Source organism: Scomber scombrus, chromosome 4 (assembly GCF_963691925.1).
Source record: "Scomber scombrus chromosome 4, fScoSco1.1, whole genome shotgun sequence".
Lineage (NCBI taxonomy): Eukaryota > Metazoa > Chordata > Actinopteri > Scombriformes > Scombridae > Scomber > Scomber scombrus.
Genome location: NC_084973.1, coordinates 2,105,035 through 2,240,374, shown reverse-complemented (window position 1 = coordinate 2,240,374; position 135,340 = coordinate 2,105,035). Strand labels below are relative to the sequence as shown.

Here is a 135,340-nt window from a genome sequence, read left to right as displayed (position 1 = left end):
GTTCCACTGCGGAGGTTCAGGCTGATATTGATATTTTTATTAGATATCAGTCATAAGCCAGTCAGCGCTGTCTACTTCTAACATAATGGGGTTTCCTCCATGAACAGAGAGCAAACCTCTTCAGCCTGGTGTGGGAGGAAGCTACAGTATAAACTGCTCACCTTTAATTAAGTGTGGAGGCTGTAAAGTGCTAGTATTATTCTCATGGCTTCCTTTAAGTCTGATTATCTAATAAGCACACGGTTTATCAGTGGAATTAACATTTAAATATCAATTAAAAAGGGAAATGATTAATTTCATCAGCTATTATTATTATTCCATGTTTGTTCAGAAGCACTGTTATTGATTTGTTGAATGTTATCTTTTAATTATAAGCATGTTTTCCTATTCATTGTGGCACGTGTGACTTATTATCAGGATTCTTTGTGGGCCACAGTTAAATTTGAATTACCACTTAGCTCTGACTCATTAGATTATGTGTTACCAGTCAACCAATCCTGAGTCAGATACATTCACTAAGACTTTGACTCATCTTCATTTGCATGTGCTGAAGGTAAAATGAATGAATTTGAATGAATAATAATAATATTCATCTGGTTTTAAGACTAGTCCATAAACATTGCAGTCTTGACAGCTTGGAAAAGGGCTTAAACTGTAAAATATAAAAATAAAAAACATAAAATTATAATATTACCTGCTGAATATTCAACCCAACGAAGACCCTCAATCATCTGATACTTTCCTGTCTGTTTTTCCCCCTGCAGCAAAACTGAAAAGCAGAATCATCCATTAACTGTCTATCACTAAACTGACTGTGGCATAATGTGTATAAAATGTATGAAAGTGATAAAGAATAAAACCCTGTGGGGTGTCTGTGGACAAACAGTGTCTCAAAGGTAATCATTAACATCATCAACCTATCAAATTCTAATCACATTCCACTCTCATTATGTCCAGATTTGAGACGTAACAACTTCTTGATATGAAACAAGAGTGTACAGCCACTCAGCTCTCTGAGGCTGGGCATTGAGTTTAATGCTAATGCAGGCAAACTAATATTTGCCTATTTGCAGTGGAGGGAATAGATGTTCCAGGTATTGTCATAAACCAAAGTAATGGATGGTAAATACAAAATTTGACCTGATGGTGGTTGGAATATAAATCAGGGGATTGCCAAAGGGATGTGAATTTCTGTATCAAATTATTGGCAATCTTTCCAATAGTTGTCACTCAAAACCACAAATATTAACCCTCACATACTGTTCATATTTGGACATTTCACATTATCCCCTCATAATTAGTCTCTTTCGGAACCAGAAAATCATTCATGTACACCGCATCAGTCATTCATTAATTGGTGATTAATCCTTAACAAGGCTTTCAGAGAGCAGAGAGAGTGTAATATTGAGTTTTTATGCTTTTTGTTGTTTGGTTGTTTCTGAATTTTTAAAACACAGAGTCCAACACTCAACAAAAATGTGTACCAGCTGCAATAAAATATTTTTAGAAAGTTGAAATATTTCCTTTTTTTGTATATTCTGTATCACATGAGGATAAGTCATCAAATTTCTGGCCAAAAGAAAAGTTTTTAAGGTCTCTCAAATTTAAAAAAAATGGGGTCAAATTGGACCCTGGACAGTATGTAAGGATTAACCTCACAGTGAAGCGAGTGGAAAAGTCAGAGGATCATCAAAGTCAGTAGATTTCATCCTCTGGGAACTGTGGATGTCTGTATAAAATGTCACAATGCATTTTATAATTGTTGATGGACAAGAGTTTATTTCGGCATGGTTAGTGGCTCAAAATACTACAATACCCCTGAGCCTCGGCTGTCATCGCTATGGAGAAGAAGCTAATCAGAAGCGTGTGTCAAAGTAGCAGCAAATTATGGGAGGCCGTTTAGGGTGAAAACATCGAAATATGTGCACATACGCATTGAAAACATGCACACACACATTGACAATGTGCACAGACACATTGAAAACGTGCACACAAATTGAAAACGTGCACACACGCACATTGACTATGTGCACATATGCACTGAAAACTTGCACACACACACATTGACAATGTGCACACATGGAAATACTTGCACATACATTGACATTCCACACCCTACCACCTTCTCACACAGTCGGATAAAGGCTACTTGTGTGTGTGTGTGTGTGTGTGTGTGTTTTTGTGTGTGTGTGTGTGTGTGTGTGTGTGTGTGTGTGTGTGTGTGTGTGTGTGTGTGTGTGTGTGTGTGTGTGTGGGTATCTGAGTGTGCGTGTGGAAATTTTCAGTGCGTGTCTGCACATCATGTCAATGTATGTGCAAGTATTTCAATATGTGCACATTGTCAATGTGTGTGTGTGCACGTTTTCAGTGCATATGTGCACATAGTCAATGTGCGTGTGTGCACGTTTTCAATGTGTGTGCACGTTTTCAATGTGTGTGCACGTTTTCAATGCGTATGTGCACATTGTCAATGTGTGTGTGCACGTTTTCAATGCGTATGTGCACATATTTCAATGATTTCACCCTAAACGTCCTCCCATAGAAAATTCAAAAAGTTTCATCTTTGCAGTTAAGATGAAAACATGTCAACATGGTTTCTGAATTGCCCCCAAATTTTAAAGTGAATTGATTAAAGCTGTAGATTGTGTTTTCACTTTTCTCAACATGGTAATCTTTAGTACCAATCACCATTCACAGCACTTGTACATCAAAATCTTTACGTAAAAAGTCTTGTACCCTCAACTTTTGATCAAAGAACCTGACATTTTACACATAGCTGTTCATCTTCTTCTTCTTTAAATTGAGAGTTTCATCATGTAACATTGCCTGAGGGAAAACTGAATTGGATTTTTACTTACAGAACCAACGCTCGTCCCACATAGCGTCTCTACTACATAGCGTCTCTACTACATAGCGTCTCTACTACATAGCTTGTAGCTGTAGGATCTTGTACTCCTCCAAATCGGTATATAATACTGATGTGGGTTTTGGGTGTATGTTGTATTTCAGGAGTTTTTTAAAGTCTGACACTGTGATCAAAACTCAGACAAAACTTGAAAGAAGGTGACCCCCCCCTCTACCCACCAGTACCTTTTATTTTAATTGCTTATTAAAGTATAGTTTTGGTCAATTCCTAGATGCCTATGGGCTCATTATGATGTTATATCCCATAGACACTCAACAACTGAGCCAAGACAGCCTAATATTGCTGTTTGACATACTTCAGACTTAACCAAATACACTAAAAAAGGATGTTCTAAGTCATTTATTAGTTTCTGACTCTGGGAAAGTGGCAAAAACAGTAAAATTCCGCAAACCTAACCCTAACCCTAACCCTAACCCCAACCCCAACCCTAACCCTAACCCTAACCCTAACCCTAACCCCAACCCTAACCCTAACCCTAACCCTAACCCTAACCCCTAACCCTGACATGTCTCGGTGCTAGCAATTTTTTACTGAGTGACTATTTTTACTGCTGTTTCAGGGCTCGCTTTTACTCGATTGGATGAAGATGTCAGGAACAGGAAGTGATGAATCAGAATTTACACCACACACCGTTTCGACATGACATTTCACTACCACCTGGAGATATAGTGTGAGATTTCATTGGTTTATAATTTGGCCGTCATTGTGATGAGATTAGAGTCAGTGCAAAAAGAAACACACACACACACACACACACACACACACACACACACACGCACACACACACACAACATTCAGTGCACATCATCATTACTGTCAGTTAATCTGTGACACTCAGATCAGCCTTTGCACGAACATCGCTGCATTAGTCCTGACCTTCATCTGTCACAATAGAGGCTCCTCAATCAAAAGTAACAGATGGGCAGCAGATGTAATTTACCCCCTCTCATACACACACACACACACACACACACACACACACACACACACACACACACACACACACACACACACACCTCCTCTTCACTTATACCATATACCAAAGGCCCAGTGTCACAGCATACTATCACTGTTAACTTTTTAGGGACATTTAAGGAAGACAATTTGCTGTTTGACAATGACAGAAAACTTTACTGGCAGAAATTTAGGCATTGATTTTCGCTCAGTGTACAAAAGTAGTGACAAATAACAGAGGGAATTCCCCCGAGGGATGAAAGGGCTGAGAGAGAATAGAGCTAAATGTCAGGAAGACAAACCGGCACACACTGAGTGAATCTGCTGAAGCATCTATATGATTAACATGGCAGCATCGCAAATGTCATCCCTGTTGGGCAAAAAAAAAAAAAACAACTTTGTATCCCTAGTTCATTTATTTATTTATTTATGTTATTTGTTGGTTTATTGAACAGGTTTTTGAGACCATTTATAAGCATGTACAATAATAAAATGAAAAGACAATATTAAGGTTAATAAAAAACATCATTTAGTACACCCTTATACTACATTGCATTGTCAGGTAGTATTTAAAACAAGACATGCAAGACAATAAAAAGAGGGATATTCATGTTAATTATTTAATTGGACTAATTAAGACCACATTGTACTGCATTGTTAGACACTAACTGAAACACAGACATAAAAAGTATTCACAGTATATAAAATACATAAATCAATCTGACACAATAAAGTACCACAGTAAGATATACAGTACATGCAGTTTGATGAGGGCAGATTGGCGATGGCAAGATAGCAACAGATGACAGAAGGCAGCACAGACAGACTGAGGACAGTAAGGTGCAGTTGAGTATTGATTTTTTTTTTTTTTTTTATTTGCTTTATTTCAGTTGAGCTTTTTTACTGTAGTGCAGGGGCGGAGCTAGGGGGTGGCTTTTGGGGCTGTACCCCTAAATTTATTCTCAAAAGCCCCGAATCTATTTATTTATTTGTTTATTTTTATCTGTTTTGTTTTTTTTCTGAATAGTGACTTCAGCCTGCTGCTGACTGAATCTGAGTGAGTTTATAAAAATTGTAAATGTAATGTTTTTTTGTTCCTTATTGTTATTCATTTCTATGTCCGTTGATTTGGAAAATTGTTAATAATGACCAAAACCAATCCCTACTATTACCACTGCCTTAGGTTTTGCTTTGAAAACCTAAGGTGTCGAAAACATGTTTCAAACTATAGAATTGCATTTCATCCCTCAGTTCAAGCCAAACCTATTTCCCACAACAACATGTAAGAAGGCTGTGGTTCCCTTGTTCATAATTGTATCTTTTAGCCTGTATTTTCATGTCTCATCCTACTGTACTTCAAAATAATCAATTGTTTATTCCACTGGAAAACCATTCAATATCTAATTACAGAGAACATACTGTATACATTAAATCATCCATGATAAACGCTGTTAAAGGAATCACTGTAGGCAAAAAAGCAGCTGTACCCTTCACACAATTATAAATTCATAAAAGTGCAGTGACTGAAGCCAAGCTAATTATATTAATCAAAAGCTTTCAGTGGATTTATGAAAATGCATCATGCCTGCTGACAGTTACCACTGTGACTAATGTAACACACACTTAACTCTGCAGAAACTGCCTGAGAGGAAGCCATCTCCTGCTGCTGTCAGTTGAAGCCTGCTGGTCTCATATTGCGGTTCTTTTGTTCATTTGCATTGTAATTGGAGGGATTACATGGTGCTCGATTGGGATGAGAAAAAATGCACAGGCCTGGGTTTATGAAGCCGTTGTAAATATTAGGTGCTCAGCAGGAGCACCTCTTAAAGAGTCAGGCTTTGTGTTCTTATTGGCGTGTTCACTCGTGTGTAACGCTTTTTACTATTCAGAGTGCTCAGGGGGAATTTTGAAATAAGAGGAAGACTGCTTGCTGCTCCAGCATGGTCAAATCTGGTGCAATCCTTTGAGAGAAGTACATGCCAAAAAAATCTCTGTGACTGTCTAACCACCCACAGAATAAATGAAAGATTTTATTTGGACTGTCAGCAGAGGAAGAAGTACTTAGATCTTTTAGTGAAAGTACCAGAACAACCATGTAAAATGGTGCGCGTGCTCGACGACACGCGCACGGACACACTCTTTCGAGAGGACGTACACGAGGCGATATGCATACCCGCTGCCAGTTTCATACTATTCCACTGATGGACAGTAGGTGTTGGGTAATTAAATTATTATTGCCTGTAATTCTTTTAAAGTATTTGTCACTTAAAATCCCAACACCCCCCCAAACACACACACACACACACACTCACTCAAGTACCCTGAAATTGTAGGTAAGAATAATACTCCTTATTGTGCTGTTACTTTTCAACAACAACAATGATTAACCGGAAATTGGCACTCGAGTACTTGACTTGAGTAAAGTACAAGTCAAGTACAAAATGAATGGTAAATGGACTGCATTTATATAGCGTTTCTCTACCTGCTAACAGATCATTCACTCTCTCTCACACACACACACACACACACACACACACACTCAAATTCTGATGGTAGTGGAGCCAACCCCGTGATTAGCGGACAACCTCCAATCCCGTTCTAACCTCAGACTTGATCCAGTCTTGCTGATAATGATTTTTAAATAATAAGGTTGTGAGGCTTCATGGTTCATTTTCACTTAAAAATAAGCAGGTTTGATCTTATACAACCTTTCCTCATTTTTTAACACATCACGTTCAGCACACGGTAGAATGCATGCATAATGTTGAATCAATACACACATTATGCTGGTCTCAGCATGGTATATGTGAGAAATCCTTTTTTACATTGTAGACTTTGGATTCTTTGCACAGCACCTTTAGGCTACACTGAATTAATGTACAGAATGTGGAAAATAAAATAAAAACCTTTTGACCTACGTCAATCCACACAGGTCTGTGTTTTAGCAAATAACAGCCTTTAGCTATTATTACTTCTGTGTTTGCTGTACATGTGTTAACTCCATTTAATGTTTATCTTTAGGTTGTTTTTTTTTAAGAATCCTAATGCAACACTAAGTTATTTATTTAATGGGTGGTATTTGCTAACATTCAATTTAATTGCATTGTTGTTTTGTATGATGGGGATAATAAGCTGAGCAAGAGAATATGTTATTCACCAATCTGAAAGCTGTAAACATCTCTAATATTTGTATCCTTTGTGCATCAATGTTTTCTATATTTAAAGAAGGCAACAAACAACAGCCAGAGAAAATGAAAAGTATGCTTTTACCTCAAACTTATAGACTTATTGTGGCTTCCACCTCATTTTGACATATGTATTATATATATGATTCATGATATATATGCTCAACAAGCATAAACTTTAAATATTTTAACTGTTATGCTTACAGACACAGCTATAGCACAGTTGTTAGGGTAAAACAAAGGCTCAGTATATGTAGCTTATCTAACAGCAGGTCTTCAACTAACCTTACAGTACCTGTCCAGCAGTCAATCCACATTCGCAGTAAGTACTGCTACTGCTTACTTATATACTTTTGACATGCATGTACGTATGTTGGATATTAATCAATTAGAATTAGTATTTTTTGGACATTTGATCCATCCTCACCTACACTCATATGCTTAAGTTTAAGCAAAGCACATTGTCTAATTATAACAAACATTTTAAATACTAGTGATGTATCTGTATCAACTGGGCAGTGAGGCCAGCAGATATGCTGATAATGGGGCTAATATTGTCAGTTACAAGGACCGTGGTTAAGTTGATTTGGTCACAAACTGAACACTGTCATAAACAACATACTTCAGCGGCAGAAGGCCAACACCAATCAGGCATTCAGGGTTTGCTGGGCAATCAACACAGCTTTTTCCCACAGCTGGTTAAGAGGGCATGAGCTATGTAAAGCACAAGAGGAGCTGAAACTCCCTCAGCACTCCTTGATGGTAATTAGAAAAGTGTAACTAATAACTAATAAATTCAAAAAGTAACATCGGCATTGGTGATTCCTGATGATGCTTGACAGCCAATGCCAATGGACAATGGCGTTATTCATTTCTATGTCGCATTCTTTTTAAACTCCATTCATTGTTTTAATGTCATGAATATTATTTCTTTTATTTTGAATTGTATGTTTGTTTCCAGTTTTACATTGGTTTTTTTCACAACAATAAAAAAAAAACCTATAAGAGTAGCAGTATCAGTAAAGTCCTAACTCTTGTAGTAGTGACACAACTACACAGGGGTGAAATCACTGGCTGAGTTAGTGACAGTTGGTCTTTTTTGAAATTCTGAACTGAAGGAGCCAGCTGCTGTTTGGCTGACCTGCTCACCTGCAGGCAGAGCCTCCAAAAGCAACCTGGGCTAGTGCAGCAACAAAGCAGGTGTCACAATTACTACAACTTTTTTTATTCTCAGATAACTGACATTGTCATTGTGTGGCAGACACTACTTTCTGTGTGTATCTGGGTTGTCACCAGTCCTTTTTTGCCAGTCATTCATAGCTCAATACAACCAACTGTGATGGGCCATTCTCTCTGACAGCTGTGGCAGACAGCTGGACTGTGTCACTATCACACTAATGAGAAAGGAGATTGATGTGGTGACTCAGTATGGCTCTTGGAAACCTGACAGCCAGTGACAAACAGAAAGGGGTGCTGACACCCTGATGTCCACTTTCGAAATGATCCCTGACAAAAAATTGCTAAAACCTAAACATGAAGAAGCTTCAGAGGTTCCAATCCAAGGTCTGTATGACTGTAGGTAGGCAAACAAAAATAAGCCCCACTGGTGTGAACAATTGAACTACAGGCAAGCTGTCACTCCGTCTTCTCTCACAATCCTGCAGTAAAGTGCAGATGTGCAGTACCCATTTGGTGCACTTCAGGTCAATGTAGAGGACTGAGCAGCCCCGAGTGGCTCAAAGTGGGGAAAAGATCAAGCTGAAGATGGGCGTCAAGTGATCAACACATTGGAGTGCAGAGGAGGTGAAGGCCCTTATCTTGATCACAAGAGGCACCTTGGAAAGTAGCTCTGACTGTGATGTTTCAAACTGGCAGAATTTTCTCCTTATCAGTGTGATTTTACACTGTGAGCAAGTCATCAGACAAAGAGCAGCTTCAGAGCTGCATTGCTATATTTCTGCAACCCAGAAGTAGATGATGCTTACTACTAACTCTCGTTTTAAGAAAAGTTGGCCACAGCTTTTTCACTATAACCAAGACCATTATCTTCGCCGCCTTGTTGATCAAAGGACTATGTGTGATGTGAAAGGTGTGAAGCCCGCAGAGAATCATCAACCATCCATAGTTCTTAGCTCTGTGGAGTGTTTTAGTCTCTTTCTTGTCATTGTTATGTTTTTTACAGCATCCAACCTTAAATCATCTGGAAGCCAACCGTGGTCTAATAAGCAACTTTCCCAAGTGTGATGTGGAAATAAAGACAAATATTTGCATTTTTGGTGTCTTGTCTTCTCTGCTTTGACTCTCAAAAGCTGAAGCAGACTGGGTTGAGAGGAATAGGCCAAAACAAATATAGGCTTCTCACAAATTTTGAGCCGTTTTTGTGAAACTAATACATTTTGCGCTTTGTACGAACGTAGCTATGATACATTTTGATGTGAGAATGGGTTGCATCTCTTTACACAGTGGGTTTCATGACTTACTTCTCTTTAATAAATTTGAGAAAATAACATTTTCTTTAAGGGTCAATGAATGAAAAAAATATAAATGATGCAATCCTTTACCGGTTCACATTAGAAAGAAAATGCAGGTTCTGCCGCTCCTTAACCTCTTAAACTGTTATTACATACCCCGCCCCCTGCTGGGCCAACTTTTTATGACATTCCATTTATTTGTGGCGTATTTCTCTCCAGGTGATTCAGACTGATTGTCGCAGGACATATAAAGAGGGGAGGAACCTGGATCACACCTCTCTCTTCCACTTCCAGCAGCAGCTTATGTGCCATGATTTTTTAGTTTTTGCCTTTGTTAGTTTTTGTTTGTTTGATGGGACCAGCAGTCCTGTTTTCACGGCTTTTGGCCTGTTAGGTTTAGTTGTTGTGTGTTTTTAGGTTAGAGGCCAGATCCTACAGCCCTTTTTGGGCTGTTATGGGTGCCATCCCTTGTTTTTGTTAATTTTGGCCGACCTATCAACTTTAGTCGGAGATTGTTGCTTTGTTTGTTTGTTTGTTTGTTTGTTTGTTTGTTTGTTTGTTTGTGATTATGTGTGGCCCTCTTGGAGGTGAGCCATTTCAGAGGATCGTAACATAATTTGGGGGCTTGTCCGGGATGTAACACTGTCTAAACAGTCTTTTATATTCTTTCAAGATTCAAGATTCAAGAACTTTATTTAGCCATTTGTGCTTGCACACATAAGAACTTGTGTGCGGTTTGTTCAGAGAGTCAAGACAAAATGTAAAAAGACACACAAGAAAGACACATTCATAAAGCACGAGTTTTGGCTGTTAAAAAAGCGTGTTCTGTTTATGATGATGCTGTCCGCTCGTCTGTGTCTGACGTTGTATGTGCAGTGTTTGTGTTTGAGCAGGGAGTGAGCTGGATGTAGTGTGTCTCTGATGATTCTCTCTGCTCTTTTTTGACAGTAAATTGTGTCCATGGAGGGGAGTTCAGTTCTGGTGATCCTCTCTGCAGTCTTTATGACTATTTGCAGAGCCTTCCTCTCTGTCTGTGTGGTATTCCCATACCAGACAGTGATGCCTGTGGTGAGGATGCTCTCTATCACCCACTGTATATGTAAGAATTATCACATGTTAGGCCCTTTTTACTATGAATCTCATTGCATTGTGTGAGAGGGAGAGGACGATACCAGCAGAGTAGACTTAACACATGTCTGTGGTAGCTGTTAGATGTTTCAAGTCACTTTCACTGCTCTTATCATCCTATTTCCTGCCACAGCTGCTTTCAGCAAAAAAAAAAAAAAAAGCTCTGTTAACCCCACTCTGCTGAACATGGTCGAACATTAGCAGCTAAGGAGTCAGGTAATGCCCTCAGGGGTTTGTCGAGACCAGAAAATAAAAGCAGCATAGTGAATATCGTACTTGAATTCCCATTAGATGACCACAAACACAATGCTAATGTTCCTCCATATCTGCTGAATGTGAAAATAGGCAATCAGTATGAATGTTTTAATTGGGCATAATTTCTAAGGCACAGGTTTGTGTTTGGTATAAAACAATCAGGCTGGTTCATAAAGGTCTGAACTGTTTACAGTTAGAACTTCAAAGTTTGGAGCTGAAAAATAAAAGTTCTCCTGTTGCAGTCTATAATTGCCACCATTTGTTTTACTCCTCTGCCTATGTGTGATAAGCCGTTAAGATATAGGAAGATTGAATTCAATTTTATAACCATCCTCCACCTGCTCCCCTTACCTAGAGAGGGTCTAACTGCAGTCTTGCAGTACCATGCAACACAGCCACCCACTTCTCGACATGACTAATCCTTACCCCCAGTGTTGTTATCATGACTGCATGCTACACAACACACCGCTTGACCCTTGACCCTAACCATCTCACTGCTCATGCCTAAACCTAACCAAGTGGGTGTGTCGTGTAGATACTACAAGTCCACAGATAGAAGAGCTTGAAGGCAGTGAGAAGGGGGCGGAGCCTCGCCAAGGCTTCATCATTCATTTCAAAGTGTGTTGCTCATAAAAACATTTCTCTCATTGTTTTTGAACGACACTGCCAGAACTGAAAATTTGCCAGCCAGGTTTTAATGTCACACAAACAGAATACTGTTAATCTCCTGTTATAAATATGTTTATGTTGGCCATAGAACAAGCAGTTAGCTGAAAATATTGAAAGCTGGGAGTAATCCAACTGTAAATATCCAGGCTTACGTCAATAAATATTTAAAAAACCTCTTATTTTTTGTTTTTTCTTTTATATCTGACAACTGCTAAATATGTGAGATTTTCCACCAACTGTACAGAGGGATGTAAATGAGAATAAATCCACTTGGCTTTAATAAGAGCAAAAAGATTTGTAAGCCTTTACACAACTAAAAACTCAAGAGCATAAGTACAAGAATGGATTCACCTGCTCTAACATCAGTAACTAAGTACTGTGCTTAAGTACAATTTGAGGTACTTGTATTTTATGTGAGTGTTTCCATGTGATGCTACTTTATACTTATCCACTACCATCTCAGAGGGAAATATTGTACTTTCTACTCTACACTACATTTATTTGACAGCTTTAGTTACTTTTCAGTTGATTTGACACAATGGATAATATAACTAGTTTTTAAAATACAACACATTGTTAAAGATGAAACCAGTGGTTTCCAACATAAATATCTGAATACTTCATCCATCACTGCCATAAGTTGCTAATGTTAGCATGTCCAGCTAATTAGCATGTTACCCACACCATATCGTCTCTTTCAAATGCAAGGGGCCTTGAAGATCCACTCTGTGAAAACAAAAATGTTAGAATATCAAAGTTTAGAGTAAACATTGCAGCACTGTCCTCTTTATTTAGTTTGGGGAAGTTTACATTCCAGCTACTCAAGAGAAAGACAGAAGCATAACCGTTGTATTGCTTGTCCAATTATGTCAATTTCCATGTACTGTACTTTAATAATAAACCACAGTCTTTTATCATGATATCATGTATGTAGACACCACATCATATTTATGACCCTTTAACATGGTTTTCAGTTTGAAACGAGTCAAATAAAACATTAAAGTTAGCCAAAGAGCTAACTGAGTTGAAAGTTAGAAATGAAAAAACGCTTTTCTTGACTTCTGTGTGGAATCAAAGGCCCTTTTTTTTTTTTTTTTTTTTAAATGACCACAAATTGCGCAAGGCAGCAGTTAGCTTGGTGGAATGAAGCAGATGGTAATTTGTGACTGAAAAATGAATAAATAAATACTTGATATATTCTGTAATATCAGTGGCTGCACTGCTATACCGACTTCTCCTTTAAGTTCTTTCAAACTGAAAGAATTTAAGATGTGTTCATGTAGCCAAGCTGTGTCAGACGGTCTGTTTAAAGAGATGACAGCCTCGGTTACATGTCTACAAACTCCAGAGAGAAAGGGATGGGTGATCGGGGTGTAGAAGTTACAAAGCCATGTAGCCAACATTTTAAAAAGGCCCAACAGAGGTAGAGACAGGGAGACTGAAACCACATGGCTGATGACTAATACTCATCATACATTCTCCTGTCATCTCCTTGTTCCCCCCCACATCCCTCCATCCTCCTCCACAAGCTCAGATGAAAAAACAATGATGGCCTCTGCCTGCCTACAGATGCTTGCCCAACATGACAGATGCAATTGCTTGTTTTCGTTCTTTTCTTTTTTTTCTTTGTCTATTCTCAGCAAAAGCTGCTCCAGTATTCTATGCTCAGTGTTTTTTTTCCTGTATCCATCTTTTCAGAATTCAAAGACCATCTGTTGAAAAAGCGGGCAGAGTAAGTCGAGGCTCCACTGGAAGTCTTGTCAACAGGCTTTTCTATTATTTTCCTTTATAGCAAATTCCCTTTCTTGCCAATTTCCAGTTGTCACTGATTTCTTAACCACCAGCTGGTTCAAAATGTCAACATCTGGTACAAACACATTGTAAATCGACAACAAACAATAGTAGAAAACACAGATGCCATATCTACCAACCAGTTCAAACTGATCAAACAAGAGCCTCAATTTTTAAAACAAAAATGAGCTTATATCATCCATTTACATCCACGCGTGAGCCTTTAGGTAGCGTAGTGAAGACATAGAGATAGATAGCCAAGTTGAATCTGTGTCATTATTGCTTTCCAAACTAATGAAAGGGTTTATTAGTCATGCATCATTTACACTACATTGATTATTCATATAGTCCCGACACGCAGGAGCAATCACAGGCTTATTTTTCAAATGAGTACAAAGGAGCGTGAAGAGCATGTGGTTGATAATAGTATTATCCAACAAGGTTGATTCAGTGAATAACAGAAAATCACAGTGTATGTTCCTGTGTGAATGGCCATTCAGTCCAACAATTTCTCTGTAGCACATAAGCCAAAGCGGAGGTAGATATTGTAAATACGAACCAATTTGTGAGGAAATGATTGCTGTTTTCCAACACATTTGATTACAAGTGCACACCAGTGGCTTTACCCCCCCTGGTTATCTCCTCACCAACCTGACAGCTCATTATGATTTTGTACATTGAGCAATTTTATGCCAAAACCAAAAAATATTTAGTGTTGCCGTCGGTGTTTTTGTTCATATTAGGAAACTCAAAACCTTATTAAAACCCAACATAATATATTTCTTCTAAATTAGGCTGATTAAAAAAAAAAAAAAAAGTTCTTGTTTGCATCACTTACTACAGGGAACTACTAGAGGAGAAACTTACTTTTTAGTTTATAAATGTGGATTGTATCGATATAACGCCTACCTATAAATGTGCTCCACATAACATTACATCAGAGATGATGTGCCCTAGCAAAGCAAAGCCATTGAAGCCTGTCGGTGTCCATATCAGTGTACAAAGTGCAACATCGCTCTCATACACTGTTTACAATCACTCTGCTCAGTATTTACTTATCGCCCAGTCAAACCGTTTGACATCGCATCCTTTTCCAGGGTGGAGTCTAAGCCAATTTTCACATTAGAGGTAATGAGACCCACAAGAGAGTGAGGGAGACTGTTCATGTATTATTAAACACCAAGTTAGTTTAATAAAGTTCTCCAGTTGTAATTATGAGTTGGATATTGTCATGTACACTTTTAACAAGTTGGAATCTGGTAGTAACGGTGATTCTGAAATGATAGGAGCACCCAAATAGAAGATGTCTAGTCAGGCAAACATGTTGAAAACACGTATTGAAAAGTGGTGCACCATAGCAAGGCAAGTTTATTTGTAGACAACAAGGCAATTTAAAGCTTTACAGAAAACATCAAATGCATCGAGACAGGATATAACCCAACATGGTGGCAGCAACCAACCATAAAGTGAAAAGGGTCAGGGTCAAGAGAAGATCTTTACTTAGACACTGTTATTTAGTGATGTGTTAAAACATTTTGGTGAATGTCTTTCAACCTGTCTGTTCTTTTGGCTTAGGTGCTGTTAAAAAAAATACAGTTGATTCCTGTTTTATGATCAAATTCCACGATGTCTACATCCCAGAAATCATACATTTCCAGGTCCATATTTATATTCTGGGGTTCAACATATGTTCACCTCAAGTTTTGGAACCATGTTTGACAATGTTTAACATAGAAATCTGACATCATAACAGTATATTAATGATATCAATATCATTATGCGGCTGCAGGTTTTCATTCCAACCAAGCAGGAGCACGCTAGGCTTGACTCATTTAATCAACTGATCTCAGTCTTTTTTGTCTTTATTGTCTTAAGATTATGTGCACTTGTCTTCTATCAGGTCTGTACTGTCTTATGGCTGAGTGCAGAGTATGAGAGACTTTGTGTCCTCTTCCTTTTATGTGTTAACTAAGGCGAAGCTGTGATTTGGCCTTTAACCTTCAAACTCAGCAGATAAAGACGCAGGTGCAGGAGCCCCTGTAGATAGAGCTATAAATGGCCAAAGGACAACTGTTGGGGTGACGTATTGGGTTGTGACGCATGTAACAAATAACCGTTCAGGCATCTCTTCAGCCTTTAATTTTCACGACAGGAATGTCATTGGTTTTGCAGGTATTTGGTTACAGTGCGATGCAGCTGGATTTGCTTCACAACATTACGTAAAAATCCATCTTGTCAGGCTCAAGCTCCCAGGAACCAGGCTTTAGCCATAGCCACCATACTATGTAATTAAAACGTCAGGTGATGCTATTGGGCCCAAATAGACTTAAATAGTGAAAGAGACTATAAATCAGTGGATATATTTTTCTGATGAACATAAACCCCATGATATGACTTGTTTGGTCCATTTGGTCTGATGTCACTTCGAAAATCCAGAAGAGCCACATGATCAGATTGTTTTATCCCCATTCGAGTTAAGAGGGCTAAACTGGAAGTAGTCACCTCAGCTAATTGAAGTCACTAATGCGCTTGCTCCATTGGCCCAGTGATACAGAAGCAAAGTAGAAGAACCTGGAAGAACATTTTTTAGCTTCTTGTGCCACTGAGCAGCTTACCTGGGAATGAATGGGGCCCCACCTCGGATGCTGTATCCAGTTCTCTTTATACGTCCATGGTCAGGCTTCAAATGATGCGCTTGTGTCAGAAACACCAGCGGTTCAATCAGCGTCTTATGAGGATTCTCGTTCAAATCCAGCTGGCTCGCAGGGTAAGACGATAAAAGACAAATGGTTCATCCAGTCACGTGACACTTGCTTGTTGACGATGCCTGTCCTCTTACAGTTCCCAAGGACAACTTCTCAGATGGTTCTGTGTAACAAACCATCTGGCATTTGATCATAAGCCAAAATATTGGACAAAGTCAAATTTTGACCTGATGATTGCTTTTTACGTAAAATCAAGGAATGACCCAAGTTTTCCTGAGGGGGGCGGGGGGGGGGGGGGGGGGTAAGAATATCCAAACCAAATCTCATGGGAATTCATTCAATAGTAACACAGTAAAACGTAATCAGAATAAGTCATGTGTTACTTATTGCATAATCCTTTTAATAATTACATTTTCCTCAAGATGCATTGCCAGCCGGGTGAGACATTAGTTGATTGCATTGTGAAATGATATTCTTTCAAGAGCTGTCTTAAATCAAGATGAGTTATCTTGATACTAATGTAGTGATCATGAACCCTCCCATTCAGTCTGCAGATATATCGTAGAATTAAATATGTTAAGACTGACAAATTGATGTTAGGATTCATGTCATTGCCATTATAAAGGAGTTTTCCCCTGTCACCTTTTTCATCAAAGTACAAGATTACTTTTTTTAGCAGATGAGCAACATGCACTAATATTTATTGTTATGTTTGAGTAAATGTATGGGTTCAAACAGCCCTCCTGCTGCTAACAGCCAACCTCTTTGTGTGTTGTAAATGAGAATCTGCTCTTCAACCTGCCAAATCAAATAAGAGCTAATGATGTCAGAGTCACCGAAATGCCTTTTGTCTGTTTGCCTATTCAGCCAACACATCAAGTGCCGATTTGCTTCAGTGCAATCATGTATCATCTAATCAGAAAATGAGTTTGGGGTTTTGTGCCCCCACGTAAGCTGAACACGGCCAAACCCCGAGAACCAGAGTTTGAAATACGTGTGAAGGATTTTGAGATGGATTAAATGAAAAGACCGGGATTAATTAAATTGATTTTGCATCATAGAAAGTGAGAGGTGATTTCCAAGATTGTCAATGTTCATTTTGCACAAATGAGAAACAAGATAAACAAGATTAAACATCATACCACCTTTATTGACCACTGGACTCATGGAAACTGTGGTATGAGTCAGTTTGAGGTAGATGTGCTGTTCACATCTGCTCCACACCGCTTCCCTCCCTCCACGGAAATCTATTCAAATGAGTGGAGAAAAACATTTATTAGTATTTCAGTAGGTGTTCAGAGGCAACTGTTTTTCATGCAGGTATAGAGTGTGGGCGTCTCTCCGCCTTTAATCCTTACTTTCAACATTTCAAAACAATCTAGTTCAATTATGGCGGGCAAAAATCTGTTCCACAGTCATAAAAATATCCATTAAGCTAATTGAAAAGCAAACGTTTTAAATGTGCAGGAAGAGAGGCATCACCTATCTTCTGCAAATATGTTTGTATATCATTACATTAATGTGTGTGTGTATGAGATCTGCCTGCTGCTATTCTGACTCCCTGCCACATTCATTCACGCCAGGCAAGCTGCAAACAAAGCCTGCTGTTATCTTTTTTTTCTGAAAAGCAAGCACTTCATAGTAGTAATTTCAATTGATTAGCCAGTATCAGTTCAGTCATGTCATTGTGTGTTTATTTTCCGGAGACCGATCTGCTCTTCCCAGCGTGAGTCTGCTGGTGACTCACCACTTGTGGGTAAAAATGCATCTCTGCAAAACGAAGAGAAACTTGTTTTGTTGCTTCACTGATGGATATGAATTTGTTTTAAAGTTCATTTTTAGACCCCAATAAATAAATAATTTACCACACTACACACATGGAATGACTCATTACGTAATTCAATACCATAGATGACCAACCCAGTCTCCTAAGGGAATGTAATCATATTTGACGACTCTACACATCACAATTTATGTCTAACAGCCAACATTTGGTGCAAATGCAGGAAGTAAAGGTGCCAGGGTCAGTGTGGTGAATGGGCATGTAGACTGTCTAACTGTCATGCAGGAGAGTTTGTGTCCTATCACAGCCGTGCAATTAATATTTGTCTTTTTTATTAACTGTAACCATGATCTTTAACCCTTGTGTTGTCCTCGAGTCAAGGAAGGAAGGGAGGAAGAAGGAAGGGAGGAAAGGAGGGAGGAAAGGAGGGAGGGAAGAAGGGAGGAAGAAGGAAGGAAAGGAGGGAGGGAGGAAGGATGGAAGGGAGGAAGAAGGAAGGAAAGGAGGGAAGGAAAGGAGGGAGGGAGGAAGGAAGGAAGGAAGGAAGGAAGGAAGGAAGGAAGGAAGGAAGGAAGGAAGGAAGGAAGGAAGGAAGGAAGGAAGGAAGGAAGGAAGGAAGGGAGGAAGAAGGAAGGAAAAGAAGGAATGAAGGATGGAGGAAAAAAGGACGGAAGGAAGGAAGGAGGAAGGGAGGAAGGAAGGAAAGAAGGACAGAGGAAAAAGTAAGGGAGGAAGGAAAGGAAGGAAGGAAGAAAGGGGGATGGAGAAAAGAGAGAAGGAGGGAGGGAGGAAGGACAGACGGAAGGAAGGAAGGGAAGGAAGGAAGGAAGGAAGGAAGGAAGGAAGGAAGGAAGGAAGGAAAGAAGGAAGGAAGGAAGGAAGGAAGGAAGGAAGGAAGGAAGGAAGGAAGGAAGGAAGGAAGGAAGGAAGGAAGGAAGGAAGGAAGGAAGGAAAAGAGGAAAGAAGGAACAGCCAAAACAGACGGGGTCAATTTGAGGTTAAAGGTTAAAGGACAATTTAACAATTTTTCATGTTGGTCTCAAAACAACAGTCAGGAGCCCAAATAAACACGGAAAAATGATGTCATCATTCCTCCTGTTTATACTGATATTAGAAGATCCCTTCATAATGCACTTAAAATGGAAGTGATGCGGGTTAAAATCTATATGCCTCCTTCAGTGCAAAACAGTGGCAGATACAGAACGTGGCTTATGACGGACCCTGATGGAAAAATCCGGAGTTTTTTAAGCTCAGATATGTATAATCATGATTATGGGGGCAAAAAATTGGTCGACAATAGGTGTGAATTTGAATATGTACTATGTCAGAATACTGAATAGTCAGATAAATGGCTACCTATACATAAAAGAGGAAATAATGCAATAATATTAAATCCAGCACTGCATAACCCTCATCGTCTGGGCATTGAGATGAAAAGGTTGATGTCAAAATTGATCTAAAAGCTAACATAAAGCTTTTGTCCAAATGAGTCAAATCAAGTACATATGTTTCAACGTTAGTCTTTTTAGTGCCGAAGTTCCTCTTTTTGTTACTATACTTCCACCACATCTCAACAGTGAATCACGAAGAGGGAATTTGATGCTAAAAAGACTGTAAATGTGTCAGATATCACTTGATATGACTAACTCACACTGATGAAGCTCAATAGAAGCTGATCATCTACTTTTAAATGACTGTGTGGACACACTCTGGATTTTGTCCTCCATCCCTTACTTTGAAAGCACATTTAAAGGAGATCTTTTAACAGTAAGTATGAACAGTAGGAATGATTACAGCAAAGGAAAACCTCTTTCACTGTTCATATGGACACCCGTAAACTGTTATAAGGGCTTTTTCAAATCAATAGCTTGTTTGATTTGGCCCAAATCAGTGTATGAGTTGCTACTTTGTTGCATTTTCCCTTTAGTTCATTTTGGTTTTACACAGCAAAACACAGGCACATTTAAATGCACTTCAGGGCAATGTCTAGAACAATGTGTTGCTTCATGTTGCGCATAGAAGACATGCTACCTTTAGCCAGCTGTAAAGGAGAAGGGAGCACATATTGAGCACATACCTGTACATAATAACCAATGACTAATGCACACAAAAGTGCAGTAGAATTTTAGTCTCTGGATTCAAACTTCACTGTCAGTGTCCAAGTATTATTTGTAATATCCAGCAGCAACAATATAAAGTCAGTAACAGAGGAGCAGTGCCTGACCTTCAGTACTGACATTGAATTAGAGCTTTGAAGCAGCAACAGTGGCATTAGTCTGAGATCAGCAAGAATAAAAAATACATGAGCTATGATGAAATCAAAATACCCACTTAGGAAGTCAAACATTGACCAAGGTTGTAAAGAACAAACTTGTAATGAAATGGAAATAAGAACGACTAACATTGAAAGGAGAGAAAAGATTTCCTATATAAAAAAAAGCAGCGTGTTAATGAAAATAGATGAAACGGCAGTCAAGCTGCTCAGTGAACAGCAACTTCAAGTTCACTTTTAATGGCCACACAGTAATAACTATCATTTGCACTTTTTTTTTTTTTACAGTTATACAATTATCGTTTGTCCTCATAATTGTGTGCTGACGTGTCATTTTTGATGCTGAAGTCGTTCCATATAGCTCGTACATGTAACGACCTCAGACAGGAAGGAGGACTCAAACGCTTAACTCGAAGGGAATTTATTAAACAAAAAACGCTCTCAAGGAGGATGATAAAGGGGAACAAAAAACGTTCACTTGGAGGACAGAATGAAACAAGGCTTCTCGGGCTGCATGACGGTGACGCTGACAGGACAAAACGAACTGACACAAGAAAAGGGAGACAAGGACTATTTGAACATGAGGTAAGGGGACACAGGTGGAACCAATCAGGGGCGGGGTTGACAATCAAAGCGGAGGGAAGGCACACAAAGGGAGGAAGTCAGGATCTGAAACAAGAGGGAAAAGGTGAGTACAAAATAAAACAGGAAGTGCATGACAGGACGGGACATGAGTGACTTGACTAAATTAAAACATAAAGGACCAACACATGACACAAGACAAGACATTAACAAATTTGACGAGACATAACAGTACACTTTTTTGTGGCACACCCCCTGTCTGCCTTCATTGAGATTCAGTAGAATGTAAACAAACATTTTCTCTCGTCCGTCTTCCTTTATACCGGCTCAAATCTGTTCCTTCTATATTTTTCATGCAAAACCGACCTTTACATATTGTGTAAAATTATGAAAAACCAGAAAATTGTGCGATCAACAACACATATCAAGTGACACAGAGATTGAAAGGTGGCTGATGGAATGCCATCCGTGGTCCAGTGGCATAAGTCATTTCCTATGGCAGTATGCTGCTTCCCACCGACAAATACCACTTCCAATGGTAGGTGCCACTTGACACTGTCACACCGGTACCACCCCCAGTTCATATGCAAATTTCATATCGGTGACCTCCTTTTGCCAGTTTAGTATGTTCTATTAGTATTTTTATTGACAACGTTGTAGCACATCAATGTAATGCATCTGAAATAAGAGAAAGTTGAGCTATGTAGTTTCTGTTGTTGGATTATATGCTTTTGAAAAATGGTGATTATAAAGTCATTTCCTATGTCTTTGGCAATTAAGTAAAACGTGCCACTGTTTCAAAGGTGGTATGTCGGTAAGAAACAGTAAATGATTGATAGCAACAAGTTACTCAAACATTCACGTTGAAAAAATAAATAATATGCCTGGCTGACATTCCAATGAAATAATCTAAATGATTCATAAATTCAAATATTTCATTGTCTGTTAAGTTTGGTGTCTCTAGCCTTCTTTTATCAATGAATCAGACTTGCTACGGTTGCTAGGATACCATAGCCATGTTAGCATAGGCTAGCTCTAATATAAACTTTTGCTTAACCACTAAGGATATATGACATGACTTTACAATCACTGTTTCAAAAGCATAATAATCCAACAACAGAAAATACATGAATTGAGTAATGTAGCCTATCAGTCAGGAATTAGCCTGTTAATCAAAATGCGATGACAGGTGAGGGGTTGTTTGCTCATGTTGCCAGGCAACTGTTTGATCTGATGAATAAATTATACTGAAGGATTTGTGTTCCAAACATTAACTTTGATGCTTATTCATTCATAAATATGTATTGGTATTGAAAAGCACTTATGATCTGAAAGCAAGTTTTTGGGGCTTCAACCATGTCTAAAATCTTCAGTCTTCTGACTAAATTGTGTCAAAAGTATAGCATGCTTCTTCTCTTTTTAATAGTAATACAGTTTTTCCCAGCAAGCTTCATCATGCTTCACTCTTTAACGTTTTGACACATTCACAGCAGGAAGATGAAATGATCTAATCAAATTTACTGTTGGCAACAGACCAACTGTACTGGATAAACGGAGGGTTGAGCACCTTGCTAAAGGGCACCTTACTAGCACTTGATGAAAAATGGAAGAGTGTTACTCATTCACCATCTCCACCCACATTCTATGAGTCTGTCCAGTAGTTTTCCAGTTGTGCTTCATTTGCAGTATGAGAAAAGTATTGACATGTAACAACATCAAAGACACACAAAAGAGCTGACTCTGTTTCAAGAAGTAATTTGAACAATTCAATCATTTTACTCCATTACGTAAATTGCTTTAATCTTGTATTAGTCAAGTTTGAGTATCAGTGTAGGTGCTGATGCAGTGATGCAGGCACCACTGAAGGCTCATGAAGATTTAAAAAACAGGGGGATGTGAAAAGTCAGATGCAACAATTTTGCTGTACAGATTATTACTTATACTTTACTAATATATTACTTATATTACTCTTGAGGTTGAGCACATTACATGGTACAAAAGGAGGGAAAAGCATGAGACTTGTCAGGCATGCGTGTGCATTTGATTATGTTCTAAACACTAAACATTTAATGATGACTTGATGATGAGCATTGCCACTAAAGCCAGCACCTAATTGTCTTTCAGAGGTCAGGAAGGACAGACAGTGCCGAGGCACCTAAGCTCCATCATTTTTGAAGTCCCCCCCTAGATTTTGGAAATAATAAAAGTAAAGATATATTTGATCAGATGATGTTGTATCCTGATATGTATGAGATCAGATGTCTGACTGTTAAACTAATAAGAAATATAAAAATCCTTCCATGCTCTCCCATAGAGTTAAGATGCTTTGAACTAAATGCAACATCAGCATGACAATGTTATGATGCTGATATAATGTTACCATGGTCACCATTCATCTAAGCACATTAATATTTGCTAAAAAAAAAAAAAAAAGAAAAGAAAAGAAATCAAGTCAATGAATAAAAATAAATAATATTTATATAATAAATACATAATATATAAATATATAATAATATTAATACCTAATATTTTCAATACAGTTCTAATATACCAAGTCAACCTGTGTTTGATTGGAAATATTGAAATAAATAAGAAAACGATCTGTACTGCAACAGTTATAAAACATCTTCATTAGTGAGATCCGTGCACTTTTATCCAGAGGTAACAGAGGACTGTTGGGGGCAAATGGAAAATATGAAATGTCTCATTGATATATGGGCAGAGGACATGTTGCCAAGCTCATTTCCTGGCTATAGTGGCCAACAGCTGCACTTTTATGATTGAATTTAATGCAAATGTTACAACAAATCAGTATAACTGTAAACAGCTGTAAAGGCAGAGCTTCTGAGTGAGGGAGGAAGGGGACAATCAAACTCAAGTTCAAACTAGAGAGAAAATCTAATCCAGTGTGTAAACAGTCTTATTTGAATGGGATTTACTGTATTTCCTTAGATGTCAGGTGTGTTTAACATAGCATAAGCTGATGGTGATTTTTAATCATTTACACAGTTCATATGTGCAGGATTTTTCTCCCACCTTCCCAGTATTAACAGTGTTATTAAAAACGTTTTGGTCCTACTATCATTTACAGTTAGTCCACTCCACTAAGATATGTGGTCACAGTTACACAAAAAGGAACCCTGAATCCAAACAGCAGGATGGAAGGGAGAAAATAGTTTATGGAATTATGAAGGTGAAATGAGGGTGACGGTGGAAAAGGGACTGGGGTGGAGATGTGATGTAGGAGTCTGTGGTTGGAGAGCTGCTGGCAGACTAGTAGTTTGGTGTCATATTCTCATCTATTATGAACCACCTTCTCTAATTATAGTTGAAATGCTAGGGAGACCATGAATTCAGGTACCAAAGACCACTGCAAATATTTCCATCTCCTCCTGGATAATAATTCCTGTGGTTTCATGTTTCAGCGTTTCAGAAAAAACAGTCAAATAAATTGACTGTTTGATAAACTTCACCCCTCGAAAAGTCGTTGCCAAACCATAGTTTATTAACCGTGTCACAGCATGGCTTTGGATTTCTGAAGCAGTGTGCATGAGACTGTAGTGAGAGTGATACTGGGCATCATAGTAGTTTAGAGGCTGGAGTCTTTTAAGCCTTTCCAAAACCAAAAATAAAAGGGCATAAGTGGAAATAATGTAGCCTTTAAGAACTGTGTGTCAGTTCCCTCGGACCTAATGTAACGTAACATAATTAGATTAGTACATTACTTTGTGAGTTTACAGGTTGAAAAAAAAAAACCCTGCTCATCACACACATCAACTATGGATTTTTCCAATGTGTGGAAGCTGGTTCTGTATGCTTCTATGTCAGAATCTAGGGATCATTAGCATTTCTATCCTGATCTTTATTGGATGTGGAAGTTCACATTCCAGCAACCCCACATTCATTATCAGAGATAGCATTACATTCGCCAAACACACTTTTTAGTCCTCATCCTACATCCCTGTTCTCTTGTTAAGTTAAAAGTAAAACCATTTTTAGAAGTAAGAACAATAAAAGCTCCTGTCTTTACTGTCAAAGTATGTAAGCTAGGTGAGAACAATACAAGAACAATGCAATATTATGTGCTTCCCTATCCAATGTGTATCTAAGACTGCTTTAGCAGGAGACATTAAAAAGTCAGTCAAAAACAGCTAATGTAGCCAAGCTACTATGTTCCCACAGCCCTATGTTCCCACAGCCCTATGTTCCCACAGCCCTATGTTCCCTCAGCCCTATGTTCCCACAGCCCTATGTTCCCTTAGCTCTATGTTCCCTCAGCCCTATGTTCCCACAGCCCTATGTTCCCTCAGCCCTATGTTCCCTCAGCCCTATGTTCCCTCAGCCCTATGTTCCCACAGCCCTATGTTCCCTCAGCCCTATGTTCCCTCAGCCCTATGTTCCCACAGCCCTATGTTCCCACAGCCCTATGTTCCCTCAGCCCTATGTTCCCACAGCCCTATGTTCCCACAGCCCTATGTTCCTTCAGCCCTATGTTCCCACAGCCCTATGTTCCCTCAGCCCTATGTTCCCACAGCCCTATGTTCCCTCAGCCCTATGTTCCCACAGCCCTATGTTCCTTCAGCCCTATGTTCCCACAGCCCTATGTTCCCTCAGCCCTATGTTCCCTTAGCTCTATGTTCCCTCAGCCCTATGTTCCCACAGCCCTATGTTCCCTCAGCCCTATGTTCCCTCAGCCCTATGTTCCCTCAGTTTAATAATAAAATTAATGTCACCTGTCTTTCAAGCATTTTCATAGATGAAAAAACGAGTAAAGGGGGGGGGGGGGCAACAACACGTTATGTGCATTAGGGAATGGCCGTACCTGTGCTGTGGGAACAAAGGGCTAAGGGAACATAGGGATGACCCCACGTTGGTATGTAATCAATTGTCTAACTAGCTACAGCTGGATGAAATATGCTAGCCACAGTTGACGTTTTAAACAAATTCAACGAACACCAGTTTGAAATGAGAAGCCTGCATTTGTCTGAAATTAAGGACCGTTAAGTTGTAAATCTGCAAGTAAGCTTTAGTGTGTCAATGGAAGGCTTGATAGGTGTAGCATGACTATGAAGCGGCTGGTGTTAGCGAAAAGTCAATAAAAGCTAGCGGAACACAAGCCAAGCTAAGTGGGAGAGGTGTTCTGCTCCCTATAGAGCATCTGTCTGACTCCTGTTCTTAGTTTAGCTAGTGCATTATGGCCTCAGAAGCCCTGGAGTCCAAAAAAATGAACCCTGAATCTGTGTACGTCCACTTTGTTACAACTAACAGAAAACGAAATTCAGAAGCTTTCCCCTCAAAGCGTGCCAAGTCTCTGTGGTGACCGGTCACACTTGCTTAAACTCAGCCTGAAACAGATCTGGAGGGCAGAGCAGCCACTTTCCTCTTTATTTCTCATCAGTGCTGAATGGAATGTACCACGCTGTGACAAACCACATAACTATCACCTCCAGTGATATTATCATGGTGGGGTTTACTTTCCATGGCATTAACCGCACCGGGGATCATCACTACAAGGGGCTGCTGGTTTTCCTATTACAAAGAGCACTGGACAGTGAACAACAACCACACGCACGCACAAGCCACCCCCAACTGGAGATGTCACCAAAGCACTGCCAGTCATTATCAGTCAGCTTGCTGAAAGTTAATTGCCACAGCTCTGCAGGCTACTGCTTAATGAGAGGCTCACATGGAGCTTGAGGTCAGCTGACCAGGTGGAGGTAAGGCTTATTACTCACTGATGGGGACAGCAGGGTGTAGGTTCATGCATTTTTTAACAGACATACTGTAAATGTGTCAGAACATAACTGTGATGTGTGTTGCATGTGTTTATGTGTAGGAGGGACATCCTATAGGAGCTGCATAGATGGCAGAAATCATTTGTTCAAATTATCCATGTGTATTCAGTGTTCAAGGACAAGGACATGGACATATTTTCTATGCTATGATGGGATTTTATTCACTGCACTTAAGTGCTCTGGGGGTATGAGCAGTTAGACAAAGGTGTATACAAATTCCAGTTTAGCCATATTATTTGGAGGTGAATCTGAAAGTGAGTATATGTCATTTATCCTTCAGAATTTTACTGCCCAGATGGGATACATAACTAGTCAACATGTGCTGGTGTGTGTTGATGGAGATTTATTTGTATGTGAGTGAGAATATGGCACTGTAGAGCATATATTAATATACTTTCCATTACCGGAAGAGTTCCACATGACGGACCCTTTCAGAATCATTTATGCTTTTACTGTTTTTTAGTCTGTATTGATTTTTCTTCAAATAAACGTCAAAAGTAAGCAAGATTTTCATACACAGTTTTTAATTTTGAGCTGTACACACATGCTTACCTCCGGCATCGGCTCTGAATTTGGCTGGCACAGTTTTGACAAAGCGCTAGACAATCTCTCCTTGAAAGATTGTACAGTCAGTATCACCTGGATTAGTTATTCCATACAATATAAGCTTGTTGCTGTCAGCCAGTCTTTCTCTCTCCCCCCTGGTTTCCAACTTTTTGGTTTATTTGCTTTGGTTGCATTTGCTTTTTAGTCAATATTCTCTTAAAGGTGCAGTGTGTAGAAGTTAGTGGCATCTACTGTTGAGACTGAGTACACCTTACCTCACCGCACCCTACCTGCAAGCAAATGTGAAGGGCCCTCTCTTAAGCCAGTGTATGGTTTGTGTCCATTCTGGGCTAATGTAGAAACATGGTGGTGGAAGAGGACCCGCTCCCTTCGCAGATACAAATGGCTCATTCTAAGGTAAGGAACACACATTTTTATTTTCATGGGATTATACACTAATTAAAAAATACTTCTTCTGCCATTCCACTAGATGTCACTAAATTCCACACACTGCTCATTTAAAATAAAAAAAAAACTACTATCACTACTATCAATACATTTTCACACATTTGTAGAACTAGCATACTTAGGTAACTTTTGCAGTGTATTAGCATAACTAGCTTAATAACATTAAGTTATCCGCATTTCATTTACTAAAGACATCTTAATTATTCACAGTACCTGGAATTTTCATGTTTCCCCATTATCCACACCAGTGCACTGTACTGTATCACTACATATACAGTAAAGACACGGACAGAACAGAGTCATCAACTGTAGTCCACAACACAAACTTGGTCACAACAGTCTGCAAGACCATGGGACTTCAGCCAACATACCCACACCCCAGAGTTGTATTAAATTGATGTGAATTTGCAATTCAGAAATGATCTGGTGTATCCTCAATATTTTAACTTGTGCAGGAACCTCTTTCAGGGTCTGACTCTGGTTCACATATAGTTGCAGTTGCCTCATCAGTACACAGACACTTTTTTCAGACCACAAGGAATTGTATTAACGTATTAAAAAGGGATCAAACATGTCGCTTTTAGCCAATTTTGGCAGAACTTGGAAAGCTCATCCATAAGCCCTTCCAAGTGTCTTTCTAAAAATGAACGTGTCTTTTTTTTGGCAGTGCACTTCTCATGAGAAGGTCATATAGGCCATGAAACGAGGTGACTGTTAATTACATCTGCTCTCACCCAAGGCAAGGAAATGTCAATGTAATTGACTTGAGGTCCAGAGGCTAACATGAGCTGAGTGATGGAGACTCAGAGCTTATCCATATCAAAACCGTATAGAAATGCAGCAGCACAAAGCTTAACAACACTTGGCACTTGTGTGACTGACGATGGATTTGGATGCTGAGTCTGTGGGCTGACTTGATGCACTATCCATCCCTGCAAGTCATTTAATTCAGTTCAAAGGGAAACTGGATTGAGTGTTTCAAATTGTGTGTGTGCCGTGGTCTTAAGCATACTGTTTGTTCCAAGAAAGTCTTTGAGCGCAAGTCAGGATAGTAATTAGGAAAAGTCTCACATAGCTAAATGATACATTTCAGAACAGAGTAAAATGTAAAGACACTGAAAGGGAAACACCTATTGTTCACTTTAGATAAAAATCATTTGGAAGCTCTTCACCCAGAAATCTACATTTTCTCAAAAAGTGAATGTGTTTTAATGAATTTATCTTGTTTTCAATGCAAAACCGATGAAACCAAATCGGTAGAGGAATTATCTCGCACACTTCACACAAAGCTAAAAAGAAAAAAACAGTGAGCTGGACTGATGGCCTTGAGGACCACTTTATTGAACGCTCCATCTCTCAAACCGCAGTTCATCGGGAGGAGCAGCACAAGTCTGTACTGCAGTCAAGGACAGACTCACACAGTTCAATTAAAATTTCATGTATTGACCTTTTTCACTGCCAACATTTTCTCATAGAGCTAATAACATTAATTGTGACTCAGTTCCATTTAGGTGCACCACTAAGCCTACTAATGAGCCAACATGCACATAAACTGTGCCTGTGAAGTAGAGCACTTACAGTAACTGTGCTATATGAATAAAGTTAATTATTAAATTATGATATCGAACTGGAAAGGAGCCCATATTAATGTTATTAGTTACATCAGTGTTTTTTAGTCAAATATCTGTTGAAAAAGGTGTGCAATTTTATCACATCATTAAAAAGTGATTTGCATAAGAAGGTAAGTAAAATATCTCCCCTCATTAGCAAAATTCTTTGACTAAATTTGAGTCTTCAATTCAAACCAACCACAGTGCCAGCATTCAGATTTTGAAAGATGCACAGATAACATGTAATGACTTGCAAAAGTGAAAATAAAGAATGTTGCAGTGCAGTCCTCTTGATTGTCTTACTCTCTTTTGATTGCGTCATTGTATCTAACAGCTAGGCTCGGCTATGAAGAACCGAGAGGCGATAATTGGAGTCCAATTACAACTGAGGCTGAATGAGCTGACAGCCAGCCTTAACATATATCATTATTAGTTTCGCATGCATCTTCAGCCCAGCACTCGTCCATCTCGTCAGAACAGAGATTGATCTCTTTGGCATTCAGCTCCTTTGCAAATGCGGTCATTTTATTCTCCGATATAAACAAACAAATACACATCAATAGATGATTGTGATTTTGGTTTACTGTTTGTAGTTTTAGGATTGAGGTACTGTAAGTTTCTACATATAACACCAGAACAACTGAGACTGGAGAGAAGAGATTCGGGATATATGTTAATGGAGAGTTAGCTAATGAGAAATACAAGTTCAGAGACACCCTGTTCTAATCACATTAATTAACTGACACCGATGATGAGCAGCTAAGGTTTCATTGCAAATTTTCCAGATCTTTTAATGACGTATCAATACCTGTCTGATAAGACTTCCGACTAATATCTTTATCCACAATAATGTCAGCTTAAATAATTTTGGTTAGATACATGAACACAAGCAGGGACACAATTATATGGTGCTACATCATAAGAGACAAAAATGACTTCATTAATTTCATGGTGTGAGGCCAATATCTCGCCTATAACTGAGTCAGCGGACATGATGGGACTATATGCCAAGTCTTGGTGCCAAGAGTATTCCAGTAAAATATGAGGAGTCCCAGACACAGGAAGCAACCTAGTGTCACACCAAAGCACATAAGCATTGGAAAGCCTCAACTGGGCATGAAAAGTACACACACGTATAAAGTGCCAGCAGGGGGAAACGGTTTTTACTTCATTTCGAACTTTAGTTCATATTACTGTATTTGCTGTCTCCAGGCAGCATCCACTGAATAAAGCACTAGCCCTCTCCTCACAATCAAGTCTTGGTCATGACAGACTGTGTTTGGGTCCCTCAGGTCTATGTCATTGCACCTGTATACCAGTATGAATCCTATCAAAAACTGTATAATGTCCTCTTACTTATTACCCACCGTTTTGATTTTTTTGAGTTAACACATGAGTAGAAGGGACACCCTCACTGGCTGTGCCCGGTGCCTGAGGCAGGGACGAATTAAAATAGCACTGGCAGACCGCTTCTTCTGCAATGATGGCACGAAATTACCACTTGGAGAGATTTGACATGGGGTTGTCCGGATCCTGGTCCTTCATGTACTGTTGAGAATCCTACAAGTGGTTAGGACACTACAGGAGAGAAGAGAGCTGCCATGTTGCTGCTAGTGACCCCCATCCATTGTCCTCTTTTTCCATCCATCATTCAGCTTTTGCCAGGGCAAGCAGGGAGAGTGGTTGTGTGCCCACCTCAGGGAACTGCAGGACTTACATGCTGCTCTGTGGGGTTCAACGAGAAAGACAACACAGACGATGTACCTTATGAGCCTCTGGAGAGGACCAGTCCTGATTTAACGAAGGGTCCCTACCATCCGGAACTTACAGTATATGTTTCCTCGAAAGGCTTGGAAAGGCTTAAAAGGCTTGAGGTTTCGTGGCGAGATCCTGAACCTCCTACTCACTCCATGCTATATTTCACCTAGGTGGTCACCACTCTGACCCTATCTCGCCCTCTCCTAGTGCTCAACAACCTGAAGAAGCAGGTGAGGTTTTCCTCAGGCTGTCCTCAGAAGACTCATTCCCCCATCCAGGCATTAAATGCGTGATACATCCTCAACACAGAGCCAGAGTTGGGCTATCTCTCCATTCCCCCACAGGACGAGTCTGTATGATTGTTTTCAGTCACTCATCAGCATTTGTGGCCAAATCGGAATGTCCAAGAAGGAGAAGAACAAGCAACTCAACGTGCCAGTGAAAACCTCTAGCTTGTTTGTCCTTTTGTGGATTCAATAACCCACAAGTTTGAACAGCAGATGGAGTCAGTTGCACTGTGAAACCTCATGCCTCATAGGGCATGCTCTGTAGGGCATTAGTCTCACCAAGATCCTAGCCCCTCCCGCTGCAACTCGTTATACTGGAGGCACCAACTGGATACTGGAGGCTTTCTTGTACCTCTGTGCATACTTTATGAAGCATTATGTCTGGCAGTTGAGTCATGTATCCTTTCTACTGCTATCCTTCTCTAATAATTGGGAATATGATCCCCCTATGTATACAGTAAATTGGGACTGTAGCAAACATATGTTTATGTAATTGGTGTAATTGGAGGGGGGACCTCTGGGTACCCCCAGAAGTCCTGAGGACATACTCTACTAGGAATGTGGCTATCTCCTGGGCATTATTACAAGGTGTCACAGCAGAAGACGTGCGTGCTGCTGCTTCTGGGGTTACCCGACACACATTTGTGAGGTTTTATAGCCTTAATAAGGCAGAGTCTTTGGTAGCTCATTAAGTTTTCAATTCTGCCAGACGTACCACATGACTACATTCTGGGTACCAAAGGACATTATACAGTCTCTGATAGTATACATACTGCTAGACAGGTGCAGTGATATGGGCCTAAGGAGTCCAATCACCACATTTCAAGTGCAGAGACCTAGCTGTGTGGAAAGGGCTATTGATTTATTCAGTGGATGATGCATGGAGACAGCAAAAGGCATTAGTACAACCTCTCATACTCATTCATGAAACAAGGGTTGTAGCACAAAAAACAGTTTGTTAGTGTGGGGAAATGTATATTTTGTGTTAATTTATGTATGTTTTAATTAACACATAAACATGATAGTTGATCAGATATTTATATATTCAATAAAGAATCAACTGGAGCCTATAAAATGATTTCTTTATTCATCATCAAAGTGTTATTATATTAAGTAGAAGTTTTTCCACCACAGTTAGAGGTAAGGAAAGGTCATTGTTTGTTTTAAATTGATCTCTTTGTGTGTGTTAAAGTTTAACAAGCTGTCTCGACTCCCAGTTGGAAGGAAGATTGGGAAATTGGAGGAAGCTTCCAATTTTTACAAATTAAGATTGATCCATCCATCCGACCCCGCCACATCTGAACTGCACCACTTGACATTAAATTCTGACTCTTTGAAATTAGATTCATGCTTAGGCAAGGCAAAGTGTGACTCTGACAAGTTATTAGCTGGTGGATCATCAGTTTTATTACAGCCTTTGGCTTGATACTGGGCTGAAAGAACACAAAAAAAAGCATTAAAGATAGATTAAGTGATAAGAATAGAGGAAAAGGAAGCTTGGTGGGTAATGATTTTGCTTTCACAAGGCTGCTTAAATGTCAGAAGGGAGGGGTGCAATATTCTCCAATTAATGACTCAAGTGCAATATCTGCAGATATTGCGCTTATCTCAGAACACTGGAAAACTAAAGGATACAAGCAGCAATGAGCAATTAATCACAAGGAAGATGAGATTAAAGAGGAAGGAAGGAAAAAACAGATCAACATACATATGTTACGGATATTTAACCAGTCGGACTGACCAGGAGGACTTTTTATTTTTCATTAAAGCTTTGTTGCAGGCAGCGAGAGCAGATTATTAACACATATCTCACACCTGGGAGTTGTTCAGAGCAGTTCCACTGAAGCAACATGGTGGTCAGTGTCCTGTGTTGCAATTTTTAGCAGCAACTGATGAGGGAAGAGGTCCTGTGGTCTGCTGTTAAGTCACTGCTCTACTAGGAATTGATTTATATTCTATGCACGAATTCAGGTGTTTTCTACACTCCTCCATGACAGACAAAACAAATTCTCTGTAATACTACCACCTCACATATATCTATGATAATATATGTGATTCCCTGCTTATATGTTGTCTCCTGATATCCTTATTTATGACTATGCAGACAAAGTGCTTGTGATGACATATCTATTAAGCGTGACAGGTCCTTCTCTTCATTTATAATAGAAAATTGCCTTTCTGTGATGAAGTGCTGGGGTCTAACTTCACACACCTGAATGCAAATAAGACGTGATAATAATTTCTCTGGAACTTTTTCCTTAATACAGAAAACTTTAATATATCTGCATATTTGTATATAATAAATTAAATTATTACAAATATCATTGTTATCAGTTTTGTCTGCAGCTTTGACACAGACAGATATTTTTATGTGGTAAATAATTCTAATGTGACATTTGAAAGTGGATTATGGCCCGGTCCCACCAAAGACTCCCACCATTGCAGTAGAGGGGGGGTGCATCAAGATGATGTGATTAGAAGAGCGCCAATCAAACCTCAAACTGTAAAAAAAACGTGTATGTAAAAATGTAGAAAACATGATGGAAATATAATTTATATCTTTGCCTATCATTAGTATTCATCTCTTCAATGAAGTGGAAGACTGAGTGAAAATTTAAGTCACGTCCGTCATGTCAGTCATGATTTATTTGCTAAGTCTGTTTGCATTGCATGTTCTGCCTCAGCCAAAGTTAATTGATTTTTTTTTCATTTCCTGGATTTCAACTTTGTTTTTTTATACATAAATTGAAGATGGGAATTAAAAAATAAAATAAAGCACACCTACAGTTTGTTCAAACAACTTTTTTTGTGCCATTGACTTTCATAGCTGTTTGCAAACCATTTCTTTTTTGTAGATTGGTTCATGCCTTGACAGAGGAGGTGAAATAAAAGTGGATGAAAGAACATGACATACAAGGGGAGCAAGGTCAAGACAGCTTGTTATTGGTCAGCAGTGACACTTTTCTAGCCAAAATTCCCTTAAAATAAACCCACTGGTAGCAGCATGGTGAAATGACCATGTATGTTCACTGCATAGTTGATTTTTGCAGATTTTGAGCCTTGGTTTTAACTTTGATGCTGCATATTTGCTCTAAATCTTTAGGTGTATGTAAGCTGACGAGCTGACTGTTAAAATCACCCTCCTTCAGTCTATCGTATATCCCTGATATTGAAATATATAGAAGATCAAGCACTTACACATTCACTCAATACAGTTTGTATTCAGTCCACGTTTTTTATACTTGGTACTTCCACTGTCTTCTCAAAACTTGTTGGCACAGCAGTGTGAAGGCTGGCTTGACAGGCACATGATAATTGTTCTCACCTTATTTTTAAAACATATCATCACTGTATACCAAATGTACCAATGAGTCCCATTAGATTGACAGCACATCCACAATAAGGCAGTGTTCAGACTAACCCGATGCAGCCCTTTTCGCTGTAATGTGATGTCATCCACTGTGTTGGCCAATCACATACATGGAAGAAACACAGGATCATTTTTAAGTGTCACACACTTAGAACAGAGCTGTTGTCAATCTCCTGCATTCATTTGACTGTGTCAGATGATGTCATGATTCTAAAATAATGATTTTATCACAGCGCAGGTAGTGTGTATGAGCTCTGATGACATAACTGTCAACGGGAACAGAAAATATGTGAGAGAGCAACTTCACTGTGAATTTGAACGAATTAAACCGCAGTAACAGTGATTATAAAGAGCGGAATTTAAATATTAGACAGCTACATGTTGACATAGTCTGGCTTCCATGCACTTTGCTGGGGAAAGACGGAGAAGGTGAATATTTCAGCGAGAACGGCGCGGTCCAACAACTGTCTTCGTCTCTCGATGAGCCTCGCAATCAATGGGGAATGAATGATTGACACAAATTGCACCCTGAGTCTAACAGAGAGCACCAGAGATGCATAATATTTCATCCCTCCCAACATGAAACCCCCAAATGCTTCAATTAATCCTGCATGCAGTGTAGCATTAATTATCAACATTTCACCAATTTAAAACAGAGAGCACATTCAAAGTGTGAAACGTGATCAGCTGTTTTTTTTATGAAAGGAAATAAGAAAGTCATTCATCACAAGCAGAATAACAACAATGAATTTGATTCAAACTAACAGTTTTCTGTTGATTAGAACTGTTCAGATTCAACTGTGGATAACAACACAGATGAGCCTGATTTTAAGATCTATACAAAAGCTGTCTCAATTGAAAAATGGAATTGTAAAAGCCAGATCTGTCTGGAGAATAAACATGATGAACATACTGAGCCAGAAAGAGATGTCCCAACAATGAAACAAGCAGACAGAGGGAAAGAACATAATTGTTCACACTGAAGGTCTTCAACACTCAATTATGATTCTATTCTCAGATCTTTTTTATATCCCGTTTTAAAACTACTTGCACACATGACAAGTATATTATCATCACGTGACTTTAATTCCATGTCCTAACCCCGTTTGTATCGAACGATGCTTTACTATGTGCTCATCAATACTGTCTTAATACTGTTGTCTTTCTACTTGAGTGGTTCTACATTGACCTGGTCAAATAGACACGGTTATGATGATGTAATCCATTTTAAAGACTCTGCTTTGAATATTCATTTCTGTTCTGATTAGTTTTCTCCTGCAGGAACGTGACATTACCTCATTAAAAAATCTTCAAATGACAAATCTACTTCTACCCTAATTGAAAAAATCCAGAGACTATGAATATCCAAAATGTGTTTCCTTTCAAGAGTTTAACCGCTGGACACAAGATGTGTGACCTTGTGATGTCACATAGAATAGTCTAGTATAGTCCAAATACTGACTGCCTTTCAATATTTCACACTTATACACACACATATACACACATATGCACACATAAACTGGTAATATATAGCACACTTCTTTTTTTTATGATAATCATATTTCAAGCTTCTATATACATTTTGCACAAAGGGTGGGTTTACTTTGCGTGGCCTTTATCATCCTTTTGGAAGCTGTGCATTTTTTGAAATACAAATACCAGATACTGGCATGAATGAAAATGTACTGCCGTTTTTTAAACCAACTGAGGCCCTGTGTAGTTTAATTTTCACTCGTGTGAATGCAAACTTTTTTCCCTTGAGGAAGCCAAGCATGACTAACAGCAGTACAGCTCAAGTTTTTTTTTTTAATTTTCTCCTGTGCTGTCATAAAGGCAGACGGTGGCCACAGAGCACCAGCCACAAACACTCCTTGGACATATTGCCCTGTCATGCTGATAACAAGTGTGCACGGTAAGCGGGCACTGCTCCTGATTGGCATCTTTTCGCTCCGTTGATTAATCTTACTGAATTTATTTCCGCCCTTTCTCTCAAAGGTGCTATTGTTCCCCCTTCTGTCTCCTTCTTGTGTTTGCTTTCCCCCGTCCCAACAGTTCTGTCTGCCCCCTAAAAGTCAAACCACCGCTCAGCCTGCTCCCCGCAGAGGGCCGGAAGTCTAGCACATCCTGGTAAGTATGAACATGCTGGGAGATGCAGTCACACCTGGACCATTTAACACATGCTTGTCTTAATCAGCAGATGGACTTTTTTTGTATCTCCGTGTGTGTTTGATATGCCAAGTCTCATCTTTTAATTACAGGGACTACACCGCAGGGTTGCTTCACTCCTCAGGGACAAATCATGTAGTAGAAGATGAATAGTATAAGGTCCTGAACGGGCTTTTAACAGCTTCCTGTGGTGAGAGGCTGCACACAAACCTCTTGTACCACTCTCTCTCTGTATCTCTTTCTGCATCATTAATTCATGGCATTGGTTACAGGGCTCCTCTTTATTTCCTCTCTTCCCCCTCTGATGTGAAATTGTGGGTGCTCCATCAGCGGCCTATACAACTCACTCATGGATATTCATCTGGCTGGGTTGCCTGGGAACTGGAAATCCCCCTCCGTTAGTCTCTGCGTCGAGGGAACACCTACATAAAAAATGTAATGTACTTTTATTTGTATTTTATTTTACGCCTGAGAAATGTATCCAAATCTTTTCAATGCGACCATAAATAACTGCAACTTTAGAACAGGCCCGATCCTCTGGATAAGAGCGGGTACATTTCCGAAAGCACAAGGCAGAGGTGGTGGAGGTGCTGACGTGTTGCTGCATGGTATTTTCTGTCAAATATCTCTGAGGAAATGACAAATGACATCATCAATAAGTCACAGGCGGTATCGGCTGGATTCGAAGAGCTTTACGATGCACGCAGACGCTCCATTGATTCTAGCTGCACGGCATGTCATAAAAATTGACTGGGCTGACAGTCAGAGGCTCTATGTGATCAGCCCGCCGGCGAGTTCACAAAGCAGAATCCCGGAATGGACAGTAAATAAGCTCACGGCAGTCTTGCTAATCACAGTTTTTTACCTGTAATCAGTGGATCGAGAAATCAAATCAATATTTGGAGTCCTGCCACCTGCTTTCCTGATATGAGCCATCAGTATTCATGGAATCACTTTGTGGTTATTCAGATGTAGGTGATGGAACTCTATGGGACCATTACAGAGTGTGCTTGATTTAAATTTGACTTCCTCTCAGTATATTGGAAAATATTTGAGAGGATGTTATGAGTTTGGTAAGAGTCATTTAAATGTTATGGATTAAGGCTGCTTCTGAAGTAAACAGTGTATAAATACTAATGTGGAAATATATTGCATATACCGTGTGTGCACACATGCCTGCGAGTATTTGTTCATTTAAGTCTTTGTGTGTGTGTGTGTGTGTGTGTGTGTGTGTGTGTGTGTGTGTGTGTGTGTGTGTGTGTGTGTGTGTGTGTGTGTGTGTGTGTGTGTGTGTATGAGTGTTTGAGAGAGAAAAACAGAGAGACAGACAGAAAGAGGCACCAACATGCTGTCACAAAGATGAATTTTTGCTCTCACACATCTCTCCAGGTCAACCAGCCTTCCTCAGGAGGTTATTTGACAATCCCAGGCCTCAGCTGCTTCACATGAAAAAGTGCAGACTGAGACATTGAAGGGTGAACAGAAGAAGTACAGCATTCACATTCCAAAGTAACCTTAGAAAGAATGTACACAATATGCATTTTCGGATGGCTCTGCTTTTTTCGCTCTCTGCATTGGCCGTGGACTTCTATTCATCAAGCGGCCAGAAACATGACTCCGAATCAATGAAAATGTTGCAGCATGTCTGTTGGATGTGTAGTTGGCTACTGTTTTCTCACAGTAAGCCATAATCAACTATATAAGGTGATAATATATGTCAGTTCGGTATTTACACTTGTTCTGCTGCCCCCAAGTGGCCACAAATATAAATGACTGCATCCTGACATATTGAAGTCACTGTAGTTTGTGGTCAGATACCAGGTTGAACTTTTAAAAGCGCAACAAGCTGTAATTGCCAAAAAAGTTGCGACCTCTAAAGCTGCCGCCAGGGAGGTTAGTTCCATCAGTCAAATGACAATATATACTTTTATCTTATTGTCTACAACACGCTGGCTTCCTGACCCAGGCCCATCTGACATCCCCTGCATGTTAAAACAAACGGCCAACACTTTGTTCTCTGACTCTGGTCGACTGCTTCAGTCTGCCCTTGTTTTAACAACCCTGCCCACACATTCGCAGCACTCTTTTGCTTAGTAATTTCATTAAAAGCGTTGGACCAGTACAGTACATATATCTTCCTAATTGACTTGGACCTTAGCCCATCCTCGCCTCCGCCGGGCAGACAAAGTTAACGACACAATCTAATAGACCCTCCTTGCACAGCGTATTGTTTGAATATGCTAGAAGTTAAGTGTCCCATTAACCCTGAGCTAACATGATTCAGTGCCCCGAATCCAAAGTGTGTGCTTGTTTAAAAGAGGGGTTAAAAGAAGATGGTCAAAACCTGACCGAGGTTCATTGTGAAATATAATTTAAGGCTAGAAATGTTCAATGTAAATAAGTATAGAATAAAAAAACTACAGAAACACAGAGAGGGAACAGAAAAAACTGTTCACATAGGAAGAATCTATCCAATGGCATTGGTTGGTTAAAACATGTTGAGGCTTCAGCTGAGGAGATTAATGCTTTTCATTTGTTAGGCACTGCTGAATATATGTGAACGGGTCTGCTTATATTTATGTGCATGTGGTTTAAATATAGTAGCATAGCAGCATACACATAATACACACACTCTGTTCATTTCAGTTGTAATGCCATAGCTATATATCACACTGAAGTGCTTCTCTTCGGAGGCATGAGCACAGCACATGCATACACTCACACATTTGCCTCTGTTCTTGCCCCTCAGGATGTATACACAGCATAGCTTACACAAGTGCCACAGGACAAATTATGTTTTGGTTTCTTCACCGTCAAGCTCATACACAAGTCCAGTCTCAAGAGTCTTGGAGCTGGAGTAGTCAAAGACATCACATGAATATTTTACCCCGTCAGGTTGTGCTTTGTGTAAAAAACAGATTACATTTTTAAAAAGGCATGTTGACTGTTAGTGGGTGCAGGGTATTTACTGGAGATTCAGGCCACAGGACTAAAACTGGAGACAGTATTTCAGTAACTTTAGACTAGGACACCTGCATAAATTGACAGACAGATTTGTACATCATTATGGATCGCTGTATTGGCTTGGACACTGGAAGCAAGAGGTGGACACAACACTGACATGACCACACCTCAGAGACAGTGATGAGCGAGACAGCCCGTAGGCTAAATCTAACAGAGAATGCAAAGTCAGCATTGTGCTGGGGAGAGTTTAATTTAGTTCAAATGGGGAAAATGCAACAGTGTTTACCCAAATGCCAAACCAATGCTTTAGCATTTACTAGAACCTGCAATCAGTCATTGGAACCTTATTTTTTACTGCCATCTAGTGAGCAGCTATTGTTTTTTCATTGTTGTCAACTTCTCCTTTCTACTTGATCTTCAGCTCATATGTAAGTTGCATTTAAAATGTATTTGTCAGTAGAAACATAACATTTAACTTAAATGGGGAACCCTTGCTCCACAGACCCCCATTTGGTGATACTTTATCCCTAATTTCTAAATTAGGGATTATTGAGACTTTGTTAACACATTCATATATTTTTACCACTGTGCATACTACTTTCACAACCCTAAAAAGAGATGTAGTCACATTATCCACTTATGAGAATACGGTCAGTAGAATTCCACTCTCCACTTAATGAAATGTGAATCTGAATGTGAATCTGTCTGTGCATCCACACACAGTAAGATGAATGCTGATCAAGGTAAATGAAAGGGAACAATGTAGCTGTAACATATCATTTCTGAATTACACTGATGGTCCATGAGGCACTCCAATTTTTGTTTTTTCGTCTGTTCTGACTTGACTTGGAGGCAATTTTGATGAAACAAGGGGGAATGATGCGTCTGGGTTTATTCTACCATGATATTACTACAATATTTGGTTTGTTTTACTGAATCACAGCTGAGTGCAGATCACAACCAATCCTGCTAAAATCTCCCAGTTGAATACCAGGAACACTAGAACAGTGTTTCATTATAAGAAAACCCCCATTGTCTCCCATCATAGCCAATATTTGTGCTGTTGAACGAATATATTGATCATGAAACAAATGTGCTATGGCAACGCAATGTGTGACTTTGTTACCAATAGTGCAATGATGGCTGCTTTAAATCGAAACATTTTAGAGCATGAGTCATACAATAGAATCATACAAAATCACAAACAAATTACATGATCAAATACAGATAATTAAAATGATTTTTTTTAAATGAGTGAAGCTATTAACTAATGAAAATAGTCTTTTCTCTCTTAAATCTCTTTTTAAGATAATTTTTTGATTTTAAATTTAGAATGAGTTTAAAATAAACTTCCTTAACCCTTATCAGACATTAATAAATTGGTGATTAATCCTTAATGAAGCTTTCAGAGAGCAGAGAGAGTTGTTTCTTCAGTTTCTTCACTTTTTGTTGGTGGAGAAAAAACATTTACAATCACACTATATAGCCTATGTATATATCGGTTCAACGTTACACAGGGTTCCATTTTTGTATATTCTGGATCATATTAGGAAAAGTAATTTAAAAAATTTAAAGTGTTTTTTTCTTCTCTCAAATGTAAAACTGTGTCAAATTAGACCCTTAACCCTGTAAGACCCAAATATAGAAAAACCTAAAAAAAATAATAATATTTGACCTTTCAGATGTTGTTGTAGGAGGCATTTGATGCAGAAATTAAAGAGTTTAAAAAAAAAAAAATGTTTATGTACGTTTTTAGAGAAATATTGTAATATTGCAACATTGGGCTTAGTTGGGAGCAGAATTTCTGTATTTGTTCTCCCCAGTTGTCTGAACAATTCAGAACAACTAAGGGTTCATTTGCAGGGTTGATTGCTTACTTAGCCCCATAACAGTATATAACATTAATAATAATCACACATTAGTCATATTTTTATGAAGTCATTTATTAAAAACAATAAAAAATATTAAACAAGATAAAACTCTTAAAAAACACTTTTTCCCCCTCTTTTTTTCTTTTCATGACATTGGTCATGAAGACTTTCATTGGTGGTGAAAGTCCCAAAAACAGTCCCTGTGGTCTGTAAAGCAAAGGCGAACATCACACTTTCTGCATTGTGTGTTGGTGTATCCTTTATTGCAGTGTCTGCAGCGTCCTCTCCCTGTCTTCCTTGGGAAATGGGCAACTAGATCGTTGCGTACATCCAATGGGAGGTGTGCACATCTCTTGGATGGCCTCTTCTGAGCATTCAGAGGGCTTCCTGATGTCACTGTCTGTGTTTCTGGGCTCCCTTCGCCTGAAGATGGCCGTCCTCTCTTTGGAGTTTGAAGTGTTGAGTTTACCAGGATGAGAGAGGATGCTAGCTGTGCCTGAAACTGTCTCCTGTTCATTGTCTCTTTGCTAGACATCTTGAGCGCTTTACAGTCCCGCTTGTAGAGCAGCCAGGCATTGACCACAGCGAGGATGATGGTGTGCCAGAAGATGTACATGTACCAGCGACGGGATTTGATGGGGAACTTATATTTGGCTGCAAATGAGTCCAACAAATCCACACCTCCCATGTACTTGTTGTATGCACCAACAATGTAAGGCCTCTCAACTTCAACGTAGGTTCTGTTGGCTTTGTCCCAGCGTTGAATCTTCTGCACAGGTTCAGGTCCAGCAAAGGATGACACAAGTGTGACGGCCCTGCTGTCATACCATTTGACATCAAAGTCACACATCATGCCAGAGATTCCAGTTCTCACCCACACTTTGAATCCCCATGGGTTTGGCTTGCCTCGCATATATTGCTTGATGCTGCTGAATTTCCCCTTGAAAGGAATCATCATCTCATCCACAGAGTTGTGCTCTTCTGGTACCACCTGCAGGCATTTCTCTCTGAATGAATCAAGCCACAGTCTGAGTTTCCATAGTTTGTCTTTCTTTTCCGTCTCAGATACTGTCATGTTGTTTACAAAATGTAATGACGTCAACAGGGATTGGAATCGGTTGCGTGGCATCACATCAGCAACAGGGGAGTACCGCGTCTCTGTCTCCCAATACATACGGGTTCCAGCCATTTGTACCAGGCCCATCTTCAGGTACATGCCAAGCATTTTTTCGATTTCCTTTGCAGTGGTGTTTACAGATGTTCCACGCTCCTGAAAGCTGTAATCATTCGTGTTTTGTGCCAGAGCCTCAACCATGTCTTCGGACACAAACTTCTGGAAGTATTCCAATGGTGTGTGGAGGGAAATGTCATCTGCTGTGATATCCAGACCAGAAAAATCAGTGTTGGGACTGATGAAATCTTTTTTCAGCCAGCGATACCCGTCACGGGACATGGTGTGTTTGTTTGTTTTTGGCTCGGTGTCCACGTAATTATCAGCTGGACAGTCCATGGGTGGTTGGTTTTCTTTGTCCACTTCTTTACAGAAATCTTCATCAGAGTCTTCATCACTTTCATCGGTGTCACTGCTTTCCATCTCCACCTCACTCTCTCCATTTTGGACCATTTCAATGACATCCCGCACACTGTATCGTGGCTCTCTCCTTGCTGGTTGCATTCTGAAAATAAAATATGAATTAATTAACATGTATATATATATGTTTTATATATTGTAGTACATAACCTGAAGGAATAGTATAGGGTGGTGGACCAAGTGCTCAGGGTAGAAATGTTTTTGTCTGCCTGGTAAGTCGCTTTGGACAAAAGCGTCTGCTAAATTCCCTAAATGTAAATGTGAATGTAAATGGGTTAATGGCTCTAATTATCATACTAAAAGGAAAACATGCATACCCCCCCCTTACATCCACACCCCACATTCAGGAACATTCCTTTCCCCAGAACTGAATTGTCTGTTGATATCCTCTTTGTGGACAAAGTCATGGAATTTTAGGTCAGGCTGATCAAATTAACTACGTTTTTTTAGAGATAAAACTTTTAAATCAGTCAAATTTGACCAGAACACAACACAAGGGTAGAATGTATACTATCCATGTATAAAGAAAATACTCTCTTTCAGGCAGTGGTGTAGTGGAGGGAATACAACCTGTTTGAGCCCACTGCAACAAGCCAGCTATTTTGACTACCACATTCACCCAGTGTTGTATAATTGCAACAATTATATAACAAGCTCTAAATGAAATTTGATGCATCTATTCCACAATAACTACATATGTACATGCTCTAGACATTGTAATAACAACCAAAAAAAATATAAAATACATATTACTTACTTGAATCTGATGAATCCAGTCCAATGAAACAAGTAGTTGTTGCTCGAAGGAAACCTTGAGAGGTTGTGTGAGTTCATGGCCAGAAGGCGTGACTTGTAAACAAATGTAAGATCCAATAGCATTGTGAGACTGAACAATAGGACCCAATGACTATGTAAATGTGGTAAAAAAAAAAAAAAAAAAGATAAAATATAACAGATTGTTTTTTAGGATGGTTAAAGGTAACGTTGTAATTTTACAACAAGGGATGTTACAGGGTTAACAGAATGTAAGGGTTAACTGATGAAGTATCAATTTAGTGTTTCCCTCGTTTGAGTCATTTAGGGAAAAACACAGTGGGCGTGGTTTAACGTAATGACGTCTCGTTGTATTACGTAAACCGTCCGGCGCAAAAATTCAAACGCTGGACAGGAAGAAAAAGTTCAGCTGGCTTTCTACTTCTCTGTCTCGTTATAAAGTAGAACGAGCTACACTGAAGCCAAGTCGGATTTTAAACATTTTGAGGTACGCTGAGTAGAACAAGAAGGTTTTGTTGTAGAATGTATGTGTGCATGTGTAGCAGTAAACCACCTAGCTAAGAATAGTTGGGACAATACCATCATGTTAGCAATGCTAGCCGAAACTAGCGTTGTTATGCTAAATTGATAGCAGTAGACAGTGTTCACGTTACAATTCAACTGAAGTCCTTTTGTTTATATGTGAGTCTTTGTCTATGTTATTGCTCACTTACACTGTACAAATGAAATTCGCTGTAACTTACATGGGGAAAGCTAGTGTGTGTTTCTTTTAGCTTTTATAAGTTATGAATGTTTCTGTATCTCTGAAAACTCAGCTGAACAATATGAACTGATGCATCTGTTTTCATTTTTCTTGGTGTTCTCTGTGTAAATCATGTATATTCAAAATACTATATGTTGCTCTTTAACTATGCTTTTTTTCCTGTCCCATGCTCAATTCTTAATATTTGCAGTATACTAAGAATATTGCCCAGTGAAGAATGTCGGTCGCACAAATGCAAAGTATGCATTTTTCATCTTATGAAACATTTATAAAATGCATGTTATTCTAACTAAGTGTAACCTTCCTTTTTTTTTTTTACACTGAAACACAACCCCAGCTATTTTTCCTGAAGGGGAAATGTGAATCACTATCCCTACATTTAGCCTTTGTGATGGTATTTTTCCCTGTCTCCAGCTAAGATGAGTGCAGTCTCCACACCGGTCTCCCGGGTACGACAAGGATGGACGTCATCCTCCTTGATGAACAAGGGTCTGTCCCCTGCAGCCTGCAGCACCCCGCTGCTAGCAGCCTTCCCCGGCAACGATGATGAGCAGGAGCGGCGTCAGCGTCGTAGGTCAAGAGTCATTGACCTTCAATCTGCCACGGACCCCTCCTTTAATGACTCTGCATCTCATAGGTATGCAGTAGAAATAAAAGAACAGTTGGTGACAGTCCATCATGTAAAGCTTGTAGAAAGATGGAAGATCATGCAAACATGTTTTCTAAAAACATGTCAAATTACAGCTTAAACAGCCAATATCTGTCTTCCCTGCCACTGTGTATCTTGAGAGCTTAAAGATAATCCCATGTTTGTATGCAGCACTGTGGGGACTCCTGCTGCCGTGCCCAAGTTGTCAAATGCACAGATCTCAGAGCATTACTCCACCTGCATCAAGCTCTCCACAGAGAATGTAAGTATACATGCATTTTGTCCATGCATGTAAGGAGTCTGGGTTACAGAGAAACCATCATCACAGTGTACATAAGACTAATGCCTTCTTTTTCTTTTTTGGTAGAAAATAACCACAAAAAATGCCTTTGGTCTGCACCTGATTGATTACATGGCTGATATTCTCAAACAGAAGGATTCTGAGCTCACAAACTTCAAGGTATGTAGGTTTTTTTTAATCCTCTTCATCAATCTTTGATTTTCCAAAAATCCCAGTCACTGAACTTTTCATTCATATGGCGAAGATGAGTCGGATGTTTCATACTCTTTTCTCTTTGACTGCTTTCTTGTTTAAACTTGTAAACACAGAAACAAAAGACCTTTAAAACTGTAATCATGAAAAGTCTTCCATTAAATAAGTGTGTGAAAGATGTATCTTTGAATATTTTTCCTTAAAAGAAAGCTGTGATCTAAATAATTGTCCGTGTTAGATGTAGTGCCTAGCTTTTTGATGTAGTAGTCCCACTTATTCAAATAAGGTCTGCCGCATCCTGAGTTAACAAGACGAAAGCTACACACACTGTTACAGAAGTCTGAAGGGATGTCTGCGGCTATTCAACAAAGTAAATGTCATTCAAGGGGACTGCCATATTGAATGGGTCAGCCATGGTCAGAAATGTTACATTTCTTGCAGCGTGACTGATGGTTCACCTGTCCTTCGTATGTATGTGTGCATGTTTCCTCCTAAAGGTAGCAGCTGGCACTTTGGATGCCAGTACAAAGATCTATGCTGTCAGAGTGGATGCTGTTCATGCTGATGCCTACAGGGTGCTGGGTGGCCTGGGAGCTGAGACCAAACCCGGAGAGGGTGAGCACTTTAATTTTATTGTTGCATAATGTCATAGTGGTATTTCTTAAATATATACACTGGAACCTAGATGCAGGTTTTCAGCGTTTTTCTTTGATAATGCACAACTTCATCTTCCTACATGTTTCTTTTATTTGAAATGAACCCTTACTCATCCATATTAGTTCTTTTCGAAATCCAAAAATCTCATACATTCTTAAATTTTCAGCTCTTTTCCTCCATTTTTGTTTGTTTGTCTGTTTTTGTGCAGACCATGGTTCAAACCAGCAGGAGGGAGATGATGGAGGCGAGGTGACTGCCAAGCAGCCGAAGAAGAAGAGGCCGCCTAAGAGGACGGTGGAGCAGAACCTGGGCAACATCAACAGTGCCGACTCTGAGAGGAAGTGTGAGGTATGCTCAATGACACTGATTCAAATGGCTCCCATCCTCATTCCAAAACGGATAATGGTTGTGAGAATGAAAGTTGTTTGTGTGTTGATGGAAAGATGCTCCATCCCTGAATTGTGTTTGATAGTGGAAAAAAATGGACTGAAAACATCAAACATGAGGCTGTAACTACACATCACTTCTAACCTATCAAAAGATACAAACATGCTTCTTCAAATGTAAATTATATTGTTCTAAAATGACTAAGAAAAGTTATCAGACCTGATGATGATTAAGTGTCAGCATTTGTTGTTTCTTCAACTTTCTTTTAGATGTTGTATTTTATAAGTTTTGTATGCCCTTGTGTCACTTTACTTAACTCTGAGACAATTAATTCATGTAACTAATTGAACATCATAATCAGCTTATATCCACAGAAGCTCAGACTGATGACTGATAAGTTCATGATCATGATAGAGATCAATTATTGGACACAGGTCACTAAGCTGTCATCTTAGATGGAGCTTTTATATTTAGGCTCTGTAATGACTGCATCACCATGTCATATCAAACGGATTATCAGTGCAGCGTGTAAGGGGTTATTGACCTTTATTTTTTATCACATGTGACTGTGCCATCCAGGTGGACCCCATGTTTCAGCGGATGGCCGCGTCCTTCGATGAGAGCAGCACAGCCGGCGTTTTCCTCTCAGTCCTCTTCTGTGAGAACAATCGCTGCGAGCTGCTGTTTCCCTCCTACATGACCCTGCTGCAGTCCACCCCCTCCTACTCTCCTCCACCTCCACAGGGAGTCCCCGCGTCCCCGTTCATGGGTAACAACCAAACCACTCTCCCATTTACCGTTCCAGAAAATGTGATTTTTTTTTTTTTGCTTTTATATTTAATTGTTATGTAAATTAATGGAGAGTAAGATTTCTTTTTTAACTCATTTGGAATCTAAAAAAACATTCAGAAGTTGATAGATGGTACCAAGTTTACAGAAATAGAAATGTAGCATATTTGGCATGAATGTAGCAGCAAACAATTCCAATAAACGTTACATGCTTTAGAAGAAGAGAACACTACAAGAGTATTGTACTTGGAATTGTGTGTACCTTTTTTAGGGCTTTATCAATTTAACAGAATATTTCCAGATCATTTTTCTGTTGAATGATTAATCGACTAACCCTATATTTCTGTGCTGTGTTCCTGCCAGCCGGACTGGAGCGTTCCCAGGAGAAAAGCTCCATCTGCCCCTCACTGGAGGACTTCTCCTTCACTAGCTGGAACCCCGAGCAGGTCAGAGAAACCATATCAGCATCAACCTCATCACCACTGTGATTGCTTCACTGGATATTTAGATTTATGATGTAGTAGTATGATAGAGGTAGGGGTAATCAGTTCTGCTTCCTGAGATCAAATGTCCCCTCTGGCTGTTCTTATTCTCTAACCACTTGGCTCAGATACATGCAGGCCCTGATATGTTTAATAAGATCTTGTCTCAAGGACACTGTAAAGACCCTGATACATGAGGCTGACCTCAAAGAGCTAGCTCAACAAAGACTGACTGATGTACTACCTAACATCTTCTGTTGAAATTTGAACTGAAAGGAGTGGTTTGACATTTTGAGAAATACATTTATTCAGTTTCTCGCTGACAGATGAGATCTTCGATACTGTCCATGTCTGAAATATGTAGCTACAACCAAAAGGTTAGCTGAGCATAAAGACTGGAAACTGGGGGGAAATGGCGTGCTTGGCTATGTCCAAGTGGAACAAAATCCACCTGCCAGTACTTCTAAAGCTCACCAATTAACACATTACATTTAGCTTGATTCTTTTGTACAAAAAACTGTTTCATGGGGAGTTATGTGCCAGACTATTTCTTAGTTGGGAGCAGAGACCTTTTTTATTCTTGTCGTCACTGTGAGGTTTCCAGGCAACCATCAGAGACGACAAACAAACCAAATACAGTCTTAATTAGTGAACTTTAGCAGTACTAGTAGGTATTTGGCTTTTTTTGCCTACTTCAGACAGAGCCAGGCTAGCTGTTTCCAGTCTTTGTCCTTTCACCTAGTGGCTGTAGCTTTGTATTTATTGTACAGACGGGCAAGAATCACCACAATATTGAACTGCCAAGCACTGAAGACAGGAACTTGTCAGTGGTCTGTTTTTCAAGGAACATTGCATAGAAACAAATAAACAAACTGGCCAACCACTTTCATGCCACTGTGATCACAAGAAGCACATGAGCGCCCCACAGCTGACTGGCAAACCTTTGTAAAGGATTTAAGAATTCAATTACATTCTGGTCTCTATTCTATTGTGTATGGTAAGAATGAGAACATAAATACGTCATGTGCATCTCTTGAATTATAAAACTAAATACTAAAATTATATTCCAGAAACTTTAGCGACACAGTCAGTTTATGATCCTCTCCACAATGTTAAATCAACTGCACAAGTCTTACCGTAGAGACCGTGTGATCCCAACTGCCTAGCGTTTCATTTCAGACCATGAATCAACTCGTGGAGAAGATGAAGCACGGCGAGCACGTGTTTGACGTCAACGCCGAGCCCGAACCCGAACCCGAAGAAGACGACTGCCCTGACTTTGACGCCGACTACGAGGACGGAGGGGGTGACTGTGAGGAGGGGAACAAAGAGTACAAGGACGGCTGTGTGGCCTCCGGCTCTGGAAAAGGAAGGTGAGAACATTGATTATAGGAATTATAGTGGAGCAATAGTAATGATGTATGATACTTGAAGAACTTGTACTTAGGAAACAACAGCAGAAAAGATGATTAAGAACTTATATAACAGACCTTCTGATTGATAGATTTTTCTGTTTTTGCTTCTGGTAGTTGTTCTCTTTTCTTTGTACTTTTCTGCACTTTTCCCTCCTACTGCTCTTTAATCCTGTTTGAACCTCATGTTAGGATGAAAGAAAGGACTCTATTATGTTCCCAGATTTCCTATACATTTATTTATCGGTGGCGGCCCACCCCAAGAAATCTTTGCCCGCCACAAATTGATTTTCTATTTATGGAGTTAAACACCATGCTCTCACACCTTCTCTCTGATATACATGCAAACATGCGAGAGAGCACCTGCGCCGGCTTGATCACCCCCCGCTGCACACAAACAGGCTCCTCTGAGCTTTTACCCTGCAGTCATGTCACGCCACCTACACTTATCTACACTTAAAAACATAAACAAAAATCGATTGTGCGTCTACATCGATTTGTAAAGCGTCGACCACACACTGCGTAAACAAGAGACTTCATGGTACATTCAGGTGCACTTTGAAAACTTAGGAATCTATAGGCAATAGCAACAAAGGTTGTTAAAAATAAGGACGTTTCTATTTTTTCTTTTTCCCACAGGATTTTTAATAATTAGATGCTAAAATCATAACAATAATATCCCATTTATTTCTTCATTTTCCACATTTTAAAAGTTGTAGAAATGCCTAGAAGCATCCTGAACACAGCCCATTATCGCCAGGATACGAGTCATTTAATTGCATGTGTTCTGTGTCAAAATCCAACATCTTCAGCCTCTATTAATAAAACTGCACATTTGTCTGTGTGACTGTGTTTTAGGGACGTCATTCCCATCGGAGAGGGAGACATCGCCACTATGTGCCTGCAGCTGTCCTCTCAGCCCAGGGAGTATTCCTACTTCAGCCCCAGGACCATGGCCACATGGGCTGGACCCGGCTACTGGCAGTTCAAACCAAAGCACAAGTGTAAGTGAGATTCACTGTTTAACACACATTTGATGACATTAGTGATTAAAAACAAGCAGGCTAATACTGTTCATCTCGTGCATCTCTCATATATTTCATTTCCAGTTTTGTTTCTTAACTGTAGTTGCTGTTTACGGCCTGATGGGTTCATACAGCCTGTTATACATCCACCACAGCCATCCAATTAAAATGACCGTCTTATGTTCAGCAATATCTAGCTTACAACTCACTAAACTAGCTTACTTTGTGTTTCTGTAGCTGTTTCTGTGGTGAAAACGTAAAAGAACTCTGCTAACATATCAGTGTGATGATGCAGATCAGAAATAATTAGCTTGTTACACAATTTTTAAAAAGCCCATGCTGTAGAAAACTGGACTATGTGTAATAGTGTAAATGAGCTAATTGAACTGTGTTTTGTATGAAGACATATTGCGTTGGCACTTTTTGAATGGCTACACTCAGAAATGACTGTTATTCTATTAAACTTATTAAAAACACATAATACAATACAAATACCATTCAGTACACATTCTGAAAATAGCAGTGGATGTTTGTCAGACCGCTGTAGGAGAAAGTCACATGTTCTTTCAGCTCTGTCAATCCTTCATGCTGTACATATATGATAAATGTAGTCAGATATTTGCTAAAATGTTCCAATAAGACACTATGTATTGCTGTTTTTACGATAATGATGACAATTCACGTAGCCTTCATCTATAGCACATAATTACTATGTGCAGTAACATTATGTGGTGATTGCCAAGATGTTTTTCATTTTTAGTCAGTTTAAATCTCGTTTCTTTGTCATTCCGTAAATGTAACAGGAGTGTGATTGGTCGCTGTATAATCCAGACGACATAATAAATACACATTAGCTTTATCATCATCATGCTTTGAGGGATATATGGGGACAAATGACACTTTCACATTTTCTCTAACACTGATATGAGTCTAATGCACTGCTCATCTGCCTGTATTCTTGTATTTAAATCTCCTCCAGTGGACCATTTGCCTGACAAGGAGACACGTAAGAGGAAGCCCAAGAAGACATTCGAAATAGACTTCAATGACGACGTCAACTTGGACACCTACTTCCGCACCACACGAGTAAAAACCCCTTTTTCTGCTTTTATTTTATTTTATCCAAACACAACATATTCTCTCTGTGGGAAAGTGTCAGAAGGTGTAATTGCTACCTGGTGTTTATTGCTCAGTCATTAAATTGCTAATTAATATAAAGTATGTGGCTAAAAAACATCATAGAATATATATCTTACTAATAACTATTGCTAATTATCACGAGTGACATACCTTTGTTATATATTAGATTGAAGATCTTGTTCGTCAGTTGCAGTATGTAGACAGGCTTTATGTGCTGTGACACCCACAGTGATAGAGCCAGAGGTGGGCTGTCTCAACATGTTCCATCTATCAAAATGTGAAGGGCATTAAGGCTATAACATGGCACTTTTTAGTGCAGTAGCCATAGCAACACAGCATTCAGCATTTGGGGAAATGTTTTTGATGGAGCTGGTGTCACAGCTACCAGCTCCCGGAGGCTTTTATATCTCAACCCTAAAATGCAAGATATCTGCTTTGAGTTGATAGTGGATCAGAATGAATACAAAAGCAACTTCAGACCAATTAGAGCTGAACTTGTAATGATTGATGCACTTTTTATGTGTCTACATGCATGATAAAATGACACCCACTCTTTAAATACAATCATAAGCTAAGAAGTTATATCACCTGTAGATTCTTAACCTATCCAAACTGAATGTGACATTTCCTGCTCTCTCTTCACAGGCCGCCACCACCATCACTAAGTCTGCCCTCAGCACCTGCAGTAAGAAGACCACTCTACCAGCAGACTTCCAGTTTCCCCCAGAGACGCTCTCACAGCTCAGCCTTAAACCCTCCAGCTCGGTGAGGCCTCACCGCCCGTGTCAGACTTACTTACTCCTGGCAGCAGAGTACCATTGTAGTCCGTTAGCTGTTCATTAGGGAATTAGAGTTAGTTTATAGAGGTCTAGTATTGCGCTCTGAGTTTGAGGTCAGATCTTATATCCTAGATCTTATCCAGCACTGACTTCCAGTTGGAGTCAAATGTTGGCTGATGGCTTGTTTTAGTAACCCCACAATTAGAGGATACGGCCGTCACCGCTATTGCTACATAATTCTCACAGTCAGCTTTTTACATAGAATTTGTTTACTCTTCACAAAATTGAGATATGTTACAGTCACCTAATCTTTTATTTGAATTTGAATTATCAGTAACAAAATATGGATCATTTATTTTGTGTTTTATATTAAGAAGGGTGTTTTTGGTTTTGTGTACTCCAGTTATGTAAAGAGGGGCAGAAGAGGCTGTCCGGAGAGCTCGGAGAAGGCATCGGAGACTATGACTACAACAACGCCAACGACACAGCCAACTTCTGTCCAGGTCTTGAGGTCTGAAACCCACATTTTATATTGATATTACCTTCTTTTTTTTTTTTACTTTCTCTGGAGATAATAGGAATGGGTGAGCAGCTCTGTATACATTGTAGTAAGAATGGCAGTACTGTTTTACATTTATTTCTTAGTGTCGACCAAAAATGAAAGATCATGCTGACGTTTTAGTATTAACATTTAGACATTTAGAGTTAAGTACAAAATGTATTACAAACCCTATCTTTCAGTTTCTTTGTCTATCTTCCTCTTCAGGGAGACAGTGATGATGATGTTGAAGGGTTTGCCGGTTCAGACGACACACAGCCTTCAGGTGACAGTATAGCTCCGCCCTCGCAAGATTCGGAGGGGGTCTCCACCTATGGGGAGGAAGATCTGGTACCTGAACCACACAAGGTGAGTGGCACAAGTCATAAGTGGATATAAGACTTTCTGTGGGCGTCTGTTTTTTTAAAGCTAGTATCTCTATGCTCAAAGCAACAGTAATAATATTTTCAAGCCACATGAGGCAGCTTTATAGACTTCTGCTTTATGATCTCTGAGAGCATAAAAAGTTATTCCTAACAATGAAATTCTGGTGCCTGACATCAATTATAAAATAACTCATGGAAATACATCATTTTTGCTCTACAGTTTTACACACTTGTACTTATATTTTTACTCATCCATCAGGTCAACAAGATTGAGATCAACTATGCTAAGACAGCCAAGAAAATGGACATGAAAAGACTGAAGAGCAGCATGTGGACTCTTCTGACTGAAAGCCCAGAAAAACCCACCAAGGTAAATCACACCAACATCATGTATCAGCTTTTTATCTGCGGGGTTTAGAAGATGCTAAATTGAAAGGTTTAAGGTCTTTATTCATTACACACGACACACTGTCATAGATGTAGCTGTGTATATATCTGTGTTTGAGTCTACTTTACCAGATATACCTTCATGTTCCCTGCAGGAGGTGGAAACTGTGGAGACACCCGAGGTGTGTGGGGAGAAGGTCTTCAGTCAGACCACAAAGACGCTGCTTCAAAGGTATCAACAGACCACCCAGCACAGCACAGCACAGCACTAATGAGGAATATTAATGACTAAATAGCACTCACCAAAAGTGCACTAGATTCAAATCTACTGTATGCTTCTCTACATGTTATGTTCTACCAAAATATGTTGAACTTGAAACCCTTGTGTGGGTGGATGTATTTTAGCCTGGCAGGTACGCATCATTTGAAGCCTGCTGTGAACCTGCTAGCGGGACTCAAAACTACAACTTGCTCAAAGGCACTAAACTAAAACCGCATGATGGATGAAATGTAATCTTTGTTGTGTCTTTCTTTCTCTTTTCTGATGATTCAGACTGCCCAACACGATGGCTCAGAACCTGTCGGTACCTCTGGCGTTTGTCGCTTTGCTTCATCTCGCCAATGAAAAGGTGAGTGATGTTTATCAGCATTGTGGCCAGGAGATTACAAGGAAAACATATTTTTACTATACACATAATTGATGGAGTTCTAAAACTGTAGATACATATAAGGTTTTTCAATTATCATGTAAATGTACCTGGTTAGCCCTTTATGGACCAGACTGAACACTACCTGGACAGCACCAAATGACAGAGAATGTTAACAACTAGCTGATGAACATAGTGGAGCATTTAGCAGCTAAAGAGACCTTTCTCTCAGAGGGCGATTTAATGCAAAGCTTCCATGTCTGTTAGATTTTTAATGAGCAACTGTTTGCTAACATGGTCACCTTCATAAGGCGACAATAAGTCAATGTTGGTTCTTTAGCTTTTTCTGCTGCAAAATGTAGTTATTGCAACTGTTGTTGTGAAACACCTGTTGAACTGAATACATACCCTGGATGGATGACATGAAAAGAGCCACCATCTTTTCTTTCTTTTCTGGTAATTGGCCATGCAGTAAATCATGACATGATTATTTTATTACTGTAATATATTGTGACCTGCATTGTAGCACTCCTTCCCTCTTACTGATCCATGTTTTTACAACACGCACCATTACATAACACTCATCATAACACATGAAGCTACATCTTCCCTAGTTGTTGACTGTACATAAAACACAAAACCAAGATGTAGAGAGCTATAAGCATTTTGGAAGTAATGTAAATAGAACTTTTATTCATCTTAAAGCCTGAATTAGTGCTGTTACCTACAAACACTGAATTGACATGTAACCTATTGGAAAATGTTCAGTTACCTTGTCTATGTGTTGTATTGTGCACTATAGAATATGTTTGTTTTTTAACAGAATTTGGAGCTGGTGAATGTTGATGACATGTCAGATATCATCATCAAACAAGGCCATTGAGGAGAAACTAATGATGAGATCTCATATGGAGAATCGGAGCCATCCTTTTATTCTATTCTGTACTTTTCCCTCTCCTTCTACTATGTATAATGTCTCATGTTTCTCTGTGACACCCTTTTTTTTAAAATAATGTTTTTTATCTATTTTCTGGCAAATATATAAAAAACTCAACTCTGCTTACATCCATGAAATAGTGTTTTAAACCTTATGTCTTTCCTTGTATTCTGTCTGTTGCTGTCCTGTGTGTAGATAACTTCACCGCTCAACCACCGCATAAAAAATGTATATTGTGAAAAGAATAAAAGCCTTTTTTTCTAAAATGTTTAATGGTGATTCATTCTAAAATGTTCCGACAAGTCACATTTCCTATATTGTAACAGACCATATATTATGCTTGTCGGGCCAATTGTTTTCCAAAATGGACATAATGGCTTTGGTTATTTTTAGCTGCTTGTGATTCAGCCTGCAGCAGGTGTCTGACATGACAGCGTCAGCATGTAATGAACAGTATTTAAGCCTCGCCTTCATAGATGGAGGAGAAACCGGTTGGTCGAGGCTGCTGCTGCTGCTAGCAGGGTGGGACTGTGTATGACATCAGTACTTTAAGGAGCTGCGGGACAAGCGGTCACAGCTGTGAAAGAAATGCCAAAGGTTTAACAGTCCTAAGGCCTTCAGCTGAGGACAAAGTAAAGTTCACTATGTCACTGATTTAAGAAATGAATAAGAATGATAGTGTCAAAGTTTCTCACCAGCAGTTCTCTGCGGATCATTTTCTAAGACATCTTATGAGATCTGTGACGTGGGACACAGTTACTATCTGTAGATCAGGAATGAGTTGATGGGATCTAAACTTCATATTGCACAGCTGTTATCAGCAATACGATGTTTTGTCTTTTATGGTGAACTATGTAGAAAAATAACACTGCTAATTGAGACCTAACATAAAATTACAACACTGCTTTTTACTCCTATAATTCTTTATGTTGTAATGGCACAGTGGACACTTGGAAGTCGAAGGGGTCCCTTGCTCACTGAGGTTTTCAATATGTGTTCCGAGGACCTCAAGGGACCTTAAGAGATTTCCTTGGGGACAACAGAACAATGGGAGATATTTTAATTTCACTATTATTCAATTGAGTAGAACTTAGCCCGGTGAGAGAATGGAAAAGAATGACTGTTCTGTTCATAGGTTTCACAGTCAGATGGGATCCCTGACACTGCATCTTATCAAACTAAGGTCAGGGGTCTGGTGTGGATCAGTTTGATGGTCTCTGACACCAAAAAAGCTTGAGAACCATTGCCTGCACAGTCTGAGTCTATTCTATGAAGGGATGATGTACTGTACCTGAGCCAGCACCGGAAAGTCCATTTATGAATTGCTTTACTATTAAAGTGCAATCAATTCTAAACCTAAGTGAAATAAGCAGTCCATTTCTGTGCCAGTGTTGAGTAAAATAACTCCTTCCTGTTACCAGTTGATTTACTGCATAACTTTTCCAACTTAGCTTTACTCAGCTTCAAGAGAATAAACACACAAAGGTGACGTAACACCTCTCACACCACAAAGACTTTGTTTCAGCCAAGAAGAAAACAAAATACTATTGTAATAGTGTTATCTCCATGATTCAGCACACAGGCAACATGTGATGGGAACACCTTGTTATGACGCCATCCTGAGGATAAAAGAGGGACAACACATCAATTGCTGGTTTTACAATGACAAAGGAAACGAGGGGCAAGTTTCTTCACAGTAAAAGTATTGATATATATATAATATTTAGTCACAGAAGCTGTTGATTGACAACGTTTTGCACAATGGTCAATATTTGAAAGTTTCAAATATGACCACAATATGTATTCATTGTTTTCTCAGAGAACTGTATTCACGGCCAGAGTGGAGAAATAAACCCTCTGAAGAAAAACTGGAATTATTTGACTATCCAGTGGGCCAGATTGGACCTCTCAGCAGGCCGGCTCTGGACCATGGGCCGTATGTTTGACACTCCTTATATAGCCTATAATTACCAAACAATCATGTGAAATGCATGGAATAAAATATACTTCTGAACTTATCATGAATTAACTGCAGACCCAGAGCATTGTGTTACAATTCAAATACCAAATACCCACATTGAAAAACAGTTTGACACAAACTTTTATTGTCATATACACAATATTCTACACAAAGATCCTTAAATCAGAGGTTCAACCTTTCTCCCAGCCAAGAACCCCTAAACTGACACAAGGTAGACCACAGACCCCCATCTGATAAGAGAATGTTTTGTTATGGAAAGTGTATGAATCCTAAAATAGACACACAATCTGTCACTGTGTTAATAAGAATAAGAATAATTGCATTTTATTTGTAACGCACATTACATTTGACGCAAATCTCAAAGTGCTACAAGGTAAAAGCATCAATATAAAAGACTATTAAAATAATACTAACATAAAACATTATAAAATAAGAGCATAAAAGCAGCAACCAGCAAGGTTTAGGTTCTGCTTAAAAGAAATGTTTTAAAGTCCTATTCTATGGCGCCCCCAGCTGGCCCCCTTAGACGAGGGACATCAGAACAGAAGGCTGCCTATAGATGAAATTATATTGAAAATGATTATGTGAACTTTTATTTTGTAAAGTACATCCGCTCGGCGCCGCTGCGTCGTGCTAACTTGACGCCTGAAGCGCAGGAATCCCATTTGAAAAAAAAAAACAACCAGGAAGTTAAACAGAGAAGGAAACGTATTTGCTTTCGTGGAACATTGAACTCTCTGTAAAGTGTGTATAAAACCGTTTTTATAGCGTTTGAAATAAGTGCGTCGGCTTCACATCCAGAGGACTCACCGGCTTCAGATACTTGTTTCCTACACGATGGACGTTGATCCGGTAGGTGATAAAACTTCTCCTCCGCCACTCACACGACGTGCAACAGGGGGGTAGCTCCACACTCAACAAGTTACTCTGAATTTAAAACTTTGTACCTTCGTCTGAAAATAGCTTTGAGAAGTCAGCACATTAGTTTTTTTTTTTTATTGAGAAAGGAAGTTCCCGTAGTTTAACAAAATGGCCTAATTACACCCGCAGCTGAAAGTGAACAGTGTGTTCATCCCTGTGGAGCCGCTGAGCCACAACATAGTCCCTTTCATTTAAGATAACAAAAATCACACATTTAAAACTGCTTTAAACATTCCTTTAACAAGTCTTATTTCAGCTTACCAACTGTTAAACTGTTAAAATGTTAATGAACTAAATTTCTTTAGAAAGCAGGACTGTCAGTGGTTGTAGGGTAAACATGACAGTCATGCCTGAGGGAAAAACACCAAACTCCATTAAAAAAAAAAACTGACACTTAAACTACAGTGTATTCCCTATGAACCTAATCCCACACAGAACCCCTGCAGGCCTTGACTTGTAAGTCATTTGGAGCCAGGTTTATCAATGTGATAGTAGTGATCCACCTTGTATCACTTTCCCCCAATAAAACATACATTTATACTGCAGGAGGTCATTGATCTCTAATTGTTTTGTTTTTTATAAAGATCAAAGTGGTATTACACCCAGTCATGGTATTGAATGAAGTCTGGTTTTGCCCATATATTATTATCATAAAATGCTTTATATCAAAATATAAATCCCTTAACATATCAAAAGTAGTTTGAAATTTGCCAACCTTGACAAACTTAGCTAATGTGTTGTGATGTAACTGCACAAGTTGGGGGGGTTTAAGGTCCCCCCGAAAGGTTCACAGAAGCCAAATGAATAGTCATATAAAAACAAACCTCATCGCAAGAAAGTATGTATGTATTTATTTCCTCTTTCCTTTTCCGTGTTCTCGCCCCGATGTCTATCTGCTGATATCTCTCACGAATCTCAATGAGGATCTTGTTGGAGGCTCCTCACTTAAAAAATGTCGCTTCGTGTGCTAAACTGTTTCAAACCGTGACCTTTTGCGGTCTTCAAACATGACCCTCGTTCTTTTTTGGAACGGCCGAGGAAACCTTTGAACTGTAGCTGCAGACTGAACTCGCTGAGGGGGGAAGAGCTAAACCAAACCAACTTGTGTTTTCCTGTAGCCTGCAACATTTATTAGTAGGGCTTTAAAACATCTCACTGCCCTTTCTAATGTCTGTATGTAGTCTGTTCAAACCTCACCGTGTATGCTAACAGATTATTTTTTGCATTTGCCTAGATAAAGAAGTGAACCGTGATGATTTCACGTGGCCGAGGAATGCAAATGAAATCCATCCTTTTTTTGCATTTCCGTTTATAGCCTTGGTCAAACATTTTAACAGGAAAGATTTAAATTTTAGAGATAGCGTTTCCTCGTGTGTCTTCATTTTACTCCGTAGGTATCGGCTGAAGGCGGTCTTATCTGTCTGGAGTTTGTTTGGTCACTTGTCAAGTTTAACAGGAAGCTTGAATTGACTTTCTTTGCCTTTGCGTTCAGCTGAATTCCTCTATGAGTCTGACAGCAACGGTTCAAATGTTTGACTAGTGTGCTTAATGTAGCTGTCTAGTTTCTTTCCCCCCCCCTCTCTGTCTGTAAAAGCTGATACTTGATAGGTGTCAGCCATTCAATAGACCTCAGTGATCCACCTGGCAGCTGGCAGCGGTACAGACAGGAGGAGGAAGAGGAGGAGGAGGAGGAATGAACTTGGTTATGACAGTTAAATAAAGGCAGAGTTACAGCATGGCATCAAATAAGAATACACAAACGTCTCATATAATGAAGAGATGGAGAGCAGGAAATAAATTAAATGTAAAAGTAACATCACTATAAAAAAATATATATATATACTACAAGTTTTGTTTTTAAAGGTGCATTAAATGATGCTGCTTTCATTATAAAACAAAGTGGAAGAAGGGAGTGAAGGAAAGAAGGGAGGAAGGGATAAAAATAGGAGGGGAGGGAGCAGATGACGCAGCAAAACCTGCTCTGTTACCTAGAAACTGTTTTGTTGACAGTCCTGTGGTGGCTTATGGGATTTCCAAGTCACTGTATGCATACACAGACACACACACACACACACACACACACACACACACACACACACACACACACACACACACACTCTATCTCTCTACTGCATATTTATAACACTTCTAATAAAATAATCACACCTCTAACTGTGTGGCGATCACAGCTTATCTTCCTGTTGAATGCAGTAGCCGATGGTTTAACAGCCCGCAGGCCGCGCTGTCACATGCAGCAGCTCCAGGGACTGACAGGACTCTCAAAGCCACCAACAGTTGTCATGCATATTGTTGTCAGAAAATACAAGCCTGATAGTGAATCATGTGTTTATTTATTTTTTTTCCCCCCCTTCTGGTGACACATAGACTCACACTGGTGTCAGATTGATGAATCCAGTCAATGGGATAACAGATAGGATGAGTTAAACACATTTTAATGACCTTATGGGTGATGATACTGGTCAAGTTCAACTAGAACAACATTTGAGAGTCGAAACAGCAAAACCTTAGTGACTCTATGGATAAAAATTTAAAAAGATGTGTTGTTACAACCGACTTTAAAACAAACACAGTCGCTTAAACAAAGACTTATATGGTCGCGTCTCTTAGTTTCCTACCACTTCCTCAACAAACTGATCCTGAACCTGAGATTAGAGGAGATGAGAAGAGTCAATTCATCACTTTTAATAGTAGAACTGATGGAATTTTGCAATATGTCTTAAGTAGGAAAAGCTTTTTAGTGTGTTGAATTAGAAGGGATAAGAGCAGTCTGGATACTACTGCAAACATGAACAGACTATTCACTTGGATTGCAGTCGTATGAGTTATTACTATGGTATGATTGTGACATAGAGACCATGCATACTGAGAAAAAGAATCCAGTGTCTGAGCCTTGATGTGCACCACATGTCAGAGAGCAGACAAACTAAGCCCCAGCTAGTACGTTAGACTGTTATACACTGTCTGTACTTGTCAGTGAGGATGCTGTAGTCTACACACACTATCAGAAGCTATACTAACAATCAAGAAAATCCAACGACATGCCACTGTGAGGTTACACACTGACAGAAAGTAGAATATATCTTTACCAAACTGCCATTACTATCCAGAAGCACATCCATAGAAACATCAGTTTATCAGTCTGTTTTTAATTCAGTGTGAAGATGAAGTTTGGACGTGGAATAAAGCTTACATTTAACGCTCTCTGTCCCGTCGTAGGAGCGAGGAGGAGTGGCGGAAGTGCCGGAGCCAAAGGACAAGGTGCAGACCTTGAAGGATCAGGTCGATGGAGTCAAAAACATCATGACGCAAAACGTGGACCGAATCCTGGCCCGAGGGGAGAGGCTGGATGACCTCATGGGCAAATCAGAGGACCTGCAAGCAGGGGTCAGTCTATTCACTGGAGTTTATCCTTTTTATTTTTTTTATGTGAAAGTAGGTTAAGGCTGTCAAGCTATGAACTCAGTGATTATCATCAGATGAACCAGTATTACAAGTCAGTATTCAAGACAGTAGAGAACACTGAGCGTTGCCTTTTTCTCTCTCTCACCTAAACTTTGAATGAAGTGCTTTCAGTGAGGCATTGTTCCAGCTGCACCTTTTTCAGGTGATTAAGCTCATTAACCTCATAACCTTTTGTCTGAGGTCCAAATGCCTCACTGCACAGTGTGTATAAAACTGCTTCATGGTAACAAGGCAGTTAGCCAGACATGCAAATGATTGCAGTGTATGTTGGAGCAGATAAACACACAGTTTAATCCTTTTTTTATTTGTATTTTTTGAAAATGCGTTTACATCCGTATCAGAATTGTGTTAAGTTGCTGCCGATGCAGACACAACATTTTCTGCTCTACTGCTTCATATCAGAACCTTTAAATGACTATATTAACGAGAGGCTTTTACTATAAAGACTTTACAGGAAATGAAACGTCTTCCTCACTGAATTAGCAGAGCTTCGTTAGCTACACTAAAAACTCGTCAAAACAACAACATATGGGGATATTTGGAGCTCTTTAGAATGAATTCAGGGAGGAGTAATACAAGCAGAAACAGTGATGAAGAGATGCAGATAACCAGCACAGCTCCAACAAGTAAACTACTTGTTTGACTTTTGTGTTCTGTGTAATGGAGAACATTCACAGCATGCCAGGTCAACTCCAGCCATATCTCAGCATGACTACCCCCAGAACAATGGAAAAATGCCATGATGTTAATGGAGCGGAGCAGTGAACTGGTGCACTGTGCATTGAGCAGATAACCATTTAAAGAAATCTGTCACAATCTGATGTCAGCACGGGCTGAAAGTAGAAAAAAAACGTAAGAAGCTGAGCGTTCAGAGCAGTCTGAAGCCAGTGCTTTATGCTCACAGGGATTACCTCTACATACCTCTTTGTTTTAACACTTCTGTCTCGTGTCTCTCCCTGCTCAGGCTCAGCACTTTAAGCAGACGTCTCAGAAGGTGGCTCGCTCCTACTGGTGGAAGAACGTCAAGCTGATCGTGTTGATCGTCGTGGTCGTCCTCATCATCGTCCTCATCATCGTCCTGCTGGCTACCGGAGTCATCCCCACCAGTTCCCCCTTGCCTCCTATAGTCACTCCCACCTCCAAGCCATAAACAAACACACTTAATGTACATAAAGACATATTTAAATCGTAAACAAAGGCATTCCAATTGCACATTATACGAAACTTTTGCAAATCACTGCTGTCTGGTGAAACCTTTATCGCTTCTGAGTTAGTGTCCACTGATAACTGTCATGCTTCTATTGGAATTTAAGTATTTCCTGCTTTGGTTTAAGGAACTTTAATGACATGAGAGCTTATGAAACCTTTTCAAAACACAATTCCAGCAAATTATGGTAAATAAGAAATCAACTTTGCTTTGTAAGCAAAAGTCTACAGAAAGTCTGAGGTCTTCACCTGACAGCAGCAGCAAAATTTCTGTTCTCAAAGGACGGCTCACACCACCGCCGTCAGCTCTTTGCTTAACCACCATTGGTTAATTCATTCTCGCAAAGAGGAAGTCAGCAAGTCCACTTTAAAGTGTGTCGATGGAAATAATGAATGTAGATTCCTCTAGACTGTTACCAGACATTAAGATTGCCTTAAACCTTATCACTATCATGCACCTTTTACAAAAGACAGTTTAAAGAAATAAGTAGGGCTCTAAAAACTTTTTAGACATCGGACAAATGCACCAAACACAAACCTGTAACAATTTTAGGTCACCGTATATTTAATGAAAGTCTTAATTGTGTGTTGCATACGTATGTTAACATGTGGGGGCTTATTCATGTCAAAGTGCTTCCAATTTCTTAGTAGTCAGACAATCAAGAAGAAGTAATCATTCTATAGAAGTCCTTTTCATATTTGTCAGATAGCTTATTATTATAATTTACATATAGCATTGCCTTAGCTGTTTCTAAAATGTTGTAATTAGCTCCTTCATTTGTGTTGAGGGCTTGTGATTGGAGAGAGGTTTGTATTGGATCAATAGTACACCCTCAAAGGAAACTGTTAAAGTGAAAGTAGGAAACCATGAGTGTATCTTTTAATGCACATCAATGTTTTTTGGCTATGGAACCTAACTGATGAATTATGTGGTTTTTTCGACTCAACAGAAAAGTTTAGTATTTAGATATGAAGATAACGTAGAATTGTAGATTTGTACATTTGCACTGTGCAGTATAATTGGTCTCTTTAGCTGATCATGTTCTCTTCCTCTTACTCTAGAAACTTTGGTTTGTGAGCTCCTCAGCTCAGCTCTGACACAGTGTTCTTGTTTCACTCTGTCTTCACACTGAAGTGAAAGCAGCAGAGGTCAGGCACAGCTTTTTGGAGGTGTAAGAGCTCCACACTTTTAACACAGGGCTTTGAGTTAATACACAAACTAGGGGGGGGAAACAGCTGTTAAAGGTCAATTCCCACAAGCTTAGCGTTGGAGGATCAGGCTCCCTCCAGTCTACTAGCTGAGAGAGATCACTTACGACCCCTCCACGGCTCCCCCTGCTGGGCCCGTGTCAACAAATAGGCCCTGGAGCAAAGATCCTGTGTGTCTGTAACTGTATCACCATCGCTTTCCACCTCTCTCTGCTGTTCTAGTAACCAGTTTAGCTTCAAAGAGGTCATTCCCATTATGAACTGTATATAATGACACATTCACATCTATATGTATATTAGCACCAGCCTGTTCTTTAGATGCTATTGATGTTATTTAATATTATTGGTGTTCTTCCTTTTCAGTTCAATTGCTATGTTATCAATCAGTTTATACCAACAGGTGTGAAAAGTGGGAACATATTCTCTACGGTGTTTTTTTTTTTTTACATGTTTCTGGGGTGCTGTAGTGCTGATTTTGTTACCTTTTCACACGCTCATACTGACCTGATCCATGCTGTGTGTGTGAGGCCACAATCATATTTCTGTTCATCAGAAGCTACAGCAGGTCTGTTACTGCGTTAGAGGTTTTTTTCCCCCACTGCCTTTAACTCGTCTCACGTTGAATCCACATGCTCAAAAAACCGATGAATCCTGGTCAGCCAGCCTGTGATGTAGCTGTAATGTTTGTTTAGTAGCCTTAACAAGGGTCTAATTCTTATGACTTATGTAACATTTTTAATTGTCTGATATTAAATAAATAGTATTTACTTCTAAGTTGTGATGGTGTCCCCTTCTTTGCAGTTTGTTGAATTTGCCACTAGATGGAGACAGAGAGTATCTGATCTGACACTTGGAAAAAGTAGATGGTGAAGATTGTTAAAGTGATTTGAACCTCTTAAACCACATACAGACCAGATAAATTCCGTAGAAGATGAATAAATCCGGCAAATTGTTACATTTATGGGGCTGTAAGCAATTATTTATTTGTATATTTGTGTAGCAAATTCCTAGGATTATCAAGATAGTTGCAAATTAATCGACTAGTTATTTCAGCTGTCAAAATCCCCCTAAAACAACAAGACTTGTAACTTTAAAGAAACTAAATTAGTATTACAAACACTGCAACAAATTAAGTTCATTCAGTTGATGGACATTCTCAAAGGGATACTCCAGCGATTAAGTAGCACTTAGATGAAGTTAAAAGGAGCTGCAAGAGACACATTTGATAAAGACTGGGTCAAAATGGAAGCTGCTGAGGCTGAGATTATCTGACTTTAATTCCCTTCATTTGAGTCATTGTCCAAAAACACTACAAATCCTACACTTCCCACTATGCACCTTCATAGCATCTTTGAATGCCTAGGTTTTTCAACCTTACCAACAAGTCAGCAAGTCTAGGTCATAGATGGCATTGGTTAGGACAGTCACATGATCACCTTTGGTAATTGTAATCTAACTGGCACATAGTTGTTTTGCACATTACCAATGTTGTTGTAATTTATCCTGAGGAGGACATGACTGTGTGAGCCAAATTACATGGCAATCCATCCGATATACGTTGAGATATCTTAGCCAAAACCATTAAAGTCAAGCTCATGGTGGCACTAGTGTAGAGGTGTCTAAACTATTCTATAAAGGGCCGTGTGGCTGCAGGTTTTGTTCTAACCAAGCAGAGCACACCAGGCGTGACTCATTTCATCAACTGATCTCAGTCTTTAGACAGTTGATTGGTTGAATCGTGTGCCCTTTATGGAATAGTTTGGACATGCCTGCACTAGAGGAAACGCATGAGGATCACATGAGTCATTAGGACTCATTCTCTGGGGATCATGAATGTCAAAAACAGCTGTTAAAGATATTTTAGTCTGGACAAAAGGGGTGAGCTGACCATAGAACCATCAGAACCATTGAGCCAGTTTATGTTGCTAAAAAGCTGCAAAATGTTGAACATCTAAACATCAGAACTATTAGTCACACATCACAGTGAAGTTTGATGACATGGATTTGAAACCGGTCAGGGAGGGGTTGTTCATCTCAACAATTATACAGAGAAAGGCAGTATGATTTTATAGGATTGATGAAGTTACTGGTTGGACTTTTTTGTTTCTCTGGCTGATGCAGGATTACATCACCACTGAAGATGCCCTGTTTTTCAGGAAGTTTAACAGCCCATGTCATGGAATGTTTAAAAGCACTGAGGATGTGACAGCCTGAGCAGATAGACAGCATGAGACAAGACGGAGAGACAGAGACAGAGACAGAGATGGTAAGTGAGCAGTAGCTTCATTTTATAGGCTAATTAGCTTTACTATAAATATTAACATAATTTAAAGAGAGACAGAAATAGAAAGTGAATTTTATTTTGGCAGATTCTCTTTTAATATACTATGATCCTCCATAATCTGTGGGCAGTTTTATAAGATAATATTGATCAATGGGACACTGTAGCTGTTGTGAGCTGCAAAATGTTCTACTTAATTTACAAATATTTATTCTGGGGAACAAAATATATATATTTTTTTAAACTGTAAATGTACTTAACTAGACATTTGTGTCAAGTTTAAATTAAAATAGAAAAAAAGATATATTTCATTTTAAGATTCGGAAGATATTAAATGCATTTTTATATGGTGGCCAAAAAAAGCAAACACATGCACAGCATTTAGAAAACGTACTTCAAACACCACAGCACATCACAGAAACAATGACATTTAAGAGTGATGACCACGTCAATAATTCATTAGCGAAAAGTCGTTAAAACACAAACAACGCCTCTTTCCTACTGTAGTAAAGCTGCAATCTATTGTACTCAGAAAAAAATGACCACCAACATGGAAAAGTGCAATGAAATGATCATTCAAGTTGGAATACCAAGTCGGAAACTCTGGAAAGATCAGTCATTAACAACACATGCCTCTTCTCATGGCTCAGAGGGCAAAGGTCAAGAAGAATCCTCTTGGGATATTAATTGCTCTGAGGTCGAACAATTATGTGGTCACCCATGATCCTAACCATTTTCTTGGGTGCAGCTTCTTCCTCAAAGTAGTCAATGAGTTACTGTAAACAGTCTTCATGATCTAGAAAAACCTGCCTGACTTGATATTGTTTGTTTCCTTCGTCATAACTTGTCTCTTTTGTTACTTAAGCTGCATCTCAGCCTTGTGTGGTGTAGAACTTTGACTCCATGCCACTTTTATGAATAAACCCTTTGTTTAATTTCGCACAAAATGAAATAAACCTACATATTAACGTAATCTCGATTTTTGTTGGTGTTTGTTTTATAGTTGTGTTAATGATTTTAGGCTGGATCCTGGGACATGAAAGTTGAAAGGACCAGCTGTCATGCACCCTAACAGTAATCCTGATAGTAAATCATTTGATAGATTACCCACATTCTGGTGGCATGTTAATTCATCTTGTTATTAGACAAAGAAGACACTGCTTTAGGTGTAAATATCTATCCAAAATGAATATCTCCTAAAGCCAAGACTCATTTTAAGGTTGGATTTAAAGAGGATTTTTCATCAGTATAAATAAGTGAAAATGAGGGTGTGCACACACTTATTGGGAATTACATATATTTCAGGCTTGGATGAGGACTCCTACATTCTTTGAAGTGTGTTGAATTGGAAGGAAAGGAACAGGCTAGATACAACTTTAAACATGCACAGGCCAATCACTGAAATGTGCTCCAAACAGCCCAGCAGCAGTACAGATATTCTCAAGCTCTTGCACAAGCCTTCTGACCAATCAGATGTGAACCTTGTAGCTTTGAGTAAAAGTAGCAGTATAACAGTATTTACACTTTAACTGATATCTCAACAGTTGTCCTGCTTTGACCTCTTACTCTTCAAAGGTCAGTTTAACTACTTTCAGCGTTTACATACAAGCTGACCATGCGTCTGCCGGCAGGGCTTAAACTTAAAATTAAAATCGCAGTGGCTTTCAGCTGTTGCACTTACGACAGAGACTTCAAACCATTTGAGAGCTTCATCGTCTACTTAGACTTCAACTGCTTTGAACATTTCAACTTAAACTCATACAACATCTCACATGCATACATTTAACATATGAAGACATTTGAAGTTATTTACTTATCTGCACCTGCAGCTTTCAGTGGTGAGCGTACTGATTTTTTAAAGGAAATTTATTGCAGTTTTAACTAAATTTAAAACCTGTTGGATAGTTCATCTGTACAAATGCACTATAATTTATAGAGGTCAATATTTGCCCATGAAGTATAAGAAGTCAAATGGAAAAACTAAAGGTACCTACAGTATAAAACAACAAAAATAAAAGTTGATCTCGAAAAATAAGTGACATCAGCCGTTTTTATGCTGATTTTTGGTGCTGCAAACGAAATTTCTAACTATCTAAATTATGATATGATTAAATTCTTGCATTTCATGACACTTTCTACTGCTTGTGTCTCTCACCAGGAGCAGCGAGGAGTGGCAGCAGAGCCAGTGCCGCAAACCAAGATGCAAACCTTAAATGTTCAGTTAGATGAAGTAAAAGACGAGATGATAGTCACTGTGGACAAAATGTTGATCGGATTGGAAAAGGTGGACGAACTCGTCATGAAGACAGGAGAAATGGAAAAAGCGGTCAGTCTCGCTGCCAGAATTGAACTCTTTTAATTTGGTCGAATGAAGATGTTGTTAATCTATGACCATGGTTATATTGTTATATTGGTTTATTATAATCATAAACCAGTATAGCAAGAGGCCATCACACATTCAAGCCTTGACAGAGCACACATGAATATCAAAGTGTGGCCTTTCTCCTGCTCTTACCTAAACTTTGAATTAAGCTTTTTAACCAAACACCTTTTTTGTCTGTGGTTCAAATGCCTCACTGCACAGATAGTATTGCTCATCATACTTTCTTTAAAGTATATAACCTGTTGTTCTAGATTCTTCATTTCCGAAAATGTCGTGTTTTTCTGTTTCTGTGAATCCTTGGTATAATGACAGTGACTAAACCATGCCAGGCACCTGTTAGAAACTTAGAATGTCCTTCTGTCTCATCAAAGAACGTCATTCTCAAGATGACGGTTTGATTTGTCAGAGCAGAAAATGCACAACATTATGAATGTGTTGCACACTAGTTTCCTGTTTTTTTAGTTTTACCCTGGTTTTGATCATATTTGTAATCTGGCCTTTACATAGAGCATCAAAAACCAGGTTTCTATGGGAGTACTCTAGGTAGCACATCCAGGTTCCTTCAAAATCAGGATGAATTGTTTATATCCACAAAGCATAACCAGGATACTCCAAAAAAACCCAACCATAACCAGCATGTGTGTGTGCACGCACCAGTAAAATGAATGTTAGTTATTACTTTATTTAAAAGGCCAAAAGGTAAAAAGCTCTGTTAGTATATGCTTGTAGGTTTAAATGATGATGATAGTTTTGACTGCCTTGATGACTCTTCAACTTCAGTGGAATGTCTCGTGTCTCTCCCTGCTCAGGCTCAGATATTTGAGAGGACCGGTAAGAAAGTGGCTCGCTTCTACTGGTGGAAGAACGTCAAGCTGGTCGTATTGGTCGTTGTGGTCGTCCTCATCATCGTCCTCGTCATCGTCCTGCTGGCTACCGGAGTCATCCCCACCAGTTCCCCAGTGCGTCCTATAGTCACTCCCACCTCCAAGCCATAAACAAACACGCTTAATGTACATGAAGACATATTTACATCGTAAACAAAGGCATTCTTATTATACAAAGTATTGTGCCCATCATCGCGCAAATCCATTTTTTCTCACATTGTCCTTAATCATGATGGAGTCTGTGAGTTCCTCAGCTCAGGCACAGTGCTCCTGTTCCAATTTTTCTTGTGAAGCAGCAGAGATCACTGAAGAACTGAATGACAGAAAACAGGCCCCAGCTTTTAAAGACGGGGTTTAGTACTTTAGATTTTATATAAACAGACCAGTAGGGACAGCTGTTAAAGGTCAGTTTTCAGGCCCGAGTCTATTCCCACATGTTTAGCGTTGGTGGATCAGTTTTAGCCCACCAGCTGAGAGATATCATTTACAGCCTCTGCATAGCTCCCCTGCTGGGCCCATGTCCACCAATAATAAACAATACAAAAAATACCAAAGTGTATATTTCAAAACATTTTTATAATAGTGTTGAGCAAAAATCTTGTGTTTGTAATTGTATAACCATAATCTCCCACCTCTTTCTGCTGGTACACCAACCAGTTTAGCTTCATACCAGTCAAAATAAGTCCCATCATGAACTGTATTTTGTCCCCAAAAAAAATCATATATTATATTATATGTATATTTGCAAAAGTGTTTCATCTGTTAATGAAAGTATTTGTTCGTTAGATGCTATTTATTTATGCTTTATTCATATCCTTTTTTTAAATTATAAATTGACCTGTAAAATCTGTATGTGAATATACATAAAATTCTCCAAAGTGTGTTTTTTACATGTTTAGGTATTCCTGGTCTGGTCCATGCTGAGTGAGGTCAACATCATTTTCTTTTCATGCTGTTGCTTTTTTTAAAGCATTTTTCCCGATTAATGAACTGTTTGATAAGCAGAATTCACATGGTGCTCTATATACTGTATATCAAATACTCTTTTCCCTATTCTTTTGCTTTTCCTTAAAATTCCACAAGATGGCGACAGAGAGTTTGGTCATTCTGGGATTTTGAGGAAGTGGATCAGTGGGAATCCCCCCCCCCTTGCAACCTCTCTGTTAATGAATCCATAAAGGGCAAATTGGGCAGCATGACACATTTTTCTCACTTTTAGTACCTGTTCAGTCTTTGGAATTACCAACATACCTAAGAAATGACATTTTGTGTATACAAAAGACTGTCTCACAGAAAGTGGGTCATAGTGGAGTGCTGGAAGAATGCAGTAAGAAAAAGAATGGGTATAATATAAATCAGGCCCAGCTGCTGAGGTTAGTTGCCAGCATGCTTAAACAGTACACACATCTGTTTTCAAGTGAGGATAGATCAGTGGAACTTTAAGATGTATTATACTGATTTATTTATATATTCATTTAACAAAATCATAATTGATGCTACTGATTCTTATTTTAATTTATGATTTTAATGCTGTCCTGAATTCATTACCCTCGATGAAAGCCAAAAGACATTTCCAAATCCGGAGATCTGCCCGTTAAATGCGATCAAACCAAACAACATACAATAAGAGTACCAAGCAAGCCAGAACGGAGGCAGACTGTTAAACAGGTCGCGTCAGGCTCATCTCTCCTGTTGACTCAACAACAGTGAACCTCTGCAGCCTATCGATGTGAATGTGCTGTTTTGTCAACATGCTGTGACTAAAATATTAAGGTTTTATCCCTGTGACGAAAATCCTGATGAGTTTTTGGAACAACAGTCTCTGAGACAAACACAAACAGAACTGAAAGCCCCTTTGTTACTGATGGGAAATCAGCTCGGACTCAGACTGTTGTAGTCATGCGGATGTGAGTCTACCATCCATTGACGACTATTATACAATGATGGAGAGGGAGGGTGATCAGAATGCTGAATATGGCCTTTGTATTTGTCCAGCTTTTCCCAGAAGAAGCCTTTTGTTAGTCGGGTCTTTGACCCTGTCAGCTCTGACCTGACAAAATCTCATCAGCTGTATCAATTAGAAAAAATGTTCAATACACTGTGTTATGTATTACAGTCATTATATGGTCATTTTACTCAGGCGGAGGTTCATCGAGGTCAATGATATTCCTGCACTACTGCTATACAACACTAAAGGAGACTGCTGGATAATACAATAGACCATACCATGTGACCATATTAGATTATACTAGACAATACTCTACTATACCACTATGGTATACTATACTGTCTATAATAGTACCAGATTATGCTAGACTAGACTATACTGTTATTTACCTTTCTTCAATTAAACACTATACTATAGGGTAATAAGCTTTAGTATAGCATCATGCTACACAACAATACTATACTATACTATACTATACTATACTATACTATACTATACTGTACTATACTATACTATAGAATAAATGTAAGTATCAGTGCACAAGAAGTACAATGAAATTTGCTGTGCCGTGCCTGAATATAAAAAAAATAGAAAATAGACAGTAATAAATACACAAACACACACATGTAAACAATCATCCCAGATCAAAAAATATATAAACAAAGCATTTAAAAGCAGCTCGAAAAGCAGTATGCACATTTGAGTTTGGTTGGGAATAAAACGATTCTCAATACAGTTCATGACACAATGGAGGGGCAGTGTCTGATTTTGTACAGTTCAGTGATGGCTCTTGGATAAAGGCTGTCCTTCAGTCTGGAGGTGCAAGCTTTGAGTGTTCTATACTATCTATACTATACTATACTATACTATACTATACAGCTCCACTGTTTTTCCAGGAGCAGGCTGCCTCTTGTTTCCCTTCTGATAACAGTATTTTACAGGAACTGGTTGTGTTTATTGTTGGTTATGATTAAGTCTTTATTGACTGAAAGTGGTGCCCTGGTTGCTTGATTAACATAAACCAGCTCATTCTCTTTACTGTTTACTTGCAAAGAGGCATATCACTAATACTTCCCAGAACTGCAAACAGCGCTGTGTCATAATGTAAATTGAAAAAAAGGAACAGTTCAAACCCTTCATTAAGGAATATGGTTATTAAATGATATACTATATGTAGCGTGGTGTAAACATAAAGTACACCACACCACACTACTACTGCTTCAAAACAACAATTACAAACAAATATGTAAAGTCTACTGGAAAAAGCCAATACGTATAACAATCACGTACTTTAGCACTTACCCATAATCTGATCTAGTTGTGTATTTACTTTCATATCTCTACTGGACTCTGGTTTCATACTATTTGCTGCTCAGCATCTCAGTGCTTCTAAGTTGGCCTTTAAACAATGTGTGACAAAGCAATGTATAAAAGAGGAAGTGGGACAAATAAAAAATCATACAAAACCTTTTAAAGCTGATCGTGAGCTTTGTAGTTGATAATAGGTTGAGGCTTTCCAGATTTTAATGCTATTCAACTCAATAATTTACACTCACTGGCTGCAGCAATAGGTTCAGGTTTATGTTTTTATTTAACCAATTACTGTAAATGAACTTAGGAAATTTAGGAAACAACTTTTGAATAGGTCTAATGAAACAGGTGATTTACCCCTTTTAGGTTTTAGTTGAAAACTTGTGAATTACCCAACTTCCTGTTTTTTTATATTTGAGTGACCTTTTAGCTTCAAATCTTCTATTCCTCTTTACAACACAGTAGTGTGCAAACTGGTGTTATAAATGAATTATGCCGCAACTTTTGATTATCTCAGTTTGGGTTGTTTTTTTTTTTAAATCCCTCAATTATATTTGGACCTTTTCCATAAACAGAGATGGTAATGGGGTCTTTCTTTTGAGGTGGGTTTTTTTTTTGGTATATTACTCAAACTGAATGAATCAAAGACTGTTGGAAAGAATTTTAATTGTCCCTGTGAGTGACGCAGTTTTGCTACAATGGAGTTGTGTTGTCTGACTGTCAGCTCCTTATCACAAGTGTGGCAGCGACACACTATGCACACACACACACACAACAGTGCTCATGATTAAGAGCGTGCACAGTCATCAGTGCAGCACAGTTGCTTTTAGTAACCGGTGACCAACCTTTCTTTACAGAACACACAGAGACTCTTTGGTCTCAATGTGACCCAACGCACGTCACACAACAACTACACCATTGTTTTGATGTCAGGAGAAAAAAGAACCACAGTTATAACAAAGGATACTACACACATATCAAAACAACAGGACAAAAATGATAGGCCAGAATTCTTTTGTAAAAAAAAGGAAAAAAAGAAAGAAATACCATAAATGGGTCAACAAAAATTTACATACTGTACTGTAAGTCCCTGTGGGAATATTGTATGAATATTGCACATACTTCTCACAAAGGGTGGACCAGCAGTCATTTTTTTAAAATCTTGCACACCCCTTAAGTAGGCAACACCCATCAGTAGCCACACAGCACACAATGTCCTGCAGTACAATCTGCAAAGGCCTGCTGGAAATGGACAGCAGTTGAATGTTCATGATATGATTGATAAGTAAAGAGTGGAAATGAGATGCTGGCAATGTGATATGTTCATATATCTGTACGAGCTCAGTATAAAAGCATACATGTATGTTTATGAGGCTTTTTTTTTATCGTGCTGCTTTTGCCAGTTTCCCTGCTGCATGAAGGAGATAAGGCAAATTACACTTTGGAGTCCGCATACTGCTGCATTCAGGTGCCCCTGGTAATTTCACAATCGACTCAGAGAAAAGAAGAACATCACATCATATAGTAATTAACTGCTGATGCTCAGACAGCTTTTACAGGTACAGGTGACTTTAACAAGATATTTTCAAACCATATTTAATATAAAATAAGATGTCATGTTTTGGTCATCAGTGCTGAATGGAACCATCTCCGACAGTTACAGTATGATAGCCTATCAGAAGCACAACATAAGTAGCAAATAGATGATAAAGAATAAGGATGAACCATTGATTCATTTACAGAACTTTGTAATGATTGCACCACAGCCATAAAACGTGCACAACTCATACTTGACAGCTGGTGTCACTTCTTATAGTAATAATGGGGGGAAGTAAAGTAAAGTAAAAGTAACAATAAATAAATACTCTGTTAAAGTCCTGCAGTCCAAATGATGTAAAAGTAGCTTATAGTAGTATTATCTGCTAAATATATACAGTATCAGTGGAAAAAAGTAACAAGTGTACAGAACTGCCATTTTTCAGTCTTACATAACTTTATATGCAATTGTATTATTGCTGTTGTTGATGCATTCACCTATAAGCTGCATGTTAATGTTAAGTAGATACTTTACTTACAGTACTGTTGAACTATGCATTATATTTTACAAGCTGATCACATGTTGTGAATGTAACCAGTTACTATAATTATGAAATAAACGTAGTGAAGTGAAAATAATGCAATGCTTTCCTCTGAAATGTATGAAATGTAGGATGGATAAGGGTAATATGGGACATTGACTGATGTGGGACAACTAAGCTCCAATGCATTTATCTCTATTTCTATTTAATTATTTTAAAGCTAACTAGTATATGCCTACTGTGTAAGTTATATTGTTTAAAATTACACATGAACATACAGCCTGCTAGTTTTTTAACCTAAAAACTGTAAGCGTACAAAATTAAATGACCATATATGAGTATGCACATTTCAGAATGTTTTGGCAGATAAGGCTGCTTTGTATAAATCAAAGTATTTCTAAGTCTAAAAACTAGTGTCCCAGATTATAAAATCTATAAATTCTGAAACAATTTGGCACGAGGAATTATAATATAAGTGCCATGTTCCTTTTGAGTACAATATCCAAAAAATGTCTTTTGATTTAACAAGGAAACATCTTTCATAATGGTATTAGATGTTGATATCATGTATTGGATTCATATGTAAATAAGCTAGACAAGTCAGAATTGCAAAAAGTATCCCACATTACCCTAATCTACCCTAGTTGAGTGGAAATATAAAATAGGAAAATGGAAAGTGAAAGTTCAAAATTGTTGGTGAGTAGCCTACAATGTTTGAGTATGTTTAGACTGTGTGTGGAGTAACATCCTCCCTTACTCTCCCCCTTTTTCCAACAAGTCTGTACAGCCACGACATCCAGACTGTCAGTCATCCTAAATCACGTGATCGTTTTTTTCGTAATTGCAACTTTTCCGGGAACACCGTGAACGCATCACAATCAGTAGATCACGAAGGGCAGCAGCAGCAGCAGACCTCGGACCGACCAGTCCGGAGTCAGCAGAGGAGAAGTGAAAGTGACAAGAGGCAAACACACACTCCCGTCGCATAAAGAAAAGCCGCAAAAAAACACAGCAGTTTACAGAGCTGTGGGAAAACACTGGGGCAGGTTCTAACAGTTGAGTTGGTATGCTGTGTTTCCTGTTTCTGAAGTTGACTTCAGTCGCACTTTAAATGCCCTGGATCCGGTGACAGCTTCGGTACAAGCAGCAGCGAGACACGGGACAGCAATGGTGAGTGAATAGCAATGTGTTACAGGCCAAAGTACTGTATGGTAATAGTTACCAGGCTGGGGGGGGGGCAAAGTCCAACAAGTGGCAGACTAGGATTTTATACTACTGCTGTGAATTACTGCATAAATGAAAGCAAATAAAATCAATAGAAACAAATAAAAGCATGATAATGTCTATACGGTGTTAAAGGTAAAGTTCATATTTTTTTTCAAGTGTATCATTAAACAGCAGTCAGGTGTCTATATGAACAGTGAAAGAGGTTTTCCTCCGCTGTGATCATTCCTCCTGTTCACGCTGACTGTTTAAAGATGCCCTTCAAATGTGCTTTCAGTCTAAGTGAGGGGTCATTTAGTGCAAAAATGCATTTAAAAGTAGATATGAAGCTTATATGAGTCTTCATCAGTGTGAGTTAGTCATATCAAGTGATATCTGACACATTTATAGTCTTTTTAGCATCAAATTCCCTCTTAGTGTTTCCCTGTTGAGCTGTGGTGGAAGTATAGTAACAAAAATAATGACTTTAACACTAAAAAGACTGTAATGTTGAAACATGTCTGCTGGATTTGACTCATTTGAATCTCATTTTAGCGTTTGATAAACTTAAATACACTTTTGCACAGAAATAGGACTGTAGATTTACATCGTAAGAGCAATATGAAGAGATCTTCTAAGGGTCGGTATGATCAGGAGGAATTATTACAGCAAAAAAAAGTGTTCAGTGTTTCAGTGTTCACCTTGTCACCTGGCTGTTGTTCTAACTGACTTAAAAAGTAGTGAACCTGCCCTTTAATATAGAGAAATGTAGTGTTATGATGAAGTCTGACTAAAGAGATATAGATTTTAAGAGCAGCAGTGGGAGGTTAGTGAGAATTAAAACTGATCAAATATGAATTTTCTCTGCCGTGCCCATTTTATTTGGAATCTTTTCAAAATAAATCTCTCGATAAAATAATTAGACCTCACACACTTGAATCAACTCTATAATCTTAAAACAATCGTAACTAGATTATTATTCAGTAACAGCACAGCTTGTTTTAGATGTAGCATACCGCACTGTAATGAACATGCTATTACTTGATGTGGGTGTGGTTTCCCTGCATATTATGCCAGGTACGTTAATGCAGGCAGGAGGGAGGGAGTGAGGGAAGGAAGGAAACAAGGAGGGAAACTGGAATGGGCAGCAGTTCCTGTGTTAAGACGTCGCCGGCTGAATTTTAAACACAGACTATTGTTCTTCTATCATTACTATTCGGTTGGCCAAAAAATGAGCCGAGTGGGCATCTATTAATCAGCTCTACCGGTCATTCACAAGCAGGAGCAGGTTATACTCCTCTCGGCCTACTTGTGCTTTAACAGGAAATGACGGCGAATGGTGAGGTGAATCAAGATGCCGAGAGCGTACATGTTTTGTTCTATCTGTCGGTTTCCTGTGTCCGTCAGCTTCTGAGATGCCGGCTTCCTCTCAGGGCTCACAGGGGGCAAAGGTCAAAGGGAAACCTGTCAGGATACTAATTGCTGTGAGGTGAAGCTACTCTCTAAATATCCTGCTCCAGCGTTTGTGTTAACCTGTAGTCACCCAGGCTGTTTTCCTTCACGCTTTAAAAAAAAAAAAAACCAGTCCTGCATCATTTTTGCCCACATTTTTGTTCATCTTTTCATTCAAGCTTCAGGTTCACTCAGCAGTGGGGAAAGAAATTCCATATTTGTAACATATTTGTTCCGTTGATTGCTTTAAAATATTCAAATTTGAGTTATAAAGCTACAAATGAATGTGCTGTTGCTTTAATCCACTTGGAAACAGGAGCAAGACTGTTGCTCTGTTTACTAAACAGCAAGCCAGTCTGATAAATGTCAGGCACAAGTAGGTTTCTTCCATCGGCTTGATGTTTGTACAGAAAGATGTACAAACTATTTAAAAAATGTGTGAAGAATACGCACGTGTGATAAACTTAGAATCAGATGATTTTAGAGAGTATGCTTCTTACAGGAAGTGAGTGATAATGCACGAATTAGCGCACGCACACACACACACACACACAAAACTGAGCACATGTTCTCAGTGGGAAAGTACAAAAGATGTCAAGTTTAGACCCAAACACCTGTGTGCAAAACGGAAAATAGAAGGATGTGGTGTAGGAGGATTTAGAAACAAATGCTACAGTTTTACTGAGCTTTCATTTGCATCAACTGTGTGTGTGTGTGTGTGTGTGTGTATGTGTGCAGAGGCACGCTCTCACATCTTTTGGGTGCTTAAAGGGGAATTTTGAGCATGAAGCTGTGTTTAGTAGTCACTGGGAGTGCTACTTAGCCTCTGACAACAGTTATATAATGTCTTCTTTGGCTCTTGAGACACTTTCACAAAGTGTGAGAAACAAAAACCCCATAATGATGCAAGGTCATCCACAAGTTCCTCATACTTTTACTTAAAAGCTGAATTGATTAAATATTTCTCATGGATGTATTATAAGAGCTGGAGACCAAACCGAAAGTAGGGCCCATTCAGTCCAATGAGAATTACTCGGCTGGTATTTCCTCTATCGGCCCACAAACTTTACATTGTGATGATTCATAATAGAAAAAGTCATAATTGATCTTCTCTGCAGTTCGATGTGTCTCTTTTACAATGGTGGTCTATGGGGGAAAATGTTTTGGGTCACGGGGATTTTTCGCACCATCCGTGGTATTTCTGCACGCATGATGTGAATAAGCCAAGTAGCCCTTTGACATGATCAGTGTTAGTAAGCTACGTTTTCTAAATTGAAGTTACTAGGCGTAATGTAGCCCCTATTTTTTGCTTCGGTCAGCATAATTCATCAATGAAATGAACAGGAGTGTTTTCCACTAACAATTTATGATTTATGAACTTTTCTTTTCATTTCAATGGTGGCTATTTGAATCATATTCATTCATAAGAGAAAATAACTTTTGCTCTTTTCATAGGTCATTTTGACATCACAAAAAAAAAAAAAAAAAAATACAGCAGACTTTATCCTTAAATACTGACTTGTTTACCATTGTGACTCACACAAAGATCCTCCTTTTATAATAGCATGATATGATCTAGCCAAGTCATTTTAAAAGAAGCACAGGAGAAGGACACAGATGATGTCAAAGAGCTGTTTGATTTGTCGATTGCGATGTTGGTCCAGGAACAACATTGGTCCAACTTGGCTAAATCACACGCATTTCTGTACTGCACTTCTCAGAGATCACTGATGAATAAAGCAGCATGTTCACTACTGTGACGTCTTTGTCTTGGATTTTCATCAGATGAAGGCTGAGTTTTGTTTTTGTTGACTTCTTAATTCCATGTAGGCAATAACTGCTCATAATTGCCCACTTCCTCTGTTTATCCCAAAACATAAATGTTTCCCTTCTTGTCTGAAGAAAGACAAATCGTTCTTTCTCTATTGGAAATATCAAACAATTCCAGTGGAAATTTTCCAAATGAGTAGACTAATCTGCAAGATGTCTGATTTTGTAACCGTGTCATGTGTGTTGATTGGACAGGAGAATGGAAATAGCCGCCTGAAGCAGACCCAGGATGATGTGGAGGAGGTGAAGGTCATCATGCTGGACAACCTGAACAAGGCTGATGAGAGACATGCCAAACTGGGTGAACTGGAGGACAGAGCTGATGTGCTGCTGGAAAAGGTAAGCAGGAAGAGTTCAGAGAAGAGGTTTAATGAGAAATACATTATCTACTGTAGCTATTTTTACTTGGTGGTGGTCTGTGGAAGTCTTTTCGGTTGATTGAATAACACACTCCCTTTCCACGGGCGCCCAGGGATTAAAAGTAGGAAATGTCATATTGATGTTTATAAATACACCTTAGGTGGAGCTGGAGAGGAAAACAAATGTACAATTTACATCCTGATTGTGTTTTATGGTGCTATTTTTAGAAAGGTATTTCCTATTGTTTCCTAAGATGAATGAAGAGAGCTTGTCTCCCTGGGTATGACAGAGCCAGTCCAGGACGTGCCACGAGGCCAATGTCCATCTGGGGGTCGACAAGTGGGTCACATCGTTCCCACATTGCTCCATTGGCTCCGGTTACATCACGCTGTTGAAGCAAACAAGCAGATGACTGAGATTTTAGTTTAAGGACCACTTAAGGATCCACTTTGGGATAACGTGGATTAGAAACAGTCAAAGTTGGAAAGCAGCGCTTGGGGAGAACACCATGGTTAACTTAAAGCTCCACTAATCAATACTTTTATGTTAATGATGGATTAAATGACTTTGTGTGATGGGAAAGTGACAAATCCGACACTGCAGTTCCCTTCAGCTCTGTGGAGCATTTGAGCATCTTTAATATCATAGTTTAACTTTGCTGTTTATATTCAGTCAAGCTCTGATCAACTCACTGTTCCCCACCTGCAGAGCACCAAACTTACACAACAAACTTACTTTGTCCAGAGTCGTGAATCTCGAAGCAAGCTCAACACAGTGATGACGGACAACAAGAAGCCGATTATCAACCGGCTCAGTTAACTCTGGGTTTTCACATCCGGCTACGAGTGCACTCTTTGCAAAGTTGTTTGCGTTAGCACGATGACATCACGTAACATCTTCTGTTTGTGTGTTTTTTTCCACAGAGTAAAGGCTTTGAAAAGAAAACCCACCAAGTGAAGCAACAGAAAATGTGGGAGAACAAGAAGGTGAAGGTGATCGTTGCTGTCATCGCAGCGACAGTGGCGGTCGTCATTATTGCAGTCGTGATCTCCTACAGTGTTTGAACATGTACTCCTTCACACAAATGTTTGGACTGAAGGACAAAAAAGTGGACAAAGATTTTTTTTCCATGAAAGGAGGCGCGCAAACCGTGGGACTCGCTTGAATTGCTCAGTCTGTGATGTTCTGTATTAGAAATATTTATGGGAGTGTCACACTCTATCTTCATTAGTGTAAGTCTACAGTTGATATGGTACCATTGATAGCTCAGCTGCTTCTTCTCTTTTTCTGTCATTTCCAAAATGTCATGTCTCTGCTTGGCCCACATTAGGAGTTCACAAAAGTACATAATGTCACTTCTTGTGTTCTGTTAAACTGTTGGAAACAATGTTTGCAAGTCTTAAAAGTCCATTGATTGGACATCCACAGAGTAAAACCTCCCTGCTGAAACACAGTACCATGACCACAACATCTGGATTTAGATTTTTTTTAAAGTGTTCAGGCACCTCCTCACCACTTTTAGTAAAGCTATGAATTACTAATCTAATTAATCATGAATTTGTTTGGCTGTGACTTGCTTGTACATAATGGTTCACATTCTGGGGTCAACCTATATTTTTGGGAGAGTCAAGCATCAGTGCAAGAAGACAGAACTGTGCAGATATACCAAGTGTGGTAAATATAAATCATAGAGAATGAATTTATGTATTGTAACATAAAATTTCAGCTGTCAAGAATTAAATGTCACCAATGTTGTCTGTATCATTAAAATGTGTGTTTTTAAAAATGCAAAAGACTAATCGGTTTATTTTTGTGCTGTCATAATAGTTTGACTGATATTGTTGTTGTTATTTTCATGGCTCATTTTACTCCAAAAATACTACATTATATTTCAAAAAATCAATATCCTGATCTGGAACTGTTGTAAGCATCAGTATAACATTTGTAACATGCATAGAAGTTCACACATTTTGCTCATATTTTGTGTTGTTTTTCACACTGCAGAGGAAACATACTGCACCAACTTTGGGTTTATCTATTCTTCCCCCTGTTATACACATGGAATCAGTACTTTAGGTGTAAACATCTGAAGTCATCCTGAAGAGGCATAGTTTAAATTTCTTATTGATTGCAAGCAGAGATCACTTACTGTCAGGGTGAGGACTATCAGTATGACTCACAGTGACCCCTGGTGGCTGATGTTAATACTACAGTAAAATATGAACTACATTGAACAAATGCCCAAAATATCATTTATACGCTGTCATGACCTTAAAACAGCTTATTATCCAAACAATGTTTATCAGCCATGTTTTAAATGCCCTAATTAAATGTATATGATAATAGTTTAGGCTCTTCTACTTGTGACTGATATAAACTGGTGTGAGATTTCCTGAAGTTAAATTAAATGTCAGTAAGTTAAAGTTAAACTGTTTGCTTATATCCCCTGTCTTAATGTGGTTGAAACTTCTTATTTCCTGTCATTATCACCTATGGTCAAACTTACGAGAACAATATTTAACAAAAAAAGCAACAAACATAGTAATAGTTGGTTCTGTGGAGGCACTGATGCTCTTAATGTCCTCTTAGAATTTAAAGGTTTCTACAGGATGACCTCTGCTGAAGCCTGAAAGCTGGGAGTCAGTGGTTGGTGCAAATCTTGTGTAGTCTCATTCAGAAGATGACAAGAGGAGTTATGCATTTTACTTTTAATGCTTAAACTTAGACTTCGTGACCAACTGTGACTCTGCAGGTCAATACAGGATGCTGAGACTTTTCAAACAAACACCTTTTGGGGCGAAGGCAGTGATAGGCAGCACTTACTCCTTACCCAATATAACATAATGACTGGATAAGGCTGAGTTGTTATTAAAATGTACCTGTCTGTATGTGTCAGTGTTCCAGGTGACCTTCTCCCTGCTGACAGTGTCCTGATTCTGGGCAATGATTTTAAGACTGATGAGAGCTCTCTGACTGGAGGCTCAGATCATGTCAAAAAGAGTACGGACAAAGACCCTACGATGCTGTCAGGTGCTTTACTCTGCCCCACTCACATCAAATTACTGGCAAGTTCAGTGTGACCTGAGCTGTCATTATCAGCTCTCATCTGCCAGATTCTGTCGCTGCTTTTCTACTGCTAAATCTGACCCTCTCTTTGGGATACACACTTACAGACTAAACACTGAAAAATGCAATTATACCAGCTGAAATGTTGGCAATTTTTTAGTTTTAACTGAGTTTGAAAAAAGGCCATAACCAATTACCCTCATGATCATTATTTGAGAGTCACCACAGCAACAGTAATATCAGTAATATTGATGACTTAAAAATCATCACGTTGGTACACAGCTTCCTCTTATGCCTCCTTCCAAAACACACCGCCAATTATATTGCAAGTGTACCATCCCCCACCACCCACCCACCCCTCTCAAAAAAAAAACCCTGAAAAAAACCCCCCAAAACTTCAACATCCTAACGTTGCTCAGTGCTGCTGAAGAAGATAGCCCCCTGATGATGAACTTATGTCCCATTTGACCCCCTTCCAGACAATCCTGGGCCATTACTGCTCATTGTGTGAACTGTCGTTAGTAAGTTTTGGGGAAAACAGATACAGGTAACGTTGTTCTACTCTACTCTGTCAGAAAATGACGAAGGATAACAACCTAGTCCACCACCTGGAAGCCTCTTAGATGATGGGCAATGTCACAGTGACCTGATCACCACCAAGATCATGGACCTGCTCATCCTGGGCATCGGGGTCAGCTGCGCCCAGGAAGCTGTGTGAGTTCTGTATTTTACCAAGAGAGCAGGTGGGTTTGGAGAGATGCCAGAGCAGCTAAGGACTCATCTGATAATCTGGACCCATCTTCCTCCTGATTCCACATCACAGATCACAGCACAGAGACAGTCTCCACTACAAGAGTTAACAAGTACCAACAAGTGAGATGATAACTGCCACACAGTTATTCCCCTCTGTATGTTTTATCTTTTTTTTTCATGTTTGATACAGGAAAGTTTTATCTCCTCCGGAAATTAAACAATGTGATACTGGAGAGTTTTATCTCCTCAGGAAATTAAACAATTTGAGAATTAACATCAGTCTTTGCTTCACTTGCTGACAACCTGTGATACGGGGTTTCCAACAGGCGTAGTCTGGCGATAAATCATCACTAGCTGAAAAGCTTTGGAACCAGTGGTCTGTAAAATGATCAAAGGCTGATAAATGTTGAAAATCTTGTGATACTTTTTTTTTTATCTGAGTTTTTTATCCGGGTTCAAAACCCAAAGATATTCAGTTTACTGTCACATAGAACAAAAAGTAGCAAATCCTCACGACTGAGAGCTTGGAACCAGAGAATATTTGGTATTTTTATTTTGAAAAACTTAAACTATTATCAAAATAGTTGAATCATTTTTGGACCAGTTGTTTGAGTTCTACTCCTAAATAAAACTGCCACTATGAAAAGTATCGTCTTTATTTGTCTAACTCAGACTACTGAAGCCTCATATTAACTTTAGATTACATTTTTTTACAGAGTGATGGATGTGAATGTTGATCTCCATCTGATGCATTGAATCTATTCACAGTCAGTACGAATGGGAAGAATGGTTACAGTGACTAAAAAGTGTTTCATTGTATATATGGACATGTGACTAATGTATAAAGATTGATTAGAAAAAATGTGAACTTTTACTTTAAACACTAAACACTGTCACTTGTTGTGTGCTTGTTGAAAGTTGTGTATCACAGTCTCTAGAGAAGGAGGGTGGGCTGCCAGGTGGGAATCAAGACTTCACTTAATGTGCCTCACTAGGACTCACCGTTGACCTGCCAGAAGACCGCCAGACCATCTGGAGTAAGATCTCAGAGGAGACACTGTTCAATGTGTACATCTATAACTCGGTGAGGAAGTCCATGAGCGCTGTGCTGAAGAACAACAACAGCAGCAATTAGGCCTCTGAGATCCTGTTCAGGAAGTGGTGTACAGCTAGGTGACACAGATCACATGAACCTGTCCTGTGGTTCCAGGTGCTGTAAGATCCTGGTGACCAGCGGCAAGCCTTCAAACCTCAGGACAGAGATGATTCCGTGAAGAAGTTTACAGAGCCAATGGCATCAGTGGGCATGAAGACCAGCTGCATTGCCTACTGCTGATGGAGAGTCAGACTGGAAAAACAAGAGCCACATCCTAACCACACAGCCTCGTTTGCATCACTGTGGTTGGCATCAAGGACCCTGTGCAACCTGAGATACGTCAGTCCTGACACATTGAACATCTGAGGAGGAGCTCTTTTACTTAAATGATTTACATGTAACATCATGTGTCTGGAGGGTGATGAGTTTAACCAACAGATCCATAATGAGCTGGGAGAGGTCAGGTAGACAGTAGTGTCTGCCCTAAACTACACCTAAAATCTGTCCTCTGTCAATGTAACACTATAGATGTAATGACTCCATCATCTTTCCTGTAGCACCACCCTCAGGTCAGCGTTACATGTTCAGCTCTACAACCTGTAATGACAAATCATCAGAATATTGTTTGTTTATACTGTGGCTGTGATGAACACTACTGCATTGTGTTTGTTGAAGAGGTTGATTTTCCTTCTCGGACCGTTCTATTTGGAGAAGTAGGTTGGCTGAACAAGTGCAACAATACCGATGAGAGAAAGAGTCTGAAAAACAGCTCATTTTGTGCAGCAGATGATTTTTTTTAAAATAATGCCTAACCCTAACCCTGACCCCTTGTGAGGATCCGAAGGTTGGAATGAACAGGGACACTAGCGACACCTCATCACGGACCCTTTTGCCTCGCTGGCTCTCACAACTGAGACGCTGCTGCTTAGGAACCTGCACGGCCACAAGAAGCCACTCATCACCTGCACCGTGATGAAGAACATACTAGGACATGCCATCTACCAGCTGACTTACATCTTCTTTCTGCTCTTCATGGGTCAGTGAATGCACCACATACACACATTATTCTGTATCTTAACACATTTAGATGAGTTGATGAGCTTACTCCACTGTGAGCTAGATAAGGATGTGCTGATATCATCTTATCCCCAGACTACACAGAACTCTGTTGATTAGGATATAAACCTTATACTATATATTGGACAGCACTCCTCTTGTTACCGCAATCCCCTTGCTATTCATTAACTTAGTTTAAGCCATTTTGCTTGTAAGTTATCACCTCTTTCTCTCTCATGAAGGCCATGATATTACCGATATTATCACATTATCTACTGTAGCTATTTTTACTTGGTGGTGGTCTGTGGAAGTCTTTGGGTTGATTGAATAACACACTCCCTTTCCACGGGCGCCCAGGGATTAAAAGTAGGAAATGTCATATTGATGTTTATAAATACACCTTAGGTGGAGCTGGAGAGGAAAACAAATGTACAATTTACATCCTGATTGTGTTTTATGGTGCTATTTTTAGAAAGGTATTTCCTATTGTTTCCTAAGATGAATGAAGAGAGCTTGTCTCCCTGGGTATGACAGAGCGAGTCCAGGACGTGCCACGAGGCCAATGTCCATCTGGGGGTCGACAAGTGGGTCACATCGTTCCCACATTGCTCCATTGGCTCCAGTTACATCACGCTGTTGAAGCAAACAAGCAGATGACTGAGATTTTAGTTTAAGGACCACTTAAGGATCCACTTTGGGATAACGTGGATTAGAAACAGTCAAAGTTGGAAAGCAGCGCTCGGGGAGAACACCATGGTTAACTTAAAGCTCCACTAATCAATACTTTTATGTTAGTGATGGATTAAATGACTTTGTGTGATGGGAAAGTGACAAATCCGACACTTCAGTTCCCTTCAGCTCTGTGGAGCATTTGAGCATCTTTAATATCATAGTTTAACTTTGCTGTTTATATTCAGTGAAGCTCTGATCAACTCACTGTTCCCCACCTGCAGAACACCAAACTTACACAACAAACTTACTTTGGCCAGAGTCGTGAATCTCGAAGCAAGCTCAACACAGTGATGACGGACAACAAGAAGCCGATTATCAACCGGCTCAGTTAACTCTGGGTTTTCACATCCGGCTACGAGTGCACTCTTTGCAAAGTTGTTTGCGTTAGCACGATGACATCATGTAACATCTTCTGTTTGTGTGTTTTTTTCCATAGAGTAAAGGCTTTGAAAAGAAAACCCACCAAGTGAAGCAACAGAAAATGTGGGAGAACAAGAAGGTGAAGGTGATCGTTGCTGTCATCGCAGCGACAGTGGCGGTCGTCATTATTGCAGTCGTGATCTCCTACAGTGTTTGAACATGTACTCCTTCACACAAATGTTTGGACTGAAGGACAAAAAAGTGGACAAAGATTTTTTTTCCATGAAAGGAGGCGCGCAAACCGTGGGACTCGCTTGAATTGCTCAGTCTGTGATGTTCTGTATTAGAAATATTTATGGGAGTGTCACACTCTATCTTCATTAGTGTAAGTCTACAGTTGATATGGTACCATTGATAGCTCAGCTGCTTCTTCTCTTTTTCTGTCATTTCTCAAAGGTCATGTCTCTGCTTGGCCCACATTAGGAGTTCACAAAAGTACATAATGTCACTTCTTGTGTTCTGTTAAACTGTTGGAAACAATGTTTGCAAGTCTTAAAAGTCCATTGATTGGACATCCACAGAGTAAAACCTCCCTGCTGAAACACAGTACCATGACCACAACATCTGGATTTAGATTTTTTTTTAAAGTGTTCAGGCACCTCCTCACCACTTTTAGTAAAGCTATGAATTACTAATCTAATTAATCATGAATTTGTTTGGCTGTGACTTGCTTGTACATAATGGTTCACATTCTGGGGTCAACCTATATTTTTGGGAGAGTCAAGCATCAGTGAAAGAAGACAGAACTGTGCAGATATACCAAGTGTGGTAAATATAAATCATAGAGAATGAATTTATGTATTGTAACATAAAATTTCAGCTGTCAAGAATTAAATGTCACCAATGTTGTCTGTATCATTAAAATGTGTGTTTTTAAAAATGCAAACGACTAATTGGTTTATTTTTGTGCTGTCATAATAGTTCAACTGATATTGTTGTTGTTATTTTCATGGCTCATTTTACTCCAAAAATACTACATTATATTTCAAAAATCAATATCCTGATCTGGAACTGTTGTAAGCATCAGTATAACATTTGTAACATGCGTAGAATTTCACACATTTTGCTCATATTTTGTGTTGTTTTTCACACTGCAGAGGAAACATACTGCACCAACTTTGGGTTTATCTATTCTTCCCCCTGTTATACACATGGAATCAGTACTTTAGGTGTAAACATCTGAAGTCATCCAGAAGAGGCATAGTTTAAATTTCTTATTGATTGCAAGCAGAGATCACTTACTGTCAGGGTGAGGACTATCAGTATGACTCACAGTGACCCCTGGTGGCTGATGTTAATACTACAGTGAAATATGAACTACATTGAACAAATGCCCAAAATATCATTTATACGCTGTCATGACCTTAAAACAGCTTATTATCCAAACAATGTTTATCAGCCATGTTTTCAATGCCCTAATTAAATTTATATGATAATAGTTTAGGCTCTTCCACTTGTGACTGATATAAACTGGTGTGAGATTTCCTGAAGTTAAATTAAATGTCAGTAAGTTAAAGTTAAACTGTTTGTTTATATCCCCTGTCTTAATGTGGTTGAAACTTCTTATTTCCTGTCATTATCACCTATGGTCAAACTTACGAGAACAATATTTAACAAAAAAAGCAACAAACATAGTAATAGTTGGTTCTGTGGAGGCACTGATGCTCTTAATGTCCTCTTAGAAGTTAAAGGTTTCTACAGGATGACCTCTGCTGAAGCCTGAAAGCTGGGAGTCAGTGATTGGTGCAAATCTTGTGTAGTCTCATTCAGAAGATGACCAGAGGAGTTATGCATTTTACTTTTAATGCTTAAACTTAGACTTCGTGACCAACTGTGACTCTGCAGGTCAATACAGGATGCTGAGACTTTTCAAACAAACACCTTTTGGGGCGAAGGCAGTGATAGGCAGCACTTACTCCTTACCCAATATAACATAATGACTGGATAAGGCTGAGTTGTTATTAAAATGTACCTGTCTGTATGTGTCAGTGTCCCAGGTGACCTTCTCCCTGCTGACAGTGTCCTGATTCTGGGCAATGATTTTAAGATTGATGAGAGCTCTCTGACTGGAGGCTCAGATCATGTCAAAAAGAGTACGGACAAAGACCCTACGATGCTGTCAGGTGCTTTACTCTGCCCCACTCACATCAAATTACCGGCAAGTTCAGTGTGACCTGAGCTGTCATTATCAGTTCTCATCTGCCAGATTCTGTCGCTGCTTTTCTACTGCTAAATCTGACCCTCTCTTTGGGATACACACTTACAGACTAAACACTGAAAAATGCAATTAAACCAGCTGAAATGTTGGCAATTTTTTTGTTTTAACTGAGTTTGAAAAAAGGCCATAACCAATTGCCCTCATGATCATTATTTGAGAGGTGAGAGTCACCACAGCAACAGTAATATCAGTAATATTGATGACTTAAAAATCATCACGTTGGTACACAGCTCTAAAGCTTCCTCTTATGCCTCCTTTCAAAACACACCGCCAATTATATTGCAAGTGTACCATCCCCCACCACCCACCCATCCCTCTCCAAAATAAACCCAGAAAAAAAACCCCAAAACTTCAACATCCTAACGTTGCTCAGTGCTGCTGAAGAAGATAGCCCCCTGACGATGAACTTATGTCCCATTTGACCCCCTTCCAGACAATCCTGGGCCATTACTGCTCATTGTGTGAACTGTCGTTAGTAAGTTTTGGGGAAAACAGATACAGGTAACGTTGTTCTACTCTACTCTGTCAGAAAATGACGCAGGATAACAACCTAGTCCACCACCTGGAAGCCTCTTAGATGATGGGCAATGTCACAGTGACCTGATCACCACCAAGATCATGGACCTGCTCATCCTGGGCATCGGGGTCAGCTGCGCCCAGGAAGCTGTGTGAGTTCTGTATTTTACCAAGAGAGCAGGTGGGTTTGGAGAGATGCCAGAGCAGCTAGGGACTCATCTGATAATCTGGACCCATCTGCCTCCTGATTCCACATCACAGATCACAGCACAGAGACAGTCTCCACTACAAGAGTTAACAAGTACCAACAAGTGAGATGATGCTGCCACACAGTTATTCCCCTCTGTATGATTTATCTTTTTTAATGTTTGATACAGGAAAGTTTTATCTCCTCCGGAAATTAAACAATGTGATACTGGAGAGTTTTATCTCCTCAGGAAATTAAACAATTTGAGAATTACTGTAACATCAGTCTTTGCTTCACTTGCTGACAACCTGTGATACGGGGTTTCCAACAGGCGTAGTCTGGCGATAAATCATCACTAGCTGAAAAGCTTAGGAACCAGTGGTCTGTAAAATGATCAAAGGCTGATAAATGTTGAAAATCTTGTGATACTTTTTTTTTTATCTGAGTTTTTTATCCGGGTTCAAAACCCAAAGATATTCAGTTTACTGTCACATAGAACAAAAAGTAGCAAATCCTCACGACTGAGAGCTTGGAACCAGAGAATATTTGGTATTTTTATTTTGAAAAACTTAAACTATTATCAAAATAGTTGGATCATTTTTGGACCAGTTGTTTGAGTTCTACTCCTAAATAAAACTGCCACTATGAAAAGTACTGTCTTTATTTGTCTAACTCAGACTACTGAAGCCTCATATTAACTTTAGATTACATTTTGTACAGAGTGATGGATGTGAATGTTGATCTCCATCTGATGCATTGAATCTATTCACAGTCAGTACGAATGGGAAGAATGGTTACAGTGACTAAAAAGTGTTTCATTGTATATATGGACATGTGACTAATGTATAAAGATTGATTAGAAAAAATGTGAACTTTTACTTTAAACACTAAACACTGTCACTTGTTGTGTGCTTGTTGAAAGTTGTGTATCGCAGTCTCTGGTGAAGGAGGGTGGGCTGCAAGGTGGGAATCAAGACTTGACTTAATGTGCCTCACTAGGACTCACCGTTGACCTGCCAGAAGACCGCCAGACCATCTGGAGTAAGATCTCAAAGGAGACACTGTTCAATGTGTACATCTATAACTCAGTGAGGAAGTCCATGAGCGCTGTGCCGAAGAACAACAACAGCAGCAATTAGGCCTCTGAGATCCTGTTCAGGAAGTGGTGTACAGCTGCTTTACACAGCTAGGTGACACAGATCACATGAACCTGTCCTGTGGTTCCAGGTGCTGTAAGATCCTGGTGACCAGCGGCAAGCCTTCAAACCTCAGGACAGAGACGATTCCGTGAAAAAGTTTACAGAGCGAATGGCATCAGAGGGCATGATGACCATCTGCATTGCCTACTGCTGATGGAGAGTCAGACTGGAAAAACCAGAGCCACATCCTCACCACACAGCCTCGTTTGCATCACTGTGGTTGGCATCAAGGACCCTGTGCAACCTGAGATACGTCAGTCCTGACACATTGAACATCTGAGGAGGAGCTCTTTTACTTAAATGTTTTACATGTAACATCATGTGTCTGGAGGGTGATGAGTTTAACCAACAGATCCATAATGAGCTGGGAGAGGTCAGGTAGACAGTAGTGTCTGCCCTAAACTACACCTAAAGTCTGTCCTCTGTCAATGTAACACTATAGATGTAATGACTCCATCATCTTTCCTGTAGCACCACCCTCAGGTCAGCGTTACATGTTCAGCTCTACAACCTGTAATGACAAATCATCAGAATATTGTTTGTTTATACTGTGGCTGTGATGAACACTACTGCATTGTGTTTGTTGAAGAGGTTGATTTTCCTTCTCGGACCGTTCTATTTGGAGAAGTAGGTTGGCTGAACAAGTGCAACAATACCGATGAGAGAAAGAGTCTGAAGAACAGCTCATTTTGTGCAGTAGATGATTTTTTTTTTTAAATAATGCCTAACCCTAACCCTGACCCCTTGTGGGGATCCAAAGGTTGGAATGAACAGGGACACTAGCGACACCTCATCATGGACCCTTTTGCCTCGCTGGCTATCACAACTGAGACGCTGCTGCTTAGGAACCTGCACGGCCACAAGAAGCCACTCATCACCTGCACCATGATGAAGAACATACTAGGACATGCCATCTACCAGCTGACTGACATCTTCTTTCTTCTCTTCGTGGGTCAGTGAATGCACCACATACACACATTATTCTGTATCTTAACACATTTAGATGAGTTGATGAGCTTACTCCACTGTGAGCTAGATAAGGATGTGCTGATATCATCTTATCCCCAGACTGCAACTGCACAGAACTCTGTTGATTAGGATATAAACCTTATACTATATATTGGACAGCACTCCTCTTGTTACTGCAATCCCCTTACTATTCAATAACTTAGTTTAAGCCATTTTGCTTGTAAGTTATCACCCCTTTCTCTCTCATGAAGGCCATGATATTACCGATATTATCACATTATCTACTGTAGCTATTTTTACTTGGTGGTGGTCTGTGGAAGTCTTTGGGTTGATTGAATAACACACTCCCTTTCCACGGGCGCCCAGGGATTAAAAGTAGGAAATGTCATATTGATGTTTATAAATACACCTTAGGTGGAGCTGGAGAGGAAAACAAATGTACAATTTACATCCTGATTGTGTTTTATGGTGCTATTTTTAGAAAGGTATTTCCTATTGTTTCCTAAGATGAATGAAGAGAGCTTGTCTCCCTGGGTATGACAGAGCCAGTCCAGGACGTGCCACGAGGCCAATGTCCATCTGGGGGTCGACAAGTGGGTCACATCGTTCCCACATTGCTCCATTGGCTCCGGTTACATCATGCTGTTGAAGCAAACAAGTAGATGACTGAGATTTTAGTTTAAGGACCACTTAAGGATCCGCTTTGGGATAACGTGGATTAGAAACAGTCAAAGTTGGAAAGCAGCGCTCGGGGAGAACACCGTGGTTAACTTAAAGCTCCACTAATCAATACTTTTATGTTAATGATGGATTAAATGACTTTGTGTGATGGGAAAGTGACAAATCCGACACTTCAGTTCCCTTCAGCTCTGTGGAGCATTTGACAGTCTTTAATATCTTGTTTCGGTTTTTTAAGGTCAGCAACTTTACTGTTTATGTTCAGTCAAGCTCTCATCGACTCACTGTTCCCCACCTGCACAGCACAAAACACAAACTTACACAACAAAATGACTTTGGCCAGAGTCGTGAATCTCGAAGTTCAATATAGTGACGCTGGATAACAAGAAGCAAGAGGCTGATTATCAACTGGCCCAGTTACTTCTGGGTTTTCAGATCCAGCTATGAATGCGCTCATTGTGAAAGAGGCAAATTTGTTTCCAAGAGCATGTAGTACTTAATATGAAATGATGACATCACGTAACATCTTCTATTTGTTTTTGTTTTTTTCCTCAGAGGAAAAGCTTTGAAAAAGAAAACACACCAAGTGAAACAACAGAAAATGTGGGAGAACAAGAGGGTGAAGATTGTTGCCATGGTTGCAGTGGTGCTATAGTAGTGTACTCCTTTAAATTTGGGGTGAATTTGCGAGTAAGCTTACTTATTTTTCTTTTTGACACATCTGCATGCTGACTACAAAACAGAAATGAGTAATGGTGATTTAGAGAAATGTGGAATAATGTGCAGACTGATACTTTACTGTTAAGTGGAATTTGTTTTTTAAGTATTGTGTGTTCTGCAGTTATACTTCTCACTCATACCACCACCTCCCACTTGACATACTGACCCTGAACCATTTAGCAATCTGAGAGCCACACATCCTGCCGGTTTCTTTAGCAGTGAGTCATAACTGCTGCAGCTTAACTTTATTGACACTGTTCAAATCCTCCAAAGCTTTCACATGATAGAGAACAGAGGATAAGGAAATGATGATATAATTTCCCCATACTGCATGTTCTATATCCTAAATTGGGTGTTAATTTAGCTTTTATAGAGCTGTGTTAAGTCTCACCTGGAGATCCCTGCTTAGTTTAAATTTTTTTTTTTTTTTAAATGGTGATTTCAAGCTTTGCAGCCCTTTGAATGCTTTTCTTCCAAATAAGTAAAAATGCTTAACTGCAGTTAGGTACATTTCTGTACTGAGGTGCTCTGATTGTCTTTGTGTATCTATAGCTTGAAGGAATTATTAAATCGTACTGGAAAGCATGTTTCCTGAGGCACATCTGGTGCTTTTTGTTCAGCAGAGAATGAATGCTTTAAGTCAAATAGTTGTCTTGGTGATCTTATATCTTCTCAATCAATTTAGTTATTCTAAGATAATGAAATAAAATGTGTTAACACACTTCTTGAGCTTCTTTGTAATATATCTAATCAATCAAATTTGCACTTTTCCCCATCTGAGCTTTTGAATCATTTTTTCCCCTCCTCCTCACAGTGCACCATAACATGTTCTACTGCTTCCTCTTGTCCACATAATTCACATCTGCCTGTATCAGTGCTGTTCTAGTAAGAATAGTGTACTAACTATTTCATCCTGTTTCCAAATCTGAGTCTTGAAATCCTTAATCCAGCTATATTTTAGACCCAATTTACAAAGTCTAATTAATAACCCACATCTGTGCTTCTGTTATTTCATATTCTAAACACACATTATTTGAATCCATGGTGTTTCTTTCTTTTCCCAAAGCATACAGTATATGTTTGAATATATATCCGTTATTTTCTATATAATATGTTAATCTTAATCATTTTCTCCCTCAAAAATGTGCATTCACCTGAAAAAAAGAAAAAGCGGCGAAAAATAAAAGGTGAAGGAAACACAGAAAAATCAAGGGTTTTCCTAGGACGGTGAAGTCATGGCCCGTCCCTATGTTGCCTCTGATTGGCTAGTACTCGTTTTCGTTTTTTGGTTGAGGTTAGGCAGTGTATGGTTTAGGGATAAGAAGTGAGATCGGTTCGGGTTAAGAATATTAATAAACCAATCAGAGGCAGAGTAAGGCGGGTCAGGACTTCGCCATCCTAGGAAAACAAATATCGCTTGCGACTGATGACGTTTCATAGGACCAAACTCATTCATAAAGTCTGTCCAGCTAAAGATTTTATAGAGACATTAATGTGACGTGTAGTTTCATTTATTGATGTCCAGAAACTATTGTGCATTTATTTCTGAAGAATTTCTAGCAAAACATGAAAATATTGATGACATTTTTAAATACTGACTTTTAATTTGGAAGAATGTAATGTTTGGTCTCATGGAAAATAATACACAGACAAGAAAATGTTTGTATACACACAATAATGTTATTATTATAATGGCCAAATTACATAACTGCCAGGTTGTGCTGTTAAAAAATGTTACATAGGTTGTGCTGTTAAAAAATGTTACATAGATTTTTATCCCCCCCTAGCGTTAATTTATAGTAACACTTTTTATATATATTTTTTTACATTTGTTATACATGTGCCCATAAAGTATACTCTTTTGTGTGTTATATACATACAAACAGTTTTATGTTAATTAAAAAAGAGAAGAAAAAAAGAAAAAAAGAAAGGCACTCTTCTTCTTCTTCGGGGCTTGACTAGTTGTGACCCGGACGTGACGTCAACAAGTCCTTCCTGCATCAGGACCGGCAAGATGGCAGCGGACACGCAGGTTTGTGTGGCTGGATTTTGATAGCACGTTCTTCGCGTACAGAAAGGAAATGCACTCTTTTCCGAACCAAATTCGCGCTCTAATTAGCGCTGCTTCATAAACATCTCGGTGTGTTTTGGTATTCAGGGAGTAGCACGGGCAGAAATGAGCAGCTTGGTGGTTGGTTAGCTGTTAGCTCAGAGCTACGTAGAGTGACTCCATCAGATGGGCAGCTGCTGTGTGTACGATAACCTGCTCACAGAGACACACAACTGATTTGTAACCGCATCGAGAGGCCACACGAAGGCTTGTTATGATAGTAGCGTCTCCTAACTAACCGACCAAGCCCTTTGACTCGCTGTCATTAACTTTAGCTGGACTACATTCCCCAAGTTTGCCACAGTTAGTCTTGTTATGTGATGAGATGAGCCGCCGCCCTCCGTGTTATATCACCTCAAATGTTTCGAGTCATTTAAATACTCAGCAGATTAACTTGCTGACACAGTGATAGCCTGTTCTACATCAGAAATGCCTTTGTCGACCACCAGTTGATTATATAGTCCAACCTTCACTGTTTACTACTTTATAAAGGAGCAGTTTCACCAAAAATACTAGCCCAATTTTTCTCTGATTTTTCCCTTTTTAATGTAATCATCCTCATACAGCACAGTTCAGACAAAACATTAAAATTACACATTTATATCTAACCCATCCTTATAAGATGTATGTCCTGATCTAAACACAAGTGTCCCAAATATGAGTTGACTAATTTGACCAGAGACGATTAGTCAATTTACTGAGTAGTTTATTGGTAGGATAGCAATTGATTAAAGCCATTTCTAAAGAAAACCACAATTTTTCCTTTGTCCCAGCCCCAAAAATGAAAGGAAATTCTGCCTCCACCTGTCCACATATCATCATGAACTTATGTGGGTGCCTGACTATAGTTTGGACAGAACAAGCTACACCATGTGCCATTTCTTCCATCAAAATCAGCTGACCAGTTCTCCTACTAACTGCGCCTTTTATTCCAGGTTTCAGACACGCTGAAGAAGTTTGCTTTAAAAGTGACTACATCCAGTGTGAAAGAGCGCAAGGAGATATTTGGAGAGCTGAAACAGTGTACAAAGGGTAAAGGTGAGGGGATTTTGAAGGCTTTAATTTGCCGAGCGGTAATCTGTTGGTTTAGTGTTAAAATCAGCACTAACATTTGGGCAAATGTCTCTTTTTAGAGTTACCAGAGCCTGCCATCAAAGGACTGTGCAAGCTCTTCTGTCTCACTCCACACAGATATCGGTAGGTGGAACGTTTTCAATCACTACAAAACCATACTAAACCAAAATGTATGATCCCACTTGTTTTTGGTGTTTGCGTCCGTTGTATTTACTTGTGGTGTGTGTGTGTGTGTGTGTATTACAGAGATGCTGCATCCCGCAGAGAGCTCCTCTCTGTCATTGGCCAGCTGGCTGACAGTCAGCCTGACATCCTGGTGACCAGCCTCCTCCAATGCCTCCTCAACAGTGGAGTCGTCAACAAAACTGGAGAGCCCAGGTGCGCCCCTGAACTTTATATTCAAGTTTGTTTTGAGTTTATAAAGCAGAAAGATCATTTTCGACAGTAGTTGAAGCACTTAATAAATTCCTACATTTACAGGCCAAGAGAAGAGAATCATAGCACTGTCAGAAATGTGTAGTTTTAATGACGTGAATACTGCTAAGTCATTTAAAACGCGTAATAAAAACAAATGTGTAATTGCATAAAAAGGAGCATTTAACAGATTAAATTAAGAAAATGTGTGCATGTGTGTGTCTAGGAGCCTTATCCGTTGTGTCATGTCATCCTGGTTGTTTCTTCTTCTCCTCTCTTATGCTTTGCTGTATGGTCTCTTCAGTAAAAGCACAGGCTCCTCTGCCTTCATCGGCTTGTCATGGACGTGCCTGTTAGTGCCAATCGTGTTTCCAACCCCAGAGAAAAGAGAAGGAGCCGTCTGGAAGAAAATGGTCAGTAAACTGCCTTTGTGAAAATTGAAATGACATCACGGATATTATCATTACTGTGAGCATCTGTGAAAAATGAATGCTTTTATCTGCCGTCATCTTCCAGGTGGAGGTTCAGAGCCTCCTTGTGGCCGAGGTGGTGGGTGGAGCCAAATCTACGGCTAAGAAATCAAGCCTTAAACATCTCAGTCAACTCTGGGAGAAAGTGAGTATAGAACACAAGACATAAGTTGAGCTTAAATTGTCATTGTGTTTCAGCATGTAAAGCCCAATGATATAAGACACACTGTATGTGATATGTACACAGTCAAAAGTTTGGATACATCTTCCCATTCACCTGAATAAGAAAGTGTGTGCAAACTTTTGACTGCTACTGTATTCAACCCAAGTTTGATCCTAATTCGTGCACATAATAATAAATTAATTGCTGTAATGTAAAGTAATGACATCTTGTTGTTCTCACTAGAACTCTGGCCTGGTTGATCAATACATCAGCACTCTGTTGAGTCTGGACCAGAGCCCGAATACACTGGCCACGCTGGGTGTGTGTTTAGACTTCTGCACAGCCCAGAAAGACAAAGCTGCAATAGAGAAGTATAAGGTGAGTGTGTATGTTTTTTTTTTTTAGCTCATTAATGCATTTATATGTTATTTTGTGGCTTTACCATTATTATAACCTCATGTTTGCTTTGTTTTTTCCCTAGAGTGCCATGCTCGACCTGTACATCAAGTCAGTCCTTATGAGCAAGACGAAACCTCAACAGCACATTTTGGACAAAAGCGGCTCCCTGCTGCGTCACGTCTCCCACCCCGAGTTCAAGGAGCAGCTGCTGCCCACCCTGCAGAAGACCATGCTCCGCAGTCCTGAGAACGCCATGCAGAGTGAGATGCTGTTTAGTGTTTATATCATATTCACATTCGCCTGCTTAATGCTCACACCGTGGTTCTGATCTCTTGTCTTGTCTCAACAGCCGTTTCCTGCCTGGTGTCCACCGTGACTCTGGATCTCAGCCAGTACGCCATGGACATCGGAAAGGCCATCGCAAGTAAGACTTAAATGCACTCAGCTGTCACAAGGGAGCACTTCTCCACATATAAATAACAATGTCTGAGAAACACTACTCTAGTTTCTCTGTATCGAATTAACTGTTAACCGTGTGTGTTCCAGGCCAGCTGAAAGCCAACAACGCCCAGCTGATGGAGGAGGCGGTGCAGGCCATGCAGAACCTGGCCCAGCAGTGCAGCGACCCCACCGCCGTGCAGGACATCGTCACCCACCTCTTCAAGATCCTCGGAGGTAACGCGCTTCATTTCCTCCACTGCACACGCGATTGTTTTTTTAAATGACAAATATCGTAACGTGTAATATTTGCGGTCGCAGGCTCTGAGGGGAAGCTGACAGTCGTCGCCCAAAAAATGAGCGTGTTGTCAGGTGAGAGGGTTTGGATATATTTTAAATATGTAGTAATCTTTAAGATGGAATTGGAAACGGACACTTTTATACTAGATGATTCTCTTTATTGTAGGAATCGCCAGCTGCAGCCATCATGCCGTATCAGGAACCTCCAGCCAGACTCTCAGCTCTGCAGTCACTGTGATGTTCATCCCTTATTTACAGCAAGAAGGTATCATCACCGCAGATTGAATAACTTAATCATCTTTTAAGTTTGTGCCTTTTTGGTTTTAAATACTAACTTTTCCAACTTGTCCTTAGTTCACGAGGGCACCCTGGTGCACGCCGTGTCCGTTCTCTCCCAGTGGAGCAGCCGCCTCACTGTGGAAGTTCCCTCCGCTCTGCTGGACTGGTTAAAGAAGGCGTTCACCCTCAAGACCTCCACCTCCCTGGTTCGCCACGCCTACCTTCAGGCCATGCTGGGAGCTTTTAAAGGTCGGTCCAAGCTGTGTGTTGAATGTACATATCCTGATATACAGCTGAAATCAAACTAAAGTCACCTCATCGCCTCTTTTTGCCAATTTTTCAGGCGACACCACGGCCCAGGCCAAAGACCTCATGCCCCTGCTCCTCCAAACAGTGGAGAAAGCAGCGGCGCAGAACTCCCAGTACGCCCTGCTGTCAGAAGGCGTCGCAGCTTCCGTTCTCCTGAGTCGGCTGGCTCTGCTGGATGCGGTGCCAGGTGAGGCTTTAACATGTACTTTTTCTCAGAGAACTCTTTAAAGACAAGAATCGGAGGTGGTGATGAATTCTTTTTCATCTTTTTGTCACTACAGAAGCGAAATTCTCCAGCTTTTGGAACCTGGTGTTAGATGAGAAGAAGCCGCTGTTTACTACAGAGAAGTTTCTCTCCCAGGCCAATGAAGAAAGTGAGGACATTTTAACACATTTTATTATCATCAGCTTAAAGGCTCATGACTGATTTTTTTAAAAATGTGAAGATCTGAAAAATGACGGCTTGTTTGTGTCTCCAGCTCTGCTCACAGTGCTGCTGCTCTGTGAGAGGCTCTTCTTGGACCACTCCCACAGACTCAACGCCAGCAAATCACAGTGAGGCTCACCTTCTGTTTACCACTCAGACTTATCTAGTCAATTTCAACAATGCAAATACAAGCAGCTATTATTAATACAGACATCACAGCAAATAAAGCAGCAGTAGTAGCATCATAAATCACACACTTTTCATATTTAGTTTTTACTTTTAGCATTAACTGGATTCATTTTTTTGTACTTTATGGATATTGTATATTTAAGTACACATAAGAACACTACAGGATCAATACTGTTATTATCACATACATATAAATGATCCATAGATGAACCTCATTCAGTGACATAGAGCTGAAGTTAGTTATGTTTATACCCTGTGATTTGTAATACGTTTCAGCTATGTATTGACAATGTTTTATTTGTGCAGTAAAAAAAGCAGAACTTAATCATAGAATACTGCAGAGCTTTAATCATAAGTTATTTCATTAAGATGGTTTATAGTGTTATTTATTTGTTGTGATGTTTAAAATTTTATTCTACTTTATTTTGTTATTTTATTATTACTTTCATTCTTTTTTATCTTATGAATTTTATGTTTGTTTGTCTTTTTAATTTTTTTTTAACTTAACTAGCTTTTATTAAATTTCTCTTATTTCAATTCACTTTTATTTTGTCTTTTTGAACCTGGTTTTTACTCTTTTAATAACTTTAAAATAACCTTTTCTCCCATTCTTTTTAAAATTTTTGTTTAGATTTTTATTATAAATCTTAAAACTTTTGTTAAATTTTTTTCTCACATGCATTTTCTTTTAATTTAATTGTTCTTTTTAAAAAAAAATTCTTTCACCATTTTTGTCTCTGTTATCTTTGTTCTGTCTTGTTATCAGCTTGTCAATCAACCATGAAGCACTCTGAACTACGTGAACCTGTGTGAAAGGTGCTATATAAATAAAGTTTGATTGATTGATGGTTCATTTTGCCACATGTAGGATGTATCACCACGCCACAGTCGCGGTCCTGTTGTCTCGGAGCTGGCGTGTGAGGAAGCGAGCTCAGCAGACGGTCAGGAAGCTGCTCTCTTCTCTGGGTGGATCCAGCCTCGCCCACGGTCTGCTGGGAGAGCTGCGAGTGGTCATCAACAAACACAAAGTACAGACCCCATACCTTAATAACATGAAACCACATATATTAATCATGTGGAATATGCGGATGACTGTTTTGTTTTTGTATGTTGTCAGGTTTTGCCTCAGGAAGTCCTGGTGTCAGAGTCGGGCGAGCAGGGCGAGCTGGGCCGGAACTACATCCTTCCACGTGTCCTGCTGGATGCGCTGTGTGTCGTCTGCTCCTCCGCCAGCCAATGGGGCGACCCCGTCGAAGCAGAGAACTTAGCCATGGAGATCCTTATAGTCACTCATCATCCATCCATCGGTATGAGATTCAACCTGCTGCCTACTCGTTCACCACGATGACTCCTTGATGTCATTTTGATGCCTGGTTTAAAATAATGTGTGCGTGTGTGTGTGTGTCTCTTTCAGTTGAAGCTCGCCGTGGACTGTGGCCCATCCTGCTCTCCTCCATGAACATAAAAACAGAGGAGTTTATCGAAAAGAAATTGGAAGATATTCTGCCACATCTGCTGGAGGTCAACGCAGACAACCAGGTATCACACGCCTCCTTAAACTTACTGTATTTATGTACGATTTATATGGGTCAGAGACAAATGAGGGTTAAAAATATGTTTAAAAAATAGCTTTAAAAGCAGCATCAGGTTTGTTAAAATGTACATTTTGTATTTTTGTTGGTTTTATGTTATTTGAAATGACATTTGCAAGGCAAAGCAGCTTTATTTATATAGTGCATTGCATACACAGGGGCAATTCAATGTGATTTACATAAAAACCAAAAAATTAAACAGTAAAAATTGGAAACATTAAAACATATAATTCAAAGCAAGAAAACCCAATTATAATCAAAATAAAACAAAGTACAGAATAGAAAGAAAGAAAACAAAACAAAAAGCTAGACTAAAATACAGCATAACATATGAGAGTGCAGCATAAAATAATGATCTGCATTAAAAATTATTTAATTATTATTATTTTAATTTATGCACAATTTTTTCCAAAAGTAAGACTGAATGCTCTTGAAAATGTCAAATGGTGTAACCACGAAAGAATGATACATATTACATATTTTATCACCTAGAGTGTATTTAAGTGGACTTATACTAATAATGACCTGATCTCCATGATTCCCCAGATTAAATGTAATATTTAGAACAATTGTATTCCATTACCTTTATTTAATATAAAAGTTATAATGTAAGATCATGCCAAACTAGTGGATATGATGTTTTATTTAGAATTTACTGTTTTTTATGGTTACACCACTTAGACATTTTTTGCCATAATCCTCTAATATATTCTGTCAATATGAATTAAAAGCAGACATTTTTAGCTGGGTCCACAAAAAGAATGTTTGCAAGTTATTCATACGTTTATTTTCATATTTGAACCCCTTTTTAAATTTGTCGAAACCACATGGACAAAAAAAGCCGTCATTGACCCATTTATAATGTTGGGGAGAAACTGAGGTTGTTTAGAGGATAAATGAACAATGAAAGAAGTGAAATTTAAATTACACATAGGATATTGGTTATAAGCTCTTAATGTGTTTTTAAATGACACCCTGATGTTTAGTGGTCTCGTGTTTCTCCTCAGGCGGTGAAAAATGCCGTGGGTGCTCTATCCAGCCTCTCCCCAAACAAGCTGTTACCGCGGGTTATCAACCACGTGATGGAGGGGCTCTCCCGACCCGCTCTGCTTCACGTTACCAGGGAAGAGTACGCCATCATGCTCACACCTGAGGGAGAACTGTACGACAACAGCGTCTTTCAGAGGTACAACAGTTAACCTGAACTCAACAGAAATCTGCATCATTTTTCTGTCATCTCTCTGGCATTCATTCACTCCTCTCTTCCCTCTCTACACTCCAGCGCCCAGAAGGAAAGCACCAAGAAGGTCAACATGAAGAGAGAGAACAAGGCCTACTCCTACAAGGAGCAGATCATTGAACTGGAGTTACAGGAGGTAGTTTGAAGTTCTTATAAGCAACTTTTTTTACTGGTGTTAATGTCTGGATGATATTTTAAATGGTTTTATTTGCTTTGATGGTGCAGGAGATGAAAAGGAAGAAAGGAATCAAGGATGAAGTGCAGCTGACCAGTAAGCAGAAGGAAATGATGCAGGCCCAGCTGGAGAAGGAGTCGTCTGTACGCAGGAGACTTCAAGGGGTATGAAAGCAAAGTTATTAACATGCTATTTCTAAAACAGAGTGCTGCAGTGTGACATTCTTCATTTCTCCTCTTCTTCTTGCTCTCCTCAGCTGGATATGGAGTTGCAGAGTGTGCTGGGTCTCCTGGAAGCCACTCTGATAGAGGGACCGCCTCAGATCACCTGGGAGCTCCCCTCCGTCCTCCAGGTCCTAATGCCTCTGCTGAATTCCCCTCTGGCCGCTCCACGTATCCAGCAGGTCTTCTTGGACATCGGAGTCTGCCTCATGCCCCCACAGCTCCAGCATCTGGGTACACCACCTCTCTTTGTATTGTATTCTAGTGACGGACACAGCTTTGGCCCAGCAGCAACATTTAATATTATTATTTTTTTTATTTCTCTACAGCTGTGCTTGTAGGACACGTGACTTTAAGGTTGCTGAAGCCAGAGTGCGACCTGGACGAGGCCTGGGGACAGGAAGACCTGGACACAGCAACCAACCGCACTGTGTTACTGCTGCACAACTACACTGTCCCTCAGAGAGAGGGCAAGGCAGGTCAGTCAAAGCTTACAGTGGTTTTGGACACTCACAATCAACCTAACACATAGAAAGATCTGCTTTCTTTTTATAAAAATACGGACAATTTCTTGCAAGTAATGAGTTAAGACAAAAATCATAAGAAAAGTTCAAGTAGGGGAATCAGATAAGTCAATAAGTCCCATATCAGATGTGGACATTTCTTTATAAACTAGAACAGGGGTGTCAAACATACAGCCGGCAATTTTTTGATTGAAGAAAAGTCATTCCAATTTTTCTGCTGCTACAGACGTTTTTTCCCCCACCTTGAAATAAATACAATCATCTGAACAAACAATACATGCATATATTATTACTATATATATATATTCATTCATATTGGGGTCATTTATTTAAAACATTAATCTTTTGAACATTGTAGAAAATGTTGTCAATCAGCAGCTTCTGTGCAAAATAATCTGAAAAAAACAAACCAAACATAATATTGTTAAAATTGCACTGGTTTATTATAGTATAGTTAATATATATACATTCTATATTATTTTCAGGTTATTATGCAGTGGTTTTACTGGTCTAGCCCACTTGAGATCTAACTGGGCTGGGCCCCTTAACGAAAATGAGTTTGACACCCCTGACCTAGAAGAAGAACAAGACTATAGAACAATATTATCTATAATGGAAATATTGAGTCAAATATTCCAAAAAATATTAATTCAATATTTCAAATGAAAACTTTCAAGTAAATAGTCAGTTACACAACATCTAGCTAATATTTAATAGAGTTATGGTTAGAAATAAGATGCATTAGGATATACTGCTGTGAAGGAGCTGCAGCTATTTGTCATTGAGTGTGTAACAGGTCCTAGTTATAGTGAACAACCAAGATAAGACATCTGACTCATTTCCACCACTCTAACTACTTACTTTCTTTTTTTTCTCCAGATGCGGCTCCGCTGTCTGCGCCGGCGTTCTCCGTCTGCTTCCCTCTCCTCAACGCCATGCTCAGGGAGTCTTCAGGCGGCACCGAGGAGACGGAGACCATAATGACCAGATCTTTGCAAATCATCAACGAACATTGTCAGCTGCGGGCTAAGACGGATGACGGCATTACTATAGATGAGGTACAGATGAACTTTGCATCGCCTTTATTTTCTTTTGTCTTGTGCTGAAAGACGATTAGAGAATAATAACTGCCATGCTGCAGCAGTTATGTATGCAGTCAGCTACGTAACTGTCTTTGTCTTTGAGCTCCTTGTTTACAGCTATTACACAGAGTTGTTGCGCTATAAAAATAAATGGCATAGAAAATGAAAGAGGTTTATAGGACGGTGCTGTAATAGATTTATGTTTTCTATTTTTCAGACCGGCCCAGAACTGCTGCCACGTGTCTCCATGCTGCTGCTACTGACCAGAATCATCTCCACTGCTGCCCCGAGACTCCAGGTACACAAGAGAGTTATCAGACTTTCACTTTACTTTATCTTGTTGATGGACTTATTTATCTTCCAGATTTCATCCTGACTATTTAACATCGTAATGATAAAGCAATGCTGTCTATACAATATGTATCCATACATACATACACTTAATATGTTCTACAGACAAGCCTCTAAATACACACTGTACATTACCTGTCCAGCACTAAATGGCAAAGATAGGACTACCCAGTGAACATAGTGGAGCATTTAGCAGCTACAGATATTTCCCTCTAGAGTTGGAAAAAAATCAAAAACAGAGATAAAAGGAGAGAGAATATGTGATTTACAGGTGCCATGTTGCCAGAAACACAACTCCAAATGAATCATAATGTTGCTCCATGTCTGTCGGATGTGTAAATAGGCCACACATTTTGCAATATCAACTTAAAAGGTAATATAATTGTCAATGTTGTGTTCAAGTGACAATGAAATCAGTAGTTGTAGATCTTAATAAGAGATGTGTTGTTGCTTTTCGCTGTGATTTGAGGCTTTCTCTGCTCTGTGTTTCAGGTGTTGGCGGCTCAGTGTCTGACTGCGCTGTGTGCCAGTGCCGGAGGAGGCGAAGGCTGCACTGTGGCAGAGCAGTCAGAAATAGACGTCCTGCTCGAAGCCCTACTCTCACCCTGCTTCTCTGTCCGTGACGCTGCTCTCAGGGTGAGCTTCAGATCAGTTCACTTTAATACGTGTTTAAGACAGCCAATCACCAGGAATAGGTTTATTACAGACAGAAAAGTTACCACATTAAAATAAACCGAAAAAAGGAATTTTCAATCATGATATTAATATATCTATCAGTAACTCTGGTTGAATAAGAAATGTGCAACTATTAACACTGAATATCTCTGTGCATAGGGTTTGTTGGAGATGGAGTTTGCCCTGCCTACAGACAGCACAGAGTCCAGCGGACTGAGTTTGCTGCGCAGGCTTTGGGTCGCCAGGTTTGATGTTGAGGAAGAGGGACGAGTCTTGGCTGAGAGGTACGTATTTTGGGATTTTCTGACTTTTCTGTGGCTCCTTTTGTCTTCTACTTGAGTGCTCATTTTGTACTATGGATTAGGGTTAGTCACTGATAGTCATGTTTAAAAAAAAAAAAAAAAAATAGCAGCTGAGCTAAATTCTTGTCTTCTCCCTCATCCTCAGGCTCTGGGAGTCTCTGGATCTGGAGCTTGTCCCTGAACTCTGCTCGCTGCTGATCGGAGACGTCACCCATCACGAGGAGGCCGTCCGCACTGCTGCGGCCGACGCTCTATCCAGCGCCGTGTCCCAGTACAAAGACCAGTCTGCCACAGTGCTCGGCCAGCTCACTGAGCTCTACCACCAGAAACTTTATGTAAGACCTCGCTCCGTGTCAACCTGTGAATACTTTATTAATGGATGGATTTGTGTTTGATGACCAAAGAATGATTTCATTTTTTTTTTCTTTTTCAAATTTAAAGAGACCACCTCCTGTGCTGGATGCCCTGGGTAGAGTCATTTCTGAAGCTCCACCTGACCAATGGGAGGCCAGGTAAGAAAGACCAGCAGCACTGTTAAATCCATTGATCCAGGGAGTTTGCTTTAGCAGTTATTTGTCAGATATCGCCATGAACGCTCATCCAGGATTACTAGAAAATCAAAAAAATCTTGTAAATAACATGTTTACATTCCTTTTTGTGCACTGAGCTCTTCTGTTCCACATTTCCATCAGGTGTGGAATTGCTCTGTCTCTGAACAAGTTGTCCCAGTACCTGGAAGAATCTCAGGTCACCCCTCTCTTCCTCTTCTTTGTCCCCGACGCTCTGAACGACCGTCACACCGAGGTGCGGCGCTGCATGTTGGACGCTGCCCTCTCAGGTCTCAACACACATGGAAAGGTAAAAGCTCACCGCTAGCTTTTCACTGTGTAAATACACCGATACATTTCAGATATGTACTTTGTATCTTTTCTAATATACATCTTTATTCATACAGGACAACGTGAGCTCCCTGCTGCCAGTGTTTGAGGAGTTTCTGAAGGACGCCCCCCAGGACGCCAGCTACGACTCTGTCCGTCAGAGCGTGGTCATTCTCATGGGCTCTCTGGCCAAACATCTGGACAAAAACGACCCCAAGGTCAAACCCATTGTGGCCAAGTTGATCACTGCACTCTCTACACCTTCACAGCAGGTAAAGTAACCAATCCTACTTGTCTTCTTCACACCAGCTCTAAAAATGCTTAAAAACGATGATCGTAATAGATTCAAAAACGAAAAACATACTGTACAATACATCATCTCATGTGGTTTGTCATCCTTCACACAGGTCCAGGAGTCTGTGGCCAGCTGTTTGCCTCCATTAGTACCCGCCATCAAGGAAGACGCTGCAGGAATTGTAAGGAACCTGCTGCAGCTGCTGCTGGAGAGCGACAAGTACGCAGAGAGGAAAGGAGCGGCGTACGGATTGGCCGGCCTGGTCAAAGGTCTCGGGATCCTGGCGCTCAAACAGCAGGACATCATGGCCACGCTGACCGACGCCATCCAGGATAAGAAGAACTTCAGACGGAGGGAAGGTCAGTCGTCAGTTTGGTTTTTGTATCAGTTCACACCTGATTTTGCAGATATTACGTACGTCAGACTACATTGTCTTAAATGTATCGTCCACCAGATGGCGCCATCTGGTGGACGAAGACTTCAGCAACATGAAGAACTTGCTTTTCTCTGTTACAGGGTCACTGTTTGCCTTCGAGATGCTGTGTAACATGTTGGGGAAGCTGTTTGAGCCGTACGTGGTCCACGTGCTGCCACACCTCCTGCTCTGCTTCGGAGACGGAAACCAATACGTCAGAGAGGTGAGCGGGCACATCCCATCCTCCTGGCAAATTGTCTACACTAAATTAGGAACCTTTCTGCACCATCCAGTTTAAAATATAGCATCTCAATCAGTCGGGGAACTTGTGTGAAAACTGTTTGTGACCCTTTCCTTCCTCCTCCACCAGGCTGCAGATGATTGTGCCAAGGCTGTGATGAGGAACCTGAGCGCCCACGGTGTGAAGCTGGTCCTCCCCTCTCTGCTGGTGGCCCTGGAGGAGGAGTCCTGGAGGACTAAAGCAGGTAAGCAGCACCTACAAGAGCAGGGAATATATTAATAGGATAGCAAATTATTTCATCTTGTCAGGCAGAGACAGACAAATATTGCTGCCTTGTTGATTGTGATAATAGTTATGAAGAACTCAGTAATGAATTTTATATGAATGATGGCAGTACAGTCAGTTGTCACAGTAGATTCTCATGAGTCACTCTCCTCTTTTTCTTCCAGGCTCGGTGGAGTTGCTTGGAGCCATGGCTTTCTGTGCACCCAAGCAGTTATCCTCCTGTCTGCCCAGCATCGTGCCCAAGCTGACAGAGGTGCTGACCGACTCCCACGTGAAGGTGCAGAAGGCCGGCCAGCAGGCCCTCCGACTAATCGGCTCCGTCATCCGTAACCCTGAAATTCTTGGTAAGAGTCGTGAGAATCAGAGTTGCTGCCACAGGAGTTTTGTGTGCCAAGATGGCTTTCAAAACATACACTTTTTTCTGTATGTTGAGATTATTTTAGGGTGTTTTTGTGTCCATTTCAAATTGTTACAGGGTTAGTTTTAGAATATTCAAAACATATTTTTATTGGGTTACTCAGTTATAGTTTAGCACTGCCGGTAATAATCCAGAATGTGACAGAAGAGAATGAACATTTTGTTTAATTTATTTCAACACATTATAACATCAAACAACTTAGGAATTAGTGACAGACTGAGCTGAAAAATGCCCCAAGAGAGATGGGATCAGTGGTGTGTACAGAGCTGCTGAAGCTCCACCTAGTGGCCATTCTGAGAAAGTACCAAACTCACAATCAAACTGCATGTTTTCTGTGACGCCACAATAAAAACAAAATAACAAAATAAGGTCAAAATAATAGTTAGTAATTTAGTGAGAAACTACCAGAAAATGTTCTAAAAAATGCCAGATTCTTTTTTGGAGTTACTGTTTCCTCACTGATGTTTGGTGAACTTGTAAGTAAATAAATAAATGCTAACGTCGTCGTTCCTTTCCTCAGCCATTACCCCCATCCTGCTGGACGCTCTCACCGATCCCTCCAAGAGGACTCAGACCTGCCTGCAGACGCTGCTGGACACCAAATTCGTCCACTTCATCGACGCTCCCTCTCTGGCTCTGATCATGCCCATCGTGCAGAGAGCCTTCCAGGACCGCTCCACAGACACTCGCAAGATGGCCGCTCAGATTATCGGCAACATGTACTCCCTCACTGACCAGAAGGTACACAATGCTAAAATCTCACAACGACCATCAAACCAGTGTTTTCTGTGAGCTTGAATTTTTTGGTTATGATAATCATATGTGTTGTGTTTATAGGATCTGTCACCCTACCTGCCCAGCGTCATTCCTGGACTGAAGGCCTCTCTGCTGGATCCAGTGCCTGAGGTGTGTTTAGTGTGTGTTTAGAACAGAGCCACTCTAATATGCACTATATGTATGTGAAGCTGATACCAATGCTGCTCCTCTCCTTCTCCTCTCCAGGTGCGTACAGTCTCAGCTAAAGCCCTGGGCGCCATGGTGAAGGGAATGGGCGAATCCTGCTTCGACGACCTGCTGCCGTGGCTCATGGAGACTCTGGCCTCCGAGCAGAGCTCCGTGGATCGCTCCGGAGCTGCTCAAGGTGGGTGTCGTCACTCAGTCAATGTATTGTTCCTAAATATAATCATTCAAAAGTCATTAATGGATACCTGTGTCGGCGTCTTCAGGTCTGGCCGAGGTGATGGCCGGACTGGGAGTGGAGAAGCTGGACAAGCTGATGCCAGATGTGGTGCAGACAGCCAGCAAGGTGGACATCGCTTCTCATGTCAGAGACGGTTACATCATGATGTTCATCTACCTGCCCCTCACCTTCGGAGACAGGTTTACTCCCTATGTTGGGCCCATTATCCCCTGCATTCTCAAGGTATTCATCCATCTCTGTTGTGATGGAAATGTTTTATTTGTTTATCTGGAAGTGTCTATAGGAAGTTCAAGAGTGGTATAAGCGTGTATTTTAAATCCATATTTTAAAACTTTTAATTATCTTAATTGTTGTTGGTAGAATACATTGAAGACAAGCTAAATATAGTCTGTAAAGGTTATCTTTGACATTTTATTATTATTATTTTTTTTAATAATTTAGATTTTTATTTGTAGTCAGATGTTTTACAATACAATTACAAATGTTTTAATTCATGCCAATGTTTACAGTTTACATCACAGCACCAACAGTTGACTAAGGGATGTTAACAAACAGACAGGCAAAGAAAAATAATTAAGTAAAGAAATGAAAATAAATAAGACATTTTAAAAATATAAGTAAATAAAAAAGCCTACATAAAGAAAACATAGACCCAAAGTAGATGGCAGCTTTAAATCAATTTCCATCAATCTTGGATATTTTCATGTTTTGTGGTTTTATAATATTGAATCACATGGATATATTTAAGATATTTGGACACTGATCAAGAGAAGACAAACAGTCAAAATATTGAATGGAGATCAGCTGTGTGAAAGTTTAGTTTAAATACATGTTTATCTGGAAGCTGGCTTCCAGTTTAAGTACTTACTGTGCGTCATTCAGCACATGTCACTCACTCTCTCTCTGTCTCTGTTTCATCTACCAGGCTCTGGCTGATGAGAATGAATATGTGAGAGACACAGCACTGCGAGCCGGGCAGCGCATCATCAGCATGTACGCCGAGACCGCCATCCAACTGCTGCTCCCTGAGCTGGAGCAGGGCCTGTTTGATGACCTGTGGAGAATCAGGTAAGACTCATACACACAGTCATTTTGTTAGAGGCTGAATAAATGTTACATCGACTGAACTGTGCGTCCTTGTTGTTGTTGCTTTGCAGGTTCAGCTCTGTGCAGCTGCTCGGAGATCTGCTGTTCCACATCTCCGGAGTGACAGGAAAGATGACCACGGAAACAGCGTCTGAGGATGACAACTTTGGAACTGCCCAATCCAATAAAGTATGAACACATTCCTCTTCTACTCAGCCATCCAGTTAATTAAAGGAATTCTTTTTGTTCTTTATTTCCACTTAACTTTGCCATCATAGCATTACTGAGCTCTGGGCTTTTCCCTCCTCAGGCTATTATTTCGGCTCTGGGTGGTGAGAGACGTAACCGCGTCCTCTCCGGCCTCTACATGGGTCGTTCAGACACCCAGCTGGTGGTTCGACAGGCATCCCTCCACGTGTGGAAGATCGTGGTGTCCAACACTCCCCGAACCCTTAGAGAGATCCTCCCAACCCTGTTCACCCTGCTGCTGGGATTCTTAGCTTCCACCTGTCCCGACAAGAGAACGGTAAGGCTCCTTTTCACTTCATAACTCATTCAATTGAGTTTTTTACATTTTCTGTGAAAGCACCTGCACCTTCCTGCACTGACACTGTATGTTGATGTATTTTCAGATTGCTGCTAGGACACTGGGCGATCTGGTGAGGAAGCTGGGAGAGAAAATCCTCCCAGAGATCATTCCCATCCTGGAGGAGGGGCTGCGCTCCGACAAGAGCGATGAGAGGCAGGGAGTCTGCATCGGCCTCAGTGAGATCATGAAGTCCACCAGCAAAGATGCGGTCAGTCTTACAGATGCTGGGACACACACATTTCTCTGCCAGTTTAAAAGCATGCAGGAGAGACGCCACAAACATGACAGACACAGTTAATGGTTAAAGGGGCACTCCACTGATTGAAAATGGTTATAAAATCCTGTGTGGCTCTGGAGGAGCTTTGTCGAGTCTGGAAAAGAACGATGATGTCATCATCAGTGCTATCGTTGTGATTACAAAAAGCCTGTGGCACAAACTTAGCTTGTGTTCTTTGAAAGATGTGGGTGTGTACCAGACAGAATGGGCCTAATGACAAAAAGGTGTCAAGTAGCATCAAGCAAAGATGTGTTGAGCTTTGATCTTTATCATGAGCTAAAAGTCAAAATATCTCAGCTGCTTTGACCTTTCTTTTTAAAGTCCCCTAACTTTACAGAGGTGTAACACTAAGTTACTCAAGTAAACTTTTAAATTACACTGTTTGCACCTCTCACATTATTTTTTTGAAATATGATTTTTCATCCAGATCTTTGGATTATAGATTTATCAGATTTTTACTAGTTTCTGATTTTCAAAATAAAAGCAAAGAGCTTTTTCAAAAAATAAAAAACAAATTATTATCCCAACTTGTGTTTCATATTAAAAATTAATCCTTTTTAACTAGTTTTTTTTTCTATCCTGTTGTTCAGGAAGTATAGCAAGTGTGACATTGACATTAAAAACTTGCTCTTAATGGCCAGCAACCTGAACGGAAGCTCAGCTGCTGTGTGTTAATGAGAGGCGGTGTGAAAATGCTTTTTCATTTCAGAATCCAAAACAAACAGACACAATAAGTGTGTAGGTGTTTAACTTTTTAAGAGTATGAGTCACGACGCCTGATTTGACCTGCTGGTGTTTCCACTGTAGGTGCTGGTCTTCTCCGAGTCCCTGGTCCCCACGGTGAGGAAGGCTCTCTGCGACCCTCTGGAGGAGGTCAGAGAGGCCGCGGCCAAAACCTTCGAGCAGCTCCACGCCACCATCGGTCACCAGGCGCTGGACGACATCCTGCCGACCCTGCTCAAACAGCTGGTGAGGGAGCGAGGACAAAGACACTCAGCAGACAGTTAATGTTAGAATTGTAATGAGCAATGAATAATAAATCAAATATCTTTTGCAGGATGATGAGGAGACAGCAGAGTTTGCTTTGGATGGTCTGAAGCAAGTCATGGCTGTGAAGAGTCGCTCCGTGCTGCCTTACTTGGTTCCAAAGGTGAAATTTCAGTCAGGTTTTCCTTCTTGAGGCTTTAATATTGCGTCAGGCTGACTAAAACAAACGTTCTCTCCGATTTCACCAGCTGACTGCTCCTCCTGTGAACACCCGTGTGCTGGCCTTCCTGTCCGCCGTGGCCGGAGACGCTCTGACGCGTCACCTCGGAGTCATCCTTCCCGCCCTGCTCTCCTCCCTCAAAGGAAAGCTGGGAACAGAGGATGAAGCGCAGGTAACACCAGCATCCACCGGCCATAATGACTACTGCTGCTGTGGAGTTTAAGCCTTATATCATATATTTTGTGATATTGCTCTTCAGGAGCTGTGCAGCTGTCAGACAGTGATCCTCTCCGTGGAAGACGAAGTGGGCCAGCGCATCATCATCGAGGACCTGCTGGAGGCCACGCGAGGCAGCGACCCCGGCCTCAGACAGGCCGCCGCCACCATCCTCAACGCCTACTTCGCCCGCACTCGTCTGGACTACAGCGCCCACACGCGCACCCTGCTCTCAGGCCTCATCCGCCTCCTCAACGACTCCAACACGGATGTCCTGACTCAGACCTGGGACACCATCAACTCCATCACCAAGGTACGCTGAATGACACAGCACAGATTATACTTCTTTTTTTAATCAAAAGGCAAACGTGGGCTCAAGGTTCTGTTTTTGTTCTTGTATAGAAACTGGATGCAAGCAGCCAGCTGGCTTTGATCGACGACCTGCATCGAGACATCAAATCAGTAGCTGCAGATGTGAAGGGTCAACACCTGCCTGGTTTCTGTCTGCCCAAGAAGGTAAGAAGGCTCCTCACAGCATGATGGTTTCACTCCTTTCACTCCTTGCTTTAGACAAGTTCCTTTGCTCTTCCTGGCTTGTAAAAATGCTGAACAAGAATCTGGTTCCCACGTGTCACATGTCACTGTAATTGTGTCCACCACACTAACAGAAAACCACACTTCCTCATTTAACTGATGGCATCAACCAGCAGAAACCAATCACATTTGTCCGTTCAACCCCTGCAACAGAACGTTAGACCACAGAGAGCTGTTTGCTTTGCTATCTCAAAGTGACCACTCACACTTTCCACTCTGCATTAGTGCTGCAACTTTACAGTGGAGTAATTGATTAGTCAACTGACAGCACTTTAAAGCATTTGTTAGATATTTTTGGCAGTATAATTATTTGCTTTCTTGCTGAGAGTTAGATGAGAAGATCTATATTAATCTCATGTCAGTACACTTATTTTGAAGCTACAGTCAGTAGCTCGTTAGAAACATTTCAAACTATTCCTTTAATCAACAACTAGTCAATGAATTTATGATTAAAAAATGATGTGGTCCCTTAAATGTGAGGATTTGCTGTAGAGTTTTGGTTGGTTGGTTGTAATAAAAAGCAATTTGAAGCAGCAACCTGAGCCCCGACCAATCATTTCTCATTATTTTCTTCCTCATTGTTTCCACAGGGTGTCGTTTGTATCCTGCCTGTCCTGAGAGAGGGTGTCCTAACCGGTAGTCCTGAGCAGAAAGAAGAGGCAGCCAAAGCTCTGGGAGGCGTCATCAAACTGACCTCCCCCGAAGCCCTGCGGCCCTCCGTCGTCAACATCACCGGACCGCTCATTCGTATCTTGGGCGACCGCTTCGCCTGGACGGTGAAGACGGCTCTGCTGGAGACTCTCACCCTGCTGCTGGCAAAGGTCTGTTATCTGTAGCTCCCCCCGCAGGACACGTAAATGTCCAAGTACTGTTGAAAGCACCATCATTTCTCCCTAAGTCACCTTGTCTCTAACCTCTGGATTCCCCCCCTCAGGTGGGCATCGCTCTGAAGCCCTTCCTGCCACAGCTGCAGACCACCTTCCTGAAGGCCCTGCAGGACTCTAGCCGCGGTGTGAGGCTGAGGGCCGCTGAGGCTCTGGGCCAGCTGGTTTCTATCCACACCAAGGTCGACCCACTCTTCACCGAGCAGCTCTCTTCTATCCGCAATGCTGAGGACTCAGGAGTCAGGTAGGCACTGATACTGAAATGTACATGTAGAAGACACTGGAATGAACTGCATAGACCCCATAATACACTACATATAAGATCATTGGCCCTTCTTTGTCATATTTTAGAACATTTCCAGTGATGTACAGAAATTGATGAATCTAATTTTAAACATTTTGCTGTGAATTTTACACATATCAGAACCAGTGGTCTGAAAGGTGTCAGTGAAGTAAGCATGTGTCAACTCATATGACTCAAAAAAGTCATAGATATTGGTAGCACAATGCTAACGTGCAGGTTTTTTATTTGCCACTGGGGGGGCAGCACAATAACCTTTAAACACACTGACATATCATCATCATATAAAGTTTTTATGGCGAACATATAAGCAAACATTTGCCTATTTACACTTCCGTAGTTAAATATTTAGTCTCCTGCCTCTTGTTTTTTGTTCTCACCAACTAATGAGGGGAAAACCTGGTTCACTGCTTAATGTTTCAGTATGCTCACCAGCTAGGCTAGTCGCTAATCGTGTGTACAATTGGTTTATCAGAGCATTTAAGTTGCAAACAGCTTCCTCCTGCTTCTTGAAATAAGGTCAATGAGAGCGGTGAAGGTCAACCAAAGCAGCGTACAAGTCAGGCCTGTAAAACCACAAAGCTGACCTGAAATACACTAAAGTGCTCCTTTCAGTGTTGAGGGGAAGTTGAGAGAATATTTGTCACTGCAAGCAACGACTTCCACATTATGCACCGTCATCTGAACTGTAATTACTATTGATTAGTGCGGTTTTAAAAGGAAATCTGAGTGGTTACAGCCAAAGAGAAACACACCCTTAGAATAACATACCAAACCGCCCTTTAAGAATGTGTGGTTTGACATTTGTCCAAACAAATGCTAATAACAAGAGGCTGATATTATTAGCCAATACATCACAGACATATCTGTATCAGCATATATGTTGGCAATTTTCTAAAGATGTCACAGAGATTCTTATTATAAATTCAGATTGATTTACATTTTGGAAAAAGCTGTTGACCAAACATGGACATTTTTTGGAACACTTTAAGGACACGCCTTTAATGTGGACTTACAATTAATTATTAATGAACTTTAAAAAATTGATCATCTACTATTGCACTGTATCGTTAAAACACTCATAAACTAAAAGAACTGAAATCAACCATTTTTTTCTATTATTATTATTATTATTATTATTATTATGAACTCTCTCATGCTTGTGTTGTGCACTTCTCCCCTCTCACAGGGAGACCATGCTTCAAGCCTTAAGGTTCGTCATCCAGGGGGCCGGGTCAAAGGTGGATCCAGCCATCCGCAAGAACATCACCACCACATTACTAAGCATGCTGGGACATGATGAGGTATGACAGGGGGAGCAGATGTCTCGCAGCTTCAAGTAGAGCTGAAGGGTTTTTGTTTTTTTTAAAGTGGCGCCACGCCTGGTTTTCAAGCCCAGGGGGGCCATAATAGCTACCGAGTACTTAAACAACACAATGATACATTCACAATATAATAAACAGTAAAAAATAAAATAAAAAGTATTAACTTCCAAGTAGTGAGACAGGCTTTCACAGTAAGCTGCTCAGTGGTGAAGTTTCCTCTCTGATCACAGTAGAAAAACGGAAGCGAGCACAGAGGATGTGGTTTGCTTAAATAGGTGGTTTTTGAGCCTCCGTGTCGGTTTCGGAGAAGAAATGACATTGTCAACCTGTTTCTGTCTGGCTTTGCGTGTCTGTCTGTGTGTGTGCGTGTGTGTGTGCGTGTGCACGTAGGATGCGACTCGAATGGCTTCAGCCGGCTGCATTGGTGAGATGTGTGCCTTCCTGTCGGAGGAGGAGCTGAGGAGTGTGTTACTTCAGCATGTCTTAGGTTTGTATTTACACGCAAAGCTACTGTCACTGTCATCTTCTCAATTCAGCTGGTTATATATGTGTAGAATTTCAGATTTGCATACATTTTTTTTTTCCAGTTAGAAAATACATCTGATTTACAGACTGAAATGAGTGTTATTTCACTTTAAAGATGTGTATTGATCATTCCTCAAAATATATATGTCCAAGATAACTGTCTGTGTGTATTTTTCATTCATTTTCTGCTACTCCCTGTGCATCAGCAGCATAATATAACATCATTTTCTTCCCTCATCTTAGCCGACGTGTCTGGTGTGGATTGGATGGTGCGTCACGGACGTAGCTTGGCCTTGGCCATAGCCGTCAAGTGCGCACCTGAGAAGCTGTGCGCAAAGGAATACTGTGAAAATGTGACTGAGACTATTTTAACCAACGCCACTGCTGACAGGGTGAGGAGAAAGTGTGTGTGCGGTTACTGTTGCTACAGTGTGAATATCCTGTTTGAAGCCACTCCTGTTTAATGCTTTTGAATAAATTTAACAAACGAGCTACAACTTTTATTTTGGTGAGCTTTAACCATCCCCTCACTGCCATAGGTCATTCAAACAATAAGAGCTGCAGACTGTACAGATTAATACACTCTTCAATGTGAGATTCACATAATTCCAAAATAAAGTGATTCATATTTGCACATATTGTACTTATTGTGATTCTGCTTCTCTTCTCCAGATTCCCATCGCGACCAGTGGCATTAGAGGGATGGGCTTCCTGATGAGGCATCATCTGAGAACAGAGGGAGCCAACAGTGTTTCCCAGCGCATCATAACACAGTTTGTGAAGGTAAAGCAGAAACAGTTTCATTCAGCTGATGATCACTAGCTGTTTACTTCCCTTTTGCTCTATTTGCACATGTGAGGAAGTGAGGGCCCTAAAGTCACAAAAGATTCTTTATCTATTCTCTGTGCTTTGAGCTGGAAATGAAAGAGTTAAATTGAACTTAATTAGGGTGATTTAGGTTTAGGGTTTGTACAGAGTTTAGAATTCACTTATTTTTATCATCACTTGTTTCTTTTTATGATCACAGGCGAGCTGAAGCCCGCCCCACAACACATGCTCTCTGTGTGAAAAGAAACTGAAGCTGCACTGATCAATATTTTACACATTAAAAAAAAGGGGTCAAATCACTACGTGTAATGTGAAGAGAGAGAATTAACACCCTTACCGAGCAGTTCCCCCTACGCTTTAAAGTGTTTTAACAGCTTTCAGCTTGTTTCAGTTTTAAACTATGAACTTTGTTTGGGTTCACTCTCACTGCACTCTTTTGCAGCAATAAACACTCTGTATGCTACCTGCCCAGCACATAACAGCAGACAGACAGCTAGCTGCTGATCATTGCCAGACGGATACTAGATTTTTTATTTAGTGGAGTAAAAACATTCTGATATCAATATATGAGCTGATAATTGTGCATATACACAGAATAATATACATAAACACACATTTTTTGCAATGATCCCTCAAATTGGTTACCTGTTATAAAGGTATGTAATAGAGGCATGATATTTTACAGTTTAACAATGAAGTTTTATTGTATAAAATTACAAAAATGCACTGAAATGGTAAACTACACAGAAATATAGTCATTATAAATTTCTATGAATAAAAAAAACAAAAAAGTACACAACTTGTATTTAGAAAAAGGATCAAATATACACAAAGTTCTATGATAAGCCAACATCCAAAAATATTAGCTGACCAATATATCATATAGGCTCTAGATCATAGTGCAGCTAAAGAGCCAAATATATCTGTGTCTGTTGCATGTGTAAATAAACAGCTGATTGTCAACATGTTCTATGCTTTATAAGGTGATATTAAGTCAGTGTTAACGCTGCTTTAAAAAATAGTGTTATTAGGATTAAAAGCTTAAAGGCACAAAGGACAAACAGTACTTGTAATTGTACTAAGAGGTTATTTAAAGACAGATGTGTCAGATGTGTGACAGATGTCATAGGTTGAGGTTTGAGGTCTTGGGTTGATAATTCTAATAGTAACTTGAGTGTAAAATACTTTGATTGATGGGATTCAGCTCCAGTTGTCTACGCTATGTCTAGTCCATTCAAGTCTAAAGGAATCTGTTTTTTGTCTTTTCGAAATCACAGAAATTTGAGTCAAACATCAGTCATAATTCATCAATTCAACAAAGCATACACATCCAGTTATATGCTAAAATCTCATGCCCAGTGATGATATCACAGATCAGATATCAGGTGGATGTAGTTAAAGTCATCAGGCTGTAACAGTGTGTATAGGAAGATGAAGACGATGATGAGCACCTGTTTCAACACTGCACAGTAGATTGGAGGTCTTGTGTTGTGACGCATGATGTCCGTGTGACCCCCTCCCTCCCTCCCTCCCTCACAGTGTCTTCAGAACCAGTCCAGCGACATCAGACTGGTATCAGTGCGGGTGTTGTGGTGGGTGTTCAAAGACCCAGCTACGCCCAGCATGGAGGCCGTTCACATCAAGCCGCTGCTGAAGAGTCTGCTGGACAACACCAAGGACAAGAACACCAGCGTCAGAGCCCAGAGCGAACACACCATCGTCAACCTGCTCCAACTGCGCCAGGGAGAGGAAACCATGCAGGTCAGACTACGAGCTGTCTGTAGTGTCAGTTACAGATTCAGATGAAGCATTCAGGAAAACACTGTTCTGATTTTCTGGTTTTATCTCTCTCCGCTATTCAGACCGTCACTGCCATCCTGGACTCCGCAAGTAATGACCTGCTGTCAGAGTGTCACCGTCGGTCTCTGAAGAAAATCGCCAGCATGCAGGACTCCAATGAAGAAGTAGATGACACCATCCTAACGTGATGGAGCAGGGACTGAGTCATGAAAATAACCTCTGCGGAAAATCAGCAGAAGATTGACTTACGTGTTATACAAATCTCCGCTGTATGACAACCCCAGACACACTCACCACACATGCCCACGTTGCCTTTCATGGACAAAAGGCTGAAAATGGGAAGTGTTGTGACTGTATTTTCCAAATATTCCCCCAAAAATTCCTTTTTTTTCCTCCTTACTTTTGCTCTATTGTTTTAACGGCCTTTAAATGCCAATTTATAACTTTTTTTTAATTTTAGCCCACGACATGTAGGTTATTCTCTTGTACTGTCAGAACGAAAAGGCCAATTCTGTTTTGACTTATCAATGTGTTTTCACTTATTTTACCAAAATGATTGGAAGATTTATGACGCTACTGTAACAGAACACCCGACCCCTTTAATTCAGTTTTATTTGGACTTTGTGTGTGAGAGTTGTTTGGGGGGGGACACAACCTCTTATAAGAATAAAATCATTCTTATGTCAGTAAAACGGTTGTAAAAAGGCAATAAAAAAAATAAAAAGATCACGATTTCATGTAGTGTGTGAAATATTGAAGAGATGTTTTTCTTAGGGATGGAGTGAAGGGTCACTGGGGGTTTCATCACACATACAGGTACACCAGATGTTTAAATTGTCAATAAATATGAGTATTATATGGATCACATGTATTAAGGAGGGCTGCTGGGAGCTTTAGCCCTCCTGGAAAGGTAATTTAAAGAAATTAACTTTGAATCTCTGGAGGGAAAAAGTTATTTATCATATCCTATAAAGCACCATTTGACTGGTTAGTGTAAATGGATGGCAGAAAAATAACATATGCCTGATGGCTATCAGTTAGTGTATAGTGAGATTAGTGTTGATAAGTAAATTTTTAATGAAATGTAAAAGACCTGCCATGTATAAGATTGTGAATCAAGTAGAAATACAAGTCTGCTGCCCCTGCTTAGAAGCATGAGTTTGATGCTCATCAATGGGATGGGACCGCTGTGCTGTAGCAGGAGCCTGCGCAGTGAGGCCGGATCAGAGTTGGGTGCAGCAGCAGCTCCACCAGAGAAGGAAGCGGAGTTTCCGGCTGTTTGCAGCGGAGGGAGAGGATTGCTGACGCCGCGAAACCCCGAGAAAAAAGCTGCCGGCTCGGGGGGGCTAACAGTGTCTTAGCATCACCAGTGGTCGTTTTCTTTCATACCGGTGGGACCTGGGGGCTGGTGATTTTTTACGGGCCGAGGGGGGTCGGACAGCAAACCGAGCAAAGAAGCGTCCACAAGGAGGTGGGGGGGGTGAGCCACCAGCTACCGGCATGGCCAGGGACTACGATTACCTCTTCAAGCTGCTCATCATCGGTGACAGCGGTAAGCCGACACCGGGGATGCGGGACGGGAAGTAGGCCTTGACGTGTTTTTTTTTATTACATGCGTAGAAAAAGAAACGTAGCTTTGGGGCCACTATGTTTTTACCTAACACTGTTTATAGCTGGTTGGTTTTTATTTGTATGCATTAAAATAATTAGTGAAACGTACACATACGACATATTGTTATGGCGGTGACAGGGCGGAGGTTGTATGTCCGGGCCGGGCATGTCAGCGGACGAGGCCGGATATCGCCTCCAGAACATCAGGGTTTATCTCTCGAATATGTGCTTGTCTTGCCCGTGAGATATGTATTGTTTTAGCTCCTCATTAAACCTCACACCAGACGCCAAAAACCTCACAGTGGTATAGAAAGTGTTTTAATTTGGTCGCTTGTTTGTTTCTGTCATTAGCCATGGTAGCTAGCTGGAAGTTAGGCTAGCTGTTAGCTTAAAGGAGAAGCAGGGGAGGCTGTCTGAAGTTGAAGACTTTCTGCTCAAGCTAAAGAAGCTAAACAAATGTTATCTTGTGTCTGCTGCGGTTTTAAACAAGTGAAGTTATTGAAATGCATTTTGTTTTTTAAGCCGGCTAGCATGACACTGTTAGCTACTGATAGCGGAGGAACGCTGCACTGCAGTCACTGGTTTACAAAGTATAGTGAAGTGAGACTGACAAAGTGGTCACTATCAACTCTAATAGCACTCAATGAAATGCATTTGGCTGGCAGCTGAGGTTCAAACACTGTGTCTGTCTGTGTCTGTGCTGCTAACTTTTTTCCTGCGGTTAGCTTCTTTGAGTTTCTGATCTTTGTCACAGCCACAGGTAGAGGCTTCATAAAATAAGATAAGATGTTCCTTTACTTGTCCCACAGTGGAGAGGTTTACATTATTGCAGCAGCAAGTGGATAGCAAAAAACCCCCCATAAAGAGCATTCATAGAAAGAATAAAGAACAATAAGTAAGCACACAAGCGATAAAAAGAAATAGTTACACTATATACAAGAGTAATATTGTTGGTGAATGAATATATACCTGAGTTATAGATTGTTGTTGCAAGGATTTTAAAGTGGAAAATACATGTATGTTGCACAGTTGAATTGACTAAAAGTGTACCAAAAATTGTGATATTGCACAGTTGTTATTTGTATTTATAATGTGACTTAGTGTCTATTTTATCTACATCTGGGTCTTGTTTTTAATGAAGCTAGATCTGCTTGACTCAGGGAAACACACAAGAATTCCAAAGTACCCATACTGTGCTGTACCTGTGCAAATGGCAATAAAACTCCAATCTAATCTAATTAGTGTAGTGAAAGTGCAGTTGATGTAAATCTGTTGCTCCTCCCCTAACTCCCTCATGAAAGTGAAAACCTGTCTTTTATAATGCGACTCCACCCTCCTATAGGAGTTTTAGTCTCAATCCTGCAGGACCTCTTTGTGAGCAATGATCTTTGCATTCATTGACCAACCCGATCCTGGCACGACCCCATCAGCTGGCCGCTCACAGTAGAGGGCAAGGCAGCACAGCAAGCCCTTCACTGCCACTTACACACAGATGCCAGTGTCCCCCCCCCCTCAGTACAACTGACTTTAGTCCTGCACTCGAGGTTATTTAGAGGAGATGCTGCAACTGCTGCCCCTTTTACAGCTGCGTGGAGCGTAGACAGATCTGCAGCTGAGAATCGCATCTCTAAGCTGGACTGACGCTGTTTCATTTAACCTCTGGATTGTTGAGCATTTTGTTTTTGGATGTTGTGATTGTACTCGTGAACAGCCATGACGTCAATTGCATCCCATACCTATTTCTGAGCTGGAGGCTGCAGCGGTTTAAAATAGAAAATGTCATGGATGGTTTTGGCACTGAGTGAGTGACTTCCTGAAGGAGATGCTTGTTTTGGCGTATAAAAACTCCACAAGAACAATAAGATGAGGATCTCTCCTCTGCTTTTGAAACTTCAGGTATTGTTTGTTTGAACAGAACTCTGCGGCTCGGAGACAACTGGAACCTGAGAGCTTTTATGTCGAGGACTGATCAAATATGGGATGACAATAACACAATAGGCAGGCTAAGTAACAGAGCTGCGGGTCGAGTCCCGCCCCTCTCTTCATTACCTTCCAGTTGTAACCTGAAAGCAGATCCGTTGAAGTCCTGATCCTTCTCATCTTCCTTCCCTTTCAGTCTCATTCACCTTCTTCTTACTCACCTCAAATCCTTCAGCGTGTACACAGTGCAACAGGTCTGACATTGTGTGTTTAGCTCACTGTCTAAATCTCTAGGTACACAACGATTACAGCAGCTGTTCATGTTGACGTCTTATTTTTGCTCTTCAGTTGTCACATGGTGTTTGGTAACCAGGATATAATACGTGAAACCGAAAACATGCCGTTTTTGTGGTGCGACAATCCTTCCCACAAAAGACTCAGCATGCATGCCCTCAGGCAAATCTAGTTTTGTTTTTTGGATGCAAGAAACTAAATATTATAAAATATGTGAGGTTTTCATATTTTGGCAACCTGATGCGATTTGTAAACCTCATCCTGTGCTTGTGCTTCCTCTGCAGGAGTGGGGAAGAGCAGTCTCCTCCTGCGATTTGCAGACAACACATTTTCAGGTACGTCGTCCTCCCGTCAACTGCAGTGGCATCATTCCAGAACTTTGTGTTTTCGGAAGTTTACCTTCATGAAACCCCGATTTCGTGTTTGCAGGTAGCTATATCACCACGATCGGCGTGGACTTCAAGATCCGGACGGTGGAGATCAACGGGGAGAAGGTGAAGCTACAGATCTGGGATACAGCGGGACAGGAGCGATTCCGCACCATCACCTCCACGTAAGTACATGTGAACACAAGAGAAGCTGTCACCTTGAGGTTTTTTTCTTTCTTCTGGTTTTCATTTCGACAATCTGAAACCAAGACAGACTCCCTGTGGTCTCCTTTTTTATATAAGGCATTATATGAGGAAGCAGTTTGTAGAGACAACCAGTATAAAGCCCGTGCCGCCACTCTATGAAACTGGGTGGAATTCCCCACAGATCCTAATTACAGATGTGAGAGGGAGGCTCCTGGTCTCGTACTGTAGCGCTACATGACGACGAGGGCCGGGCGTCTTAACCCTCTTTTTGCTCGTGCCGTTTGCGTGTCAGTCACTCTCTCTGCTGTCTGGTGTTCATCCAAAAAAGGTGTGAAAGCTCTTCTGTAAATGAGTGTGAACCCCTCACACTCATTTACAGAAGAGCTTTCACACCTTATTTTTTTAAAGAGGTAACTCTGAGGTTACATACACTGCTGCCCAAACACTATTAATTCTGTTGTCAGTAGTTTTATGATGACAGTGGAGTTAATGGTATGAGATACGTCAGAGTACACAGATGTCAGATCAAGTAATTGTTGTTTTTAGCCAGTGTAGGGGAGTTCTTGATGATGATGATGATAAAAAAATAATAAATAATAAACACCAGCTTCATCCTTTTAAACCCAGAACTTTTCTCACGTCTGCATCCAAGACTCAATTGTTGTTGTTTTCACGGGAGCAAGGATTCCCACACATGAGAAACACAGATGCTGAACGAGAGAGAGTGAGAGAGAGAGAGAGACTCCAGGCCCGAGTTTTATCTGTTCGGTTTGGCCAGCTGCTTTCTCCACCCGCTTCAGCCTCCTCCTCCTCCTCGTTGTCGTCATCATCATCATCTCAGCTGAGTCACAACACAAATCAAAGGCACTTTGAAAGGGGGAAACACTTTCTGTCGGGGCCGGGCTCTCGTTCGGTACGACTGTCGCGGCTCACAGCACAGCGCTAATGAATAAAAGTGGATTACATCACATTTGTATAAGGTTTTCACGGCTCGTCAGAGAAGGAAGGAAGTAGGGAGGGTGTTAGGCTGCAAGTGACTGTTTTATATCTAATGAATGATGACTGGAAATATTACTTATTCTTTTATGAGCTTAATAATTAATAATGGATATCTTTTGTCATTTTGTCATGACACTGCAACTACTATAATAATTACAGTAGCATAAATAGTGTCTCTGTTTAAACAAGTTATAAAGGGACTATTTCTTTGGAACAAAGTAGTTCCAGTTAAAACTTGTGACTGTGAGTTCTGTGTATTATTGCAACATTGCTTCTTTACATCATTCTTCAACACTGAAAAAAAATAGATTTAACTCCATATTAAATATCTTACTGACATATAACTCAAAAATCAAAAGGCTGGATACTACTTGGAATGTTTGTTTTTTGAAATTTGGACCTTTTTATATCTAGATGTTGCTGTAAAAGTGAACGTTTAAGCAAATATTACATCTAAAGCTCAGATGGAGCAACATTAGGGTTCATTAGGAGTCGTGTCTCTGTGCACCTGATGAATGTGAGCCCTGGTTTAGCTCTGCTTCTCCTGAGGAAACATCTGGTGTCTCTTTAGTGTGCTACTTGGTGCTTGCTGGTAGTGTTCAGACTGTTTTTAAAGCTTTTTTGTAGCTTAAAATGAACATTACCAACCAAAAAAGTCAAGTTGGAGGCTGGAACACCAAAATAATGAGCTGAAAGCTGCTGAGTTGAGTGATGATTATTTAGTTTGACACCTGTCATATACTGTATACACAAAGTCTTTCAATCCTTTGTTAATATTGAAATATTGATTATAGCAGCTTTTCAATGATCCACGACCCACTGATTAAACTGCAGTAGGATGTCACTACTGTTACTATCTGCTGTCCTGACAAGCATTTACTGTGCTGCGTTCGCTGTCTCGCTCTCGTTCCGGCTGTCAAACTTGATGATTTCTCTCTCCTTAGTCAAGCGTCCGACTTGTCGTTTCAATTTCGGCGCAATTTACCTGAACACGCTCTGCATTAGAGAACAGAATCCATTACAAGCGTGTAATAGACGTGTGGCTGCTCTGGTTGCTGGTAGAAACAACATTGATGTGACCTCCAGCTCAGACTTCTTACCTATTCACCCCTCTTCTGACTTTGACCGGAGCAGACGGACGCAGCTCTTAACACACGTTTAGCTGTCACTGCATGGCCGTTGTGAGTTCTCTCTGGAGCACAGCCAGCAAGACGAGTTTGACAGATGTTAGAATGTTCCAGCGTCACTACAGCGAGGACGACCAGGGCAGCAAATTCACCCAGAGAGCTTGGAATCCTCCACAGTGCTGACGCTTCAGCTCCCGAGGTAGTGAGAGCGTCCTATGACCGAGGCCTGTTTAGTGCTGATTGTTTGTTGGGCTGAAGTAGAGTGGCGTGGTGCCTCATTAGGTCCTTAAATGAATTTCACCGTGCAGATGGATGGCAGGCAGAGACCCGCGCGGTCAGACCGGCCCGGTGCAGCGGCCATATGTTTGCACCCCTCTGGCTGTGCGCCTGAGGCTGACCCACCAGCTGCTGTCAGCCTCAGGCACAAGTCAAGACCTCTAAGGGCCCTCAGTTACTTCTCCTTCCTCTATGGAGTTCATGCTTTTATTCTAACATGTTTAATCTCATGTTCTCCCATCTTGATCTTGATACTGTTTTTTTTTTTACACCCAACTGTTAACAATACATAATGATGGCTTCATTTTTTTCACCAAAAAATGGGGGAAAAAGCTAAATATGTTTTTAAAAAGTTAAAAACTTACCTCTTCACTTGAGCTTTTAACTCACTTTTCTATCAGTCGTCTTCACACTCATGCACTACTTCACTTGTTTAAAATATTGTATTTTTCTCAGTTTTATATATTCTATTTATTGTTTTAGCTACTCTTACTATGTATTATTTTTACTATTTTAAAAGTATTACTATGTTTTATTTTCCATCTCCATCCATAATATATTAGTTGTTGTTTTTTGTTTTGCTCTTTTTTTAAAGAGCTTGCTTTATGCTCCTTCTAGGTGCTTTTAATGTGAAATACTTGGTGTATGTAATGTCTTTGGTTGTAGAGCACTTTGAGCTGCATGTCTTGTATTAAAGCCGCCCTACAAATAAAGTTTTCATTATTATTCTTAATGAATGAGCCCCACAGTCTGGAAGGAGAGAAGTGTTTATAGAGTGTGAAGATTGGTGATTTATTGTAGTAGACAGTTGAGGTCAGCGCCCACCAAGACGTCCCTTTGATTGATGATTATGGAGTGAGAGGTGCAGTTTATTAACACTTTACTACTCTGAATGGTCAGAGTTCTACTTCAGAAAATGTGACTGAAGTTTGCCCCCGCCCCCCATGCCGGCTGTGTGTTTGGCTGTTTATGGTCTTCTATTCTTGTTCACTGAGCACACACACACACACACACACACACACACACACACACACACACACACACACACACACACATACACCACCCCTGCTGTCGGGTGGCCCGGTGCTGCTGGACATCAGGGACATGCTCAGACAACACTGTATCCCCCTGCTGTCACGCCAGGCACAAACACACACACACACACACACACACACACACATACACACACACACACACACATAGTAAGCGCGACAAAAGGTCTTTTGTGTTTGTGTTTGGCGCAGTGCAGCGACTCTGGGGCCGGGCCACCGTTGGAAGCTTCAGCTGCAGGTTTTCTCTCAGTTCAGATGTCCCGCTGTCAGACTCGGCTCGAATCGTCTGTGCTGGACAGATACTGTTTCTGTCCGTTCTGCAGGCTTTCTTCAAGCAGTCACACATTCAGTCCTGATGCACTACAATATCTCATCACTGTAGTAAAGATTTAAAGGGATAGTCTTGCAAATGTAGCATTGTACTTCCGTAAAGTTGGGGGACTTGTAAGAGACAGATATTAAAAAGTAAAATATTTTTATAGGCTGAATAGTTGTAACCATGGCAACTAAACTGAACCTCAGGTGTGAAATTGATGGATTGCCCCTTTACAAGGATTAGATAAAGTTAATTGAGTCTAGTATAGACACTTACTTGTTTGGTAGAGAGCTGCTGAGCTTGTTTCAGACTGGAATCTTAAGGAGTCACTGCTTTTTTACAATTTAGAGATAATCAAGTTTTGTCTCCTCTGATTTGAGATGAGTCTCCCCCTGCTGGACACCAGCATAAGTTACCACATGTCAAATACTGACTGTGTCTCTCCTTTTCTTTGTGTGTGTGTGTGCAGATACTACAGGGGAACACACGGGGTCATAGTGGTATATGACGTCACGAGTGCCGAATCCTTCGTCAACGTCAAACGATGGCTACATGAAATCAACCAGAATTGTGATGATGTGTGCCGAATATTAGGTGAGCATGTTTCCTTTTTCCTTTTGTACATTTGCTTTCTTTAGACTCAACTCAAAGCAGGGCTGTTGCTCTTTACTAACGGATTTCCACATCTTTTCCATCCTCAGTGGGAAACAAGAACGACGACCCCAACTCCAAAGTGGTCGAGACGACTGACGCGCAGAAATTTGCCGAGCAAATGGGCATCAACCTGTTTGAGACGAGTGCAAAAGAGAACATCAACGTTGAAGAGGTAACTCGCCGAGCTCAATTGAAGGCTTGAATAATTCCTGTTCTCAACTGCAGTTGTCCAATCGTAGCTTAGCAACTGTAACTAGGCACAGCAGGCCTGTCATGACGAGAGTTTTTGAGGGTAGAGTCTTTCCTTTTGTTTTTTTTTAGCCTTTGCCAAAACATAACCAAGTAAAATTTCGTTAGCTAGCTACATTTTTGTAATGCTAAGTTTACGGGTTATGGTAAAAAAAGCTGGTGTCACAACTAACATATCCATTGTGTGGGAACGGGTTCTGATGCTACTATATCAGAAAGTAGGTAATATTAGTAGATATATGTCCTGCTTTATTGGATTTGGGGAACTTCACTTCCCAACAGCCTCTGCTTCCGAAACTCAGAAATAGCACTACATTCGCCAAATATATCTTAAAAGCATTTTATCTTGTAAATTCAATCGTTGCATCATATAATTTACACCCTTTTTACAAACAAGTCAGCCAGAAACATTAGAAGGTAAGTTGGAGATGCTGTTTTCAACCTAACGTTAGCTTACTTAGCTAGTTAGCATCAGCTGATAAATGTCAGCCAGTTAATTGAAATCTAGGACCCATTGTTTCAAACATAACTAAGAATACTACATTACCCATGAGCCTTGATTGCCGTTGCTACGGAGAAGAAAGCTACAGGTGCTAATCTGAGCATAAATGCTTTGTCACTGAATTTGTAAACAAAACACAGAGTCATAATTCCTGAACTCAACATTATAATATTTAGTTTCTGATGGCCATTTGCAGCCCTTGTGGCAATATTTTAAGTTCAGTGATTGGCTATTTCTTGCTGAAATGCACCTTGGGAGTTGTAGTTTACACCTTCCATGAAATATTTATATACACAGTGTTGCACCCTTAAACTTTTTACTAAAGAACCAAATATTTTCTAACACATCTTTTGTACTGATGATTGGCTGTTTCTTGCTGAAATGCACCTTGGGAGTTGTAGTTAACTTCTACCCTGATATATTTATGTACATAGTGTTGTACCTTTAACTTATTACTCAGGAACCAGATATTTTTAAACATATCTTTTGTACTGATGATTGAACTGGGAGAGTTTCATACTGATTTAAGTTGTAGAAGAAGTATCGTAACGTTGTTTTTGGGAAAAATGTAAAATACTGAGCAGATTTCAGCCACAGTCAGGAGAGTATTTCATCATTTTCCTCCAGTACAGATAAAGCGATGTCGCACTCTTTTCACAAACTGCAGTGTTTGATGTAGCTACTCTCACGATGCCGTACTCACCACACATATCATTGGTCTGTGCCTCTTCCCCACCCCCCACCCCCCTGCAGATGTTCAACTGCATCACAGAGCTAGTGCTAAGAGCCAAGAAGGAGGTGCTGGCCAAGCAGCAGCAGCAGCAACAGAACGACGTGGTCAAACTCACCCGGAACAGTAAACGAAAGAAAAAGTGCTGCTAGCAAACTCGGAAGCCATCCAACGCAAAGGCCGGCGACGTCTTCTTCTCCTTCTCTCTTCACACACACACACACACGCACACATACACACACACATACGATGGGACTCAGAACATCTAAATTAAAGAGCAGATAAAAGATTTAATAAATATACAGTGAAAGATTTAAAAAAAAAAAAAAAGAAGAAAAAAATAAATAAATGGAAAGAATTGTCCCCTTTGGACGAACTAATCATGAAGACTTAAAAAAAAAAAAGAAAAAAGAATATGTACAGATTTTATTAGACGTCAGATCAAGTTTTATTTGGAACTCAGTGGATGGGCACTATTGACCTGGGGTCCTCCTTTCTGTAAGGATCTGCAAGCTGACAACTGACCGCCATAATGCTCAGATTTCTGTCCACATAACCCACCCCTCCCTCCCTCCCTCCACCCTCCACCCTCCTCCATCAGTATCTCATCTCTCCTTCTCATTCCACTGCACACGGGACATTCAGAGTCCACAGAGAGGGACTCTGCGCCTGAGGAGAAGGAGGGCTTAACTTTTATATTGTTTTTTTTCTTTTCTTTCTGGGATCTGTTTGTTTTTCTTTTCTAGTTTTCCTTTTTTTTTGGTGGTGGTGGGGGGGTTGGTTGGTTGGTTGTTTAGGAGGCGGTCTGAGTAAGATACAACCTTTCAGACTCCTCTTCCTCCCCCCCGACGCCCTGCGTTACCACCGCTCACGCCAAGAGATCATGAACTTCTAGATATTGTTTCATTTGACTTGATGGGAGGGGAGGGAGGAAAGGGAGGGGGGGGGCAAATCAAATGGATGATGATGATGATGATGATGATGATTGGTATAGATGACCTTTAGGAACTAATCCGATGGAAAGAACTGGGGACTTCTCTTCTTTTTTTTTGTTTTTCTTGTCTTATATTTTTGCCAAGCTACCCATTCTCTCCCCTCTAACCTCCAGTAGTGCTGAGCCAACGACCTGATTGATTTTTATGTCTTTTTTTTTTTTGGTCATGTTTTTTCTTTTCCTTTTTTAAAGTGCGGCAGAGCAGTCAAACCACTCCTGGAGCTCTGGGACCTCCGGCTCTGTATAAGCACCGTTCACTGCAGTCTTACTACGCTTTCAGAGTCTCCTTTTAAAACCTTTTCCTCCACCTTTTTTTTTTTTCTTTTTTTTTTTAATGATACTGCCAATATTCTAGATTTTAAAAAAAATGTAAAAAAGGAGCTTAGTGGACTGTTGCCATAGTGGCTCCTGTTCGGCCCAAGAGGCAGGCTGGTTTAAAGCCCACTGCGGCCCCTTTCACCCCCCTCTGGAGCACCCACACGTCACGCACCTCTCACAGCGGACGGACTCACCTCCTGCATTTGCTCTCTCGAGGAGGGGGCCAAGCGCACCTCCAAAATATCCCCCTCTGGAATCTGATGATCCACAGTGGATCGTTTTCACCCCCCCACCCCCCATTCCGTTTCATCCAAGCGTGCCTGAAGGTCAAAGGTTACATGCATCCAGACTGTAAAGGGTTTACTGTATTTGCTTAGCTTGCAGAATCTCTTAACAGTTAAATATCGTTTAAAGGTCTGGTGTCATGTGTTTCTTTGCTTTCCCCTGTCACCATCCAATCACCCCCCCCTCCCCTCCCTGCCTGCTACCTGTTCCGACTGAAGCGTTACCGGACAGTGTTCGAGCATCGTTGATGATGACGATGACGAGGGGGGGGCGCGGCACACAGCGAGCCGTTAATTTAAGAGCAAAAACGAGGGGACGGACTGCAGCGCTGGCTCCCAGGGTTTGGCGCAGAGGCTGAAGCATCACACACACACACACACACACACGATCCATTACTGACATTTTTCTTTCTTTGTTCTGATTTGGGAGAGTTGTAAACACATAGAGCTGTAACCCTGGCAACCGGCCATGCTCCTGTTGAAAAAAAAAAAGAAACCGTTTTCATCCTCTGGACACACTCTGGCAGCCGGTTTGGGATCCTTATAAGCGCTGGGAGGTCGCAGTTTTTTTGGGGTCATTATTTGGTAATTTTTTTACCTCCGGGGGTTGAAAAATGGCATAAAAATCTCACTTTATGATTTCTATTCATTATTTGTATGTATATATAAATATATTTGTGTGTTTATATTCAACATAGAGAACGTACACACATAATTAGCACACCAAACTGAGCATGTAAGAAACATGCAGAGCCCCCCCCCCCCTCCCTTCGTGTGCTATGGTTGAAACACACTCGTCAGCTGTGGTTTGCTGTACACTGGAGACATGAATTTAATCAGTAATAAACGTTTTAAAGGAATAAATATTTGACACATAATGACTGATCACATTTGTCAGTGATTTGAGGCTTCTTTTTTTTTTTTTTTTTTTGAACCTGTGTCTTTCTATTTTTATTTTTTTTTTGCTTCCTGTGAATAAAAGTGTATGGGAGGAAGTGTGTGTGCTTATGAACTGGATTGAAACTGCTGTGTATCTTTGGTCTTATAGAGAGAGTTAATGGTCCTGTTGTATGAGAGGAGTTAGCAATACAAATGAATGACAGTCTTGTTTTTCACTGTCCTGCCTGCCATCATTAGTTCGTGATTGTCAGGAACTAATGTGAACATACACACTTCTTCATTTATTACATACTTGCTGTCTGGTTGATGTAAACAAGACAGGACTTAACATTATGTGTATTAAATTTCAATATTTTAATTTGGTCTTTCCAATATTGTCTATATTTATGCCAATACCACAACAATGCCCTTCTTGATACCGTAGTTTGGAGAGTATACAAATCCTTATTTTCTATTAAAGTCTGCGAAACAATGCATCAGAGTAAATATCTAACTTTGTCTGAATAGAATAGAATCTAAAGCAGTGGTAACCAATCACATGCTGACTTATCAAACACAGGTTGAGCTAATTACATGATTAATTGCAGCAGATGTGTTCATGTTATTAGTTCAACATCTGCTTTTCCTGCTAGGACAAAAAGTCTCTGAATCATTCATTTAGACACATGTTTCATGTTCTTGATACCATTACTCACACTGATCAATTCATAATCTGACACTTTTCTGTACTCGTACAGACTAAAAGTGGGTCACACAGGTCAAAACTTTTATTGTGTCGTGTAATTTTATATCACAGTATCAGTATTGTGTTTTAATAGATTCTTGTGGGAAATTGATTGAGAAACACCATGGGTTTAAATAAACAGATTGATTGAATGTCTGTGGCTAATCAGGCAGTTTATATAGCTGATACTGCATATAACTATATATTGGCGTATGACTCAGCCCTATTGTGGACATATTTCACTTGATAGTCAAAGTATTCAGGTTGGACTCTGGGCTCCAGCTGTCAGCCTGTTAGCTGCAGAGAACATTTGACTTCCATCGTCTCTAATTGCAGCCACGTCGTTAAAATATAAAAGAGCTTCATCAGTTACTGACGGTTTTGCAATTTGGACAAATGGTGTTAAATTATAAAAGCACAGAACTGCACTTCACTATTTCATATGAATAATAACTTAATGAATATGCTGATTCATACTAAGAATATCTTCTATTATTACTGATTGCTGCAATACACACTTCACTTTAGAACCAGAGATTTATAACAAGTGTTTGGGGACTTAAGTGTGTGTGTGTGTGTGTGTGTGTGTGTGTGTGTGTTCAAGCTCATTATTAAATCTGTAAGATGTTTACACCGAGTGAAGTATTCAATCTCAAAACATTTCCATCAAATATCGAACATCGTTTTAAACCAATTTCCCCCAAAGTTCATCCAGACATATTTTTATATTGTGTTCCCATCAACGTTGGGAACTTGGCTAGAATTTAAAATAAAGTTCTTTTGAGTTGGGATGCACAGCATGAGTTTGTATCGACCGTCTCAGCAGCAGGCCAGACAGATTTATTGATGAACCACATCATGTTGTGATATTGTTTTCCTTCAAAAAGAATCTTTATATTGATTATGTTCCACTTTTTTTTGATCAAACTTCTTTCCTGTTGGTGTTATATTCTCTGTAGATGACACACAGAAGCAAACAGCTGATTTCAAACGTGTGACGGTGAGAATCGTAGAATCTATGCAAAATCACAGGAGACGAGCAGATTGTAAAGTATTTATTTGTACAAAATAATCCCCAAAATGCTAAGAAAATTTGCATGATAAATATTTTGAATAGTTTGAAGCATTCTGAAACTGAAACAGTGCCGTTAGTCAGCGGTGAATGGAAGCGCTCACACGGAGCACAATGAGTCCACCGAAAGCACTGAAATTCCAAACAAACATCCGACCGAGGAGCGATGAGCAACAGAAAACTCGCTCAATGGCATGTTTCTTTCTGTGTCACTGCAACACACACACGCGCACACACATTAACACACACACACACACGCATACGCTCGACCCACGGCGGCAGCATCGGGACGGTTGCCACAGAAACACACAGAAGACAGTGTTTTTAAAAATGCTTTCGTTTTTGGAAAATGAATCGGTACAGTCTACAGCGTCTGAGCGAACAATACGTACAGTCAAAGGAGGAAAAGAAAAGAGCCATTAGGACAGAATATGGATAAAATCTTGTTTTTTCTAACGTAAAATGTGACATATGACAGGAGACAAATAACAGTGTGGTGATGGCAGGAGTGACTGGTGTTTAAATCCAAAGCTTGCTGCAAGACTTTTTCCTCACCTGTCAATCAGATGGTGATGGTGGAAGAGAGTCTCAAACACACAACACACCATTCACTGTTTTCATTTTTACCAACTTTCACACTTTACATTCTAGCCCCCCGGGGGGAAGAACGTGTTCCTCTTTTTCTTTTTTGTACTTTTTTTAAATCACATCACACATAGACAGGAGCAGTTAAAGATATGGGTACCGCTTTTCTAATAAGGCACCCTTCACAAAGAGTTTAAAAGATGGGTTTTCCAGTGGTTTATAAATGCTTTATTGATCAGCTAGAAGCCACTAATAAGAACATATGTTGGGTTTGGGGTTTATTGGATTTCTGTTTAGTTCCAGGAAGACCTTCTGACCTTCTAGAAAGGGGCTGCTGAGCCAAATTCATTGGTAACACCTCATTTAAAGCCCCCCTATACACTATAACATTTATTAGCATGTTATAAACCGTTAATATATTGTTTATAACACATTATAATGTGGTTATAAGCAGATATTAGGACATTTTAAGTGTTTATTACATGTATTAAATTACAGTATTTATCCCATAAGGATATATTTGATAT

General features: G+C 40.1%; 7 protein-coding genes and 1 long non-coding RNA gene across 9 annotated transcripts; 6 read left to right on the top strand and 2 right to left on the bottom strand.

Moving 5' to 3' along the window:
* Window positions 1-17,213: 17,213 nt before the first annotated feature.
* Window positions 17,214-27,201, bottom strand: LOC133979769 (uncharacterized). The gene is made up of 2 exons (XR_009925074.1): window positions 27,069-27,201; window positions 17,214-17,331 (listed from the first exon to the last, which is right to left on the bottom strand). It is a non-coding gene; the product is annotated as an uncharacterized LOC133979769 (long non-coding RNA).
* Window positions 27,202-41,640: 14,439 nt separating this feature from the next.
* LOC133979570 (piggyBac transposable element-derived protein 3-like) lies at window positions 41,641-43,944 on the bottom strand. The gene is made up of 2 exons (XM_062418114.1): window positions 43,905-43,944; window positions 41,641-43,232 (listed from the first exon to the last, which is right to left on the bottom strand). The coding sequence occupies exon 2, from the start codon at window positions 43,229-43,231 to the stop codon at window positions 41,726-41,728; it is 1,506 nt and encodes a 501-aa protein (XP_062274098.1). The 5' UTR covers window position 43,232; window positions 43,905-43,944; the 3' UTR covers window positions 41,641-41,725.
* A 1,560-nt stretch (window positions 43,945-45,504) lies between these two features.
* ncaph (non-SMC condensin I complex, subunit H) lies at window positions 45,505-55,602 on the top strand. The gene is made up of 16 exons (XM_062417804.1): window positions 45,505-45,595; window positions 45,701-45,793; window positions 46,324-46,441; window positions 46,692-46,831; window positions 47,450-47,639; window positions 48,023-48,105; window positions 49,321-49,514; window positions 50,412-50,557; window positions 51,558-51,664; window positions 52,364-52,483; window positions 52,901-53,008; window positions 53,264-53,404; window positions 53,681-53,791; window positions 53,964-54,040; window positions 54,362-54,437; window positions 55,279-55,602. The coding sequence occupies exons 2-16, from the start codon at window positions 45,746-45,748 to the stop codon at window positions 55,336-55,338; spliced, it is 1,719 nt and encodes a 572-aa protein (XP_062273788.1). The 5' UTR covers window positions 45,505-45,595; window positions 45,701-45,745; the 3' UTR covers window positions 55,339-55,602.
* A 2,422-nt stretch (window positions 55,603-58,024) lies between these two features.
* LOC133979596 (vesicle-associated membrane protein 8-like) lies at window positions 58,025-64,966 on the top strand. Its single transcript, XM_062418144.1, has 3 exons — window positions 58,025-58,225; window positions 61,532-61,699; window positions 62,742-64,966. The coding sequence occupies exons 1-3, from the start codon at window positions 58,211-58,213 to the stop codon at window positions 62,925-62,927; spliced, it is 369 nt and encodes a 122-aa protein (XP_062274128.1). The 5' UTR covers window positions 58,025-58,210; the 3' UTR covers window positions 62,928-64,966.
* Window positions 64,967-66,419: 1,453 nt separating this feature from the next.
* Window positions 66,420-69,851, top strand: LOC133978773 (vesicle-associated membrane protein 8-like). The gene is made up of 3 exons (XM_062417086.1): window positions 66,420-66,458; window positions 68,632-68,799; window positions 69,666-69,851. The coding sequence occupies exons 1-3, from the start codon at window positions 66,420-66,422 to the stop codon at window positions 69,849-69,851; spliced, it is 393 nt and encodes a 130-aa protein (XP_062273070.1).
* A 6,147-nt stretch (window positions 69,852-75,998) lies between these two features.
* Window positions 75,999-81,715, top strand: vamp5 (vesicle-associated membrane protein 5). Its single transcript, XM_062418102.1, has 3 exons — window positions 75,999-76,247; window positions 79,758-79,901; window positions 80,846-81,715. Exons 1-3 carry the CDS (start codon window positions 76,245-76,247, stop codon window positions 80,984-80,986), a joined length of 288 nt encoding a protein of 95 aa, XP_062274086.1. The 5' UTR covers window positions 75,999-76,244; the 3' UTR covers window positions 80,987-81,715.
* A 13,805-nt stretch (window positions 81,716-95,520) lies between these two features.
* gcn1 (GCN1 activator of EIF2AK4) lies at window positions 95,521-120,357 on the top strand. The gene is made up of 57 exons (XM_062417498.1): window positions 95,521-95,564; window positions 96,578-96,680; window positions 96,776-96,839; window positions 96,963-97,094; window positions 97,435-97,543; window positions 97,647-97,745; window positions 98,007-98,141; window positions 98,245-98,422; window positions 98,512-98,586; window positions 98,709-98,837; window positions 98,922-98,972; window positions 99,067-99,165; window positions 99,255-99,428; window positions 99,523-99,675; window positions 99,770-99,862; window positions 99,968-100,043; window positions 100,973-101,132; window positions 101,222-101,411; window positions 101,519-101,643; window positions 102,704-102,882; window positions 102,979-103,072; window positions 103,162-103,275; window positions 103,368-103,566; window positions 103,662-103,811; window positions 104,736-104,914; window positions 105,156-105,236; window positions 105,782-105,925; window positions 106,124-106,248; window positions 106,412-106,601; window positions 106,708-106,778; window positions 106,959-107,124; window positions 107,222-107,416; window positions 107,552-107,798; window positions 107,956-108,077; window positions 108,225-108,339; window positions 108,545-108,724; window positions 109,319-109,539; window positions 109,636-109,704; window positions 109,801-109,939; window positions 110,025-110,221; window positions 110,925-111,067; window positions 111,157-111,274; window positions 111,396-111,611; window positions 111,718-111,882; window positions 112,759-112,920; window positions 113,009-113,101; window positions 113,187-113,330; window positions 113,418-113,687; window positions 113,777-113,890; window positions 114,559-114,789; window positions 114,903-115,096; window positions 116,343-116,457; window positions 116,869-116,965; window positions 117,247-117,395; window positions 117,676-117,786; window positions 119,371-119,592; window positions 119,694-120,357. The coding sequence occupies exons 1-57, from the start codon at window positions 95,547-95,549 to the stop codon at window positions 119,817-119,819; spliced, it is 8,010 nt and encodes a 2,669-aa protein (XP_062273482.1). The 5' UTR covers window positions 95,521-95,546; the 3' UTR covers window positions 119,820-120,357.
* Window positions 120,358-120,861: 504 nt separating this feature from the next.
* On the top strand, window positions 120,862-130,285 carry rab35b (RAB35, member RAS oncogene family b). 2 transcript variants are annotated; one of them, XM_062417515.1, is made up of 6 exons: window positions 120,862-121,183; window positions 123,741-123,791; window positions 123,886-124,009; window positions 128,271-128,395; window positions 128,503-128,627; window positions 129,960-130,285. In XM_062417515.1, the coding sequence occupies exons 1-6, from the start codon at window positions 121,132-121,134 to the stop codon at window positions 130,086-130,088; spliced, it is 606 nt and encodes a 201-aa protein (XP_062273499.1). In that variant the 5' UTR covers window positions 120,862-121,131; the 3' UTR covers window positions 130,089-130,285. The 2 variants fall into 2 exon arrangements, with proteins under 2 accessions (XP_062273499.1, XP_062273500.1); XM_062417516.1 differs by lacking the exon at window positions 128,503-128,627 and having other exon boundaries at window positions 129,960-130,066.
* The last annotated feature ends 5,055 nt before the right edge of the window (window positions 130,286-135,340 follow it).

What these genes read in the sequence shown, in the direction of transcription:
- LOC133979570 (XM_062418114.1), bottom strand. Translation starts at nt 43,231, where the DNA reads ATGCAACCAGCAAGGAGAGAGCCACGATACAGTGTGCGGGATGTCATT.
- ncaph (XM_062417804.1), top strand. Translation starts at nt 45,746, where the DNA reads ATGGCTGATATTCTCAAACAGAAGGATTCTGAGCTCACAAACTTCAAG. An exon ending in CCTACTTCCGCACCACACGA is followed by an intron (nt 51,665 to 52,363) that starts GTAAAAACCCCT and finishes CTCTCTTCACAG; the next exon opens with GCCGCCACCACCATCACTAA. An exon ending in ACTTCTGTCCAGGTCTTGAG is followed by an intron (nt 53,009 to 53,263) that starts GTCTGAAACCCA and finishes CTTCCTCTTCAG; the next exon opens with GGAGACAGTGATGATGATGT.
- LOC133979596 (XM_062418144.1), top strand. An exon ending in CAGAGGACCTGCAAGCAGGG is followed by an intron (nt 61,700 to 62,741) that starts GTCAGTCTATTC and finishes CTCCCTGCTCAG; the next exon opens with GCTCAGCACTTTAAGCAGAC.
- LOC133978773 (XM_062417086.1), top strand. Translation starts at nt 66,420, where the DNA reads ATGAGACAAGACGGAGAGACAGAGACAGAGACAGAGATG. An exon ending in CAGAGACAGAGACAGAGATG is followed by an intron (nt 66,459 to 68,631) that starts GTAAGTGAGCAG and finishes GTCTCTCACCAG; the next exon opens with GAGCAGCGAGGAGTGGCAGC. An exon ending in CAGGAGAAATGGAAAAAGCG is followed by an intron (nt 68,800 to 69,665) that starts GTCAGTCTCGCT and finishes CTCCCTGCTCAG; the next exon opens with GCTCAGATATTTGAGAGGAC.
- vamp5 (XM_062418102.1), top strand. An exon ending in CTGATGTGCTGCTGGAAAAG is followed by an intron (nt 79,902 to 80,845) that starts GTAAGCAGGAAG and finishes TTTTTTCCACAG; the next exon opens with AGTAAAGGCTTTGAAAAGAA.
- gcn1 (XM_062417498.1), top strand. An exon ending in TCGCTCCGGAGCTGCTCAAG is followed by an intron (nt 109,940 to 110,024) that starts GTGGGTGTCGTC and finishes CGGCGTCTTCAG; the next exon opens with GTCTGGCCGAGGTGATGGCC. An exon ending in GTTACTTCAGCATGTCTTAG is followed by an intron (nt 116,966 to 117,246) that starts GTTTGTATTTAC and finishes CCCTCATCTTAG; the next exon opens with CCGACGTGTCTGGTGTGGAT.
- rab35b (XM_062417515.1), top strand. Translation starts at nt 121,132, where the DNA reads ATGGCCAGGGACTACGATTACCTCTTCAAGCTGCTCATCATCGGTGAC. An exon ending in TGCAGACAACACATTTTCAG is followed by an intron (nt 123,792 to 123,885) that starts GTACGTCGTCCT and finishes TCGTGTTTGCAG; the next exon opens with GTAGCTATATCACCACGATC. An exon ending in AGAACATCAACGTTGAAGAG is followed by an intron (nt 128,628 to 129,959) that starts GTAACTCGCCGA and finishes ACCCCCCTGCAG; the next exon opens with ATGTTCAACTGCATCACAGA.